Source organism: Schistocerca piceifrons, chromosome 6 (genome assembly GCF_021461385.2).
Source record: "Schistocerca piceifrons isolate TAMUIC-IGC-003096 chromosome 6, iqSchPice1.1, whole genome shotgun sequence".
NCBI lineage: Eukaryota > Metazoa > Arthropoda > Insecta > Orthoptera > Acrididae > Schistocerca > Schistocerca piceifrons.
Genome location: NC_060143.1, coordinates 277,755,178 through 277,899,356, shown reverse-complemented (window position 1 = coordinate 277,899,356; position 144,179 = coordinate 277,755,178). Strand labels below are relative to the sequence as shown.

The 144,179-nt window shown below is 44.0% G+C and overlaps 1 pseudogene; it reads right to left on the bottom strand.

Moving 5' to 3' along the window:
• Positions 1 to 73,299: 73,299 nt before the first annotated feature.
• LOC124803273 lies at positions 73,300 to 140,751 on the bottom strand (annotated as a pseudogene).
• Between the last annotated feature and the right edge of the window lie 3,428 nt (positions 140,752 to 144,179).

Sequence of the window (144,179 nt, the reverse complement as noted above, 5' to 3'; positions counted from 1 at the left end):
ATAGTTTGGACATGAAGAGAATAGAAGCTTTCGAAATGTGGTGCTACAGAAGAATGCTGAAGATTAGATGGGTAGATCACATAACTAATGAGGGGTTATTGAATAGAATTGGGGAGAAGAGGAGTTTGTGGCACAACTTGACTAGAAGAAGGGATCGGTTGGTAGGACATGTTCTGAGGCATCGAGCGATCACCAATTTAGTACTGGAGGGCAGCGTGGAGGGTAAAAATCGTAGAGGGAGACCAAGAGATGAATACACTAAGCAGATTCAGAAGGATGTAGGCTGCAGTAAGTATTGGGAGATGAAGAAGCTTGCACAGGATAGAGTAGCATGGAGGGCTGCATCAAACCAGTCTCAGGGCTGAAGACCACAACAACAACAACAACAACACAACTGATGGAGTCCACTTTACATAATTTTTTAATGCATTGACTTCTCTCTCTATCAGTGTCTTTCCTGTAATGATTCGCGGAATTTTGATTTCCGTGATTTCCAAAAGTCTGTTTGTTTTTATGTTTAGGGTCTTGTCACAGTTCTGTCGGTCATACGAGGGTCACTCCAAAAGAAATGTACACTATTTTTTTTATAATCCATCCCTATCAACTGCCTTACGCCATCTTGGAACCAGCGCCTGTATATCCGCACAGTAAAATTCTGGACCAACTCGTTGGAGCCACTGTTTGGCAGTGTGCACAAGGGAGACATCATCTTCGAACCTTGTTCCACGAAGAGAGTCTTTCAGTTTCCCAAAGAGATGATAGCCACATGGAGCCAGGTCAGGACTGTAAGGTGGGTGTTTCAGTCTTGTCCATCCGAGTTTCGTGATCGCTTCCATGGTTTTTTGACTGACATGTGGCCGTGCTTTGTCGTGCAACAGCAAAACATCCTGCTTTTGCCGATGTGGTCGAACACTACTCAGTCGAGCTTGAAGTTTCTTCCGTGTCGTCACATATGCAGCAGAATTTATGATGGTTCCACTCGGCACGATGTCCAAAAGCAAGAGTCCTTCTGAAACGAAAAACACCGTAGCCATAACTTTTCCAGCAGAAGGTGTGGTTTTGAATTTTTTTTCTTGGGTGAATTTGCATGACGCCACTCCATTGATTGCCTCTTCGTCTCTGGTGAAAAATGATGGAGCCATGTTTCATCACCTGTCACAACTCTTCCAAGAAATTCCTCTCCACCATTCTCGTACTACTCCAAAAGGACACTGCATACCGTTTTTCTTGTTTCTTTGTGAGCCACTGTCAACATCCTGGGAACCCACCTGGCTCAAACCTTTTTTAACGCCAACACTTTCAGTATTCTGCAAACACTTCCTTCCCCTATCCCAACTTAGCGTGGCAATTCGTTCACTGTGATGCGTCTGTCAGCTGTCACCAATTAGTTAACTCTCTGCACATTGTCTGGAGTGTGTGCAGTACGAGGCCTGCCACTGCGAGGACAATCCTCTATATTGCCGTGCCCACTTTCATAACGTAACCTGCTTGCCCACCGACTAACTGTACTGCGATCGACAGCTGCATCCCCATTCACCTTTTTCAACCGCTTCTGGATGTTTCCCACTGTCCCGTTTTCACAGCACAGAAACTCTGTGACAGCACGTTACTTCTGACGAACGTCAAGTGTAGCAACCATCTTGGGGATTTGCTGTGACGGCGCCAATCACGGGAACAGGTTGAACTAAGTTTGAAAACAAGCGGGAAAGATGTATCTACACACTGCAAAACTTTCACACATGCAGAATGAAAACTGTATTTTTACAAAAATAGAGTGCATTTCTTTTGGAGCGACCCTCGTAATTGGTCTCAATATTGATATTCGTATTCCTTGTCTTTACATCTTTTCCCATATGCTTGTTTTTCCAAATAGTATCACCTAAATATCCTGCCACTTTGTTTGCTTTTGTTACTTGGTCTATAACTTCCTTTTCGACGTTTCCAGTGCTAGACAGTTGAGTATTTTTATTCAAAGATAATAGTTGCACTAAAGTAACCGTGATTTATGATTGTCCTGTGGACATTAAAAATGCAGTACGTGATTATTAGTAGGGTGTGTGATCAGCGTGGACGGTAATACATGCCGTACCAGGTACTCGCATGCTGGCCACAAGGTTGGCAGGGAGTTCTTGTGGCAGGACCTTCCGTTCTTCCAACAGCAGGGCTGACTGCTGCTGGGTGGTCGCTGGTGCATGTGGACGAGTTGCAGTATGAACTGCAAGCACATACACTCATGCTCATAAATTAAGGACAGTGCTAATACACCGTGAAACAACGCTCTGGTGGGCGAGTTGCGTGTTTAAATCACCTCGGGGTATGACCATGTGGTGCATCTGACCTGCGGTCGTCGCACGGTGGCGCTGGCAGCAGTCCACATACGCAGAGGTGTGTTGGTGCGTGTCAGAGTACGGTGCAGCGAGTAAGTGTGCAGACGTTTTCAGGTGTGCTAACGGTGACTGTGTGTTGAAAATGGCTCAAAGAACACGTATTGATGACGTTATGAGGGGTAGAATACTAGGGCGACTGGAGGCTGGTCAAACACAGCAGGTCGTAGCACGGGCCCTCCGTGTGCCACAAAGTGTGATCTCAAGATTATGGCAACGATTCCAGCAGGAAACGTGTCCAGGCGCTACAGTACGGGACGTCCACAGTGTACAACACCACAAGAAAACCGAATTCTGACCATCAGTGCCCGCAGATGCCCACGGAGTACTGCAAGTAGCTTTGCGCGGGACCTTACCACACCCACAGGGACAGTTGTCTCCAGACACACACTCTACAGACGACTGGACAGACATGGTTTATTCGCCCCGAGACCTGCAAAGTGCGTTCCACTGACCCCTGGTCACAGGAGAGCCCGTAAAGCCTGGTGTCAAGAACTCAGTACGTGGTCACTGGAACAGTGGTCCCAGGTTATGTTCACAGACAAGTGCAGGTATAGTCTGAACAGTGATTTTCGCCGGATTTTCATCTGCCGTGAACCAGATGTGTGGCACCACATTCTGCAATTATCCTTAATTTATGAGCATGAGTGTACTTCGCACACGTACTCAATGGGATTTAAGTTGGGGGAATGCCCACGCCAGTCTTGCCACCTAAGATCCAAAGAGCTCCTCCTTTCGCGTTGCTGGACACGGTCGCACATTGTCATGCATTAAAAGTGAAGTCAGGGCCGAATACACCACTGAAAAGACACACATGGGAAAAGAAAACAGTGTTACAAGGAAGTTGACCCGTGAGTGTTCCGTGTTGAAAGATAGCGAGTAGGTACGCGTTTAACATTAAGCCTTCCCACGCCATAACTACTACCCCACGAAAACGATCATGTTTCACAATGTTGGACGTTCTCTCATGTAACGAGAAATGGGAACACACCGAGAAACATTTTCGAACGTGGTCGTACTGGTGGTCCAGGTGTTATAGTGTGCGGAGGCATAGGCGTACCGGCCACCAAATCTTTGAACACGGGGCACTGACCGGTCAACAATATTGTGACAATGTACTGCTTCCCCATGTGCGTCTTTCCATGGGTCCATTCGGTAGTCACGTAATTTTTATGGATGAAAATGCGCGAGCGCATCAACTGCACGGTGTAGGGTATCCTGGAACGAGAGGATGTTCAGTGAATGGACAAGTCTGCCCATTCTCCCAACCACAAGCGGGATGCGGTGGGCAGACATATTGCACCATGGTGGAGGAATGGAAAGTGCTACTACAAGAACTCCTTATCAACTTTGTGGAAGCACGTAGCAGAGCATGCATTCACCGACCGCACTCCTCATACACGCTATTCCTAACCACGTCTCGCCTTCTGTAATGTGCAGGACACCATCAAGAATCTCGATGAGTTCAGTGTGATTATCATCTTTGAATAAATGTGTCATTACTGTTCATCTCATTGCGTTTTTCCTTCAGTTACATCCTGTACTACACTGTAGCAGATATTTCTACGTATGGTGCAATTTCCATCGAGCCATGTTACTTGGCAGTGACTCATCATGTGACAGTCACTTTCGTCCTTAAGTTTTCCCCGCCAGTGTGTAGTACAACTGCTGAATTAACAGTGAATGTCATCGCATATAATGTTCCAAGTACAAGTATTGGGCCACCAGTTTTACATTACGCCGTGTCCTTGAATCAAGAGGAGAATATGGAAGTGACATTTATATACTGCGTTAGACGTATATGTAGAACGATTGAGGGCTGGGCAGTATAAAACTGATATATTTTGGATATAAGAGTTGTGACCTGATAGTCAAGGGAACGCAGGATTCGGCTACGATTGTGGACGGGGCCGTAATCAGTTACTATTGGTTGCCTTTTACAGTTACACCCATTTATTTTTAAAACAGTAATTCCAGACTCAACAATAAATAAAAAATACCACATGTTATTAATGAAGGAATAAACAACTGTGTAAACAATAGTGTTTTCAGTGCGTTACAATTTAGCAAATCACCATAAAATACAGATACTGATAATGTTTAAAAAATTGCAAGCCACTGTGATCACTGCTGAAGGCCTTACACGCCAAGAATGGCAGTAAATTAAGAATGTTTAAGAACCCGCTGCAATTACAACTTACAGGTATTAAAAAGTTAGTGGCCACAAACAAATCAGAAGGTATCAGGCGCCAGGAATGGCAGTAAATAAGGTTTTAAGGCTCACTGCTAAAATACAAGTATCGAATTATTTTTTTAAAGCAAATGACCACAATCACGGCTGAAGGCCTTACATGACAGGAACGGCAATTATATAAAAATTTTAGAAACTTTCAGTAAAATAGAAAATACAAGCAAAGGTTAATTAAAAGAAACGAGGAACTGACCACCAAAGGGTGAAATAAGATGATGGTAACCTTGTAACACAAACCTTACACTGCTAGATTTATTCCAGAAGGCAACCAGAACTATTAACTAGACGTACATAACCTTTAATATAGGCACTACAAGGTAATAATAAAACACAAGGACCGGTCACAGACGGTGCTCCACAATCGACCTCCGAGAAGGTCCGGCAACAAACTCTTTCGCGAGCGATGAGATAAGCAGCCAAGAGTTGCATTCACTTCACGAGATGGTAATTCAGCATAGTGACAGTCTAACGAATGAGTAATGACAAGCTTGCTGAAGTTACCTGACGTCCAATAAACCAAATGCAAGAATGGAACAACACGCCAAAGCCGAAACCGGCGGACTGCACTACGCCCCCAGAATACTGTGCTTAGAGCGCCCAGGAAAGGAATCACTACCGCCAGAAAAGAAGAATCACAAACGGCCTACAATCAAGAAAGCTGTCAAAACTACGCGCCTTACCGGACAGCAGCGGCAAGGCGAGGAATCGTACACTGCCGTTACAAACACTAACCCCTAGGGCAGGTAACTGGGGCGTTAGTGGCCACCAGGCAGAAAAAATACCAGTGAACGTAGTAAATAGTAATAAGAAGTCGAGGAAAGCTAATCAGATCCGCTTTCCCCAAGCACTCCACTCGCTGCTCTTCGCCTCGGGGACACTACGAGCAGCAAGACGAACCCGAGTCACTGGAGAATCGCGAGGTATTTCAATGGTGGAGGTTTCTCTACTTCAATTGAAATGTACTCATCTTAAAACATGCTGGATCCGGTTTACGACGAGGTCGTGCACCCTCGTGACCACAGCCCTTCGATCTGCCAGTCTACCCTTCCATGCGCCCCGCCAGCGATCCGGGCATGTTCTTGCATAGCGCAGACCTGGCTCCTCCTGAGTCCCCAACCGAACAGCCACACCGCACGACACGGAAAAGCAACGATGTCGCCCCAAAGATAGGGCAACAGTTACTACATATCGATAACCGCCGCTGCTGCCACTAGTGGACAGGCAGGTGGCGCCAGTCAAGACGAGAAGAAACGCAACCATGCCAATTAAAGGATACAGTCTGGCCTCCAACAAAGGACAGAAACCAACAAACAGCACCAACGCCAGCCGCAGCACGGCTCAAGAGTGTTGATCGTAGGATAACAAGCAATGTAAATCGATAAGCATAAGAAAGACAGCTAAACTTGATGTGGTGCCCGTACCATTCTGTTCAGATAACAGTAAATAACTTGCTCCCTTTATAACAAAAGTCTGTCTTTGGTCTCCAGAGCACAGTCCCAAGCGACAACAAATTCACTGGTCATTGCAGTTTTCAAGAATGGCCGGCGGACGGGTGCATGTGAAGGTAGGCCTATGTCGTTGACGTAACTCTCTTAAGGAATAATGGAACAGATTCATGCTCGCGAGTTCCGATTTTTTTTGTACAATGATTTTTTTTTGTTGAAGAAATCAACGAAAATTGCAGTCTTGTTACGTACAGCTCGCTCTGTCCCTCCGTGAAATTATGAAGACCGTACATTACGACGCCCAGTTTGACCCTGCAGGTTGAGGCCATATTCGTTGGTTTCTGGTAGGTACTCAATACAGTCCTTCGATCTCAGCTATTGCTCCAAATACGGTCTAAGGGAATATCACACTATCTTTATGATTATATTCAGAATTCCTCGCAGATTGAACTCGATACTTTGTTTTTAATGGGAAGAAACTGGCAGATGCCAAAGTAACTTCAACAGAAGTGTTATATGCCAACACTTTTTTTCTCGGTAAATTTGGGTTTACAAAACGCGAAGTTTTCTGTGGGGCATTGTCTGGTATTCACGCTATAGCTCTTCTAGTTTCATGAAATAGGTGGCGCTAATTCACTTAGCCTTCAAATTGGCGTCTGTAAAGGAGGTATGTTCCAAGCAGTGAGCTGCCATTGAGTTCCTTTTGGTGGAAACCCAGAGCACCGCAGATATTCATGGGCACTTGATGGATGTCTGCGGAGACCCGGATGTGAACAAAAGCACGGTGAGTCGTTAGGCGAGGCGCCTGTCGTCGCAACAATGTCGCGCACATCTGTCCGATCTTCCGCATGTGAGCCGGCCGCGCACAGCTGAGACTCCTGCAATGGTCGACGAATCACAATCAAATACCTCGGTGTTCATCTCGACGTCTCTGTTGGTGGTGCTTACATACTCGTCCACCATTTTGGTTACTCAAAAGTACATACTTGCCAGCCAGAGGATCCGAGCGGTTCTAGGCGCTTCAGTCTGGAACCACGCGACCACTACGGTCGCAGGTTCGAATCCTGCCTCGGGCATGGATGTGTGTGATGTCCTTAGGTTAGTTAGGTTTAGGTAGTTCAAAGTTTTAGGGGACTGATGACCTCCGCTGTTAAGCCCCATAGTGCTCAGAGCCATTTGAACCTTTTGAACCATATACCCGTTAGGTTCCTCACCGCCATAAAGAGCTATGGAGGACCATCTGTACGGAATTTCTTGCGCGTTACAATGCTGATTGTGACAATTTTTTTGTCGAACATTTTCACAGGCGATAAAACACGGGTTCATCACTTCGAACCGGAAACAAAACGGTAATCCATGGAGTAGTGCCACACCTACTCCGCTCCGAAGAAAACGTTCAAAGTCACACGCTAAGCCTGTAAAGTAATGGCGACGATCTTCTCCGTCTCTGAAGGGGTTATTCTGTTTCACTTCTTCTATGGTGCAACGATCAACTCTGTAGTGTACTGTGCTACACTCAGGAAATAAAAGAAACGATTTCAGCGTTTTCATTGCCAAGAAAGTGCAGATGAATTCTCCTTCTAAATGACAACTCAAGTCTCTCACAAGTCAGCGCACCCGGGAGACGCTCGCAAAACTTAAGTGGAATGTTCTTCCACATTCCCCCAACAGCCTAGATCTCGCACCTTCCGATTTCCAACTGTTTGGCGCAATGGACGATGGACTCCGCGGGAAGCAGTACGTGGATGATGGGGAGGTTACTGATGCATCGAGACGTTCGCTCCGACGTCGGTCATTGGAGTGGGACCATGCCGCCATGCAGGTACTCCCAGTAGGGTGGGGCAAGGCCGTCATATTGAAAGGATACTATGTTGAAAAACAGGCTTTTGCAGCCAAAATAGTGGGGAATAAAACCGTGTATTCGAACCCAGAAAAAAAGCCAACCTGCTGTTGGAAAAGAAATGTGTTGCGTAACTTATTAAAGGCCCCTCGCATAAGTGAGCTAGTGGATGGACTTGTTCACGAATGACGCTGCTGCTCACAGGGAAGTCGTAACGGCAGAAGAGTCTACCGAAGGGCAACGAGACTTGGAGAGACTAGAAGCGTGTCGCAGGGCCTCATAGGTGACCGTCAACGCAAGCAAATCTGGTGTACGGTACCGCACATGTGTAGAAGTAAATCCCATTACTGTTCAAGTACATGACTCGTGATCAATAACTGGATACAGTGACAACCGCAAAACAGTTAGGACAGTCGAAGAGACCTTACCTGGAAACTGATCGTAAAATATCTTGCTGGAAAATCTGATGGTATATCAGGTGATTGGAAAAATTCGCCCATGAAAGAAGCGTCTTATAAAACCATCGTACGACCGGTATCTGAATGTTTCATTCTTTCTGAGCAGGATCTTTCTTTTCTTTCTTTCTTGCCTTCACTGGTGCCATGTCCCGCGCTGACGCAGGGTCGTCATTGTTGGGAACGGATTTGGCAAGGTTAGTGGAAAGGGGTGGCCGGATGCCCTTCCTGCTGCCACCCCTTACCCCCCAGGACAGAATTAGTGTACCCCAGCTGTCTGCGTCGAGTGTAATTCATGGAATAGTGCGAGCGTGTTCAGATGTCTGCGATTCGAGTAACTGAGGCGGAACGTGGGAACCAGCCCGGTATTCACCTAGCGGGATATGGAAAACCGCCTAAAAACCACATCCAGGCTGGCCGGCACACCGACCGACAATGGTAATCCGCCGGGCGGATTCGATCCGGGGCCGGTGTGCCTACCCGAGTCCAGGAAGCAGCGCATTAGCGCTCTCAGATAAGGTGGCTGGTCTTTCTTTCTGAACAGTATCGTTACGGATAAATTCATCGAACCCCGGTGGCGGAGTGTACACAATGTGTCGTATATAATGGTGAGGTTTACTTCTAAAATCCTGAGAGTGTACGCTCTACGATGAGTCATGCAACGTATTACTTCTTCCCTACACATTTCGCGAAATGGCCGTTACGGATTAATGAAAAAATTCGAGTTCATGCAGAGGTTTTTCTGACAAGGGCTTTGAACGGAACGACTGTGATACCCGAAGTACTGCCCACCACACATCATAATGTGACTTGTGGAGTATCGGCGTAACGTCTTCTTACCACTAACGATGTTCGAGTTTAGAGTTCAGATAGGACATTAACATCTGGGATCACTTTCCAGTTAGCTCAGTTTAATTTCATTTTGGTCTTATTGATAGTTTTGAGAGTGGAAACTAATTTTTGGAACACTTATTTGGCGCCTGCTTGATATGTATACTCTAGCAGTTTGTGGTATTCATTTCGATGATCTTAATTTTATTTGTTGAAATTTTATTCCGAAATTATTTTCGTTACCAAATTACATCTCCATAACTGACATCACGAATCGTGACCCCAAAGCTATTATACCGCTGCTGCTATTGCAAGTCCCAGTGCTTGTTTTCAAATTCATCATTCAGTTATCAGTCATCTAGATATTCTGAACACAGCATTAGGATTTGTAGTTGCTACTTCTGAAACTGCTATCTTATTACGTCTAAGAACATCAGTTTGCTGAATGGTTGTCTTCGTACCTAAGCTTTCAAACGTATTTAAAATGCAACGTCAAGTTACGATAACAAAACAGAGGTAAAAGGTTAATCTTGTTGTGATGCCTATAGCTTATTTCTGGCAGTCGATGAGAGTGATTCTCTTTTTATTCGATGAGTCATACATCATACTTATCCACTGGAAAATTTTCGGACAGATATCTTTAATAATAGATTTGTTACGCCACAGAGGTTCTCAGTATAAGCAATGAGATCCTTGGTTGTTAGTCGTTTGTCATTTCCAGTGTAGCATTCGCACATATTAAAACGCGTATTAATCGATAGTGTGGTATCGCTCACGTTGCTGAGCCTTTTGGGAAAATAACTAGCAGAACACAGAGATGGAGACGCAGAGGATGTTCGTTTTTGGAGATATGGTTTAGTAAAGATCGATTTTAGAAGTGTGAAGATACGAGAAATATTGCCACAGCACTGCTCACTCGCACGTTATTTATGGTGAGTTTGAGAAAGGAAAATTTTCTGTATTATTTTTATTTATTGAATCGGGTCGGTTGTTTCATTATAGAGACGAGATCAAACAAAATTATCTGCTCACTTGGCTTGTAGTCAGAGTCATAGATTCACCACTCTTTTACCATTTAATAACGAGTTAGACGGAAGAATTATATTTTTTTTATAGGAAGTGAATTTGGTGAAGATTGCTGCAGTTGTTAAAAGTCGGTTTCATAACATGTTTTTTAAATTCTAGTCTCTTCTATAGCATTCAATAGGTTCAGTTTCTTTCACCGTCCACTTACTAAAGTTTTTTTTGTGACTGAGTGTCACAGCATTGCAATCAGTGGAACAAAGTTAGTTAAAGCTCAATATATAATCTGCATAGCACAGTCGCTTTTCTTTGCGCTGTACTTTGGCAAGATTTTCTTCACATGGTTTGCTGTTGCGCTGCATTCTAACATCCATTACTTTTGAGCACAACCGAGTTTCCGTTGCCACAAGGTAAGTCACGAAAGTTTCCAGTTTAATAATACTTAGCACACTGTATCCCAAACTATCGTCGGGGTCAGTTCCGTTAAGGTTTAGTTCAGGTCACATTTCCTTTGACAGACATTCATACTCTTACACTGCTGTGTTATATGTTAGTGTGTGTACTATTAAGTGTTCAGAATTTTACTTAGTTTGGGTACATAAATTTGCAGGGCATTTTAACGTAAGCGTTTGGGGCAATTATTCTTTCAGAGTTCAATTTGTAATTTCATAGATGATTTTTACTCTGTTAGTTCTGGGTGTTAGAATTGAGAGAAATGTATTGTGACGTCACACATTGTTGCACTGTTCACTGCACTGCATAGTACAGCGTTTCAAATGAGAGGTTCTTTAGTTTTAGATTCTGCTACTATTTTTATCAAAAATTAATTGTAATACAGTTGCAGAATTTCAGTTGTTTTGGCGTTTACATAAGCATGCCACTGCATTGTTGAAAGAACGTTCACATTACAATATATACACACATGAAAATTAAGAATAGGAGACCATCACAAAAAACAAAACAAACAAAACACTTACACAGTTCTCATTTCATAGTTTGATCAAGATTCATTGTTCATCTAATCCTGTTGTATGTGTAAGAGATTATGTCTACATATTGAAGTGGCCACTGCTGCTCCGAGAGAGATGTTATGTATTTTATGATGTTATTTGTATGTTCATGCTCTCATGGATGCACATATAGATTGCGAATCTGAGTGTGTAGCAAAGGAAATGAAATCTTAAGAAAAAATTAAACGTATAGCATATAATTCAAAGGTTAAGTCATTCCTTTATTGATCGTCTTGTTCCATATGAACTATTGACATACTTCTTTTATTCAAGACATCACAAGCTGCCGGTCATGCTGAACGGTTAAAAACAAAACTTAGATACGGCAGTAATTCACAGTTGGGCAAATTTTGACGTCTCGGAAGTAGAATGGATGAAAGAAAATGCAAGAAGAACGTAGCTGAAAGGAGTACATAAGGCAGTAGGAATTAAGGAAAAGGGGAAAAAAGACTGCTAACACTAAAAAATATAAACCTCCTGACAAGGAAAAGTAGTGATGCTTAATGAAGAAGGAATTAAATGAGCAGATAGTGTGGCTGGGTACACAGTACCACATGAATTGCTGCTGAAAACTGTAGCGAAGGAAAGAATCACAGGTACAGGCTTACATATAGGGGTAAATTACCTGCATAAACTAAAATACTTAAACCACTTTGCTTTCATTGGCTAGGGGTAATTCCATTTATGGATAGTGTCATTAACACAGATGCTAAAACATGATGATACTGAATGCATTTCACAGGCCCATTTATGCACTCACAAATTTCATTTTATTGTATCTCCCTCATAGCAATCAAAAATTTCGGTGGTACGTTCTGGCCTAGATTTATTATAAATATCAGTTCTCTGTGTAAGGTTCCTGTACCGTTTATTCTACGTCTACATAGATACTCCGCAAGCGACCATAAGGCGCGTGGCAGAGGGTACCCTGTACCACAACTTGTCATTTCCTTTCCTTTTCCACTCCCAAGTAGAACGAGGGAAAGACGACTGTCTATTTGCCTCTTTATGAACCCTAATTTCTCGAATCTTATCTTTAACGTGCAACGAATTTTGGAGGCACTAGACTCGTTCTACAGTTAGCTCTAAATGCCGATCCACTGAATTTTCTCCACAGTGTTCCTCGAAAAGAACGTCGCCTTCCTTCCAGGAATTCACATTTGAATTCCCGAAGCATTTCCGTCACACTTACGTTTTGTTCGAACCTACCGATAACAAATCTAACAGCCCGATCCCAAACACTTGACCAGTATTCAAGAACAGGTTGCACCAGCGTCCTATATGCGGTCTGCTTTACAGGTGAACCACTCTTTCCTAAAATTCTCCCAATAAACCGAAGTCGACCACTCACCTTCCCTGCCACAGATCTCACAGACTCGTTACATTTCATATCACTTTGCAACGTTACGCCCAGATATATAAAAGACTTCAGTGTATCAAGCAGTACACTAGTAGCACTGTAACCGAACATCACGGGTTTGTTCTTCCTCTTCATCCGCATTAACTTATATTATTCCACATTTAAGGCTAGCTGCCATTCATCATACCAATGAGGAATTTTGTCTAAGTCGCCTTGTATCTCCCGACAGTCACTCAACTTCGACACCTTGCTGTACACCACAGAAACATGAGCAAACAACCGCAGATTGTTGCTGCCCTATCTGTCCGCCAAATCATTTACGTATATAGACAACAACAGCGGTCCTGCCGCACTTCATTGGGGCACTCCTGACGGTACCCATGTCTCTGATGAACATTCGCCGTCGAGGACGACACACTGGGTTTTATTAAGAAGTCTTCGAGTCAGTCACATATCTGTGAATCATTCCATATGCTAGTACTTCGTTAACAGCCTGCGATGGGGCACCGTGTCAAATGCTTTCCGGAAATCTACAAAAAAGGAATCTGCCTATTGCTCTTCATTCGTAGTTCGCAGTGAAGGTAAACTGAGTTTTGCACGAACGATGATTTCTAAAACGATGCTGATTCGTGGACATTAGCTTGTCCGTCTCAATAAAGCTTATTATATTAGCTCAGAGAATAGGTTCAAGGATCTGTAACAAACCGAAGTCTGTAATTTTGCGTGTCCGTTCTTTTAGCCTTCTTATATACTATTAAAACTTCGTCTTTCGTTTTGCTGTATTCAACTGCCACTCCAAACTGGCAACAGGGGACTGAATGGAAGTGTTAGAGTCGCTTAGCGATTTTTTACTTGGGACCAATTATTTCTCATTCCTTTCCAAACTTACATTAATCTGCGGCTTAAAGTTCGCGCAGGAGACACACGACCGTGATTAAGACTGAGGTCACTCTTTGTGTCAGTGTTAAACAGGGCGCTCGAAATGAAATGGTCAGTTGTTGAAAAGTTTTATATTCAAACGTTTTATATACTGACACGTTGGGAACGCAACCCATCATTAGAATGCCTGCCAAACTAAATTCAAACTTATAGTTAGAAAAAGAAATTACAGACATCGTCAAGAGTATAGATATTGAAGGTATTACAAAAGTAATATAAAATAAAGGTATGATACAAAATATAATTGCCTTGATACAAGTGTGGCGTCCTATTCATACGCTCTCACCATCATTGCTCAACTTCTGGAGTGTCACTGTCACAAAGCCTAACTACTGCTCGGTTCAGTCATGTTAATTTGACCACCGTCTATGTTCCACGACAACTTGCAGCTGGCACTCACAGACGGCAGGTGGTAGTCATTGTCGTAATGGAGCAACTGAGCGACTTACCTGATGCACAAAAGGGCTTGATCATTGGCTTTTGGGCCAAGGGTAGACGCATTTCTGAAAGGGCTAAGTCTGTAATCTGTTCGCGCGCCGTCGTGGTTAATGTACACCGTGCAAGAGAAAATGGCGCTGTCCCAAACCGGAGCTGAGGAAACTGTGTTGCATCACGGGCCATAGGTGACAGGGGTAAAGGATGGCTGATGAGACGTGTAGGGGTGAACACATGTGCAACTGTTGAGCAACGGACCACCCAGGTGAACCGAGGGGTACGGACAGTGTCTCCTCAACGACTGTTCAATGAACGCTGCTGCGAATGGGCCTCCACAACAAACGCCTGGTTTTTGGACAACATGGTTGTGGAGAGAAGCAGCGATTAGTACGATTAATCAATAATTCAAGAACAGTCTTAATCACATTTATTATTGTTATAATACCGCCAACCGGTTTCAACCCGACGTAGGGGTCATCTTCTGGGCTTTTGCACCATTTGTGTGCTGTTATGTAGACAGGAGTGACACCACCAGCAGTCAACCAATGGTGTAAACGCCCAGGAGATGACCCCTACATCGGGTTGAAACCGGTTGGCGGTATTATAACAATAATAAATGCGATTAAGACTTTTCTTGAATTATTGAAACGCCTGGTTGATGCATCCACTCTGACGGCTGTTCATAGGCGACAAAGGCCGGAATTTGCACGCCACTATCGCAAATGGACGTCCACTGAATGACTGCAGCTGGTCTTTTGATATGAATCAAGTTTTATGCTCCGTCGGACAGATGGCCTTTGGTGTGAAACGTCTGAAAGTAAAGGAGGCAGTGGTGTGGTCTGGAGAATGTTTTCGTGGCATTCCGTGGCTGATTTCATTATTTTGGAAGCCATAATGAGTCAATACAAGTATATATCTATTCTTGGGGAATACGTCAGCCCCTACATGCAGTTCGTTTTCCTCAGGGCGATGGCACAACTTAACGTGTCACTAAGGTGGCAGTATACTTGCGTGGTTCGAAGAGCACCAGGCTGACTTTACCGTGATTCCCTCGCCACGAGACTCCCCATTTTAAACCCAACCAAGAATGTGTGCGATCATTTGATCGGGCTGTGGATGTCATCGAACCTAAAATCTGAAACCCAGCGCAGCTGTCCACATCCCTGTCGGTGCCCTCAAAAACTTCATTGACTTTGTAAGGTGGCTATAATTACGCACCTTACAAACACTCATCCACATACTTTGCTGTGATATACAAACACAATTAGGTATCATGTGATAGGTTGTACACTGTATATATGAATATATAAAGGAGACTGACATTGCCACGTACTCCTTGTAAATAATCGTTAGCTCTTATTGCATGAAAGGTGACGGAGTGTCTGTATTATCAGAACAGCGTAATGAATGATTGCCTATACTAGTAGAGGTTGGAACGATAGTGGAAATGAAACTGCAGGCGGAACTCAACCCCTGACTGAAAGGCCCACGGAAGTGTGGTGGTCCAGCTCAACACAGGAAGTACCAAGACGGACAGTCTGGACACCTGAGCACGAAGACTCAATACAGGGGCGGCCGGTCGCAATCGGCCGCTATTGTAGTAAGGCCGGAAAGATAACCGGATAATACCTCCGAACTCTGCAAATCTTCGACGCAGGGGAAAGGAACGAAGAAACGACGCAGGCTGGGTTATTTCCAAGGATATTTACTCAGAAGCTTACCATTGTACAAATATAGGTCTTTCCCCGTAAACTTTCCGCACTCGACGTCAAAAGACTGAAATATGGTTGGTCAGCGTTCGGAAGAATCTGTAGAGAGGGAGAATATTCCGTGGTTTCGGGAATATGATTCGTTTTCGGAATTGCTATGGTGGGGAGCCGAGCCTTGCTGGGAGGCCAGTGGTGGAGAGACGAGGTCTTCCGCCGTGAGCGCCCGTGTGTGACGGTCGCCCGATATCAGCTTTTGTTGGTACAGACGCACTTGCTGTCTTTGCTCTCACTAGAGTTTATAGTTAGAACAGTCAGGCACTGTACTGTTGCGAACCTATACGATTCTGGACTTCACTTACGGGTTGTAAGTCGTCGTTGAGTGAGAGCACTTCTTCTGCCTATACTTACGTTGAGACGTTATCTGAACTCTGTCCTTGTGGCTGGGAGTTCACGTTTCTCGTCTGTAGAACAGAGAGAGAGGAGAGGACAGTATTAGAGACTATTAGTCAGAGGACCGCCTTCTGCCGTTCTAGTGTTTGAAAGCGTTTATTTGTAGCTGGAGTTCTTCCATCGTCGCAGACGAGTACGAGAAGCATAACTTCGATGCACCGGATACAGTACGTACGGTGATATCGCAGATTGCGTCGGCTTATTATGGCTATGAAGCTAAACAGCTATGATGACGTTAGTTTATTTCCATTGAGGCTCCACACCACCGTAGATCACCTTTGAAAGTAGTGTCTTCTAGTGTTTAGTACGTAGATGATGTCAGTCATTTCGTGTTAGTGATATTAGGCTGTGCAGTCATAATAAGGGTCAGAGTTGGGCAATTGATTAAATATTTTAGATAGGAAATATAGACAATTGTACTTAAAGGGTTGATTTTAATCGATAATAAATATATATTGAACAACAACGTTTATCATTTAGTAGTATTAGTTGCCTTCATGATTCATTTATGCTTAGATTGTGATTTATATGTAAAAAAAGAGCAATAAAAGACTTCAGGGCGTAGTCAGACAGGGTCAAATCATCCTTGTAGCGTTTATTACTTTCCGTTGTTCACATTCGTTTTTACACCCGCCTGGAGTAGCATGTTGGAACTTTCTTCCTGCGTGTTGTTATTCACGCTTTTGACAGGTGGTCACATTAATGTTGCTGGAAAGTGCGAAATATGCCAGAATTTGGCGTGACTGTACGCGTACAAGAACTGTCCAGTTTAATCCAAGCAACTCACTTAGTACTGACGCAAAAAAAATGGTCTCAACCGTAATTTCATTATTATTTACAATATCGAGTGTACAAGTTCATTCTTACAGTAAATTGGTAACAGTAACTAGTCCTGTTAATAATTCCATTTATTACGAACAAATAACGGTTATACCGGTTTCGAAGAGACAGATTCTTCCTCAGATGTGTGTTTACATTTATAATTGCTTTGTGCAGTACGAGTGATGTTTGCCGAATGTGACGAAAAATTCTACATGTACATCTACATCTATATGGGTACTCTGCAAATCACATTTAAGTGCCTGGCAGATGGTTCATCGAACCACCTTCACAATTCTCTATTATTTCAATCTCGTATAGCGCGCAGAAAAAGCGAATACCTATATTTTTCCCTTTGAGCTCCGATTTCCTTCTCGTATGGCGCGCAGAAAAAGCGAATACCTATATTTTTCCCTTTGAGCTCCGATTTCCTTTATTTTATCATGGTGATCGTTTCTTCCTATGTAGGTCGGTGTCAACAAAATATTTTTGCATTCAGAAGAGAAATTTGGTGATTGGAGTTTCGCGAGAACTTTCCTCCGCAACGAAAAACGCCTTTGTTTTAATGATGTCCATCCCAAATCCTGTATCGTTTCAGTGACACTCTCTCCCGATAATACAAAACGTTCTTCCCTTCTTTGAACTTTTTCGATCTACTCTTATCTGGTAAGGATCGCACACCGCGCAGCAGTATTCTAAAACAGGACGGACAAGCGTAAAAGAGGACGGACAAGCGAAGTGTAGGCAGTCTCCTTAGTAGATCTATTACATTTCCTAAGTATCCTGTCAATAAAACACAGTCTTTGGTTAGCCTTCCCCACAACATATTCTACGTGTTCCATCCAATTTAAGTTGTTCGTAATTGTTATTCCTAGGTATTTGGTTGAATTTATGGCCTTTAGATTCGACTGATTTATCGCGTAACCGAAGTTTAGTGGATTCCTTTTAGCACTCACGTGGATGACCTCACACTTTTCGTTATTTTGGGCCAATTGCCACTTTTCGCACCATTCAGCTATCTTTTCTAAATCGTTTTGCAATTTGTTTTCATCTCTGATGACTTTACTAGTCGATAAACTACAGCGTCGTCTGCAAACAACCTAAGTCGGCTGTTTAGAGTGTCTCCCAAATCGTTTATGAAGATAAGGAACAGCAAGAGGCCTATAACACTACCTTGGGGAATGCCAGAAATCACTTCTGTTTTATTCGATGACTTTCCACCAATTACTACGAACTGCGACCTCTTTGACAGGAAATCACATATCGAGTCACACAAGTGAGACGATATTCCATAAGCACACAGTTTCACTACAAGCCGCTTGTGTGGTACAGTGTCAAAAGCTTTCTGAAAATCGACAAACACGTAATCAATTTGAGATCCCTTGTCAATAGCACTCACACTTCGTGTGAGTAAAAAGCTAGTTGCGTTCCACAAGAACGATGTTTTCTAAATCCGTGTTGATTGTGTGTCAATAGACTGTTCTCTTCGAGGTAATTCATAATGTTCGAACACCATATATGCTCCAAAATCTTGCTGCATATCGACGTTACTGATATAGGCCTGTTATTTAGTGGATTACTCCTAATGCCTTTCTTGAATATTGGTGTAACCTGTGCAGCTTTCCAGTCTTTGGGTACGGATCTTTCGTCGAGCGAACGGTTGTATCTGATTGTTAAGTATGCAGCTATTGCGTCTACACACTCCGAAAGGAACCTAATTGGTAAACACTCTGGACCAGAAGACTTGCTTTTATTAATTGATTTAAGTTGCTTCAATACTCACAGGATATCTACTTCCACGTTACCCATGTTGCAGATGTTCTTGATTCGAATTCTGGAATATTTACTTCGTTTTATTTTGTGAAGGTATTTCGGAAGGCTGTGATTAATAACTGTGCTTTGGCAGCACTTTTTTCGCTAGTATTTCCATTAATATCGCGCAAAGAAGGCATTAATTGTGTCTTGTCGCTAGCGTACTTCACATACGATCAGAATTTCTTTTGATTTTCTGCCAGGTTTCGAGATAAAGTTTCATTGTGCTACCTATTATAACCATCTCGCATTGAAGTCAGCGCTGTCCATGGGGTAGCAGTGCAGTGCCGCAGAAATGAACGTAAGAAAAATTACGTTTATTCTCTATGAATGATAGTAAAATAAACGACTTTCTGAGATAAGAACTGATTTAGTTTCGTATTACTCCTTGGGCCGGTTCGAGAGCCAAGCGACAAAGTTGTCATTTGAGGCGCTCTAAGCTGAGAGGGGCGCCAAACCTGCCATTACTGTAAGATTTTCAACAGGAAGCATCACAAGTAAACCGCGGAAAAAGTTAAATGACCACTTTTTTTAAAACTCCACTTCTTTTCTCCCATCGCGAACCAGAAGTTACAAATTTGATTCGAAGATGCGTGTAATATTTCTGTGTAATGGCTAAAAGTGTGGCACTCTGCGACTTCACCGTTGGGCTCCGACGTGCTTCAAACAGCAAGGTTTCGAAACGAGGAAAAAAGGCCAGAGGTCAGAAGTTCGTGTGAAGGGTAAATGTTCCCTCTGAAGACCACCAGCTCGGCAACACCCTCGGTGTTGTCCGTACAACTTAGTTGGGCGCTTTAAAATTGTCCCTGTAAAGAGACACCCATCCGCTGATACCTAGGTGCTGACACGGCAGACAATCCTTTCGGCTCCCCTCAGATTTCGCATACGGCAGGCGAGTGCTAGAACAGTGGCGTAGTGAAAGTCAATTGTTTTGTTTTGATGTACGGTTAAATCATTCTGCAGCTAACTCACACACAGTACACTGTGTCTCTTTCTCGAGCTACTGTCATTGTTTTTAGTACATGATAAGAAAACTGTGGAAAATGACACGTGCTTTAAGCTCATGGACGTCTCGTTGCAGAAGAACTGCAATGTTTGTTTTATTTTATTGAATTGTGGTATGGTGAAAGCTGTCTTCCGTTAGCCAATCTGCTGCTATTCTGGAGATTGCAGATCAAAACGATACATCATGAAGGTGCTAGGCATGCAACAGAGTGTAGTAGAAGGGTGTTGGAATTCCATCACGAGACGCCCTTACCACACGACTTCCAGATCAGGGTCGTCGCCATTGTACTACGCTGTAGGGACCTCCAACTGGTCAGGGACTTTTTAAACAGTCTAACAAAGGTGCATTTGTGACACCGAGGGTACTGTCGGACTCGGGATGTTATAGGCTTGTAAAGAATCTGGTCTCTCTGCTTCTGAAAAAAACCCTTTTAAATAATAAAACATGACCTATAAAGGGAATCTGACTCCCTCTGTTAGTCATGGATGAAAAAAAATGGCATAATCTTTGTCAGAACGTGCAGAATCTTATGTGGGGCCTGTAAGACGTCAATTTTAAGCTAAATATGGTATGCCAATGTTTACATAATAAAATAAAAAATTAGATAATTCAGTACAATTATTATATAGATGCCATAAATCACTTTAAGGGGGGCCAAATGAACTATTAAAGTCAATATAATTCCAGTAAACCTGCAAAAGTAAAAAAAAAAAATATTGTATGGGCCTTCATAGACATCATGCATCTGCTAGATGCCCATGAAATACATGATTTTGGTTTGAAGCTGACAGCCAATGAGAAAATAGGTGCAAAAATACTATTGGTCAGTTTTCAAGCAGTAATGATGGACAGCATCAGCTGGTTACAAACGTAATTTTATATTAGCATATTTTCCTGCACAAAAAATGAAATATGTACTCCCTCCAAAAGAAGTTAAACACAAACATTAAAATAAAATTATGATGAGCAGCAAAATGTCTGAGGAGGGTTTTGAAACAAAATTATTAATTGAACTTTAATTTGGCGGGTTTTCAACACTTAAGAAGACTAAATAATGGAAAGAATATTTATTGGAACTAAACAAAATTGAACCTTGATATTGTGACAGTATTTTTAAAATAGATAATTTAACTGCAATTGTCTATAATTTTGAAATGAGAGAGAGTGTAATAATTTTCTTTTAATGTCTTAACTGTTGTTACAGGCAGTGCGATGACGTCAGCGGTGGTCCGCGCGGACGATGTGTGAAGTTAATCCTGGTTCGTGGCGTGAAGATATTGATGGATCCTCCTGCTTCGTTAATATCCCAGTTACGGCGGTGGTCCACGTCTCCGTTGTATCAGCTGGCAGCACTGGCGCGATAATAATAGTACCAGTGTGTGCGTTGTCGTTACGCGCGCAACGTTTTATTATTAAAAGTTTATTAATTATGCGGTGCGGGTAGGTCGGAATTATGCAATGACTTTAGTATTTACGATATATAACCGGTTAATGCCAATATTTCGCACAGTTCTTTCACCGTGTTGCCACAGGAAAAGAGTCACATATATTTATCACTATAACAGTCCGTTAAACATCAGTTCAATTTACGTCGTCGTCTTTAAGACAGTTTGGATGATATAATAAATGTTTCTTGATCAAATGACAGCACTGTTATGTTACTTAACATTTTGGTTTGTTCCACTTTCACGCAATTGTAACAGTTAGTGTCTCCACACGACAATGGTGTCTGGTTCACGGCTAATTGTCACAAATTCACACAATATGTAAAATCGTCACCGCAAACACTCTATATACTTTTCAGGTTCTACTGTTCACTTAATAATGCACGATATCCTATTAACACAGCGGACGCACTGTAATTAATTGTTCCTCCGCGTATCACCGTCTTTCACGCCGAACTTTGCAACGTTTTTCCACCCGCGAACCGGCCACGATACCACAACAACTCGCACGCTTTCTATCGATAGTCGTTCTCTCTCTGTCTGACACGGTACTTCTCCTAGCCTAACCAAAGATTTACAAAGCATATAAAACTAGAACATTCATATTCGTACAATATAAAATATAAAACAGTAGCAAAATGAATGAAGAAACAATCTGACGTATTAAAAAATAAAGAATAGTTGAAATAAATGATACATGTACTATGAAAAGGTAATGCACAAAAGAAAAAAAAGAAAATATTATCGACTTTTGGGGAAAGCAATGTCTTTACAGGCTCCCTTGTTTGTTTCTTTCGTGTGCATTGTAATGTCACCAAAAGGAGGGATGAAAAAGCAATCAACTTTTTCTGCCTCTGTTCTCTTTCAAATTTCGGTGAATTGTTTTTAACGGTTCTTAGTGGTTCCACCAAGTATAACAGAATAAAACGCAGTCGAGCTACTCTCCAAAGGATTGCATCACCATCGATGGAGTTTCAGGCCAGTGATGTCCTTACAGAAGCGTCGAGTCGTCCGGGGGTGTCAGCAGTGTCAAAGGTTTGTCAAGAACTTCGTCCCGTAGCGTAACACATTGCCAACTGTTTTCGACCGCGATATGCGTGAAAACGAAAGCTTCGTAAAACAGTTGGTGTCGTTCATGCCCTTTATTGACACCTTCTGATGGGTTTTGTGTCAATTTTGAGCAGCGTTGTGTGCGAAGTGTTTTCCTCAGACACCAAAATGCAAATCGGCTGATTTCAAGCGAGGCCACCACAACTCTAGCCTCTTCTCACAGAGACGTCCAGAAAAGGACTGAGGAGTGGCGACCTTGTCACTGTGCGACAGGTACACGGTGGCTTTGCGTGAAACTGTGATGAAATGTTGTGTCAATGTGACATCATTAACCCACCTTCCAGCACATGCATTTCTGGGCTCTGCAATCTCCCCGCCCTACCCCCCTCCCCCCCCCCCCCCTCACCGTTTTTTTTTCTTTTCTTCAAACGTGAGGTGGTTGTTTTTGAAGGCCGCTGAGTCCGAGGGAGATGTTACAGGGTGTCACATTTTGGCACCGTTACACAGGAAGGCTATAGGAACCTTCGACCAAACTTTCAAACTTCTGCGTCACGACGGGAGAAAATGGCAGGGTTTCAAAGAAGTGACCCTTTAGTTTTGTTATGCAGTTTCGTAACGACCTTTCCGGGTCGCCTCGCTGAGAGTGACGCCGGAATATTACATTCTGTTCACTGAATATCACAACTGGCCTCGAAAACCGAGACTGGTGAAACTGTATACCATCGGGGAGCGAGCAATTATGATGATTTCTGGAGTCTTAATCCTTCTGGGTAGTAAAGCCAAATGCGGCACAGTTCAGATGGCTCTGAGTACTATGGGACTTAACATCTGAGGTCATCAGTCCCCTAGAACTTAGAACTACTTAAACCTAACTAACCTAAGAACGACACACACGTCCATGCCCGAGGCAGGATTCGAAACTGCGACCGTAGCGGTCGCGCGGTTCCAGACTGAAGCGCCTATAACCGCTCGGCCACTTCGGCCGGAGTGGCACAGTTGCTGACCCTTTTATTTGAGATTGGGAATGGCTTTGTGGTGTGTGGCAATAAACTGCCGTGCAGAGAGTCAAAAATTACATGCATGATCGTGTGTGCTTGGGTTGGCAAGACCATGCAGAATTGTTTCATCTGTACTGCAACCGAACGCTGTAGACCACGGGACGCTTGCTCGCGAAGATAGCGGTTGGAAGTTCGGTCGAGCCACTGATATTTTGGTTTTGTGTGTTTTTCTAACCCTCTTGACGATAGCACCTGGACGTTTCCTTTCGAAAGATCACGACCGATATCATATCCCATGTTTTCACCAATCTGTTCCTGTGCTCAGTCTCTAATGATTTCTTCGACGAAGGGACCCTAGAACCTTTTGCCACCCTCCAACCCCTCTCTCAACTCAACTGGGACGTAAGAACAAAAGAACAATTGTCATCGGAGAGTGTTCGCTGGAAGTCGAATATTCCACGAATCTCCTGTGTGTAGGGATACTACAATATTTTTGCCTCCGCTTTTCTCCTTGTGGCCGAATCTTGCACATTATTACAGAGTCAGACTGTACACATCACTCGCTATTGTTGCGCTTCATAATCCTTCGAGACGTCACGTGTTTGTGAGAGTGACACATCAGTGGTGCGTAGCTGGTGTGAAATGACTGTGCGAGTTGACTGCAGAACGGAAAGGAGACGGGCACGCAGTTTGCGGAGCACGGCGTCCAACGAAACAGGAATAACCAGCCTACGGCCGTGGCTGCTTGGGTTAGCGCACCTGTTTGTTACAAGACCTGTCCTCCAGATCGCGCTATGCCCGTTTGGTGGATAGTTGTCCGTGGACGAGGGGCAGTGGGAGAGGGGCAGCTAAAGCCATTGGCGAACGGCGTGGTGCGGGGGAGGGGGGAAGGGGGGAGGTAAGGTTGGTGGAGCGAGTGTCTTATGTAAGGAACTGGTCGAGTTGGCCGGCGCGGCTGGCGTAGCAACTACTTGCTCCCGCTGTGTAGCTTGCCGAGTGTGCCGAGTGTTAAGCTCTTCGCTCTGGTGGAAGAGATGAGCTGTGAGTCCGAAAGTTAATGTCCACAGTCCACGCAAAACGGTCCCTAAAAGGGGGACCACGCCTACTCGTCATCACCAATGTTTCAAATTGATGGTAGTCTACATGCAGGGCTTGCCCAGGAATTAAAATGGCAGAAGTGGTAGCGCCAGACAGCTAAGCGTGCAAAAACGAACAGTATTTTTAGCACGGATCGGGAGAGACATGAGCTTTTTACGTTAGCGTAATCCGAGATTCGAGGGGGTCAAGTCCCTAGGTGCAAATATTTTTTTCCTTCTTCAAGTTTCAGTTTTTACATTGCTTCCAATGCCGAAATAATGCCCAATATATTGTATTTATTACGATTTTCATAAAAGGAAAGGCAAAGGAAAATTCTGAGATTGCAAATATAATTTCCAGGAAGGGACTGTACTTACAGCGTCCTCGAAGTACCTGCAGATAACATCCCAAGAAGGGATTGTAATTCAAGTGCACAAGACTTCGTAACACGTGCTTTGTTGCCACATTGTCCAATGACAGAATCTTTTGTCAATGGAAACCGCGTTTGGCTTTCTGCAGAGACTTTAAAGCAAATATTTAATTGTGAGAATGCAGCGTTTATGGCGGGTGTAAGAAGCAAGATAAATGGCTTCTCACCCTGGGTTTACGATGAAAAATGCGTAAATCATCAACTGTGAAATAATAAAAGTATCTAATATTATAGAAGTTCTCGTGTAAGTCTTACAATCACTTCTGGGAAACGTATTTGCAATCTCAAATTTTCCTTTGCCTTCCCTATGCACGCCTTTTGAGAAAATGTTAATAGAGACAATATATTGATCTTTATTTGGTTTTATTTGCAACGTAACTGGCTTAAATGTTGAAAACAAAAATATTTTGACTACTGCATGTATGTTTGAAAGAACAGAGTTTGTAAAAACGTATTACAAGCCTCGACGGGCAAAAACGACGATATCAACGTTGGTCTTAATTCCTTGCAGTCGCATTGTGCTAGCTGTGAGATAATCGCGGTGAGCATTTTGAAGAAAGCCCTGTACACAGAAGAGAATAAAACATTCTGCAACAAGAAATCGACATTAAAGACTACGTACACATTTCGTCGATACAAATGTGCAACCGGCCGGTGTGTCCCAGCGGTTCTAGGCGCTTCAGTCTGGAACCGCGCCACCGCTATTGTCGCAGGTTCGAATTCTGGCTCGGGCATGGATGTGTGTGCTGTTCTAAGGTTAGTTAGGTTTAAGTGGTTCTAAGTTCTAGGGGACTGATAATCTCAATTGTTAAGTCCCATAGTGCTCAGAGCCATTTGAACCATTTGAACAAATGTGCAGTGGTATTGTCTGCTTTTCCTGTTTGTTTAAACCTCGTTAATTGTTCCTTGCAATACAAAAAAGTGTAATACGTAGGTTGGAACTTAAGTAGTGGCAACACTTCTGTGGAGACACTATGCAATGGAATTTACTATTGTCGCTGATAGCACACGTTGTTGACAAACCATCCTTATCTCCGAACAAATGGGCTCGCCCGTCCCACGTCATCGGCGTGTGCACAATGGAGGGAAACACCGTCACTTGTGAGCGAGGGGTCTAACGTAACGGTGTCACTATGTTTCCGAAACAGGAACAACGGAGCTGGATCAAGATTGAATGTGCCAGAGGTCTTACAGCACGACAGTGTCATCAAGGGCTTCAAGAGCCGTCGGGGAATCGGCATTGCCGTACAGAACAGTGGCACGTTGGGTAAAAGGCTTCAGCGAAGGTCGGCAAACTGTGGCAGGCGTGCATCGGGCAGGTCGTCCTAGCGTCTCTGAGGAAGATGTGCGTGCTGTTGCCACGCTAATGGATAGCGATCGACGCCATACGATTCGTGAGCACGCCCACGAAACCGGATTAGCGCATACGACTGTTCTTCGCATCCTGAAGGAACGCCTGGGCATGCAAAAATTGCTTAACGATGGGTTCCGCGTGGCTTGACGGAAATACAGAAATGGATGCGTTATGACGCTGCTCAGACGCACTTGGAGCGCTACGAGCGCGAAGGACACACTTTCTTACGCCGTTTCGTAACACTGGATGAAAAATGGGTCACATCGAACGAGCCAAAACTGAAACACCAGTCCAACGAATGGCGTCATTATGGGTCGCCTCGAAAGTCGAAATTACGTCAGAGCCCAGTAGGGTGAAAGTTATGGTGATTCTCGTGCACGACTGTGATGGTGTTACGCTAACGCATTACGTTCCTCCACAGCAGACCGTCAATGCACAGTATTACTGTTCGTTTTTGGAGCATCAACTGCGCCCAACTTTGCGAAAGAAGCGGCGGCACTTTCTACGCAACCCACTCATCATTTTGCACGACAATGTACGGGAGCATATAGCGCACGCTGTGGCTGCTCTGTTCGGTCGATGGTACTGGGGAGTACTGTACCATCCACCATACTCACCGTCTTAAGTCCTTGTGACTTTGATTTGATTCTGAAGAGGAAGGAACCACTTTGTGGCATTCGCTTCAGAACTGTTCCAGCCAGGCAGCAGATGGCTCTATACGGACCATCGACAGAACAGGTTCTGCTAACGGTATACTACTCCTTCCACATTGCTGGCAACGGGTTCTACACAACGCTGGTGACTACTTTGAAGTACAGTAACAGGTGCAAACATGTAACTCTTTTGTATCGGTTGTGAATAAGTAGTTGCCACTATTTAAGTTCCAACCCTTGTACAAATTATTATGGTGCCAGCAGGACTTGCACAGTCGGGATTCCGTACAAACTTCATTATGTTTATAGACAGTTCAAACATTTCGGGAATCGAGAATTCGACCATTTTTGCCTGTTATCGTCATTAACACTGGCAAGATGTCGGTTCCAAGAATTTCTAGGCTTTCGAGAATATGTAATTTCAATAATATTAATGTGACATAAACTAACGCAGACGGCGCGCGATCGTTACTATACGTAGTTCTGCATTTCTGTTGACTGGGTCACAATGCTAAAAGTCAAACATCAGGCAATAAAGTTATTCCTTGCCTGCTGTTTGACTTTCGCCTATGGTGCCCAGGTAGTCTGAATGCAGAACTATTGATTGTTTTAATTCCAGGTATGACGTCCGATAACAAATCACAAAATAAATTATTTTTCGTGTATTATTACACATTAACTGTTTTCGGATTTTTTCCTTTACTTGTACTGTGAAACCTTACTTCCCATTGTCAGCATATCTATCGTTCTGTTTTCAGGACTCTTCAGTGTGTGAAAAATTAATTACCGATTCTTTACAGTCTTTGAATTTTTTGAGTGTGTTCACTGGAAGCAAGCTTTGAAATTCTGAAGTTGTCCGGAATTAAATACAGCAACCAAAGGCTTGTCTACAACATTCATAGAAAGCATACTGCAGTAACACGAGGTTCAAAGGACATGAACGAGAGGCAGTGATTGGGAACAGAGTAAGATCGGTCTACATCCTATTCCCTATAGTAGTCAATATTTAAAGAAACAACATGGAGAAATTTCTAAATGAATGGAAGATGATAGTCTACCATGCTCACGATGGCGTGGAGTATTGATTTTATGTTTTTATTCCAGTTACAAATCACAATTTTATACAAGCACAATTAATTTCAGCTTATGACTGTCGTCCTCAAGATCTGCGCACAAACGGTTGTTCTACCATATCGACCCAATATATGTTATCCTGTAACATCAGCATCATATTTAAGCTCGTTGGCTGGATGTTCTAGAAAAAGTGTTTGTACTCAGGTCTTGGAAATGATCATCACAGACCGAAATTATTAAGTGTTGTATTAGATTGTCCCCCATAACTGGAAAGAAGATACAAACGTTTTCTTGGATCACTATGAATTTTGATGCAACTGTGTGCTGTTTATCATGTTTCAAGAAGAATTCTGTAATCCTGAATTTGAACAAAAAACGGATTCAACTCATGGCAGACCTCATTACTGGACACGAGTATTTGAAGGAATACCAACACACGAGGGGTGTGCAGGATGAATTCCCTAAGTCTAGACTATATGGCGAGGAGGGTGAAACCGCACTACGTCAAATCTTCCAATGCGAAGCTAGAATCACAGCGACTGAAACGGCATAACAAACTCAGGTTCGGTGCGGGGAACCCTGAGCTAAGACCACTGTTGCTTTTTTTTCTCCCTGCATTAATCAGATAAAATGTGATATCTATTGTTTTATTTCCTTGATTTTTTTAACTATCGCTGATAATGTTCCGCAGGCAGAATAATTCAAAGTAGCAGCATGCCAGAAAACCAATAAACACTGTCAACAATAAGAGCTATATTTGTATTACAAGTGATGGCTGTGCTGGGTGCACGCTGTGAGAGAGCGAGAAGGTTGGTGTCCAACTTGCGTACGATTAGCATCTCTCTGACGGACGTCGAACGTATTTTTATATCGAACTAATTAAAGTATTATTTCATATCTGAGCTAGTCAGATAACTCAAGCAAAGCACAATGTTTTTTCGTGATTATTTTTCTTTTTTTTTGTTGGAATACCTCATTCATCAAACAAGAGTAGCGTTATATGTGATCTGAGGCTTTCCCGGCGAATGTGCTGTATCCAAGGTTCTCGGGTGTGCAGCCGGATCCGATCGTCGAAGTTCCACGATATTTCGGCGAATAACCGTTCTCCATCCTCAGGTGGTTCCATCAGCACCACCTGATGATGGCGGAACGCTTATTCGCCGAAATATCGTGGAACTTCAACGATCGGATCCGGCTGCACACCCGAGAACCTTGGATACAAGAGTAGCGTTATCCGCGGCTAGTAGGACACCAAGAAGATGGAGAGGCGAAAAGGTGATACAAAGCTTAAGGAGAAGAAATACAAACTTTTATATGCTCGGGAGGTATTGTAAGAGCGAGACCCGCGAAGAATGGGAAACATCAGTTGAACGGAAGAGACAAGAGGTTATAAAATAAAGATTAATAAATGCAAAAGGAGGTTGGTTCAGAAGACAGATGCAAGATAGCTGACCATGGCAGAAGTAACGTGGATATAAAATCTGGAATAGCAGTAGTAAGAATTTTTTTATAAAAGCTGAAGCATGTTAGGACCTAATATAAATTTTTTGGACAATCTTTCGTGTATTTTCTGAGAATGAAACGTGGAAGGCTAGCAGCACAGATAGGATGAGAATAGAAGCTCGTGTAATCTCGTGTTTCAGAAAAATGCTGAAGATTACATGGGCGAATTCGACACCCAAGAAAAATGTTACTGAGTCAAATCGAGAAGAAAATAATTTTACTGCACCACTTGCCTAAAATAAGGGGTAGCATGATATGACACGTGCTGACCATTAAGGAATCACCAGTTCAGTTCGTGCACCTTGTGCGTTTCTGTTTTCACTGGTTCGATACGAAATCACAGCTGCAAAATACTAACGCGAATTCTTTACAGACGAATGGAAAAACTGGTAGAAGCGAACCTCGGGGAAGATCAGTTTGGATTCCGTAGAAATGTTGGAACACGTGAGGCAACACTAACCTTACGACGTATCTTAGAAAAAAGATTAAGAAAAGGCAAACCTGCGTTTCTAGCATTTGTAGACTTAGAGAAAGCTTTTGACAACGTTAACTGGAATACTCTCTTTCAAATTCTGAAGGTGGCAGGGGTAAAATACAGGGAGCGAAAGGCTATTTACAATTTGTACAGAAACCAGATGGCAGTTATAAGAGTCGAGGGGCATGAAAGGGAAGCAGTGGTTGGGAAAGGAGTGAGACAGGGTTGTAGCCTCTCCCCGATGTTATTCAATCTGTATATTGAGGAAGCAGTAAAGGAAACAAAAGAAAAATTCGGAGTAGGTATTAAAATTCATGGAGAAGAAGTGAAGACTTTGAGGTTCGCCGATGACATTGTAATTCTGTCGGAGACAGCAAAGGACTTGGAAGAGCAGTTGAACGGAATGGACAGTGTCTTGAAAGGAGGATATAAGATGAACATCACCAAAAGCAAAACGAGGATAATGGAATGTAGTCAAATTAAATCGGGTGATGTGAGGGGATTAGATTAGGAAATGAGACACTTAAAGTAGTAAAGGAGTTTTGCTATTTAGGGAGTAAAATAACTGATGATGGTCGAAGTAGAGAGGATATAAAATGTAGACTGGCAATGGCAAGGAAAGCGTTTCTGAAGAAGAGAAATTTGTTAACATCGAGTATAGATTTAAGTGTCAGGAAGTCGTTTCTGAAAGTATTTGTATGGAGTGTAGCCATGTATGGAAGTGAAACATGGACGATAAGCAGTTTGGACAAGAAGAGAATAGAAGCTTTCGAAATGTGGTGCTACAGAAGAGTGCTGAAGATAAGGTGGGTAGATCACGTAACTAATGAGGAGGTATTGAATAGGATTGGGGAGAAGAGAAGTTTGTGGCACAACTTGACTAGAAGAAGGGATCGGTTGGTAGGACATGTTTTGAGGCATCAAGGGATCACAAATTTGGCATTGGAGGGCAGCGTGGAGGGTAAAAATCGTAGAGGGAGACCAAGAGATGAATACACTAAGCAGATTCAGAAGGATGTAGGTTGCAGTAGGTACTGGGAGATGAAGAAGCTTGCACAGGATAGAGTAGCATGGAGAGCTGCATCAAACCAGTCTCAGGACTGAAGACCACAACAACAACAACAACAACGATACGAAAGTGTCAGTGACATTCCGCGGTAAGCCATGTGGCCACTATGAAGATTCCTCGTATATCTTATGGAGAAGCAAGTAGACGGGAGTGTGATTTGTCCATGTTGGTAACAGAAATCAACGTAGTGACGAGAAATTCGTAAGACTGAAAATTGCAAAGGTCTTAGTTCAAACAAGTATTAATATGGACCAACGAAACTGCGTTAGGTTTGCGGTTGTGTAAGGGGAAACTTATCACAGACAACATTGGAGAGCGAATAGAAATGATGCACAAAGCAGAAAACGGAAAACGACTCGACGTTTCAGAATAACTGGAGAATTGAAAAAAAAGAGCCAGACAGAATATTTAAGGAAAAAAATGAAACTGCTATAAGTTGCCTACTTTAACATTTATGATGATCTGCTCGACTGTTGCAAGTGCTGCGGCTTGTTTCTTATGGGGCTGGCTAGCACCTGCAATGAGATCTGTGCCGCTGTTCTCGAGACGCGTCGACTCCGCCATGCAAAGGACCAGAAGCGCTAACAACCTGATGTCAGAAGAGAACTGCCACCAGTGGTCCAAATAACGTTCTAGGTTATGCCCTTTTACATACGCCTGTTGTACTACTTCTGTTTTTTTTAGTAGAAATTCTGCTTTTCGTTCTTTGATGATGACGAGAGAAGAGTAGCAAAACAATGGCTACACACAGATGTTATTGGTATAAGATAGGCAGGAAGACCAAGGATGAGATGACTGTACTGTGTGGAAGAGGAGTCTAGCATACGAGGTGTCTGCTGGGATACAGTCGTGGGAGGGCAGTAACTAGTGGAGAGCACTCGTAACTGGAGTGGAAATCCGGTGGTGACGATGCTGATGATGGATATACTCTATCTTAGTATAAAAAATCATGTTTTTCAACATACTGTACCTTAGGACTGTCTGAGCCATGGTCACTCCGAGCCGGCCGCAGTGGCCGAGCGATTCTAGGCGCTTCAGTCCAGAACCGCGCTGCTGCTATGGTCGCAGGTTCGAATCCTGCCCCGGGCATGGATGTGTCTGATGTCCTTGGGTTAGTTAGGTTTAAGTAGTTCTAAGTTGTAGAGGCCTGATGACCTCAGATGTTAATTCCCATATTGCTCAGAGCCATTTGAACCATTTTTTTGCTCACTCCGAACTATGCGTTTTCTTGAACTTGACTGTCTGTCTGTGTTTGATTTCCCTCCATTGTTGCAGTTATGCCGTGGTTCTTCCTCCCTCTACGAGTGGCAGCAGCGATGTGTATCGACATTTGCAGCGTGTACCATCTTTGGTGTTGTGCATATTGTTTCCGGCTAGGGGGTCTGTGGGAGTCGGTCGGTTGGTGCGGACCAAGGAGGATCTCCGTGCGGTGCAGACGGCTGGGTCCGCTGGCGGTCACTGTGCAGTGTCGGAGCGTGTGTGGAGCTGTGTGATGGCTACGAGCTTCGTCGCTCACCAACCCAGGACGTCAAAGTTGAGTGGTGTGTTAAGTATCCAAGCCACGTCCTTTCATGTTGTGTCGTTCGTATCGGTTATTTGCTATTGGGGAGATTTTCCTCTGAGCAACACCGAGTGTTTGTTGTGGTGAAATCGAGCCTCCGTGCGGTGGAGTTAACTACACTACTGGGCATTAAAATTGCTACACCACGAAGATGACGTGCTACAGATGCGAAATTTAACCGACAGGAAGAAGATGCTGTGATATGCAAATGATTAGCTTTTCAGAGCAGTCTCACAAGCTTGGCGCCAATGGCGACACGTACAATGTGCTCACGCGAGGAAAGTTTCCAACTGATTTCTCATACGAAGACAGCAGTTGACAGGTGTTTCCTGGTGAAACGTTCTGATGCCTCGTGTAACGAGGAGAAATGCATACCATCACGTTTCCGACTTTGATAAAGGTCGGATTGTAGCCTATCGCGATTGCGGTTTGTCGTATCGCAACATTGCTGCTCGCGTTGGTCGAGATCCAATGACTGTTAGCAGACTATGGAATCGGGAGGGTAATCCAGAACGCCGTGCTGGATCCCAACGGCCTCGTATCACTAGCAGTCGAGATGACAGGCATCTTATCCGCATGGCTGTAACGGATGGTGCAGCCACGTCTCGATCCCTGAGTCAACAGATGGGGACGTTTGCAAGACAACAACCATCTGCACGAACAGTTTGATGTTTGCAGCAGTATGGACTATGAGCTCGGAGACCATGGCTGCAGTTGCCCTTGACGCTGCGTCAGAGACAGGAGCGAGTGCGATGGTATACTCAACGACGAACCTGGGTGCACGAATGGCAAAACGTCATTTTTTCGGATGAATCCAGGTTCTGTTTACAGCATCATGATGGTCGGATCCGTGTTTGGCTACATCGCGGTGAACGCACATTGGAAGCGTGTGTTAGTCATCGCCATACTGGCGTATCACCCGACATGATGGTATGGGGTGCCATTGGTTACACGTCTCGGTCACCTCTTGTTCGCATTGACGGCACTATGAACAAATAGTTCAAATGGCTCTGAGTACTATGAGACTTAACATCTATGGTCATCAGTCCCATAGAACTTAGAACTACTTAAACCTAACTAACCTAAGGACATCACACACATCCATGCCCGAGGCAGGATTCGAACCTGCGACCGTAGCAGTCGCGCGGCTCCGGACTGAGCGCCTAGAACCGCTAGACCACCGCGGCCGGCCACTTTGAACAGTGGACGTTACATTTCAGATGCGTTACGACCCGTGGCTCTACCCTTCATTCGATCCCTGCGAAACCCTACATTTCAGCAGGATAATGCACGACCGCATGTTCCAGGTCCTGTGCAGGACTTTCTGGATACAAAAAATGTTCGACTGTTGACCTGGCCAGCACATTCTCCAGATCTCTGACCAATTGGAAACACCTGGTCAATGGTGGCCGAGCAACTGGCTCGTCACAATACGCCAGTCACTACTCTTGATGAACTGTGGTATCGTGTCGAAGCTGCATGGGCAGCTGTACCTGTACACGCCATCCTAGCTCTGTTTGACTCAATGTCCAGGCGTATCAAGGCCGTTATTACGGCCAGAGGTGGTTGTTTGGAGTACTGATTTCACAGGATCTATGCACCCAAATTGCGTGAAAATGTAATCACATGTCAGTTCTAGTATAATATATTTGTCCAATGAATACGCATTTATGATCTGCATTTCTTCTTGGTTTTGCAATTTTAATTGCCAGTAGTGTATATTGATTCACTACAATTCAAGCGGAATTTTCTGCCTTGTGGCCGTTAGTGTTCTAGTTACCTGCCCTGGCCACTGACGTAAATTCAGGCAGTGTTCCCTTTTGGTGAAGTTAACTACATTACCTACTTCAAATTCAAGTGTACCAGCGGAATTTCCTGCCTTTTGGCCGTTATTGTTCCGGTTACCTACCCTGGCCACTAACGCAATTTCAGGCAGCGTCCTTTCCTCACCTGCTGCCGCTGTCCAACATGATGTGTAGTCTTGACAGCTTAATACATATTGCATTGTGGATAATTACGTCCGTAAGAGTTTGGTCTTTGAGTTTTTATATACCATTTGGTGGGGTAGGAGGTCGTTTGGTCAGTCGGTCTGTGACTGTCTCTTGGTTGTGTTACTGACGGATCAAGTGTAGTTGGGCCCACTACCTGTGTCATCTAAGTCCCTCCCCCCCCCCCCCCCCCCCTACACTGTCCACCCTCCTCTGGAGGTGTCTGAGTGCCATTGTGTTCTGTCCTTTTCATGGGTGTTTAATGGTCTGTTGGTAATCTATTATAGCTAATGTTTTGTGTACATTGTTCTGCGTAGTTAGCGCGTACACAACTTTCCCACTAGAGCGCGCCCCAATGAGCACAACAGCATAGGCGCAGCGCTCAGCCGTCTCCGCACTACGAGATGGCACTGCCTTAGAGACGGACCAAATTCTGCTTCCGCCGATCCACGTATTAATATGTAACGCAGCCAATGAGATTGCTGCTAACATAGAACCTTTTCTCCTCACGGATCACACTCATGCAGTGATACCTGAATGCGTGAGGTATTATAATGAGTGTACAGACCTCCGATTAGTCAGTCTGCATTTGTGTGCACCAGTCTGTACCAGTCTGCATTTGTCTGCACCGGTCTCTACCAGTTTGCATTTGTCTCCACCAGTCTGTACCAGTCTGCATTAGTCTGTATCAGTCTATAGTCAAGTTTCAATCTGCACCTAAGAAGATTATCATATTCCTGTACATAGCCATGAAGATAAATGAATAGACACTTTGTCAAGTATCTGAGATATGTGAGAATAAGATTAACATACCAAGACCGAAGGAACTTCAAATTGTCAATTGTAAATAGCAGCCAGAATCAAGTTATGTAAGGTTTATGCTTGTCACTATTTTAATAAATGTGTGTGAAAATTAATCAAGTTCTGTTTTAAGTTGGCCACCGTTAATCTGGTACTCTAAGCGTGCAAGTGGCATTTCTATCGTCTGACCTAACGGCAGAAGATAAACACGTCACGATAAGACCACGAGACATATTGCTGACACTCGCCTACTTCGTTAGAGTGACAAGTCAAATAATCTGATGGTGTGTGTACCAAAGGTGTTACAGTACGAACATCACACAATGTTTTAAAAGAAATTTTTTTTATTGTGTTTAATGTAAATCAATGTATTTAAATCAGTTGTGAGCCTTCAGCCACTTAAAACCTTATTCTTAAATTTAGTTATTGTCGTTGGGTTGCTTTTTCATTTTGTGTGTGTTCGGCCAATGAAAATTAAAAGGTTAAGGTATTTTTGAATTTCTGGAAAATCAACTGTGGGCCCTCAGCCACTTAAAGCCTTATTCTCAAAACTTACCCTTAAGCGAAAACATTGTGGCCTTCTGCCTTAAAGATTATGGTAATATACTTTAAAATTTAGAAATTAAATTGTGGCCCTCAGCTGTTGGTATTGCACCTTGCATATGTTTGTTCTATCTACATTTGCCTTGAGGCTTTCCACCTAGCTGTGATATATATATTATTTTATTTGCTGGGAAAGTACGGCTATGTGCCATTTTGGTTTAAAGGTGTTATTAAATTACAATAAATTACAATTTTGAGTGAAACTGACCGACACCTTATTTGGCACTTTCCACAATCCTAATCACCTGTCCTGCCCAGCCGGTTTAGAGGGCGTATCAATGTCTTTGTAATTATGTACTTATTTCATGATACATGCTCTGTTCATCTACAGCAGCAATTCTTGACGTGGGCGTTATTAACTCCTGAGAGGTAAAATGAAATTTTCTGAGGGATAAAAACGAAAGCTTTGGTTTGTGATTCGTTAGCGGAACTAAATTATTTTATAACATCATAATTATTATCGCTTTTTCGTGAGACTAAAATACTGGTTACAAATGCTACCAATAATTAAATTTCTCTTAAATGTAGCATTAACGTGTTACACTGCATGGCGGAGATCGCAACTTCAGAAACGAATGTGCGAACAGCATCTTCCTCACACTGACTTGTAGTTATACCAAGGACCTATGACAATAAAGTTGAGACGTGTACGTCGCATATGCTTAAGTATCGCATGAAAATATCTTCTTCTAGTTGTAGGCATCCCTACAATGCACCAGCGCAATGCCACAGTAACTATATAGTGAGTACTGCACTGCTGTAACGCGTACACTGTACTACAGTGACGGAAAAAATCGCAGTACCAAAAAATAATTAATAGGGATTAATGAAATTTCGGGAACTAATCTGTCTACGTAACATATTTAAGTGATTAACATTGCAAGATCACAGGTTAATGTAAGCCGGAGATACAACTGGTGTAGCCACGAGAATGTGGAATGCAAACGTGCGTGGAGTCGTGTTGTAAAGGTGCCGAATGTCAGTTTGTGGGATGGAATTCCATGCCTGTTGCACTTGGTCGATCACTACAGGGACTGTTAAGGCTGTTTGTGGATGTTACTGGAATTTCCCTCCGATGGAGACAGATCTCGTAATCGAGCAGGCCAAAGTAACTTGTCGACCTCCTGTAGAGAATGTTGGGTTACGACATCGGTATGTGGGCGAGCGTGATACTGTTGGGCAACACCCCCAGGAATGCTGTTCATGAATGGCATGAATAGCAGCACAATAGATAGAATCATCAGACTGACGGTAGCTCAGCGTGTTCGGTGAGAGGGTTATCTACCCTGTGTAATAAAAAAAACTGGGTTAAACGATCAACAACGAACTTAAACGGATGTCTTGCGACGTCCGCCCCGAGCAGATGTAAAAAAAAAGAAAGCAAGTGGTCAGTGCGACAGGATATCAATCCTAAGGGCCCGGGTTCGATTCCCGGCTGGGTCGGAGATTTTATCCGCTCAGGAACTGGGTGTTGTGTTGCCCTCATCATCATCATTTCATCTCCATCGACGCGCAAGTCGCCGAAGTGGCGTCAAATCGAAAGACTTGCAGCAGGCGAACGGTCTACCCGACGGGAGGCCCTCGCCACATGACATTATTATTATTATTTCAGACTGACGTACGCATTTGCAGTCAGGACGTGTGGGATAACAACGACAGTGCTTCTGCTGTCATAGGAAATCGCACGCCAGACCATAACTCCAGGTCCAGATTCAGTTTGTCCAGCACACAGACAGGCTGGTCGGAGGCCCTCGACAGGTTTCCTTGTAGCCATCACTGGCATCGATCATCAGAAAACAAAAAAGACCTCCACCCTATCCTCCAGTGAGCTCTCGCTTGACACCACCGAAGTCGCAGATGACGGTGCTTTGGGTTCAGTGGAATGCACGCTACGTCTGGCTCGGAGCTGTCATTGAAGTAACCAATTTGTAACAATTTGTTGTGTCACTTTGATCCCAGCTGATGTTCAAATTGCCGCTCGAGATGCAGTACGATGAGCTAGAACCATACACCGAACACTACGGTATTCCCTCTCGGTAGTGTCACGTGGCAGTCTGGAGTTCAGACTTCTTGCGACAGTACATTCTCGTGATCACGGCTACCAGCAATCAAGTACAGTGGCTACGTTCCTGCCAGTCCTTTCTGCAGTATCGCAGAAGGAACATCCCGCTTCTCGTAGCCCTATTACATGAGCTCATCCAAACTCATAAGGTGTTGGTAATGGCGTCTTAAAGGTATTGTTGACTAACAACACCTAACCACATCCAATATCAAAGGTAAAGAGCGCTCACGACCGCTACAGCGTGCATTTGAAGCATACCTGATTTGCACCCTCCTAGTAGCGCTAACTCTTAAGCGACCGGCGAAATTTGAGTAGACCTAACCCTTCAGATGTAGAGACACACCTATCAATCTCCGTTTATGATGGACAACTCCTTCTTGGTGTTGCGATGTCTTCCATCAGTGTGCTATTATTGTTATTTGTACTACTACTAATATTATTGGCAGTGGCCAAACACATAGCATTGGTAGACAAAAAAAAAGTTTAAATGTGTGTAAAATCTTATGGGAATTAACTGCTAAGTTCATCAGTGCCTAAGCGCATACTCTACTTAACCTAAATTATACTAAGGACAAACACACACACCCATGCCCGAGTGAGGACTCGAACCTCCGCCGGGATCAGCCGCACAGTCCATGACTGCAGCGCCCTAGACCTCTCGGCTAATCCTGAGCGACCGTTGGTAGTCGAAAGTCTTCCAATTTTTCTCTCTTCAGAAATAATGAGAGATTTACAAACAGTAAGTACAATGCACACATTTTAACTTGGTTGATTCTAAATACGGGAGCTAGGTGAGGTCGAAGCAACCGTTGCTAGGGAGAGGAGTGGTACAAAATTAGGAAATTTGTGGTAACGTCTTAAGGGACCAAACTGCTGAGGCCATCTTTCCCTAAGCTTACACACTACTTAATCTAACTTAGTCTAAGGACGACACACACACCCATGCCCATGCCCGAATGAGGACTCGACCAACCGACGGGGGAGAGGGGGGGGGGGAAGGGAGCCCGTGACAAGACCAGAGAGACCGCGCGGCAGAGGAGTGGTGGAGTGGTACAGAGGAAGTATGTTTTTTTTGTAACAAGTGTCTACCCTGAATGTGGATAGCTAACTTACCTTTCTGAGAAGGAGTTGTAGACAGCACGTATGGTGCATCGAGAGATTGCTTTATCACTCTATAAAGAAAGTTCCTTTGAAATACGCAGTACTAATTTTCTCACAGTTGTTGGTTTAATAAAACGCTTCCTTCGTCATTTTAAAAATATCTGTTCGGAGAAGGCTCTTTTTCGATCTACTTAGGCACTAATGAAGACAGAGGAGGCGGCGGGGGAGGTTTAGGGGGGGGGGGCGTGTTGATGGATAATATCTGATTACACTCAAGTGTAATGGTCTCAAAAACCTTGGGAACCACTATTCTAAAGTATATTTTAATATACTGTTTTGTAATATTCGTGTATCTTGCTCGTGATTATACTGCCAGTGAAATGGTGAGTTATAATTATATTGACAAAATATTTTGATGTTATGAAGTCATACATAGATGACGCTAGAAGTGGGAGGGGAAGCTACGACAGTTATTCGGAAAGTGATGTCCGATTGATCACGAAATGGAAACCACACTGAAAAACAAAAATGTTTCATTTGTAACAGTTTGCTACACCTTCCAGCTCGTTTTCTACATAGTCGCCGCTCCGACTTACATAAATGTCATAGCGTTGTACCAACTTTCTAGTACCCTCGTCGTAGCAGGCTGCTGCCTGTGCGTTCCACCACTTCTCTACGCTAATAAAACATTCTCGGGTTTCAAGCTGCGTCAAGTGGTTTACTGTCCACGAGCTTTCGGCAGATCTCCTCTGCCATTGTCAAGTGGGTGACTGTCGTGTGGTTTTTTTTTTACTTTATTGTAATTTTGACACCTGAACAACCAGGTAGGCTGGCAGCAGCACAATACGCCGCTCTTCAGCCGAAGAGAGTACATGGAGATAAACAAAGAAGAGACATCACTTAGAAAAACGGCGGGAAAAAACAGGAGACACAAGAACATAAAAGCACAAGAAGCCGTTCACACTTGATGACAATCCACACTATGAACTGGAGACCCGACGCACAAACACTGAAGAAAACGATGGCACTGGTGAACAATGGAGCGTGACGGCGAACTGAACACTAAACATGACGGCACACACGATACACTGATGGCGGTGATCTCCAGCGCGCGAATGTCCACTGAGCGTGTGCGAGTCCGGGGACCTCCCAAGAGGGGAACAGGGGTGAGGAGGGGGAGAGGGGAGGAAAAGAGGATGCCACGGCTTAGGAGACGGGGACAGGAGGATAGGGACAGGGGATGGGAGGCCCGGGGGACGAGGGGGGAGAAAAGGAGGAGGGAGGGAAAAGGGAGAGAAGGGAGGGAAGGTGCTCAGAGGAGTAAGTACAGGAGGAGGGAGGGAGGATCAAAGTTGGTAGGAGGGGTAGATGGAGGGGTGGAGGGCATCATCAGGGAGAGGGAGCTGGCGGAAGCCACCTTGGGAGAGGGTAAGGAGGGTGGAGAGATGGAGACCGGGCGGGATGTGGGAATACAGGCGCGGCAGCGGGCGGGGGTGGGAGAGGAGCGGGGAGACGAGCGGGTGAGGAGGATCAAGTTTACGGGAGGTGTACAGGATCCGTATCCTTTCAAGGAAAAGGAGGAGGTGGGGGAAGGGGATGAGATTCTACAGGATCCGTGTGGGGGAGGGGAGACGGATGCGGAGAGCATGGCGTTCCAGGATTTGGAGGGATTTATAAAAGGTAGGGGGAGCGGAGATCCATGCTGGATGGGCATAACAAAGGGTAGGGCGGATGAGGGATTTATAGGTGTGGAGGATGGTGGAGGGGTCCAGACCCCACGTGCAGCCGGAAAGGAGCTTGAGGAGACGGAGGCGGGAACGTGCCTTGGCTTGGATTGTCTGGAGATGGGTAGTCCAGGAGAGGCGACGGTCGAGGGTGATGCCAAGGTACTTAAGGGTGGGAGTGAGGGCGATGGGACGGCCATAGACGGTGAGATAGAAATCAAGGAGGCGGAAGGAAGCGGTGGTTTTGCCTACAATGATCGCCTGGGTTTTGGAAGGATTGACCTTGAGCAACCACTGGTTGCACCAAGCGGTGAACCGGTCAAGATGGGATTGGAGAAGGCGTTGAGAGCGTTGCAGGGTGGGGGCAAGGGCAAGGAAGGCGGTGTCATCGGCAAACTGGAGAAGGTGGACGGGGGGAGACAGCGGTGGCATGTCCGCCTTTTACAACAGGTACAGAAGGGGGGAGAGGACGGAGCCTTGGGGCACACCGGCGGAGGGGAAAAAGGTGTAGGAATCGGTGTTATGGATGGTGACATAGGAAGGACGGCGGGAGAGAAAGGAACTGATCAGACGGACGTAGTTAATGGGAAGGGCAAAGGTTTGGAGCTTGAAGAGGAGACCGGAATGCCATACGCGGTCATAAGCGCGTTCGAGGTCAAGAGAGAGGAAGATTGCGGAGCGACGGGAATTGAGCTGTTCGGAAAGGAGATGAGTAAGGTGAAGGAGAAGATCGTCGGAAGAGAAGGACGGCCGAAAGCCACACTGGGTAACGGGAAGGAGGCGGTGCTGGTGGAGATGCTGGTGGATGCGGCGGGTGAGGATAGATTCCAGGACCTTGCTGAAGACCGAGGTAAGGCTGATGGGACGGTAGGAGGAGACGGCGGACGGCGGTTTGCCAGGTTTAAGGAACATGAGGATACGAGAGGTTTTCCACAGGTCGGGGTAGTAACCGGTGGACAGGACTACATTGTAGAGCCTGGCCAGGGTGGAGAGAAAAGAGACAGGAGCTTCACGAAGGTGACGGTAGGTGACACGATCGTGACCAGGAGCGGTGTTGCGTTTTGTGCGGAGTGTAGCAATGAGATCCTGTGTAGTGATAGGAGTATTGAGGTCCGTGTGAGCAATGTTGTCCAAGTACTGGAAACCAGGAGCGAGGGGAGGGACAGAGGTGTCAGTTCGATCGCTGATATCCGGGAAGAGGGAGTAATCGAACTGGGGATCATCGGGGATGGAAAACACATCGGACAGGTAGGAGGAAAAGTGGTTAGCCTTACTAAGGGCGTCAGGGAAGGGGTGATCATCATGGAGAAGAGGATAGTAGGGGGAGGGCTCAGTTCCGGTAAGGCGACAGAAGGCGGACCAGAACTTGGACGATTTTATAGGGAGGGTAGCATTTAGACGGGTGCATGTCTATCGCCAGTCCCGGCGTTTCTTAGCCGCGAGCAAATGACGAATGTTTCGCTGGAGTTGCCGGTGGCGTCGTAGTGTGTCCGGGTCATGCGTGCGGAGGAAGGCACGGTAGAGATGACGGGATTCACGGAGGAGGAGGACGGCCTGTGGGGGTAAGGTAGGACGGTGGGGGTGGATGGCAACAGTAGGGACGTGGGCCTCCACGGCCTCAGAGAAGGTCTGCTGGAGAAAGGAGGCGGCATGGGTGATATCATCGGGAAGGCGATAGGTGAGAGGGTGGCTATCGACCTGGTTGGAGAGGGTATCCCGGTAGGCATTCCAGTTGGCACGGGAATAGTCATGGACGTACTTAGGGGGAGGGTCATTACGAGGGTCAGGGCGGGGGCGACGACCGTCTGAAACGGTGAGGAGGACAGGGAGATGGTCGCTACCAATAGGCTCCAGGACATCCACCGTAATGCGACCAAGGAGGTTGGGGGAGGAGAGAAGAACATCGGGAGTGGAGTTGGATTCGGGTCGGATGTGCTGGGGGATGGGGATGAGGTCGCCGTGAAGAGAGGAGAGGAACCGATGCCACCGCCGTAACTGGGCAGCGGAGCGACTATGGATGTTGAGGTCGGCGGCGATCACGTAGGAGGAGAAGGTACGGTCGATGTGGGAGAGGAAGTCGAAAGGAAGAGGGGCGTTGGGGCGGACATAGATGGTGGCACAGGTAATGGTAAGGCCGGGGAAGAAGAGACTAAGGATCAGGTGTTCGGTGGGGTCGGGAAGGAGAGGTTGGAGCCGAACGGGGATCTGGCGGTGGTGACCAATGGCCACTCCACCACGCGCAACTGGGAAGGGATTATCGGAGCGGTGGAGGAGATAGGGGGAGGTGTGGATGGAGTGGTGGGGTTGGAGGAAGGTTTCATTGAGGAGGAAGGCATCCACACGGTGGGTAGCAAGGGTGTGCAGGAAGAGGTTCTTGTTGGCGGGAAGGGAGCGGATGTTGTTGAAAAGGATACAGTGCTGTCGCGCCATGACAGGGATTTAGACGAGGGTGTCAAGACAGGAGAAGGTGAAATGGGCCTGGTTGTTGGAATAGGTGGCGTACATTTTAAGGTGAAAAATGGAACGGGCGGCGAGGGAGATCTGTTGGAGGGTGTGGGGGCGCTGAAAGGGATGAACATTCTGGAGGACGATGGTGAGGAACCTGATGATGTCCTCAGCGGTGGGTGGGGGACGAAGGGAATTGCCAGGAGGGGTGGGGGCGTCCAGAGGATGGACAGGTACGGTGAGTTCAGGAGTGGTTGGAGGGGGTCGGGCTTTACACTTTTGGGAGTAGGTGGGATGAGGGAGATTGCAGGTATTACAGGAGGGAGGGGATTGGAGGTTAGGGCACTGCCGGAGGAAGTGCGCTTGCCGAGAATGCAGGACAGGTGGGGGCCTCGCGGCACTCAGCTGTGGGGTGCGCATTATAGTGCAGACACCTCTGGCAGCGCAGGGATTGAGGAGGGGAACGGGAGGGGTCGACCTTGTACCGCTGGTGGAAGATGAGGGCACCCTCCTTCAGGAGATGGTCAATGGAGGGGGTGTCCTCAGAGAAAACCCGCATAAGGCGGGTGGGGCCGGCCGAGTTGAAAATGCGGCGGACTGCCCGCACCTCCAGCGTGGGATGGGCCTTGAGCTCCGCCAACACCTCCTCCTCCGTGATCGACGGACTGAGCCGCGTGATCACGGCTGTGAGGGTCGGCGGGCGACGCGGGGGTTGGGGTTGGCGGGTAGGAGATGGAGAAGGAGCAGGGGTAAGGGAGGCGTTGGGACCAAAACGGGTGATGGGGAGACGGGAGAGGATGTCAGTATGGAGGGTTGGGCTAGGGGAGGAGATGAGAACAGAATCCCGTCTGGGAGTAAGGAGAGAGATGGGGGCACCAGGGAAATGTTGGCGGAGGAGGAGGGAGAGGTTCCGGGCCTCGAGAAAGGAAGATCGGGATGGGACAGGAGATATTTGTATAAACTGGGGGGGAGGAGGAGGAGGAGGTGGGAGCAGGGCCAGGCGGGGAGACATCCATGGCACCCTGGGGGGGGGATGGAGGTCGGGGCGGGGCCTTTTTGGGAGCGGAGGAGGTGGGGGTGCCACTAGGGCGTTTGACAGCGGCAGAAGGGCGGGTGGTGACATGAGGGACGGGAGCGATAGGGAGGTGGTGGGAAGGGATAGGTCCCGGCGTGGACGCAGCAGTCGGCGCCGGAGATGGTGACGGTGAAGGCGAAGGCGAAGGCGAAGGCGATGGTGACGGCGACGATGATGACGGTGGTGGCGGTGATGGCGAAGGCGACGGGGATAGCTGGGCGTGGACAGTGGCCCGACGGGCCACCACCCTAGCCGCTGCAGTGACAGGCTGGGGGAGTGGGGGGAAAAGGATCAGAACGAGAGGAGCGAGGGGAAGATGGGGGAGAGGGGGCGACAAACAGCGAGGGCGAAGGGAGAGGGAGGAGAGGTGGGATGGAAGGAGGGGGGTGTGACTGAGCACACCAAGTGATAGTAGTGGAGGCGGCGGAAGGTGAGGTATAGACGATGGCGGTGGTGGTAGTGGTGGCGGTGGTGGTGGGGGCGGACATGACGACAGGGAGAAAAAACGCACAGCACGAAAAGGAAAGGACACAAACTGGGAACAGACGAAGACGAAGACGCAGACGAACGAAGACCAGGGTCGGACGACCAGGGTCGGACGGCGACGGCGACGGCGACGGCGACGGCGACGGCGGGCGGCAGGAACGCCGCAGCTGCTGCTGCTGCCGCGGACGGGGCCGGGGCTCCTGCTGCTGCTGCTGCTGCTGCTAGTGCTGCTGGCTGGACCGCTGCTACTGCTGCTGCTGCTGCTGCTGCTGCCACAGGAAGAGGGCTGGCTGGCTGGCTGGCTGGCGGTGGGACCGCTGCTGCAGGCCGGGACCGGGACCGGGACCGGGACCGGGACCGGGGTCGGGACTGGGACCACCGCTGCTGCTGCTGCTGCTGCTACTGCTGCTACTGCGGCTGCTGCTGGACCACGGCGGCTCTGCTGGGCTGGCTGGCTGGCTGGCTGGCTGGCACCTGTAACACCTAGCACTTCGATGAGCGCTGGAATCGCACTATCGAAGGGCGGCAACCTTTCGGTGTACCGCCGGAGATGCCTGTCGTGTGGTTGTCACTGCAGTGCTTATATATCCGCACCGTCGCTCGCGACGTCACTGGTGCTCGGTCCCGCACCGTATATGGTAATGTTTTGGCCGCACGACTGCCCGCTTCAACTCCCTCAATACCGGATCCCAAGCTGTACTCAGCTGCAATCCACCGTCTCTATTGAAAGTGTTGTCAGAAATTTTAATCTCTATGGCTATATAAGCACGGCAATGACAACCACACGACAGTCATCCACTTGACAATGGCAGACGAGATCTCTGCCGGAAGCTCTTGGGCAGTAAACCACTTGACGCGGCTTGAAACCTGAGAACGTTTAATTAAAGGATATCGCCATGAAAGCATGCATTCGTACACTTCTATACGCTGTTCTGCAGTTCATTGCCTGTATAAATATTTGGGTTTATAGCCAGCGGTTCATGTGAGCAGAGGTGAATATCAGAGGGAGCCAAGTCCGGATTGTATGGTGGTGGATCAAACACTTCCCACAGAAAACGCTGCAGGAGCGTGCTCGTTACCTCTGCAGTGTGTGGCAGAGAATTGTCATGAGGAAGGAAATACATGGCAGAACCGTTATGCGGTGCTGCACGAAATCAGGCAAAACTTCTAAGCAGGCACCCATACTCGGTGGGAGAAATTGTTGCTCTACGCATCTTTACGTGCACACTGTGTGCTCAAACAAAGCGAGGTAGCGCAGTGGTTAGCACACTGGACTCACTTTCGGAAGGACGACGGTTCAAAGCCGCGTTCGGCCATCCTGATTTGGGTTTTCCATGATTTTCCATAAATCGCTTAAGACAAATGCTGGGGCGGTTTCTTTGAAACGGCACGGCTGCTTTCCTCCTCCGTCCTTCCCTAATCCGAACTTGCATACCGTCTCGAATCACCTCTTTGTCGACGGGACGTTAAACGCTTATCTCCTCCTCCTCCTCCTGTGGCCTCAGAACTGAAAAGAGCGACATGACGCAATAGACGGGCATATCACAGGCATTGCTCAAGCCATCTATGCAAAGCTTCATCGGCTTTTCACTGTCGTTTCCATTTCACAACTTATCGGACCTTACTTCCCCAATGGCCATCATATATACAGCTTATGTACCCTATGTACAGTACTTGCATACTTTTGGACGTTTAGTTGGAATGACAACACATCTTGTGAACACTGCGTGTATTACATTGTGATCCGCAGGTATAGACGGTATTCTACTTTATGTTTACTTTAAAGTGTACATTGACAAGTAGAAGACATACGGTTTACACATTCCGTGATTTCAAATTGGTTCTTGAGTCTCTGAAGCTGCTGTATACGTACATTTTTTGTGACTGCGTCTGACAGAAAGGAAAATACGAGGGTAATCCCAAAAGTAAGCTCTCCTATTTTTTTTATAAGCGCATAGACCTGTTTATTTCTACAATGGTTTACATCAGTTTACAGCTTGAACATTTAGCTATTTTTCGACATAATCACCAATTCTGTCAAAGCATTTTTATAGGCGCTGTGGCAGTTTTTGTGTGCCCATGTCATACCAGCTCGCCACCATGCTGTTCACAACGTTACGAACTTCTTCTTTCACCTCGTCGTTGGAGCTGAATCGCTTTCCGGCCAAATGATCTTTTAAGCAGTCCAGAAAGTGAGCTGTGCTTCGGGAAACCGCAGGAACCAACGTGCAGAGATCATCCAGGGTGATCCGCCGATCTTCACGCATGCTTTGCTCAACCTTCAACACTGTCTCCTTAGAAATTGACGGTTTCCCGCTCCTTTGTTTGTCGTGAATTTCGGTCCGACCAGCAGCAAACTCTCTACACCACTTACGAACATTTTTTACATCCATGTACGACTCACCATACACTTCCGTCAATTGGCGATGGATTTCAATCGGCGAGTGCCCTTTGCGTTCAAAAAGCGAATAACTGCGCGCAGTTCGCACATGGTGGTAACATGCAACTGGAGCTCCATTCTCAACGGCTGCCAAGCCAAGACTAAGCGCCTCAGCGCGGCGTGCGCATGTTTACACACAGCGCGTGAAGCACTCTTCATAACAGTGTGACCAACTGCCACACAAACAGAGTTCTGTACTTATAAAAAAATAGGATGCCTTACTTTTGGGATTACCCTCGTAATAATATCTTCCGATGGTAAAAATTTTGGCATTTTAATTTTTCTTCTAGCATCTCTTCTTCTCTATCAGTAGTTATTATAAAGCAAAACATAATGTAAGAGTACACTGTTTTTCCATCTGTCACGCAAGTTTCGCGAGTTCAGGGGATCGCTTCTTGACATTCTATGGATGCAAATTTCAGTGCGCGCATATTTCATTGGGTATGGTTCATAGGACGCCGTAAAGATACTGAAGATCCGTAGTAATTTAGACCCCCTCCTCGATTGCATTAATTTGCACTAATGTACAGATCTGTAGTGGCTTCATGTGTAGACCACTTGTTACCGTGAATGCAGGAAAGACAAGCGAGAGAAAGTGAGGTCTGGAGCCAGAAAATACTTCGGCTCACTATCCCTGTAAGGTATTGACGAGACGGCTCGGTTTCACTTGGCATTCAAATGTCCTGACACCGTACGATAAAGCGGAGGAATCTGAAAATTAATCAATAGCACCTGCTCCATCAGAACTTTTAATATAGATAACTAAAGTCCGATGATGAAGATTTCTCCCCTCTTCAGAATTTTAACTGTCTAACTCCAACTGAATTACAATTAAGTCGTCATTACTTAGCAAACTGAGAAACACAGCTGTGTCGTTATATAAAGAGAATTTGCAATTTTACTTCAGCGTCTACTTCAAAATTCTAAACCGCCATGCATGTTTGAGTTATTACAATGTTCTGGTGCAGTATATTGCCTTTGTACAGCATAGTAAGAAGAGGATTCGCAGGAACGGAACTGAAATCACCGGACGGGAATCCTTTTTTATCTTTTCTGTGGATTTTTTCAAATTAAAGGAGGTGAGTGCTGGACAGATACTATAAACAGATCCCGACCGATCGTATCTCACCCCGCAAACCACCGCGCTACAAATCTATTACAACGTCGTAAATCCTGATCTTTAGAGGATACCAAATTCTAACATTTGATCATTCTAGTCCACTAGTTTAATGCGCAGATGTTAACCGTGCAACTTGTAATAAATGGAAATGTCATTCGTGTACCGTGGCGCTTTGCTCTGTGTGACAGCTGATAACCAACGTTTCGCGAAAATTATCGAAGCGGCGCTTATAGCTCTATGATCTCACCGCGTATATTTGGAGCTATGATGAATGTTTTCACCCTTAAAATTGAACAACTGTCAAACTAGAGTCGTCACTATCGTTATAAATACCCCACTGAACAAAATTAATTGCAAACGAAATGAGGAAAACCCTAAGAAAATGATAATATTAATGAAATTCATACCTTAAGACATTATATTTACAGTTTCCAATTAGTTAATCTGCATTTGGGGATGGTCTTGTACCATGGAACACTTCTCAGACTTTCGGCTGTAGCCAGACCAGTGACTGAAGTTTAATAGACTTTCTTATTCCATTTTTAAATGATGGCATTCACTTTTTGTGTTGCAGCGTTTGTCTGAAATTTCAAAAATTACTTCGGAAAAATATGGCTTTTCCGAATGTGAAAACTTGTTCCAACGTAAAACATGGTCATTAACTCCGAATAAATATTTTATTGAAATTTAAAAGCGTTGCAATCGACAAAATCTTATCAGTGCTGTATTATATTTAGTCGTCTGCGTAATACACTACCACACACCAACATAATCAGGAAAAATGAAATCAAATTAAGCAGAAGTGTTATAAAAACAATTGCAAGTTAAATACATTTTCAAAATGAAGCTATGGAAACTAATACAAATTTCCATTTGCAAGATAGGTATAATTGTTAAGACATAATTGAAACTTAGTCAATTTGAAAGTGTCCGATGTTTCACGGTAAAAGACCTTCTTCTGGATTCCCAGCATGCTGGGCTGATAATTGTATTAACCAGTTTTATGTAGAAAACAGCCAAAGTTGCAAGACTCAGTTTTTCTATTTAATGGCTGACACACATTCACAACATCCAGATAGACAAAATGGTGTATTACATAACAGCATGCAAACCATGTTACGATTGTACATACACGTATATTGAAGTAAAACCTTTTGACGAACGTTTTTCCTGCTAATGTTCACAGAAGAACTTAATACTGATATACATGTAAGTGCAATCCCAACATGGTTTGCGTGCTGTTACGGAATACATTATTTTGTCAGTTTGGATGATTTTAAAAAGGGTTCAGATAACCCTAAACAAGTGTTCAATTAAATAAAAAACTGAATACTGCAACTTCGGTAGTTTTATACATAAAAAAGACCTTCTGTTTCAAGGTACAAGATGTTGAGCTAGCGATGAAGTGTACCTCAACTGTACTCACGTTGTGTAAATTATTGTAAAATTCATAGAATTTTACTTGCCACAAAATTCTGTAATTAATGAATTAAGAATGTATGCAACACAGCTTTTAATATACTATATAGCACTCAAATATGGAGAACTCGAAATTTTAACAAAAACTGCTGAATACACAGCCTCATTTCTAACAACAACAAAACCTGTATAAAAGGGTGGAAACAGCTTATGGCGGTTTTTAGTGTTCATTTCTTCATGTGTTTGCAAAATCAGTCATCGGACCGAAGTACCGACCAAGAAACATCGTGTGTTCCAAGCTACACTACCCTCCAGGTGCAACATCTCCGCTGATGTTAAAAATGTGGTACAGTGACGCCACATTAAGTGTCAATTTGCCGTTGCTATGTCAAGGGACCAAACTGAAGCGGCGTTTGATAAATTTTAAGAGGTATAACGAAATTAAGCTGTAATATGTTAAGTGAGGCTGGAGAGATAATACGTGTTTAGTATGCTGACAAGGAGGTGTTGACATTCTACGTAATACATTGTTAAGTATGTAGACATATTCAGCGAAACTTGACATTTCGACAGTCATTAACTCACGTTGCGCATCAAAGTCGTTGTGACTGTTAGGAATTTATTTCTCGTATTAATTAAGGAATACGCCGGTGATGAGTAGCGTGAGTTAATCACTAACTGTTGAATTGTCAAGTTTCGCTGAATATCTCTGCGTCATTGCACTCGGCTATGTTGCCGATGTATCCGTATGCACTGTCCACTTTCCCGTAAATGCCATCTCTTATTGATAAAGATACGATGTGGTATTGAAAACTGCCATAAATATATAAATTAAAATTATTACTTTTATATAGGCCTTTCCCCGCACCATCACTTTCAGAATAGTCGCTTTGGGAGGAAGTACATGGATAGTGACGTTTCTGCCACTTTTTAAATGCATACAAGACTTCTTTCTCTTTTTGGATGTTCAGTATCCTCTGAGGTTCCCTGTTGAATCTCCTTCATTTCGCTATTTACTCTTTGTTTTTAAATGTAAAAAGGCAGTTTTTTAACCAGATTACAGGTGATACATACCTGAATTTTTCAATCTTTGGGAAGAGAAAGAAGTCAAACGGAGTTAAGTCTGATGAGTGCGGCTGTTGGGAAACAGCTGTCATACTTCTGTTTAGTGAGAAAATCCTGAATAGTGTAGGCTGTATAGAATCGGGTATTGTCCGCAACAGTATTCCTGTGGACTATTTTTCCATATATCCTCTGAAAGACCTCTCGGAACAACACAACTGTTTATTGACCGTCGCTAATAAGGACGTAATATCGATGTTAACTGCGATTTGTGCCCGTTTTCGACAGACCTATACGACGTAAATCTGTGCCAGACTTAAAGTGGTGTCTTCAAACGATTGCTTCAACATTTAGTGCTTTCCTGCAGTGGTTTTCTTAAGATTTAAGATTAAAAGTTAATGTTTACACAGACACGCTGCTCGTTCAGGTCAGCCATCGCAAAACCACAAACTGAGGGAAACGTGAGGACGGAAATAAGCTCACCAGCAACTAACTAACCAAGCTGCTAAGCTCCCATCTACACTGATTCAAGAACGATGTCTGGGGAGACAGCTAGCCATATTTCAATGTACGTTTAAAAATATGCGCACGGAATTGGAATTCAGTTCCAGGAACTTTTGTGTACCATCTCGTATTTACGGCCACTCCAATATTGAAAAAGGCTTTTTTTTTTTTTGAGTCATCAGTCTTCTGATGTGGCCCGCCACGAATTACTCTCCTGTGCCAACCTCTTCATCTCACAGCAGCACTTGTAACCTACGTCCTCAATTATTTTCTCCCAAGTGTATTCCATTCTCCGTTTTCCTTTACGGTTTTCGCCTTCTGCAGCTCCACCTAGCACCATGGGAGTCTTTCCATCGTGTCTTAACAGATGTGCTCTCATCCTGTCCCTTCTCCTTGTCACTGCTTTCCAAATATTCCGTTCCTCTCCGATTCTGCGCAGAACTTCCTTGCCCCTACCATACCAGTCCACCAAATTTTCAAAGCTCTTCTGCAACACCACCAATGTTTCCAATCTCATCCATTCTCGTTTTCTCACAGCCCATGTTTCACTACCGTGGCTTGCTGTGCTCCAAACGTACATTCTCAGAAATTTCTTCCTCAAATTAATGCCTGTGTTCTCTTGGCCAGGAATGCCCTTTTACCCGGTACTAGTCCGATTTGATGTCCTCCTTGCTCCGACCGACAAGGGTTATTTTGCTGCCTAGGTAGCAGAATTCCTGAACTTCAGTTATTTCGTGATCACAAATCATGATGTTAAGTTTCTCGCTGTCCCCATTTCTGCTACTTATCATTTATTTCGCTTGTTTCGACTTACTCTCAGTGCATGTTATGTTCTCATTAGACTTCTCACTCCATTCAGCAGATCCTGAAATGCTTCTTCACTCAGGATAGCACTGTCATCAGCGAATCTTATAATCTTAACGTTGATATCCTTTCACCTTGAATTTTCGTTGCAGTTTTGAACCTTTCCGTCATTTCTTCTTCGATGTATAGATTGAACAGTAGGGGCGAAAGACGACATCCATGTCTTAAGCACGTTTAAATCCGAGCACTTTGTTCTTTTTCTCCCACTCTAATTGTTCCCTCTTTGTTCTTGTGCATTTTGTATATTACCCGTCTTCCCTTATAACTTACCTCTCTTTTCTCGGAATTTGGAACATCTTGCACTATTTTATACTGTTGAACGCTTTCTCGAGGTCGACAGATCTTATGAACGTTTCATGATTTTTTTTTTTCCTTTTGTCTTGCTTTCGTTATGAACCTCAACATCAGAATTGTCTCTCTGGTGTCTTTATCTTTCGTAAAGCCAAACTAATCGTTACCAAGCGCATTCTCAATTTCTTTTTTACCATTATTCCGTATATTACTCTTGTAATCAACTTGGGTGCATGAGCTGTTAAAGTGATTGTGCGATAATTCTCGCACTTGTCGGCTCTTGCAATCTTTTCAATTGGATGGATGACATTTCTCCGAAAGTCATTTATTCTAAGAACCAACTTGAATAGTCGTTTTGTTGCCACTTTTCCCAATGAATTTAGAAATTATGATGGAATGTAGTCTATTCCTTCTGCCTTATTAAATCGTAACTTTTCCCAAGTTCTCTTATATTCTCGTTTTAATACTGGACTCCCTATCCCGTGTATGTTGACTCGTGGTTGTTCTCCTAGCAAGTCATCAACAAGACTTCCCCATCACAGAGGCGTTCAATGTATTCTTTTCACTTATCCATTCTTTTCTCTGCATTTAAAAGCAGTATTCTTAATATTACCACTCTTGCCTTTAATTTCATGGAAGGTTGTTATAACTTTTCTATTTGCTGAGTCAGTCCTTCCAACAATCGTTTCACTTTTAATTTCTTCACATTTTTCATGCAGCAATTTCTCTTTAACTTCTCTGCATTTCGTGTTTATTGCATTCTTAAGTAACTTGTGTTTCTGCATTCCTGAATTTGTCTGAACATTTATGTGCTTCCTTCTTTCAACGATCAGCTGAAGTATTTCGTCTGGAACCCGTAGTTTCTTAGCAACTACCTTCTTTATACTTACGTTTTAATTTGCAACTTCTGCGATTGCCTTTTTCACAGACTTTCCAACTGAACTGCCTGCTGAACTATTCCTTAACGAAGAATCTATAGCCCAAGTTCTCTTATATTCTCGTTTTAATACTGGACTCCCTATCCCGTGTATGTTGACTCGTGGTTGTTCTCCTAGCAAGTCATCAACAAGACTTCCCCATCACAGTACTACAAACGTATCTCCTCATTCTTTAGTACTTCCGTGTCACACTTCTTTGCTCATGGTTGTTTCCGAGTAGTGTCTCAAACTTCAGCCTACACGTCAACATTACGAAGTTGTGATCCGAGACTGCATCTCCTCCTGGGAACGCGTTACAATTCAGTATCTAATGTCGTAATCTCTGCACGACCATGATGTAATCTAACTGGAATTTTCCAGTATCTCCCGGCCTTTTCCAAGTATCTCTCCTACTCTTTTGATTCTTGAATAGAGTACTCGCTATTACTAGCTGAAATTTGTGGCAGAACTCAATTAGTCTTTCTCCTTTCATTCCTGAAAACAAGCCCATATTCTCCCTAACCGTTTCTTCTACTCCTTCCTCTACAACCGAATTCTAGTCCTCCTTGAATATTAGATTTTAATCACCCTTTACGTACTGAATTACCCGTTCAGTATCCTCATATACTTTCTCTACCTCTTCACCTTCGGCTTGCGACGTCGGCAAGTATACCTGAACAGTTGTTGCTAGTACTGGTTTGCTGTTGATTTTGACGAGAATAAACCTATCTCCAAACAGTTCATAGTAACTCACTTTCTGTTCTACCTTCCTATGCGTAACGTTATACCATTTTTTGCAGCTGTTGATTTTACCCTACAGACCAGAAATCCTTGTCTTCTTCCTATTTCGCTTCACTGACCTCTGCCGTATCTAGATTGAGCCTTAGCATTTCCGTTTTCAGATTTTCTAGTTTTCCTACTACCTTCAAGCTTTCAAGCTTCTGACAGTCCAGTTGTTAAAAATCGCACCTTTTCGTGTGCTGAGTTTCGCTGTTCGCAACATGAACGTTCGACAGAAGCATAGCCCTGGTAGGACGTCGAATGCAAGTGTGAAATTATGGTACCAACAAACTCAGAGCATCATCATCTTCATTTTCAGGAATTACGCATACCATCTATGCGTCGGCGTTAATTGTACCATATTTTATTGGGCCTTCCAAGACATCTTTTTCCTTGTGCCAAACATTTCACAGATTCAGTGGCAATCGCCACTGAATCTGTATTGTCCTTTCATTCATTTCTGCATTGTATCATTTATCGGTTCAACTTTTTTTTAAATTCTCTTGTTTATTTGCTGAGGGCCAGTTGTTTATGTATGGTAATGAAAAGCTATAAACTGCTGTTCACTACAGTGGTTACTTTGCAAAGAATATAATTGGAAGATACGATAAGATAAAAGTTATGGCATTTAGAGGAGTCGAATACGGGAAATATGCTTAAAAAATCATCTGTGACAAGATAACAGAACAAGTACCAAGTTTTATCTCGGACAACACGTAAGATATACAAAAAACCATGATGGCGAAAAAAACGAAAATCCAAAATTCCGTTATGTGTGTCGCACTGTAATGCTGACTTAAGGAAATAAGACGAGGAAAGAAATTAAGATTAAATTTTATAGAACAATGGCAGTCCCTGCATTCTACAGTGGTGAGACGTGAACCTTTAGTAAAGACAGAGAAATGAATTTCCAGCAACTGAAATGAGATTCCTAAGAGAAAGTACAAAATCGTACCGCAGGAAGGGACAGATATTGATATTAAAAAAAAGAAAGCAAGCTGTCATTCATGCCTTGGTCTCTACAGTCTCCCACTGTAGAGAGCGTCTTCCACAGAATCGTGAAGCTCGTAATCCTCCACGCAACTGATGATGCTTGCCTTATATTGGCAATTTTCATGTGTTACGTTACTCTGTTCCACATTTTTCTGTATTGTTAGTAGCGTTAGGTTCTCTCTTAACAGCATCCCTAGCGTTAATCGTTGACACAGCTCGGCCAAGAAAGTTTGCTCGGTTGGTTTATACCTATGGCAGTCTGTTCGTGGAAGAAATCAGTGAATTTTATAATCTATTGCGGGCTACCTGGTTGTTTGCTGCCAGTCGGCTGTTAGATTGTCGTAATAAATTCGTTTAATAGTCCTACATGATTTATGTGGCAATTTGACACTCAGAGCCGCACGGAGCTTACACAAAATATTACATGTGCACCGTTGTTAAATATCGCGCAGTTTCTCCTCATTTTTCGTAGAGTTTACATTTGCGATAGTGTGACTGCGCACCGTTTTGTGCAAAAGTTATAATAGAGGAATGGCCATGCTAAGTAAGTCCGATGACAGTGATGGTAAAATGTTGTGAGTCGTTAGGCTGCATCATATAACTCTTCAACATATTCAGTGGTCGACGTTTGTATTAGGCTGCTTAGATCTTTTTCAGGATCCAAATGGTGTCCATGGTCCCATCTGCTATCCGACAATATCAGTGGAATCCTGAAGAACCTGGGAGTAGAGAGTTCGAAACGTCAAGCGTTAAAGAAGATTGAAGTGGATTATGCCGCCATTATCGACGTACGGTTTTAACATAAATGTTAATATTGTTGCATCTAAAATATCTTGTTCGGTTTATTAAGAAGGGGGACTGATGACCGTAGCAGTCTGGTCCCTTTAATCCCTCAAACCAACCAACCAACTATTAAGAAGGAGGTGTACTTCGACCATGCCATTGTATCGGGGTCGAATTTGAGACTGAAATAAGTGTAAAGTTGACTGAAGGGATGTGAGTGTGCTTAATTTTGGAGGCCTATAAAAACACATCAACTAAGCATTTCGGTGACCTTGAATTTCGCCTACGTTTGAGAATTAGGGTTCAACACACTTAGGAATGCAAGTTTTATGTCACGTCGCATGTATATGCCGACTGCGCGAAGGTGTTTCTTTGGTCTCTGGTTGTTTTTGAAGCTCACGTATCAGTGGTTACAGTATTAGGCATAGAATTTTTTACTGACTGTACAATTATTGCTTGTAGAAGAATGATAATATCGACAACGGATCTCCAATGTAACATGATTCAGTAATGTCACAAGCAGACGACGTTACTAAAGTAATATTGACTTCTGCCTTCACCTCTTACCCCTATCGTCCACTCTCACCCGTAACCATTCTTTTTCCCAGAGATCAGAGTATTTTCCTGGAAGGGAGCATGATTAATTAAATAGATTTTCTGTACGGTAGTGTTTAAGATAACCAAAAGAACGCTCTAGTCGTTTACTTTGTTTATTTATTTCCATTCTCGCTTTCGAGTGATATTAGACCCGAAAACGAGTTTTGTTTAATTTTTCTTGTAGTGCACGGGTATTTTCAACGAATGTGTCACAGTGTTTTTTCAGAGTGCTATGTCAATCTGCTTATTTCATTGATCCGGTCTGCGCCAAAACAACAACAACAACAAAAAAAAGCATGTGGACATTTCAGAAAACCTAAACCATCATTTAAAAAAACAAAGATTAAAAAGTAAGATCATCTGATTGTTTAATACTGCACCAATACCAGTCGAGCGCTGCACTTACGAACGTGTAAGTCTGCGAAGTATCTTTCCATTGCATTTAAGTGCACTCCAGTAAATGTCGCATAGATTAGACCTCTCCAGAGCAGCGCTTTTTAAGTTACACGCCGTCGTCATATTGCTGCTAGATCTCATTCCAATCCTCGTCCATTTAAGCGTCATTTATAGTATTCTAGAGACATCTGAACCTTCCATGTTACTGGCTGTGTCAGTCACGAGACTGTGGTTCCTGTACTTGGAAGTGCCACACATCTTCTTCCATTCTCCTCAGGAATTAAATTTCTCTAGCGGCTCGCCTGTCAGTCTTCTCGAGTCAGACTTTGATTTACGGTTGCTCTTGCCGTCCACAGACTTCTATCAGCCTGTAAATGACTTGAGGGTGTTCTATTAATGGCGGTTGAGACTCGTTAACTGGAGCACGTCTTCCGGAGTTATTGCCATTGCTTCCCGTCGGTCGAAACCCACTCCGTGCAACGAGCGCTGTTATCACAGAATATTTTTGTATCATTATTTATACACATGAACAATGATTTCATGTACAGACCGCTCGATAATGTAAATAATATAACAGGCACTCTAGATCCACGACAGCTCGTTTTACACACTACTGGCCATTAAAATTGCTACACCAAGAAGAAATGCAGATGATAAACGGCTATTCATCGGACAAATATATTATACTAGACCTGACATGTGATTACATTTTCACGCAATTTGGGTGCATAGATCCTGAGAAATCAGTACCCAGAACAACCACCTCTGGCCGTAATAACGGCCTTGATACGCCTGGGCATTGAGTCAAACAGAGCTTGGATGGCGTGTACAGGTAGAGCTGCCCATGCAGCTTGAACACGATACCACAGTTCATCAAGAGTAGTGACTGGCGTATTGTGACGAGCCAGTTGCTCGGCCACCATTGACCAGACGTTTTGAATTGATGAGAGATCTGGAGAATGTGCTGGCCAGGGCAGCAGTCGAACATTTTCTGTATCCAGAAAGGCCCCTACAGGACCTGGAACATGCGGTCGTGCATTATCCTGCTGAAATGTAGGGTTTCGCAGGGATCGAATAAAGGGTAGAGCCACGGGTCGTAACGCATCTGAAGTGTAACGTCCACTGTTCAGAGTGCCGTCAATGCGAACAAGAGGTGACGGAGACGTGTGACCAATGGCGCCCAATACCATCACGCCGGGTGATACGCCAGTATGGTGATGACGAATACACGCATCCAATGTGCGTTCACCGCGATGTCGCCAAACACTGATGCGACCATCATGATGCTGCAAACGGAACCTGGATTCATTCGAAAAAATGACGTCTTCCCATTCGTGCACCCTGGTTCGCCATTGAGTACACCATCGCAAGCGCTCTTGTCTGTGATGCAGCGTCAAGGCTAACCGCAGCCATCGTCTCCGAGCTGATAGTCCATGCTGCTGCAAACGTCGTCGAACTGTTCGTGCAGATCGTTGTTGTCTTGCAAACGTCCTCATCTGTTGACTCAGGGATCGAGACGTGACTGCACGATCCTTTACAGCCGTGCGGTTAAGATGCCTGTCATCTCGACTGCTAGTGATACGAGGCCATTGGGATCCAGCACGTTGTTCCGTATTACCCTCCTGAACCCACCGATTCCATATTCTGCCAACAGTCATTGAATCTCTACCAAAGCGAGCAGCAATGTCGCGATACGATAAACCGCAATCGCGATAGGCTACAATCCGACCTTCATCGAAGTCGGTAACGTGATGGTACGGATTTCTCCTCGTTACAAGAGGCATAACAACAACGTTTTACCAGGCAATGCCGGTCAACTGCTGTTTGTGCATGAGAAATCGGTTGGAAACATTCCTCATGTCAGCACGTTGTAGGTGTCGCCACCGGTGCCAACCTCGTGTGAATGCTCTGAAAAGCTAATCATTTGCATATGACAGCATCTACATCTACATCTACATCTATACTCCGCGAGCCACCTTACGGTGTGTGGCGGAGGGTACTTATTGTACCACTATCTGATCCCCCCTTCCCTGTTCCATTCACGAATTGTGCGTGGGAAGAACGACTGCTTGTAAGTCTCCGTATTTGCTCTAATTTCTCGGATCTTTTCGTTGTGATCATTACGCGAGATATATGTGGGCGGTAGTAATATGTTGCCCATCTCTTCCCGGAATGTGCTCTCTCGTAATTTCGATAATAAACCTCTCCGTATTGCGTAACGCCTTTCTTGAAGTGTCCGCCACTGGAGCTTGTTCAGCATCTCCGTAACGCTCTCGCGCTGACTAAATGTCCCCATGACGAATCGCGCAGCTTTTCGCTGGATCATGTCTATCTCTTCTATTAATCCAACCTGGTAAGGGTCCCATACTGATGAGCAATACTCAAGAATCGGACGAACAAGCGTTTTGTAAGCTACTTCTTTCGTCGATGAGTCACATTTTCTTAGAATTCTTCCTATGAATCTCAACCTGGCGCCTGCTTTTCCCACTATTTGTTTTATGTGATCATTCCACTTCAGATCGCTCCGGATAGTAACTCCTAAGTATTTTACGGTCGTTACCGCTTCCAATGATTTACCACCTATGGCATAATCGTACTGGAATGGATTTCTGCCCCTATGTATGCGCATTATATTACATTTATCTACGTTTAGGGAAAGCTGCCAGCTGTCGCACCATGCATTAATCCTCTGCAGGTCCTCCTGGAGTACGTACGAGTCTTCTGATGTTGCTACTTTCTTGTAGACAACCGTGTCATCTGCAAATAGCCTCACGGAGCTACCGATGTTGTCAACTAAGTCATTTATGTATATTGTAAACAATAAAGGTCCTATCACGCTTCCCTGCGGTACTCCCGAAATTACCTCTACATCTGCAGATTTTGAACCGTTAAGAATGACATGTTGTGTTCTTTCTTCTAGGAAATCCTGAATCCAATCACAAACCTGGTCCGATATTCCGTAAGCTCGTATTTTTTTCACTAAACGTAAGTGCGGAACCGTATCAAATGCCTTCCTGAAGTCCAGGAATACGGCATCAATCTGCTCGCCAGTGTCTACGGCACTGTGAATTTCTTGGGCAAACAGGGCGAGCTGAGTTTCACATGATCTCTGTTTGCGGAATCCATGTTGGTTATGATGAAGGAGATTTGTATTATCTAAGAACGTCATATTACGAGAACACAAAACATGTTCCATTATTCTACAACAGATTGACGTAAGCGAAATAGGCCTATAATTATTCGCATCTGATTTATGACCCTTCTTGAAAATGGGAACGACCTGCGCTTTCTTCCAGTCGCTAGGTACTTTACGTTCTTCCAGCGATCTACGATAAATTGCTGATAGAAAGGGGGCAAGTTCTTTAGCATAATCACTGTAGAATCTTAAGGGTATCTCGTCTGGTCCGGATGCTTTTCCGCTACTAAGTGATAGCAGTTGTTTTTCAATTCCGATATCGTTTATTTCAATATTTTCCATTTTGGCGTCCGTGCGACGGCTGAAGTCAGGGACCATGTTACGATTTTCCGCAGTGAAACAGTTTCGGAACACTGAATTCAGTATTTCTGCCTTTCATCGGTCGTCCTCTGTTTCGGTGCCATCGTGGTCAACGAGTGACTGAATAGGGGATTTAGATCCGCTTACCGATTTTACATATGACCAAAACTTTTTAGGGTTCTTGTTTAGATTGTTTGCCAATGTTTTATGTTCGAATTCGTTGAATGCTTCTCTCATTGCTCTCTTTACGCTCTTTTTCGCTTCGTTCAGCTTTTCCTTATCAGCTATGATTCGACTACTCTTAAACCTATGATGAAGCTTTCTTTGTTTCCGTAGTACCTTTCGTACATGATTGTTATACCACGGTGGATCTTTCCCCTCGCTTTGGACCTTAGTCGGTACGAACTTATCTAAGGCGTACTGGACGATGTTTCTGAATTTTTTCCATTTTTGTTCCACATCCTCTTCCTCAGAAATGAACATTTGATGGTGGTCACTCAGATATTCTGCGATTTGTGCTCTATCACTCTTGTTAAGCAAATATATTTTCCTTCCTTTCTTGGCATTTCTTATTACACTTGTAGTCATTGATGCAACCACTGACTTATGATCACTGATACCCTCTTCTACATTCACGGAGTCGAAAAGTTCCGGTCTATTTGTTGCTATGAGGTCTAAAACGTTAGCTTCACGAGTTGGTTCTCTAACTATCTGCTCGAAGTAATTCTCGGACAAGGCAGTCAGGATAATGTCACAAGAGTCTCTGTCCCTGGCTCCAGTTCTGATTGTGTGACTATCCCATTCTATACCTGGTAGATTGAAGTCTCCCCCTATTACAATAGTATGATCACGAAACTTCTTCACGACGTTCTGCAGGTTCTCTCTGAGGCGCTCAACTACTACGGTTGCTGATGCAGGTGGTCTATAGAAGCATCCGACTATCATATCTGACCCACCTTTGATACTTAACTTAACCCAGATTATTTCACATTCGCATTCGCTAATAACTTCACTGGATATTATTGAATTCTTTACTGCTATAAATACTCCTCCACCATTGGCGTTTATCCTATCCTTGCGGTATATATTCCATTCTGTGTCTAGGATTTCGTTACTGTTCACTTCCGGTTTTAACCAACTTTCCATTCCTAATACTATATGCGCACTATTTCCTTCAATAAGAGATACTAATTCAGGAACCTTGCCCTGGATACTCCTGCAGTTTACCAATATTACGTTAACTTTTCCTGTTTTTGGTCTCTGAGGACGGACGTTCTTCATCAACGATGATAATGTCCTCTCTGGTAAGCCGTCAGGTATTTTATCGTTTCGCCCAAGGGGGGGTCCCTCTAACCTAAAAAACCCCCGTGTGCACGCCACACGTACTCTGCTACCCTAGTAGCTGCTTCCGGTGTGTAGTGCACGCCTGACCTGTCTAGGGGGGCCCTACAGTTCTCCACCCAATAACGGAGGTCGATGAATTTGCAACCATTATAGTCGCAGAGTCGTCTGAGCCTCTGGTTTAGACCCTCCACACGGCTCCAAACCAGAGGACCGCGATCGACTCTGGGCACTATGCTGCAGATATTAAGCTCAGCTTGCACTCCGCGTGCGATGCTGGTTGTCTTCACCAAATCAGCCAGCCGCCGGAAGGAACCAAGGATGGCCTCAGAACCCAAGCGGCAGGCGTTATTCGTTCCGACATGTGCTACTATCTGCAGCCGGTCACACCCAGTGCGTTCAATAGCTGCCGGAAGGGCCTCCTCCACATTACGGACGAGACCCCCCGGCAAGCACACCGAGTGCACACTGGCATTCTTCCCCGACCTACCCGCTATTTTCCTGAGGGGCTCCATAACCCGCCTAACGTTGGAGCTCCCTATAACTAATAGGCCCGCCCTCTGTGACTGTCGGGACCTTGCCGGAGAATCGGCCGCTGGCCCAACAGGCGAGGCATCCTGTGGTGGCTCGGAAACGATGTCATCACCACTAGGAAGCACCCCGTACCTGTTGGAAAGGGGTAAGGCAGCTGCCACGCGGCCAGATCCCACCTTCGCCTTTCGGCCAGGCACGCGCGAGCCCACCACTGTCCGCCATTCACCCTGGAGTGATGGCTGACCGGTAAGATGCTCACTGCCGGAAGACGCAGCGACATAAGGGGTTCCATGTGACTCCAAGGCCACCGAAGTAGGCATAGGTCTCACCACAGTTGCCCCAACGCCACTACGAGCCGACGCCTGCGCCTCGAGCTCGATGAGCCTAACAGACAAAGCCTCCACCTGCCCCAGAAGAGTGGCCAATTCTCCTTGCGTCCGCTCACAACAACCACAGCCCCTACACATGACTATGTTTACCCTACTCTATACGGTGACAAATTCCCAAGATAATCTTCTGATGAGCTACTCTGATAATCAAGAAACACTCACTGAAATACGAGACGCGAAAACTACGCTAGGTTTTCCCAGAAAAACTATTTAAAAGCTAAGCGCAGCAAATAAGTACAAAAACGCTTTATACAAACAGTACTCGCTGCTGCTGGTGCTCTCGCTCTGGCTGTCACAAAACAACTTCTTCCTGTCGGTTAAATTTCGCCTTTGTAGCATCTTCGTGGTGTAGCAATTTTAATGGCCAGTAGTGTACCTTCTTCTTCTTCTTCTCTTTTTTGTGCCTTTGTCCAGCATCGACGCATGGCCGGCATAGCTGTTAACAGACTTGGCATCGTTAGTTTAACAGGTGGTCGGACACCCTGTCCATTGACACCCCAGTACGTAAACCTCCAACTGTCCGCAGATCGCGTTATTGAAGGGAAAGTGACCAAATATCTCCTAAACGTTTGCGAATCGTATAACTGGTCGGGACTTGGATTCCAGCCCGGTATTCACGTAGCAGCAGATGGGAAACCGCCTAAAAACCACAACCACGCTCGCTGGACACCCAACCCCGTCGTTAATCCGCCGGGTAGGTCCGATACCGGGGCGGGCGCAACTCCCCGTCCCGGGAGTGGCGCTGTAGCACGGATCGCTATCTGGGTCGGCATCAGTTCGTCTGATATAAAGAGTAAGGATCATATTTTTTTATAAAATATCTCTTTGTCTTATAACGAGGTAAAACACATATGTAGATAAGAAGCTATATCGCTGGTGCTAAACAAGTCTCGCTGCTTGTTTTAAAAAACGCTGATTTCTCTCTCTCTCTCTCTCTTTCTCTCTCTTCTCTTGACCTTCATACTGGAAAGTCACAGAGGACTGGAGCGCAGCCTCCCGTCGGTGGAAACTTGATCTCTAACAAAGGTTACTGTGAACAGAGTCAGAATGTTCTTATCTCATTACATAAACACATGAATCAATGATTTCTTGTGTAAGTGGCTCGATAATATACTAAGTGATATAATTGAGACACGGTTGATCCATATCAGAGTTATTGCACACTGCTCCTGAATATCGGCTCCCTGTACTCGACAGCCTTACTGAAAAAAAATCTAATAATTAGTTCCTGGTCTCATTTAACCTTGAGTTACATTCTTGCGATTTGTATCTCGATGTATAAAAGGAAATGTCCTGACTGACTCCCTCATCATCACCCAGCCCAAACCACTAAGAACAGAAACTTGAAATTTGGATAAGCTATCAATTTTATACCGTAGGCGTCGTTTAAGAAGGGATTTTCGGAATTCCAACCTTAGAAGGGTGAAATAGGGATGACGGGTTCATCTGAAAAACGTCGCTATTGAGCCAATTTTGAAGCTAAACCTACGAAAATTGGTATTTAGTTTCTTGGTCAGAAATAGACAGTTACGTGTTCCATTATTTTTGGTAATTTTGACCCTATGGGGTAGAAATACTGGGTGCAAGCTTTTCTGAAAAAATATCATTGTTAAGGAAGTATTAAAGTATTTTTAGAGCTACCTCTATGGGCGTTGGTATTTGACCTCGCGGTTACAAATAAAAAAAATACGGGTTTTAGTGTTTTTGTAAATTGATACATTAAGGGGTGTAATAAGGGATGAGATTTTGTATGAAAATGTTTTATTATCAAAGCATTTTAAAGCTAAATCTATTAAAATTTAATTTTGGCTTCCTTGTTAGTGAAAAGAACGTGTTTCACTGTTTTTGGAAATTCATCCCCTATAGGGATGAAAACGGGGGATGAAAGTTTTTATGGAAATATTTCATTATGTAAGCACTTTTGAAGCTAGATCTATGAACATTTTTATTTTACTTTTCTGTTAGAAATAAAACACACGATGTCACTGTTTTTGGAAATTCAACCCCTAAGGGGGTGAAATAGGGTCAGACAGATTCACTGAGTCAGCAGTGCCCAGCCCAAACTGTTAAGGATAGAAACTTGAAGTTTGGAGAGGGTGTGAATCTTATACTGCAGGCACCGTTTAAGAAGGGATTGTCCGAAGTACTACTACTAATGGAGTGAAATACTGTAGACGATGAAAGGCTTTTCGAAAGTATGTCGTTATTAAGGGAATTTTGAGGAGAACTACGAAAACTGGTTTTGAGTTTCTCAGTCAGAAAATAAAAAATACGTGGTTCAACATTTTTGGCAGTTCAACCACTAAGGTAGTTGGGTGAAAGATTTTGTTTTTGGAAAACAAATATCTTTTAGTAATTCTACAACTGTAGCAAATTTAACGAACTTAAATTTTGTACTGTGATACGTTCCCGCTAGAGGCCGTAGCTTGCAGACGTAACTCTTCTGATTTACGATCTGTACTTTATAGGCAGTGAAAATTGTTGAATCCCACTACCTTGTTTCTGAGGCATGTCTATAGTTACCTGTTGGCTGGTATCATGAGCTCGTTTTTACTAAATAATCAACGACCTGCCTCTGTGTTACAGGATAGATGATTGTATGTCTTGTTAGCTGTGATCTTGTTAAAGATGGCTGAGTACCATGATGAAAGAAATTGCTAATATAGGTTTCTAGTGCTGGTAGCGGCAATCGCCGTCGTATGTTAGCAGAGAAGAAGGAATTATCGGAACTGCCGTCGCCTCTGCCACCGCCTCTGTCATTTTAAATGTGAACCACCTTTTTCAGTCATTTTGATAATTACTGGCAATAGCCGATGTTTGATATTTGTGACAATAAAAATTAGTAAAATGTTCTCAGATATCTTTTCTGTTAATGCTAGCGTGAGAAAATGTTGCATTCTGTCTCCACTGCTGTTCAACGCATACGTGTATAGTGAGCACAGTATGAGGGAGGTGCTTGAAGACTGGTGCAAGGGCATCGTTTTAGAAGCCAGAAAAATTAATGACCTCACGTATACAGATGACACTCTGATCTGCAACAGATGGATGTGTCACTGCTTCTGTCTGTTTTATGACTGAGATATCTACGAGGGTAATCCCGAAAGTAAGGTCTTTTATAAGTACATAGACCTGTTTATTTCTACATTGGTTTACCTCTGTTTACAGTTTGAACATTTATCTATTTTTCGACATAATCACCATTTCTGTCGATGCATTTTTGTAGACGGTGTGGTAGGTTTTGTATGCCCATGTCATACCAGCTCGCCGCCATGCTGCTCAGAAAGTTATGAACCTCTTATTTCACCTCGTCGTCGGAGTTGAATCGCTGAGACCACAATTAACGCTGACAGGTACTGTCCCCCCAAACGGGGAACTCAGAATCGGACAAGAGGAATGCTGAGCAAGGGCGTACATGTTCTCCACGATAACGCTCGTCCACACATCGCTCGGCAAACCGTTGCTGCAACAGTTTCAGTAGAACACAGTCACCCACGCACCTTATAGTCCTGACTTGGCGCCCAGTGACTATAACCTGTTCCTTAGATTAAAAGAACATTTGGCCGGAAAGAGGTTTAGCTCCGACGATGAGGTGAAAGAAGAGGTTCATAACTTTCTGAACAGCATGGTGGCGAGCTGGTATGACATGGGCATAGAAAAACTGCCACAGCGTCTACAAAAACGCATCGACAGAAATGGTGATTATGTCGAAAAATAGCTAAATGTTCAAGCTGTAAAATGATGTAAACCATTGTAGAAATAAACAGATCTATGTAATTATAAAAAAATAGGAGAACTCACTTTTGGGATTACCCTCATAAGTAAAATATTTTCTCAGGAGGTCGCGTATAAATAGTGTATTGGTGCAAAAATTTTCTGCGTAACTTGAATACCGCGACAAGAAAGAGAAAGCTCCAGTGACGACGAACGGAACAATTAATCTTTCCCAATAGTATGCTTGCAGTTAGGGAGAGTTACAAAGCAGTATGAGTTTATACGACGGTTCATCGTCGTATTTAAATGGTGGGGCCACGACATCAGGCCAGTGAGACGAATGATGGCGTCATTGTTCAGTGATAAATGACTGATCAGTTTCACAAAACACTTACGTAAAATGTACCCAAGATCGTGTAAATGATATGTAAAACATTTCAGTGGGGTTCTGACGTGTAATAATGAATAGATAACGAAGAAACAGTTACAAGATTTCTGGTCTTTGTATTGCCGAACTATCAGAATATTTTTCGTGTGGCCGCTGGAACAATAAAAATACATACGAAATGGCATTTTCAAGACATGAACAGTTAAAGGCAAAGTGCTTTGAAATAAGTTCAAAAAAAAATTAAAATAAAAGTTTTATTTATTTCATCTCAGAAACAGGATCAGATCCCCTGCTATACCCAAAGGGCAGGACAGATGGTTTAATTTGTGGAAAGGGGCCAAAATGAGTGGCTGTCAGTTGCACTCGAACATACTACTTTATTCATCTGACAAACATTAAAAGAGCAAAGAAAACATTAAAAACAGAGCAAGCCAAATATTATTTTTTTAACTTCATTCGCGGCTAAATGCGCCATTCAATCTCACACCTCAAGGGAAAAACAACTTTAATTTAAAACCGGCTGAAGGCCAATCACTTAAGACTCAAAAACAAGAATTTGAATTTTAAAAGGCAGAAGGCGTCAGCTTAAAACATTTCTCTAAATTAGGCTTAAGGCCCAAACAATCTCACGCATTAAGGCAAAACAACTTTAACTTAAAATCAGCTGAAGGTGAATAACTTAAAGCTCAGAACAGGAATTTTAAAAGACAGAAGGCCTTATCCTAAAATTTCTTTAAATCAGGCTGAAGGCCCAAACAATCTCATACCTTAAGGGTAAAACAACTTTAATTTAAAATCGGCTAGAAGCCACACATAAACAAACAACAAGGACAAATAAGAAAAGACAGCACATCAAACGGCGCTCAGAAATTTCCAAGGGTCGACCTCCAATTCAAACACTAACGCAGGCATTCGGCTCAACAATTCTCAATCCGACGGCAACCCAACCGACAGTCAGTCAATGGACCAAGCGACAAGATAACTTCCGCTCCACCCGACCAGCGCACAACAGGGAGTTCAATGAAGCAACGCAGAAGGTATCGGCGACCACAACGAATTACACATTCAGCTGTCTAACTACACGCCATGCTGGACAGCCACAACACAACGAGGAAAATACACTGCCAGAATTTACGTCAACGGCCAGGGCAGCGTAACTGGCATGTTAACGGCCACAAGGCAGAAGATTCCGCTGGTGCACTTCGATTCAAAAATAATAAAGTTAAACTCCACAGGAGGGCGGCTAGAAATTCGGCAGCCTGAAAACACACGTTTTTGCTTGCAGGAATGTCCCAACAGCCCACAACAAAATTCAAACGATACAATGTGAACAGTTAGGGCTGGCTGGTAGATTAAGTAAAGACTTAACTTTCGTGTCTTGAATTGGTGAGCCACAGACCTTGTAGCAATGGGAACAGCCCCTCACACTCTGACTGCGCGTGGACGCCACCAGCGACCCCGGCCAGACTCACACCACGGAGTCATCCTCGCTGCTCCACGACAACCGTCCAACTGCCCGCACATGGCACAGCCGGAAACTATAAGCGCGAGGCGAAAGATAGTACAAGGGTGTGATTATCGATACACGCTGCTGCTGCGACTCGCGGACAGAGAGGATAACAGCATAATCGCGATAACCGCGGGAGACTAATCACAGAATAGCAACCAAGGTTTAATGCGAAGCATAACACGAGCTAGCCCCGGCTCACAGGAATTGTTACAAACGTGTGTACAGTTCAAGCACGTATTAGAAAAAGGCGCAGTGTGTGACCACTGCCTGTGTTCGACGTCAGTGTGTAGTAACCACAGACGGCACCTGGCAGCACTAGCAGTGGAGGATATACACTGATGAGCCACGACATTATGTTCACCGACCTACTATCGATATAAAACCGTCCAGGTGACAGCAGCGTGACCTGGCGAGGAATGGCTGCTAGTCAAATATACGCACAGTGCATGTAGTTTAAGTGGATGTGCTATCCATGTGTAGAATGGGGAAGGTCCGCGATCTATTTCTGTTTGACCGAGGGCAGATTGTGATGGTCCGAAGGCTCGGCAGGAGCATTTTGGAAACTGCACGACTTGTCGGGTGTTCGAGTAGTGCTGAGGTGAGTGTCTTTGACACTCGGTGAAACCACGTCCAGACGTCACAGAGTTGGGCGGTCAGCCCTCATTACCGATGTCGGACCTCGTAGACTGGCCGACTGGTAAAGCAGGACAGGCGGCGATCTGTGGCGACTGTAATGAAGAGCAGCGTACAGGTGTGTCTGAACGCGCAGTGCGCCGAACACTCCTAACTGTGCGCCTCCGCAGCCGAGGAGCAGTGCGAGTGCCAATGTGAAGGGGACCACACCCTGCCTGTACAACCAATGTTAACTTAGGCATCTATCTGACCCATTTCTGAAAAAACTATTTGATGTAGGACCTTAATATCTTTACTGTATATTACATGACGCTAATAGAGACAACTGTACTAAAATCTACTTTATCCATTTTGTAGATTTTAAGAAATACTTTTTAAAATTTATTAACAAAAAATATTAAGTTGTTTCTGCATAAAATATTTTTTGTGAACTTCCTAATGGGGGAATATTAATGAATGTAGTACCAGAGGTGGTCTTTTATGTTATGCAGAGTCTCTGAAAATTTCATTAATTTATCTATGATAGTTTCTGATATAATGGGGCATATGTTTGTGGGAAATTTACTTTAAAGAAAAACTTTTGAAACTTGTTACTTACAGTTAATTAAAACTGTCCTGCTGCGTATGATCGCCCTTCTTTGGCCTCTAGCAGGTCTTCCAGCTTCTTTTTCACCTTCCTGGATGTTTGTCTTGCTTTCTTGGCCATATTAGATGCAGACCTGTCTGCATCCGCTATCCTCATTTTACCGCAATGTTGCAGACCTTTGATCATATTTTCACCAGGATTAATACCCAGTTTTCTCAGTACCCAACACTTCCCAATATTACTAAAACTGAATGTAATAACAACACCATGAACTCCTAGTTTCATTATCTCTCTCTATTCGTTTTGTCGGTTCCGACTCTTCGTGACCCCATGAAGCAAATCACGCCACGTCTTCCTGTCTTCCACTTTCTCCCGTAGACCTTCCAGGATGGAACACATTGCTTCTGTGATGCCATCGATCCATCTCATCCTCTGACGTCCTCTTCTTCTACTTCCTTCAATCCTCCCCTGCATTAATGTTTTCTCCAGCGAGGCATGGCTTCGCATTGTGTGTCCAAAGTAGGTGAGCTTTTGTCTTAACATTAGACCTTCCAGGGAGAAATCTAGTTTTATTTGCTCCAATATTGATCGGTTGGTTCTCTTTGCAGTCCATGGAACTCTAATAAGTTTCCTCCAACACCACAATTCGAAGAAGTCAATTCTTCGCCGTTCAGCCTATCTAATGCTCCAGCTCTCACATCCATACATCACAACTGGAAAGACCATAGCCCTCACAACACGGATCTTTTTTGCTAGTGTTATACCTCTGGACCTTATAACCTTCTCAAGGTTTGACATCGCCTGTCTACCGAGCAACAGGTGTCCCCGGATTTCATGGCTGCAGTCGCCATCCGCAGAGATCTGGGAGCCGAGATAACTGAATGTGGTCATTACCTCCATGGTTTCTCCTGCTATATCCCACTAATTGGTAGGTGTAGTTGCCATAATTTTCGGTTTCTTCACACTCAGCCTAAGACCGGCCTTTTCACTTTCGTCTTTCACCTTCAGCAAGAGTGTTCTCAATTCTTCTTCACTTTCTGCCAACAGGATCGTATCATCCGCGAACCTAAGGGTGTTTACATTTATTCCAGCTATTTTAATTCCTGTTTCTCATTCATCTAGCCCCGCATTCCTCATAACATGTTCTGCATACAGATTGAATAAGTACGGTGACAGTATGCAGCCTTGCCGGATCCCTTTCTGAATCTTTATCCATTTTGTTGTTCCATACGTAGTTCTCACCGTGGCTTCTTGGTCAAGGTATAAACTCCGTATCAGATGAATGAGGTGATCTAGTACACCCATGTTTTTCAGTTGTTGTTGTTGTTGTTGTGGTGGTCCTCAGTCCTGAGACTGGTTTGATGCAGCTCTCCATGCTATTCTATCCCGTGCAAGCTTCTTCAACTCCCAGTACTTGCTGCAACCTACATCCTTCTGAATCTGCTTAGTGTATTCATCTCTTGGTCTCCCTCTACAATTTTTAACTTCCACGCTGCCCTCCAATGCTAAATTTGTGATCCCTTGATGCCTCAGAACATGTCCTACCAACCGACCCCTTCTTCTAGTCAAGTTGTGCCACAAACTCCTCTTCTCCTCAATCCTATTCAGTACCTCCTCACTACTTATGTGATCTACCCATCTAATCTTCAGCATTCTACTGTAGCACCACATTTCGAAATCTTCTATTCTCTTCCTGTCCAAATTATTTATCGTCCATGTTTCACTTCCATACATGGCTACACTCCATACAAATACTTTCGGGAACGACTTCCTGACAGTTAAATCTATACTCGATGTTAAGAAATTTCTCTTCTTCAGAAACGCTTTCCTTGCCATTGCCAGTCTACGTTTTATATCCTCTCTACTTCGACCAGAAGCTTCTGGAGTTTCATTGTTAAAAGAAGAGTGCAATTTACAGGCCATCTATTAAGACATAAAGGACTCCTGAACACAATCATAGAGGGATATGTCGAGGGAAAAAGACCAAGAGGAAGACCACGACTGAGGTACATGGATCAAATCGTGAAAGATGTGGGATGTGACACCTATAAAGAAATGAAGAGAAAAGCTGAAAGACGCACAGAATGGAGACAAGCTGCCATTGTAGGTGTTGCAAACCAATCCTTGGATTGACCACTACAGAAGAAGAACTTCGACCATCATCAGTTATTTTGCTCCCCATACAGCAAAACTCCTCTACTACTTTAAGTGTCTCATTTCCTAATCTAATTCCCGCAGCATCACCCGACTTAATTCGACTACATTCCATTATCCTCGTTTTGATTTTGTTGATGTTCACCTTATATCCTCCTTTCAAGACACTGATCATTCCGTTCAACTGCGCTTCCAAGTCCTTTGCTGTCTCTGACAGAATTACAATGTCATCGGCGAACCTCAAAGTTTTTATTTCTTCTCCATGGATTTTAATACCTACTCCGAATTTTTCTTTTCTTTCCTTTACTGCTTGTTCAATATACAGATTGAATAACATCGGGGAGAGGCTGCAGCCCTGTCTCACTCCCTTGCCAACAACTGTTTCCCTTTCATGCCCCTCGACTCTTATAACTGCCATCTGGTTTCTGTACAAATTGTAAATACCCTTTCGCTCCCTATATTTTACCCCTGCCGCCTTTAAGAATTTGAAAGAGGGTATTCCAGTCAACATTGTCAAAAGCTTTCTGTAAGTCCACAAATGCTAGAAATGTAGGTTTGCCTTTCCTTAATCTTTCTTCTAAAATAAGTCGTAAGGTCAGTATTGCCTCACGTGTTCCAACATTTCTACGGAATCCAAACTGATCTTCCCGGAGGTCGGCTTCTACCAGTTTTTCCATTCGTCTGTAAAGAATTCGCGTTAGTATTTTGCAGCTGTGACTTATTAAACTGATAGTTCGGTAGTTTTCACATCTGTTAACACCTGCTTTCTTTGGGATTGGAATTATTATATTCTTCTTGAAGTCTGAGGGTATTTCGCCTGTGCCATAATTTGTTGTGATCGACGCAGTCAAAGGCTTTGGCGTAGTCAATAAAGCAGAGGGATTCTCTTGCTTTTTCCATAATCCACCGAATGTTAGGAATATGATCTCTAGTTCCTCTTCCTTTCCTAAATCCAGCTTGTTCTTCTGGTAGCTCTCGATCTAGATATTGACGAAGTCTATTTTGTAAGATTTTCAACATGACTTTGCTAGCATGTGAGATAAGTGCAATTGTTCGGTAATCTGAGCATTCTTTAGAACTTCCCGCCTTTGGAATGGGGATGAATACTGATCTTTTCCAGTCTTCTGGCCACTGCTGCGTGATCGATATTTTTTGACATATTGAGTGCAGCATTTTCACTGCATCCTTTCCAGTGACTTTAAACAATTCTGCTGGTATTTCATCATGTCCACTAGTCTTGTTATCAGTCATATTTTCAAGGGCCCACTGGGTTTCGCTCTCCAAAATATCTGGCTCTAGTTCTAAATTAACATTTACATCAGCAGTATGAGCCCCGTCATTATGGAGTTCTTTCTTGTATAGGTCTTCTACATATTCTTTCCTTAACATCCTCTGCTTCACTCAGATCTTTCGCGTTCCTATCTTTTGTCATTCCAATTTTTGCCTGGAATTTTCCTTTAATTTCTCTAATTTTCGTATAAAGATCTCTTGTCTTCCCCATTCCGTTACTATCTTCAACTTCCTTGCACTGTTCATTAAAGAATATATTTTTATCTCTTCTAGCTAATTTCTGAAAATCTTTATTTAATTCTAACATAGCTGATCTATCTCCCTTGATTTTTGCTTTCCTTCATTCTTCTGCAACTTGCTATGCCTCAACATATAGCCATCTAGCCTTCTTGCTGTTCCTTTTCTTGAGAATGTGTTTCTCTGCGGGCTCCTTGACAGTATTAGCTACTTCTGTCCACATCTCTTGTGAGATTTTGACCTCCAGCTCTGATACATTAAATCTGTTTTGCACCTCTACAGTGTAGTCGTTGGCTATAGAGTTAAGGTCGTATCTGCAAGTTGAGATACTTTTTGCTACATTCTGAAGTTTCAGCCGAAATTTTGCAATCAGGAGCTCATGATCTGATCCGCAGTCAGCCCCAGGTCTTGGTGTAGCTGACTGAACCACGCTCTTCCACCTCTGATTTGGTTCCGGTCTTGGCCATCTGGCGAAGTCCAGGTATATAGGCGTCGTTTCGGTAGTTGAAACAGTATATTAGTAATTATCAATTAATTTTCTTGGCAAAATTCTAGGAGTCTCTGTCCTGCTTCATTTGTTGTACCAAGACCACATTTCCCTGTTATACCTTCTACAGCTTGATTTCCCACTTTTGCATTCCAATTTCCAACTATGAAGACGATATCCTTTTTTGGTGTTGACAGTAGTAATTCTTGTAAATCTCCATTGAACTGCTCAATAATTTCCTTTTCAGCATCGGTTGCTGGCGCATAAACTTGAAGTACTGTGATGTTGAGGGGTTGACCTTGAAGTCTGATGGACATCATTCTATCATTTTTATATTTGCATCCTGTAGTGTTGGCAGAAGAGCCAACACTGTTTTTCTAGAGGAGGCCGAAATGCACGCGTTTAATTACACGCTGACTGGCGTGAGGTCTGGAACAGGACAATATCTTGAGAATTGTAAATAAAGTACGTAGATGATGTAATACTTAACTTTAATCCACAATTGTAGAACATCTCTCGTTACGGTACATGCTTCATAATATTAATTATCAATTGAATACGGCGCCTTGCTAGGTCGTAGCAAATGACGTAGCTGAAGGCTATGCTAACTATCGTCTTGGCAAATGAGAGCGTAGTTGTCAGTGATCCCCTTCTGGCAAAGTCGGCTGTACAACTGGGGCGAGTGCTAGTAAGTCTCTCTAGACCTGCCGTGTGGTAGCGCTCGGTCTGCTATCACTGACAGTGGCGACACGCGGGTCCGGCGTATACTAATGGACCGCGGCCGATTTAAAGGCTACCACCTAGCAAGTGTGGTGTCTGGCGGTGACATCACACATCCCATTACAGCTTTTCTCACTTTATCACTAATTATGAAGGCTACTCCATTACTTTTGTTGTTATCGTGTCCAGAATAATACACCATATGGCCATCCAAAGCAAATTCTCCCATGCCAGTCCACCTCATTTCACTTATTCCCAATATGTCGATGTTAATTTTCTCCATTTCTCTTTTCACTATGTCTAGTTTTCCTTGATACACGGATCTTACATTCCATGTTCCTTTGCAGTGCTTCTCTTTGCACCATTTTACTCTTCGTGAAGCTCCTCTCAACCTGTTTCCCCCCGGAGATGCGATCGGAGAACTTCAAACTCCTGAACATTTTGAGCTGAGCGAAGCCATGGGGTTTCTTGGGATAGTTCAGTGGTGGTTTCCCGTTGCCTTCCACTGTCCTCCAACTCCTATCTGCTCACCGACTCAGTTTCCCGCTGGGGTTGGTTACCCAGCCTTCCGCTGAGTTGCTCGGCTTAACAGGGGCACCACGTGTAGGTAGGAATGCCTACAAATACAGTTTTAGGAAGACGTTTCCAAATTATGCTGTTGAAACATTCATTTGGGTTCTGTGACTGCCCATGCAGACATTTCCTTAGAAGGTCAGGATGTGCCAAGTCTCTGAAAATATGTTTAATTACTGTAATAACAGCAGCAGGAAGAGAATGCTGGTGATAATAAGATTCTCCAGTTGCCTGAGCCCTATTGCATCTGCACCACGAATTTTCTCCTGATGGACACAATCCATGACATGGCTTATCATCAGTGGAGGACTTATGGAAGAATATGGCCCAAACATCTCTCTTCATTGCCTCCAGGTTTTCTTTATATATCCTAATTTCCTGCCCATAGTATACATGCAAGTTTTCTGTAACAACTACTCGCAATCACACTTGAACAAAACTAACCGCGTGTTTGAAAGCATGTTGTTTACAAACAGCAGAAACAAAAGAATACCGACCGTTGCATTCCAAGGATAGCCAATACACTCTGTAGTAAAAAAATTCTCTAACGTGCAATGTGGGGAATATAAATATCTAAAATATATGCAGAAAAGTGAGTGACAGAAAAGTGGGCGTGGCACATAAACGCACGTGGTAGGAAAATGCTCTTTAAATGCCGGAAAAAAATTTCAGCAACATTCTTTTCAGAGTACTTAAATAAAAATGGCTCTGAACACTATGGGACTTAACATCTATGGTCATCAGTCCCCTAGAACTTAGAGCTACTTAAACCTAACTAACCTAAGGACATCACACACATCCATGCCCGAGGCAAGATTCGAACCTGCGGCCGTAGGAGTCGCACGGTTCCGGACTGAAGTACTTAAATAAAACCTTAATCTATCGAAATATGATGAAAACCGAAAATCGATTTTTTTCCACCAGAACCACGGTGTGGTCCCCTTAACATCACGACATCGGCAACTACGACTGAAATGTGCACTTGATCATCGGCACTGGACGCTGGCGCAGTGGTAGAGCTTTGCATGGTCTGATGAATCCCGATATCTTCTTCAAGCCGATGCTAGCGGATGAATCCGTCGTCGTCCACGGCAACAGCTCGTTGAAGCCTGTACTGCAGCTCGTAGACAAGATGGTAGCGGCTCCATTACGATCTGGGGAACATTCACGTGGTCATCCGTAGGTCAAGCGGAGGTCGCGCAACGCACTATGACGGCCAAGGGATATGGTACACTTGTCGCAGACCACGTACACCCCTTCATGACGATAATGTTTCCCGCCGGCAGTGGCATTTTTCAGCAAGACAATGCGCCATGTTGCAAGGCCAAGAGTGCTACGGGCTAGTTCCAGCAACACAGTGTCGAGTTCTAGTTGATGTGGTGGCCGTCCAACTCGCCAGATCTGAACCCGATGAGTGATGTGATTGAACACGACGTCAAAGCTCGTAGCTCCCTTCCCCAGAATTTACGGGAAGCAGGTAAGTTGTGTGTGCAGACGTGGTGCTAACTCCCTCCAGCGACCTATCAAGGCCTCACTGCTTCGATGCCACGACGCGTCGCCACAGTTATCCGTGCCCCAGCTGGATTCTATTAGGTAGACGATCATAATGTTCTGACTGATCAGTGTATAAAGCCTATCGATGGCACGCTGGAAGTCGTTGTCATAATGTGGAAAAGAAGCGGTTTATCTGACGTCTAAAAGGGCATGATCATTGACTTTCGGGCCAAGGGCGAAAGCACTTTGTGTTGTGTCAAAAGTCTAATCAGGAAACATTGCGTTTCTTTACCGCTTGAGCGACGCCAGGTAGGAAATGTTAATATATATATTTATTTATTTGTAGTATGTTAAGTGGAGACTTGTTATTTAAAAAGATTTTGTTTCTTTTCCTTCATGTCGCGCTTGGCATCAAGATGATCCAGTGGGGACTCCAGACGCAGCGGACGACGAGAGCTAACCACTATTGCATCGTGGTCGACGGCCGGCGGTTGGAAGAACCGTTGAAACATCATGCTGACCATTATTAAAGGATGTTTTATGTTTTTTTTTATTTTTATAAAATGATAAGGAGTTCAATGTTGAATGTGGAATGATAAAGTTTGTAATTGGATGTTAATTGGTTATCAACTGTTACATAAACTTCGAGTTGGAAGTAAAAACAGTCAATTGACTCTGTTGTTACGACATACATCGTAAATATGACTTATGTGTGAAATTTGCAAATTTTATTAAAATTCAGACTTCTTGAAGAGATTCTGGCAGAATTTTATCAGGAGTGTGGACGATCTTCAATAATTAACTACTTTAAAGTTTTGTTAATGAGAAGTCGACACGTATTGACATTTTGAAAATAATCGATACTGTGAAGTGTATCAAAATTCTGTTTTAAAACTTTATCGGCGATTGTGGTCAAGAAGATCGGTTTTAAAGTGGAATATTTTGTTAAATGAGAACAAGATTGGTTCTGTAGTGACATTAATTAATTAGTTAAGGAAAAATTAGGAGAATTTCAATTTATTCTGGCAAAGATATCACGGAGTGTCAGACCACACAACGAACATATAGAAACTTGGTGACTTTGTGGAACTGTCAAAAATTTTTTTACGATAAAACTTTTCTACAACAGGGACTGGTGAATTTTGCTGCGTCTATCCTTATCTTTTAGGTTGAATCTGCTACAGCTTAATATTTTTCTTTGTGGATTTTTCGAGTAACTGGGAAAAGAACTTATAATTTGATATGCGACGGACCATCGATATCGGGTACACGGTTAGGCTGTTGTGAAGCCTGTTGGTTTGCAGATTGCCTTTCTTTCCCCTGCTACAGACATCGTTGCTGAGTTGCTGCGACAGGATCAGCGGTTCAGCGCAACTTCCGAAAAGGCTAAGGTTGTTAACAGTTCGCGTGCTGCCGTGGCTAAAGTACAACGCGCGTGGCAAAATGGCGCTATCCAAAACCGGCACGGAGGCAACCTTGGTGCCTCACTGCCCGTAAATGACAAGGGTGAACGACGGCTGCAGTGATGTGCGCGGGCGAATAGACCTTTTTTTTAATGGGCCTTCGCAGGAGGTGTCTGGTTCATGCTCCCATGTTGACTGTTGTTCATTAGCGACGATGGCTGGAATTTATATACTAGTACCGAAACTGGAGGTCCATGAAGTGGCGACAGTTGATCTTTCGAGATGAATCACGTTTTATGCTTCATCGGGCAGATGACCATTGGGGTGTAAGACGTGAAATGTCTGAAAACGAACTCCCTGCAACAGTCGTCGGAAGGGCTCACCTCGCAGGGCATTCCCAGCGTGATCTCGTCGTTCTCGAAGGCACAGTGCATCAACACGTGTATGCATATCCATGGGGATCATGTCGACCCTGACATGCAATTTGTTTCTCCTCGGCACGATGGCGTCTACCAGCAAGACTGTGCACCGTGTCAAACAACTCGTGGTTCGAAGAGCGTCTCGATGAGTTTACCGTACTCCCCTGGCCACCAGACTCCTCGGATTTAAGCTCAGTCGAGGATTCGTGGGAGCACCTCCGCTGGGCTTTTCGCCCCATGGCTCCTCAACACAGATACCAATCACAGCTGGCCACAGCGTTGGAATCTACAACAGCTCCGCATCCCTGTCGGTTGTTTTCAGAACCTCATCGATGCTCTACCTGTAGTCTCGTACCGGTGAGTCTACAGTGTATCAGCAGAAATCACTGCACTTGTATGTGGAAAGGGAAATTCTGAGATCTCTGTATTTAATATACTGGGTGATCAAAAAGTTAGTATAAATTTGAAAACTGAAAAATCACGGAATAATGTAGATAGAGAGGTACAAAGTGACACACACGCTTGGAATGACATAGGGTTTTATTAGAACCAAAAAGAAAATACAAAAGTTCAAAAAATGTCCGACAGATGGCGCTTCATCTGATCAGAATAGCAATAATTAACGTAACAAAGTAAGACAAAGCAAAGATGATGTTCTTTACAGGAAATGCTCAATATCTCCACCATCATTCCTCAACAATAGCTGTAGTCGAGGAATAATGTTGTGAACAGCACTGTAAAGCATGTCCGGAGTTATGGTGAGGCATTGGCGTCGGATGTTGTCTTTCAGCATCCCTGTAGATGTCGGTTGATCACGATTCACTTCCGACTTCAGGTAACCCCAAAGCCAATAATCGCACGGACTGAGGTCTGGGAACCTGGGAGGCCAAGCATGACGAAAGTGGCAACTGAGCACACGATCATCACCAAACGACGCGCGCAAGAGATCTTTCACGCGTCTAGCAATATGGGGTGGAGCGCCATCCTGCATAGACATCGTACGCTCCAGCAGGTGTTTATCAGCCAGGCTGGGGACGATGCGATTCTGTAACATATCGACGTACCTCTCACCCCTCACGGTAGCAGTTACAAAACCAGAATCACGCATTTCCTCGAAGAAAAAAGTCCCGATAACGGTAAATGTGGTCAGTCCAACCCATACCGTGACTTTCTCGTCGAGCACTGGAGTTTCCACGACAGTTCTAGGATTTTCGGCAGCCCAAATTCTGCAGTTGTGGGCGTTGACAGACCCTCGGAGCGTGAAATGAGCTTCGTCGATCCATAGCACGTTACTCAACCAATCGTCATCTTCCGCCATCTTTTGAAACGCCCACACCGCAAATGCCCTCTGCTTCACTAAATCGCCAGGTAACAGTTCATGATGCCGATGAATTTTGTATGGATAGCATCGGAGGGTACGCCTCAGTGCCAACCAAACAGTAGTGTATGGAATGCTGGTGCGACGTGCGACTGCACGAGCGCTGACTTCGCCATGCATAGACGAACCCGCTACAGTCTCCATTTCTCTGCAGCATTACGCTTTGTGCTCGGTCGGCCACTACAGGGTCTATCGTCTAAACAACCCGTGGCTTCAATCTTCGAAATCATTCTCGCCACAGCTGGCATTTGTCAACGGACCTTTACCCGTTCGAGTCCCCTTCCTATGGCGATAGAATCGTAACGCTGAACTAGCACATTCCCCATTCTGATAATACAGCTTCACTAAAAGCGCCTTTTCAGGTAACGTCAACATGCTGCGACTGCTAGCGCATCTGATTCTCTCTCTCTCATTACAGCTTGTTTTATACAGGATTGTCATGCGCAGTCACTGACGTTTTGCTGTCCAGCGCCATCTGTCGGACATTTTGTGAACTTTGTTTTTCTTTGGTTCTAATAAAACCCCAAGTCATTCCAAGAATGTGTGTCAATTTGTACCTCTCTATCTTCATTATTCCGCGATTTATTCAGTTTTCAAATTTATACCGACCTTTTGATCACCCGGTAGTTACGAAAAGAAACCGTACGATACTTAGTGAGGAATTTTTCAGAATTCATCTGGTCAAAATAGAATTACGATATCTTAAAGGGTTCAGGAGATGGAGAATATAGTACCCGCTCAGCCCAGAACACTGATGCGAATAAACTGTATGTAGCAGTGGCCACAGACAATCATTAACAGGCCGCAAGTAGGGAGACGCAATGGGGGTAAAAAGAGAAGGAAGATGTCACTATGGACTTACGCTGTACGCTGTTTTGAAGCCAGAGTGGGCTGGGCCTGCCGCCATCTTAAATAGCCAAAACAGTAGTAGACTACTGTTTCTGATCGTTTCTTGTTCATTACTTATAGCGTATGCACGCAGCAGCTATTTTAAGTATTTAAAACAGCTGCTGCGCGCACACGGTAGAAATAATGAACAAAAAAGTGCAGTGCTTACGTGAATAATATAGTGTCAGAAGGACAATTTCGGAAGTTCTTCTATTCTTGAATGCGTATTTACTCTAGCAACAACGTATGTCTGACTTCGTTAACTTAAGTTGTTTTTTGTTAATACATTGTGAATAACCAAGAAAAGCAGGATGTAATGTGATAAGGATACCTTCGTAATCCGTTTAAATCCACCTTTACTGTATTTGTATCGATAGCAAATGAAGTTGGAACTCCGAAACCAATGCTTTTTTGTTTGCCGGTACTGCTTCTAGTTCGTTACATTCTCAGTTTTCATCTCGTGTGCATAACAATTTTAAGAATCGATTTTTGCATAAAGCTTACTTGCATCTACAGTGTTAGCCCATAAACGTGGTGTAGGGATAGCGTCCTTGATTGTAATCAAAACATTCTAGATCCCGGGTTAGAATCCGGCCACCGGCTACATTTTGGTTAACAATCAACATTGGCGGCCGAAGACGTACGGCATATGAGGCTACCCTCCCTCATTCTGTCAACTGCGTTGTCAAAGAGGGCGGAGGAGCGGACAGAGGTTCAGGGGGCACTCTCTCGTGCTTGGGGTGGGGAACTGCGCCTAGAGGCGGAAGAATCGGCAATGTTCAACGGCGTGAGGATACACAACATGGCCAGTAATGAAACAGTGTCATGATGATTCATCCATTAACAAAAGATTCAGAATAGTTCCCCATTCGGATCTGCGGGAGGGGACTGCCAATGGGGAGGTTACCAAGAGAAAAATATTGAATGACTAACGAAAAGATAACGTTCTAGGAGTCGGGGCGCGGAATGTCAGAAGCTCGAACATGGTATGAAGACTAGAAACTGTGAGAAGGGAAAAGCAAAGACTTAGTCTCTACATGGCAGTGGTTAGTGAAGTGAAATGGAAAGAAGGCGAGCATTTCTGGTCAGAGGAGTATAAGCAGAAAATGTTATAATGGGCATATGAATATGAAGGTAGGGCAGAGAGTGTGTTACTGTGAACAGTCCAGTGATAGGGTCGCCCTTATAAGTATCGACAACCAACGGACACCGACAACGATAGTTCAGGTGTACATGCCGACGTCGCAAACGGAAGATAAAGAGAGAGAGAAAGTATATGAGGACACTGAAAGGGTAATACAGTACGTAAAGGGAGATGTAAATCTATAGTCATTGGGGATTGGAACGCAGTTGTAGGGGAAGGAGTAGAAGAAAAGATCACGGGATTGGGACAAGGAACGAGAGTGGAGAAAGACATATAGTATTCCGCAATAAATTTCAGCTAGTTAAAGCGAATACTTTGTTGAAAAACCATAAGAGGATAAGCTATATCAGGAAAAGGCAGGGTGATACGGGAACATTTCAATTAGGTTACAGAATGGTCAGACAGAGATTCCGAAATCGGATATTGGATTGTAAGCCATACCCAGGAGCAGATATAGACTCAGATCACCATGTGGTACTGATGAAGAGTAAGCTCAGGTTTAAGAGATTAGTCAGGAAGAATCAATACGGAAAGAAGTGGGATACGGAAGTACTAAGGAATGAAGTTTTCTAAGGGTATAGATACAGCAATAAGGAATAGCTCAGTAGGCAATACAGTTGAAGAGGCATCGACAGTTCTGAAAAGGGCAACCACAGAAGTTGGAAAGAAAACATAGGTACAAAGAAGGTAATTGCGAATAAAACCATGGTTAACAAAAAAAAAATACTTCAGTTAATCGATGAAAGGAGGAAGTACAAAAATGTGCAGGGAAATTGAGGAATACAGAAATACAACTCGCTGAGGAATGAAATAAATAGGAAGTGCAGCAAAGCAAGGGCGAAACGGCTGCATGAAAAATATGAAGAAATCGAAAAAGAAATGACTATCGGAAGGACTGACTCTGGATATAGGAAAGTAAAATCAATCTTCCGTGAAATTAAAAGCGACGGTGGTAACATTAAGAGTGCAACATGAATTCCACAGTTAAATGTAGAAGAGAAAGCGTATAGATGGAAAGAGTACGTTGAAGACCTCTATAAGGAGGAGGATTAGTCTAATGTGATAGAAGAAACAAGGGTCGATTTAGAAGAGATAGGGGATCCAGTATTAGAATCAGAATTTAACGGAGCTTTGGAAGACTTAAGATCAAATAGGACAGAAGGGATAGATAACATTCCATCAGAATTTCTAAAATCATTGGAGAGAAGTGGCAACAAAACGACTATTCAAGTTGGTGTGTAGACTGTATGAGTCTGGCGACATAACATCTGACTTTAGGAAAAATATCATCCACACAATTCCGAAGACTGCAAGAGCTTACAAGTGAGAGAATTATTCCATAATCAGCTTCCAGCTCATGCATTCAATTCGTTGACAAGAATAATATACAGAAGAATGGAAAAGGAAATTGAGGATGGAAATAGGAAAGGTAAAGGCAATGCTGATGTTGAGATTGATAATGGAAGTAAGAATAAAGAAAAATCGAGAGACGTTCATAGGATTTGTCGACCAGGAAAAAGCGTTCGACAATGTAAAATGGTGCAAGTAGTTCGAAATTCTATGGAAAATTGTCGTACGCTAGAGGGCGAGACGGGTAATATACAATATGTGCAATAGCCAAGACAGAATAATAAGAATGGACGACCAACAACGAAGTGCTCGGATTAAAAATGGTGTTAAGACCGGGATGTAGTCTTTCGCTTCTACTGTTCTATCTGTACATTGAAAAAAAAATGATAGAAATAAAAGAAATGTTCAAGAGTGGTATTAAAATTCAAGGTAAAAGGACATCAATGATATGATTCGCTGATTACATTGCTGTCCTAAGTGAATGTGAAGATGAATTACATGATCTCCTGAATGGAATGAACAGTCTAATGAGTACAGAAAATGGATTGAGAGTAAATCAAAGAAAGACGAAAGTAATGAGAAGTAGCAGAAATGAGAATAGCGAGAAACTTAACACTGGGATTGATGGTCACGAAGCAGATGAAGTTAAGGGATTCTACTACCTAGGGAACGAAATTACCAATGACGGACGGAGCAAGGAGGACATCAATAGTAGACTAACACTGGCCAGAAGGGCTCTCGCTCTCAAGGCCAAGAGAAGTCTACTAGTATCAAACATAGGCCTTAATTTGAGAAAGAAATCTCTGTTAATGTACATGTGGAGCACAGATTTGTTTGGTAATGAAATATGGACTGTGGGAAAACAGGAAGAGAAGGGAATCGAAGTATCTGAGATGTGGTGTTACAGACGAATGTTGAAAGTGAGGCGGTTCTGCGCAGAGTCGGAGAGGAAAGGAAGCGTGGACAACACTGAAAGGAAGAAAAATAGAATAGGATATCTATTACGACACGAGCGAATGACTTCCTTGGTAGTACAGGGAGCTGCAGAGAACAAAAACTGTAGAGGAAGGCAGAGACTGATATGCATTCAGCAAATAATTGAGGACGTAGGTTGCAAGATGAAGAGGTTGGCACAGGAGAGGAATTCGTGACGGGCCGCATCAAGCCAGTCAGAAGACTGATGACTCAAAAAATAAAGAAATAAATAAAATAAAAAGAACGTGTGCAGCGAGGAAAGAAGCAAGGCATGCTATCGTATCTTGTGCATGTCAACAAACTGAACGATTATTGAAATGCCGTAGAAAGAGTACTGCATACAAGTACCCCTACACATTTTTTTTTTAGATTGTCGGTGCTTTAGTCTCACTGTAGTTTACACATCTTCTCACTCTGAAATCCCTCCTATGACGCGTCATTCAGTGTGTGGCCAACAGCAGCAATTAACGGGGTAAAGAGAAACTGCTACAATAAATGTAAACACCGCAACCACACTTCATATAAACAAAAGAAAATATCGCTTGAACTGCTCCACTTACGAATCAACCGTGATTCCTTTAAACTTTAGATTATGATCGTGTCGGTTAGTACTCGTGTAAGCGACGCAGATTGCCATCTTTCGTGAAACAACAAAGTCTCCAGACACCAGATGTTATTTGAGGTACGACGACGAAGGTCATAAGTATTCCCAACAGCCGAAACTGGACACGGGCACGTCGGAGTGACCTTAACGGGAAGTACAACGACAGTGAATCTTAGAGGTACACAGCTGGTGAAACTAATATTTTGGGGTATTTAAGTTGTCGGACGTCGGCCTCGAGTATCTTTTTTTACCTCCATGGAAGACGCAGATTCAGTTTTTATCGCTGCCCGATTTCAACTGTTTTCGATGCTCATATAACGTTTTTCTTTTGTCAGCGCACACGAAGTTCTTGTAATCTCTCTGTCTGTCTCTCGTGTTTTAGCTGTGCAAGAGGATAAACGTTCCTACATGACCGTCACTGAGTATATGTGTTAAATAGTCTTTTATTGTATCATTTTGTGTGCTGTAAACTCGATCGTAGACAGCGATATAAAGGTTAATATTATCAATATGGGAAACCAATTTTTCGATTAAGCGTGAAAAGGTAAATTTAAATTTCGACGACTATGTCTTTTCATTACAGCCATTGCTGAACGGCCGTTGTTAAACACTTTCGTGTCTTTTATGTTTTATGTTCCTACGACGTACGGCAGTAAACGAGTTCCGTGTGATTTCGTTTTACGAGGTCCGTGACAAGTCTGGGCACACAGTCGAAATATTTTATTGCAGATAAGGTTCATAAGTAAATGAGCAATAAATAACACAAGCGTTCAACTGAATTACCCTGTATAAAAGTCGGTGTCTTCCTGAAGTGACAGCCTAACGGACGAAATAAATTAAAACCTTAAGTCGTGTCGCTGGAACCAGTCGAGAGACATGCCAGTGAACTGCTGTAAATCACATGTATAACATCACGGGTGCAAAGTTAGTACATGACGTGTTCTTGAGAAGCTGCAGGACTGTTTGCATAATGGCGCTGCTGCCCAGTAGCCAGTGGTCACAAGGAAGAGTGTGTAACGTCGCTTAGAGTGCGGCAAACAACGACCCTCTTCTTCCGTAAAGCAACTTGTAATAGAAAAAAAAAAATAATGTCGTGAAACAGTAAGTAATCATAGGACTTCTGTGGGGTTTTGGGAAAGGAGATACCTCATCAGATACTCGTTTGTGATGAAAAGACGCTGTATTTGATTGCTGTGTACTCGATGAAACGAGCTTTCATGTCCAAGCCCAATAAGGGCTTCAAAATTAAGAGTGAAGTGGGATCAAGTGTAAAATTATGCTGATACGTTCTCCTTTAGATTTAAGGTTTCTAGGCTGTTAAGGTTAATTTCGGTGACAGTGCTACGATATCAAGAGTAATAGTGTCGTAATAATAATCGAGTCGTGACACAGTGTGGCGGATTTCGATTATATTACAACAAGTATAATTCCATATAGCGTTAGAGTTGGGTAATTGATTCTCATCTCGTATGATGACAGTCCTAGGTTGCAGAATGCTCATTTTTTGGCTCAGAAACGACGCTTTTCACCCGGCTAAGGCATCATTACGTTATTTGGAAATACAACGAAAAACAGCCATAATAAATAACCGGACGTGGTCCTATCCTCGCAGTGAAAATGAAAAACGTGAATGTAATGTATTAAATGAAAACACAACACTCTGCAACAACACACTCTTTACCGCTCTGAGAGAACTGAGCAAGGACGCAGAACAGAAAGCACACTCACGCAAAAGAACCACTCCCCCATCACACACAGAGACATAAATAATGTACAGAAGTCGTCGTAATTCGCGCTACAGTTTTTCATAGCCTCTCTCGCCACTTGCGATACGCCTCTCGCGACACACGCGAACAGCAAGATGGCGTAATATTATGGATCAGAAACAAAGTGAAAAAGTTTTGTTTTTCTGTGTAAAAAGTAGCCACACACCATCCAACGAACGTGAGTACACGAATAGCTAAGCAACAGCTAAATACACACCAAAATAACTGGTTTCCACAAACACTAGCACAACCCCAAGTATATACTGCTGGCGTACGAAGTTCACCTTTGAGTTTTTGTATACTAACAGCCGCTCACATGGCTACAGATGACATGATGTTCGCTAAGTCTAAAAAGAGGGCAACAAAAAGAGCACAGAAAATATGTCACAAACAGCGCCAATAATAGCTTAAAACATGCTGTAGCATACAATAAATAAGGTTGTATAAAAGTATCAATATAAAACTATATTTCAAAAGACGATTTGTAAAAATGTAATTATTTACTGTGTTTGTACAACCATACCACTTTCTGCATGTTTTAGATTTAAAAAAACCACTGATGATGGTGATATTTGTCGCAGAAACTAGTTTGGGATAATAAAGAAATAAACAAATAACACAGTGTTTGCATCAAGGCGGACTCAGTTTGTGATATTACTATTTGTGTGGGTAGGATACAAAGTAGAAAATCATTTGTATTAGCTTGTCTGTTTTGTAGGTATTATATAAATTGCTTTGTGTCTAGTCATGCATATGGCAGCGTTTTAGCAGTGGTAGTTGAAGTCTGTCTAGTCGAGGCAGTTCTCGAGTTGATATATTGCTTCTGTTTTTCCGTTCAAGGAGTGCTAATTTTGGGGCGAGCGCACTACCGCAGGTGTATTTTGGGACCACGCAGTCGTTTCTCACACAAAACGCACATGATGCAGTCGTACTGAACTGAATCTTACGTACTTTCCATTCGTCTAGATCTTATCATTGGCGTGAAGATACCAGAGAGTGCGTATGCGACTTGATAAAAAGGGATCACGGGTATTCCACCGTAGTGTTTTCCATTCAGCCTGTGGGTCCTTAATCTCAATGGGATTGCATGTAGTTATTGCCATCGTAAGGCTATAAATGTTTCTCGTACAGTGCTGATTCGGTCGGTCTGGGTTGGCGCGCGTGTGGCTGAATTCCAAAAGATATTGGTCGGAAAGAGTCTGAAAAGCTTGTAAGAGTGTTGCAGAGTAGGTTGTTTTGAGAAAATATTCGACCCACTGGCGCTCTTTCAAGTTAATTAGCATTGAAGTTAGGCAATCCGTCCGTTGTGTGCGCAAATTTAAGCGGCCCGCCAGACATAATTAGCTGTTGTCAGACCGTAGATGTCAGCGCACGAGACTGCTCAGCCTTTGGCTCGGCTTGCCTTCTTAACACCGCTTCATGTCCACTTCTCTTATCGCCCGCTTGTTCGGTTTTAGAAAAACAAACGAAGCACACGTTTGGTGACATCGTCCCTGGAGGGCCGCTTGAATATGCTTGCGCAACTGCCTCACTGGTTCACTTCAGTACCAATTAACTCGGAAACGGCGCAACGTATCCAGTTGTTTTCGTAAGTTATTTTTTAGCACAACCTACCAAGCAACATCCTTACAAGCTTTTCGGGTTGTTTCTGACCACCCTGTCTGTCCATGTAAAAATGGTGTCCCAGTACTACTGATCGTTGCAGTCCACCTTTGTGGTTTGAAGGTTTCAATTAAACGCTGGATACGGTTGGGGCACGTTCTCTGAGATTACTTACACATACTGTTGATGAAAAGAGCAGCACAGTGATATTTCACACTAGTAAGGCTGATTGCCTCAGCGGCAATCGCATGAGGCTATTGAAAATGAGCAGCCCAGTCTTGCTAATCGCCCAGTGACAAGTGTTTTTGTAAGAAGGGTCCCCAGCAGTTTTATACAACAGGGTGCACGTGTATCTTAAGTGCTCACATTACTATCTTAATGTCAACGTGGACGTGTGTGACAGCTCGCAATTTAGTAAACGTCTGGCGCTCTCGTTTCTTCGAGATAACTAAATGTCCCTCTTCGAATTCGCGTTTCAAAGTTGCTCCGTCCCGTATTTCATTCGATGTCTCTTGCAAAAGTATTTAGAAATGCGCCAAATTTCTTAAAACACGGTGCTAACTCCATTAGAGCATGGAGATTTCCATTTCTCTGCTTTGAAAGCTGCTGTTTTTCATTCTTTATCATTGAGTGGTATTTCGCCTGTATGTGGTTGCGAAAGTTGTCAAGCAAGCCTGTAAAAGTCTGCGCTGTGGTCACGGAAGTACTCATGCATGTATTTTAGAATCGCTTGCTGTGATCAGATTGGCTTGCTCATTTCACCTAAAAGCTCAGGGAACATCGTCGATTTTCGACGACATGCCAGTCGTAAATTATGGAAGGGTGACACGCGCACTTCTGAGGCAACATCTTCCGGTTTGGCTGCACTAGACAGGCGTTCAGTTATTTTCTCCGTCTTTCAGCTGTTTTTACTTAGTAACATTTTATCTGGTGAATGTGACGTTATCAGGAACAGTATTCCTTTGAAAGATATCTCTAAGGCCTTGATAATAAAATTTTCGTTACACATTTTTAATATAAGGTGGTGTCTCTTGAATATCTCGAGACAACCCTTCGCGACTGCGGCGAGTTCACGATTCTGCAAATGACTGGTGCGCATTCCACCCATTTGGATAGGCTTTCCGTTGTTCTGAACGTTATGTCGCTCACTGTGTTGTAAAAGCAACCCCCAACTCAACGTCGATTTACACTCCTTCCCTCTACTCTTCAGAGGGTTAATTAGCTGCACAAGCAGAATCGTATCTTCCTGCGTTTCGATTATTAATAACAAGGCCGTTGTTAGCAACTGAGTCCGAATTAAGTTCATCTCAGGAACTCAGTTTTAATCGCAGAATTGGAAACCCTCCCACTGCCTGCACTGTAACTTGCAATGCTGACGCAAATCATTTTGGGTCGCTACTCTTCTTTATCCGAATCGACAAAGTAACTTCCTTCACCTCGATTAACAGGCATATTTTTATGTCACAAATAAGTAGAAGGTTTAATCAGGAAACACAACAAGGTAAATTAAGTGAAATGGGCGAGCGCTGAGGTCTTGAAGTGCGAGTGTAACATCTTGCGTCACATTTAAATAAAATTATCTCTAGGTAGAGTTCTCAGACTGGGTTCCCGTTTCCAGCAGATCAAAATATGATGTAACTTGCTCTTAAGGTTTCATTCGCATGATGGGTTTACCTAAATTTAATAACAGAAATGTTTCTTGCAAATAAAATTACAATTAAAACGTAATGCAGCCCTTGCAAAAGAAACTGATGCCAGTTGCCAGTTCCGTCTTTGTACACAGAATAGTCTAAGAACTTAAAGAAAACGAATGAGATGTAAGGTTACTCGTATGTGCTATGCCGGCGTGTCCTGCCCAAGTGTCACCGCTACGTAAGTTTCAACAGACATTCGTAGTAGGACCCCAAGCCCGACATGTAATAGCCTAAGGGAGTTTGCAGGACTGTAACTGTACGTACAGGGTGTTTACAACACTGAAGAGTCAGAGAAACTGGTACACCTACCCAATATCGTGTAGGGCCCCTAAGAGCACGCAGAAGTGCCCCAACACGAATGGCATGGATTCGATAAATATCCGCAGTAGTGCTTGAGAGAACTGACAATATGAATCCTGCAGGGCTGTCCATAAATACGTAAGAGTATGACGGACTAGAAATCTTCTGAACAGCATGTTGAGAAAAAAAATTGTTCAAATGCGTGTGAGTTCTTAAGGTACCAAACCGCAGAGGTCATCGGTACCTAGACTAACATAAACTAACCTTTACTAAGAACAACACACGCACCCATGCCCAAGGGAGGACACGAACATCCGGCGGGAGGGCCCGCGCAATCCGTGACACGGCGCCTCTAACCGCGCGGCCACTCCGCGCTGCAGCATGTTGCAATGCATCCCAGATGTGCTCACTAACGTTCATGTCTGGGGAGTTTGATGGTCAGCGGAAGTGTTTAAACTCAGAAGGGTGTTCCTGGAGCCACTCTGTAGCAGTTCTGGACGCGTGGGGTGTCGCATTGTCCTGCTGTAGTTTTCCTATCCGTAGGAATGTACAATGGACATGTAATGGATGTAGGTGATCAGACAGGATGCTTGCGTAGGTGTCACCTGTCAGAGTCGTAACTAGACGTATCAGAGGTCACATGTCACTCCACCTGCATATTCCCGACACCATTACAGAGCCTCCACAAGTTTGAACTGCTGAAATGCACAGTCCATGGATTCATGAGTTTGTCTCCATATCCGTACACGTCCATCTGCTCGACACAGTTCGAGACATCGGAGCTGTCAACATGTTTCATCAACAGTTCAATGTCGCTGTTGACGGTCGCAGGCATGTTGTATAGCTTCGTGCCGTGCAGTCATCAAAGGTACACGAGTGGGCCTCCGGCTCCGAAAGTCCATATCGATGATGTTTCGTCGAACGGTTCGCACGCTGACACTTGTTGATAGGAAGGATTGCACTTCAGTCACGCTGAATGATTCTCTTCAGTCGTCGTTGGTCCCGATCTTTCAGGATCTTTTTCCTGCCGCAGCGATGTCGGGGATTTGAGGTTTTACCGGATTCATGATCTTCACGGCACACCTGTGAAATGGTCGTACGGGAAAATCCCCACTTCATCGCTACCTTGGAGATGCTGTGTCCCATCGCTCGTGCGCCGACTAATACCACGTTCCGACTCACTTAAATCTTGATAACTTGCCATTGCAGCAGTAGAAACCGATCTAACAACTGCGCCAGACACTTGCTGTCTTGTATAGGCGTTGCCGACCGCAGTGCCGTATTCTGCCTGTTTACTTATCTGTGTGAGTACGCTTACCTATACCGGTTTCTTTGGCGCAATATGTAGGAAATGATAAATGGATACTGGACTTGAAAAGAAACAAACGTTCATATATACGAATGGTTAATTTGTTAATTTCTTATTTACATACCCTTTTATGTTGTTACATTTTGCTTCGTTCCTGTCTTTTAGTTTTCGAATTCCATGATTGGTTCTATCGACGCTTTTTATTTTCAGATGTTGCTTGTTTTGGGAAGTGCTAAGTCAAAGCCTTTTTAGGTTTAGCTTAGTTGCCATGTACAATTAAATAAACAAATTTTGTTAGTACAGTGTTGAGAAGACGGTCGGTAGTGGGAGCTTACTCTATAGCTCTTATAGTCTTGTGTTTAGTGTGTACTCAACATTCTTCCCCCCACCAGAAATGAAATCAACTATTTCCGAGAAGGGCGCCACCGAAAAATTATGTGTTAGCAGCCACATCTGGAGAGCGACTTTATAACAGGCTATTATTAGACAGAGAGCTAAAAGTAATTGGGCAACCAGGGAGAGTACCTAAGTACGCGAGGACGACAGCATCGCTTATTGTTCATAATTTATGACAGCCAAGAAGAAGTGTTTTCCCGAGTTCTGGAAACAGTACATGGCCTGGACTACTGATGGAAGGGTCGGGACGCAGTTTTCGTTGACGGAGAATGCTCCAAAAATGCATTAGGCTGGCGCATAACTTTGTAGTTTTTCTGTTTTGCATGTTGGTATTCCGGTAGCTATGGGTTAACTTATCGAATCTCGTTTTTATACCTGTAGTTAACAACTGCTATTTGAGTTTACATCTTATAGTTTTGTCACTTGGAGATAACGACTGGAGCTGTGGACGCTAGAAAATGGAATTCCAAGTACAGAAATCGGAAGATTTGCGACATATTCTTCTGTTTGAGTATCGTAGAGGGGTCAAAGCAGCGGAGGGAGCGAGAAAAGTTTGTGCTGTGTCTGGGGATAACGCCATTCGACAGATCACAGCAAGAAAATGGTTTTCTTTTCCTAAGAAGGACCGTTTGGACATTAGTGACTCCCCACGTTCAGAAAGAACTTCGAAGTTGGATGCAGATCTATTAAACACATTATTCCGCAATAATTCAAGTCAGTGTACTCGAGAACTGTGAGATGTGACGAACTGTGATCATTCCACCACCGCGTGAAATTTACATGCAATGGGGAAGGCTAAAAAATCGGATGTGTTAGTATCGCTTACTCTAATCCAAAATCACAAAAATCAGCGGGTGGCCAAATGAGCATCTGTGCTTGCTGGTCACCAATGGTCTCTTTAACAATCCCTACCATTCCTACCCTGCATCGTCATTGATGACGAAAAATGTTGTCTTTATGCTGACATAAGAAAAGAATGGAATGGCTGAGACGAAACTAAGTAATAACTCCCCTCACGTAGACCTGCACGCATCCGCAAAAGAATGTTATGCATCTTGTCGAACAGCTACGGTGTGATGTACCACATATTGCTTCTCTAAAGTAAAACCATCACTGCCGAAAATTACTGCCAACAAATGAGACGCCTTGCAGACGCAATCCAAGAACAACGCCCAGGAAGACTGCGCGAAGTGATGCTTCTCAACTATGACGGCCGCTCGCATTCTGCTAGGCTGACAAAAAGAAGTATACAGGAGCTGGGTTGAGAAGTCATTCCGCATCCACTTTATTCGCCTGATCTCAGATTTTCATGTTTTCCGCTCTCTGTCAAACAACATTTCCGAATAAAAGGTTTCCGAATGAAAATCCTCTCCGAATATGGCTCGACGAGGTATTCGCCTCAAAAACCGCGTGATTTCTGCAGTCGTCGAATCGAGAAATTACCGCAGTGTTGACATACTTATGAACAGTATACGAGAATATATTATTGATGACTAAAGTCTCTGTTATCCGTCGTATTTATTAAACTTACTGAAAAACGCTACAAACATATGCAGCAGTCCTGTTGTTGTTGTAGTCTTCAGTCCTGAGACTGGTTTGATGCAGTTCTCCATGCTACTCTATCCTGTGCAAGCTTCTTCACCTCCCAGTACCTACTGCAACCTACATCCTTCTGAACCTGCTTTGTGTATTCATCTCTTAGTCTCCCTCTACGATTTTTACACTCCATGTTGCCTCAGAACATGTCCTACCAACCGATCCCTTCTTCTAGTCGAGGTGTGCCAGAAATTTCTCTTCTTCCCAATTCTATTCAGTACCTCCTCATTAGTTATGTGATCTACCTATTCTTCTGTAGCACCAAATTTCGAAAGCTTCTATTCTATTCTTGTCCAAACTATTTATCATCCATGTTTCACTTCCATACATAGCTACACTCCATACAAATACTTTTAGAAACGACCTCCTTGAGAGGTGGCATGAGCCCCCTCTCATATTTCTATCTTACACTGAGTAATTCGATTTTCCTCTCTAATTGCATGTGGTGAAAAGTTGCTATTCCTTCACACACTGACTTCCCATGAAGCATCTCTAGTCACTCGGGTGGTCTGGTGACAGGCGGGTTCTGCGGATTTTGAAAGGGTTAAGCCGACGGGTGTGAGGGAGTAGAGTGGATGTTTTCCAGACGCCGACATTGTCATAATAGCGGCGGCGACATGCCCACAGGGGCCTGAAGGAGCGGCTGGGCTAGAGATTCCGTTACTTCGCAGAAACTTAGTGAAAACACTTTCTGGCGAGCTACCAGCGAGGCGTGGGAATGACTTGTGTTCCCAGGCAGTCTTGGCCGGCAAATTCCCGCGTTTTCTTCAAAATCGTAACTGCGATTGGCTTGCTCAGGGCATAGCTCCGTGACGTAGCAAAATCGCGCAGACATTGGCGCCAAGTATCTCCATTGGTGGAATGGTAGTGCTTCGGCAATAGAGTGGAATTTTCCGCCGGTTTTTGAGTTGCTGATTGGAACGTTTAACCACGGCCACTGTCGTGGGGGCAGGAATGTTCTGTGTTTGGCTTGTACGGGTGCTCTTGGGAGAGTCGGCTCTCACCTTTCGGTCGGAGTAGGTTACAAGACTGAGCTCTCGCTACTCTGGACAGCCTGCCTTCCGTTGGCTGTCTAATACACTTTTATTTAATTGTAACTGTTTGACGAAGTTTCTGAAGTTTCGACTTCAACGTAACTTTCCGAGTACAGTTGGCAATTGAGCGTTCTGCGTACAAGCGGCCTATGTTGTCTGTCTTGAGCAGTTTTGGCTAAAGTTGACTGTATCGGAGTTACTGTGTGACTTCGCTTGTTAAAATCAATCACTGGACCGTCAGTGATTGTGTGGCGAGCCTTCTTCATCTCCCTCAGAGGCGCATTTGTATTGCTAGGAAGTTTTTAGTCTGGAATAACCAGACCAGGATAATTTGTTTCGGGCTATACTCGCGGCATTATCATCACCACGACAGGACATCGAAGCAACCAGCCATCGCCTCCGGTACGCCAGATCGTGTTCTTGCAGTTAAGAAGACAGCTTGATAATGTATGTGCGCAGCACTGGCAGATCAGGGATTTTCCTAGGTGATAATCAGAGCTCAGCAGAGCGCGCCTGTTCATCTTTTTCTAACTTTGTTCTGTCTTGGGTGTTCATTGTTTGACTTCTCACTACTGTAGCAGCAATTAATGTTGGGTTGGCTGTGTGTTTCTCTTAAGATTTGAGTTGTAAGGAATTGGCTCCACATACCACTTCGTCATAAATGTCACAATCTAGTTTAGAGACAACTTCACCTTCACAGCATTTATTTGAGTATCCAATTTGAGCCAATTTGATGTATTGTAAATGTTTCATGTGTTTTGTTTATTATTTTGAGTTTAGTCATAATAAATCATATTGTTATTTTGGATAGAACTGTCATTCTGTTAATCGGTAGAGGAACCCTTTAATTTCTCACTATGTTAATGAAACTTTCCTTTATTTAACTTATTTATCAAATTAAATTATTGCAGGTGCCAAACTCTTTTCTATCCCACTTGCAGGGTCGATTACAGTCAGTTCGCGTTTCTTTTTAATCCATGTGCAACAGCAAAAGTCGGAGTTAGAATAGGGGGGGGGGGAGGGGGCTTAGAGCATCCTTTATATATGAAGATGCTAGAAGAATTTAGTGTTAAATGCACTGCTAGCCCCGGCACCTCGCATCCTGACACTTAAATCTATACTCGATGTTAACAAATTTCTCTTCTTCAGAAACGCTCTACTTGCAGCAATCCTATAGTTATATAAAGAAAGTGTGACTTAAGAGAATGTGCAGCCAGTGTAATAGATGTCTACTCTGAATGATTTTATTGAGGGTTTTTGCAATCTAAGTCGAAATTAATCTTTTTTTCCTACAAGTCCTGATGTACTATACAGCCTGTGCTTAGAGATGTTACTTTGCTGCGAAGTAACGATATTCGTAATATTATGCCGAGCAAATCTTGCCGCTGCATACTGTATGAGGAAATCTGTAAACAGACTGACTTTCGTTGCTGTTACCAATCGATGGATTATTGGTTAGAAATGGATGCTAGCTGTTAGTGATTACGTGAATTTTGAGTGAACTAAATAAACATTAACATTTCGATGAAGAACTGTGTATTTATTGTTTACTATGGACGTGGTGACAGTGCATGTAACTTTTCGCTATGAAAACGATGCGAAGTTATTTTTCGAAGTGCTTTCTTGTATGAGACATTGAAATGGTACTTGAAATGGAGAGCAAATTTCCAGCAGAAAAACAGTCCACATAACTGTTCAGAAGTGTAAAATTATGCACTTACAAAACGAAAAATAAACCGTAATATTCTATGTCTATAGTAACAGCAAGTAACAGCTGCAGTCAGTTAACTCATACAAATACCTTGATGTGGGACATGAACTGGAGGGAGCACATACGCTCTCTCGTGGGTAGTGCAGTAGGTCGACTTCGGTTTATTGATAGAATTCTGGGGAAATGCAATCAGTCTGCCGACTGCTTGCAGTTTACTCCTGCGACCCTTCCTGTAATAATGCTCGAGTGTGTGGGATCCGTACCAAATACGACTAACAGGTGATCTTGAATGTACACAGAGCAAGGCAGCAGGGATGGCCACAGGTTGTTTTGAGTGGTGGTATTGTCGCAGAGATACTGAAGAAATTGTACTGCTGGACTCTTCAAGATAGACGTAAGAAATCCCGAGAAAGTCTACTTACAAAGTCTGTATCACTCCCATAGCGATCGTGAGGAAAAGATTACAATAATTAGTGCACTCACAGAGGCATTGAAACAATCATTCGTTCTGCGCTCTATACGACAATGGAACGGGAGAAAAACCCTAATAACAGGTATAGTGGGACGTACCCTCTGACATGTACTTCACAGTGATTTGCAGAGCAGAGGTGTACATGTAGATGTAGAGAGCAGTATACCGACACGAAAATGTCGGTCAGTTTTTCTGCGTCTTTTCTTGACTGAATTAAATTCTTCGTCCAAGACCAGGAACAGGATCTTTAGAATTTAAAAATTCGAGGTGCAAGTGAAAAGTGGATAAAAACAGGCTAATGTCTGAGTGAACCGTCGCGAACGTAAGCGTCACAGAGATGGTCATAAAACTCCAGCGGCAGACGCTACGCTAAAGGCGTTGTGTTTCACGGAGAAATTTGCTGCTAATAATTCCTAGGAGTAGAGACGTAAATGCAACACTGGCGGGGAAAAAAGCGCAACACCAAGGAGGACTTACACGACATAAACGAGAGTTGATAGGCGTGTTTCTACATCTGAAAAATCGCGTCAATCCAAATTTTGCGCCAGTCGAGTTAGTGGCCCTAGTAGCGCCTGTATAAGGATGCAAATCAGGTTTTGTTTAAATACCCGCACTAACGGTCGTGAGCGTTAGATACCTTTGAGGTTGGACATGGTGAGATCATGTTAGTCAGAAATGCCTTTAAGGAGACAAAGACGCTATTATCAGCACCTCACTGACTTTCAACGAGGCCCTGTTATAGGGTTACGAGAAGCTGTATGTTCCTTCTGCGATACTGCAGAAACACATGGCAGGATTGTAGCCTCTGTACACGACTACTGGCGGCGGTGGTTACGAGCATGTACGGTCATAAGAAGACCGGGCTCGGGACGGCCATGTGACAATACCGAGGGCGGAGACCACTGTATTCGGTGTACGGCTCTGGCCCATCGCACTGCATCTGCGGCCACAATTTTAGCAGCAGTTGGCACCACAGTGACCCAACCAACCGTTATTAATCGGTTACCTCAAAGATACACTATGTGATCAAAAGTATCCAGACACCTGGCAGAAAATGACTTACAAGTTCGTGGCGAACACCATCGGTAATGCTGGAATTTAGTATGGTGTTGGCCCACCCTTACCAAATGGTTCAAATGACTCTGAGCATTATGAGACTTAACACCTGAGGTCATCACTCCCCTCACTCTGGCACAACGGACTCATACGCAAACTAAGCGAAGCTGGTTTCCCGGACGGACTCGTACGTCTCATACACTCATATCTCACGAACAGATGTTTCAACACTAACGTGCGGGGTAAACAATCAACACAACACGGTATCCAAGCTGAAGTACTCCAAGGAAGCATCCTAGGGGCCATCTTGTTTAACCTGTACGTTAATGACTTCCCAGCGACACAAAACACGACGTTAGCCGTCTAAGCGGATGACACAGCCATCCTCGCGCAAGACTGGAAACCATCGAACATCAATTCACGAATACAGACAGCACTCAGAACAGCTGAGCCTTGGATGGAGCGATGGCGTATTAAAGTAAACGTCGACAAGTGCGAAGCAGTTCTGTTCACACGCAGACCGAAACTACTGCGCAAACACCAACACTGTTGACCAATAACACTACATACACGCCCAATACGTTTCCGAGAGAAAGTCAGGTACCTTGGTGTCTGGCTGGACCGGAAACTTACATGGGGGGACCACATCGAATACGTTGCCAACCGAGCGCACGCGAGGCTCAAAGAGCTCTACCCAATGCTCAACAGGGAAAGCACACTGAATAGGAGGGTGTCGAGGTCCATATACATGACACTTATTAGACCTCTGGTGACGTACGCAGCTCTCGTCTGGGGGTATGCAGCTCCTACACGACTGCGCCGCCAGCAGATCATACAGAACAAGGTGCTACGAATCATTAGCAACGCTCCACGCTACATACGCACCGTGGATCTTCACCATGAATACCGCCTTGATACCCTCAAGGAAGTATTCAAGAAACACGCCACACGACTATATAGGAACTCGAGACACTCGAACAATCCTTTCATCCTCACTCTGGGAAACTACGATCACAACCACAGGTGGAAGCACAAGCGGCCAAAGACACTGCTAGCTAGGGCATAGCCACCTATGGTAAACTAACATACGCAAACAGCGACAAACGTCGGCAAGCCCCTGCATATCAGCAACACTGACTGGCAACTACCAGCTGCTGTTGGAGGCGACCAACAGGCCACAGCAGGGACACCGACGAGCTCGCCCACAGACGCACAAACAATCTGCCAACATTCCCTCACACTGTGCTTCCGGTATATGACCTATCGGACACAAGATCGATAACAAACCTAACTGTTGCAGGTTGCTGACGCTTAACGAAGACCCTGTACCAGCACCCAGCGCCAGCCGCCGAGCAGCACAAACGCACAACGTCAAGGTATCGACATGCATGATACCCACTACTAACAAAGCCTATACTTGCAAAACCTATCGCAGGCAGCAAGACAACCGCTACTGCTCTTACCACCCGACCTAACTTTCGCAGGTTTTTTTTCCCTTGGCTCTTGCCTTGGCACTTTTTTTCCTCTGCCCTTCAAACCGCTACCCTTCGTCAGATTTCGACCAATCTATCTCCAGATGAGCGCGTATTAATGGTTAATCCTAACCAGACGTACGCAAACATCGCAGTACCCACATCCTGCGACACCTCACTTTAGTGAATACTAACCCTTACGCAGAGATGGCAGTAGACCTTTTGTGTTGGCCATCATACCGGTGTGGGCGTGGAGGGGCTCCACATCTATTATAAAAAAAAAAAAAAACTCCCCTAGAACTTGTCGTTGTTGTTGTCTTCAGTCCTGAGACTGGTTGGATGCAGCTCTCCATGCTACTCTATCCTGTGCAAGCTTCTTCATCTCCCAGTACCTACTGCAACTTACATCCTTCTGAATCTGCTTAGTGTATTCATCTCTTGGTCTCCCCCTACGATTTTTACCCTCCACGCTGCCCTCCAATACTAAATTGGTGATCCCTCGATGTCTCAGAACATGTCCTACCAACCGACCCCTTCTTCTAGTCAAGTTGCGCCACAAACTCCTCTTCTCCCCAATTCCATTCAGTGCCTCATCATTAGTAATGTGATCTAACCATCTAATCTTCAGCATTCTTCTGTAGCACCACATTTCGAAAGCTTCTATTCTCTTCTTGTCTAAACTATTTATCGTCCACGTTTCACTTCCATACATGGCTCCACTCCATAGAAATACTTTCAGAAACGGCTTCCTGACATTTAAACCTATACTCGATGGTAACAAATTTCTCTTCTTCAGAAACGCTTTCCTTGCCATTGTCAGTCCACATTTTATATCCTCTCTACTTCGACCATCATCAGTTATTTTGCTCCCCAAATAGCAAAACTCCTTTACTACTTTAAGTGTCTCATTTCCTAATCTAATTCCCTCAGCATCACCCGACTTAATTCTACTACATTCCATTATCCTCGTTTTGCTTTTGTTGATGTTCATCTTATACCCTCCTTTCAAGACACTGTCCATTCCGTTCAACTGCTATTCCAAGTCCTTTGCTGTCTCTGACTGAATTACAATGTCAGCGGTGAACCTCAAAGTTTTTATTTCCTCTCCATGGATTTTAATACCTACTCCGAATTTTTCTTTTGTTTCCTTTATTGCTTGCTCAATATACAGATTGAATATCATCGGGGATAGGCTATAACCCTGTCTCACTCCCTTCCCAACCACTGCTTCCCTTTCATGTCCCTCGACTCTTATAACTGCCATCTGGTTTCTGTACAAATTGTAAATAGCCTTTCGCTCCCTGTATTTTACCCCTGCCACCTTTAGAATTTGAAAGAGTGTATTCCGGTCAACATTGTCAAAAGCTCTCTCTAAGTCTACAAATGCTAGACACGTAGGTTTGCCTTTCCTTAATCTTTCTTCTAAGGTAAGTCGTAGGGTCAGTATTGCCTCGCGTGTTCCAACATTTCTACGGAATCCAAAATGATCTTCCCCGAAGTCGGCTTCTACCAGTTTTTCCATTCGTCTGTAAAGAATTCGCATTAGTATTTTGCAGCTGTGACTTATTAAACTGATAGTTCGGTAATGTTCACATCTGTCAACACTGCTTTCTTTGGGATTGGAATTATTATATTCTTGATGTCTGAGGGGTATTTCGCCTGTCTCATACATCTTGCTCACCAGATGGTAGAGTTTTGTCAGGACTGGCTCTCCCAAGGCTGTCAGTAGTTGTAATGGAATGTTCTCTACTCCCGGGGCCTTGTTTCGACTCAGGTCTTTCAGTGGTTTGTCAAACTCTTCACGCAGTATCATATCTCCCATTTCATCTTCATCTACATCCTCTTCCATTTCCATAATATTGTCCTCAAGTACATCGCCCTTGTATAGACCGTCTATATACTCCTTCCACCTTTCTGCTTTCCGTTCTTTACTTAGAACTGGGTTTCCATCTGAGCTCTTGATATTCATGCAAGTGGTTCTTCTTTCTGGAACTTAGAACTACTTAATCCTAACTAACGTAATGACATCACACACATCCATGCCCAAGGCAGGATTCGAACCCGCGACCCTAGCGGTCACGCGGCTCCAGACTGAAGCGTCTGGAACTGCTCCCACCCTTAGCCTTGATGACAGCTTCCACTCTCGCAGGCATACGTTCAGTCAAGTGCTGCAAGGTTTCTTGGGGAATGGCAGACCATTCTTTACGGAATGCTGCACTGAGGAGAGGTATCGATGTCGGCCGGTGAGGCCTGGCACGAAGTCGGCGTTCCAAAACATCCCGAAGGTGTTCTGTAGGATTCAGGTTAGGACTCCATGCAGGCCAATCCATTACAGGGATGTTATTCTCGTGTAACGTGTCCGCCACAGGCCGTGCCTTATGAACAGTTGCTCGATTGTGCTGAAAGATGTAATCGCCATCCCCGAATTCGTCTTCAACAGTGGGAAGCGCTGTAGGCCTGTGCTGTGATAGTGCCACGGAAAACAACAAGGGGTGCAAGCCCTCCTCCATGAAAACTTCGACCACAGCATAACACCACCCCCTGCGAATTTTACTGTTGGCACTACGCACGCTGGTAGATGACGTTCGTCTGGCATTCGCCATACCCACACCCTGCCATCGAATAGCCACATTATGTACCATGATTCGTCAATCCACACAACGTTTTTGCACTGTTCAATCGTACATTGTTTACGCTCCTTACACCAAATGAGGCGTCGTTAGGCATTTACCTGCGTTATGTGTGGATTATGAACAGCCGCTCGACTGTGAAATCGAAGTTTTCTCACCTCCCGCCAGACTGTAATAGTATCTGATACAGTTTGGAATTCCTGTCTGATGGTCTGGATAGATATGTGCCTTTTAACATTACAACCTTCTTCAACTGTGGGCCGTCTCTGTTAGTCAACAGACGAGGTCGGCCTGTGCACTTTTGTGCTGTACGTGTCCCATCACGTTTCCACTTCACTATCACATCTGAAACGGTGGATCTAGGTGATGGCTCTCGATCTTCCACCATAATCGACTCCATCAACATGAGGTGGCAAATATGAGGTAGCCAAGGAGGTGGAAACGTGGGTTCTGCTCTGCCAAGACTGCTTGGTAGCTACAACAGGAAAACACGATTAATTAGCAGGAGTACAAAATAAGAAAGTATTTATTACTTAACTGTGCTGTAGACCATGATCAGTTGTTTGACAAATATAGAAGAAGCGTCTGTAGAATGACATAATTTACAGGTCACAAATCTTGCAGTGACGAATTGATCACTCGTAAGCTTGAATGTCGAATCCGGTGAATTTGAAGACTGACTTGGAGCGGAGCAACAAAGACTTGGTGGCAGCAATGACTGAGCCGCAGACGATGACTAACACCAGCGCTGGCTGACCACTGAGTGTGGCTACGAACTGTAGACTGGAACAACTGCACTACTCTCTTGCTACACATGAAGTGGCCTAACGGCGCCTCACGGCAAGCATAAGTACTGCGACGGGCTGTGCACTCTTTGGCTAGCACAGCCATTCTTCTGTTCCGTTTATCGAGAGAATCGCATCCGGCGGATCAACCTCTCAGGCGACGGTGTGGTCGTATGACTGACGACATCACACTAGGGAAGTTTAGGAGTGAGGAAATCTCGCGTACAGACGTATGACAGAAGTGACACCCAATGACCTGACCGCGTTTGAAGCCCGTGAGTTTCGCGGAGCGTCCCATTCTGATCTCTAGCGATGTCTAATGACCACTGAGGTCGCTGATATGGAGTACCTGGCAGTAGATGGAAGCACAATGCACTTCATATGAAAAACGTATGTTTTTGGGGATATCCGGATACTTTTGATCACATAGTGTAGCTCCGTGCCAGAAGTCCTGTAGCCTGCTTTTCGCTGGCCGCAAAACACCACCATCTGAGGCTTCAGTGGTGTCATAAGAGAGAAAGGTGGAGGTGTCTTGTGTTTTCTGACGAAAGCTGGTTCCGTCTGTGTGCCACTGATGGTCTTGTCGGTTAGAAGGAGAGTAGCTGAGGTCCAGTAACCAAATTGTCTGCGTGCTAGACACACCGTATCTACACCAGGAGTTACGGCCTGAATGTAATTTCGTATGACAGCTGCACCACTCTCGTGTTTATCCTACACACATTGACATCAAATTTGTACGTCAATCTGGTGATTCGGGCTGTTCTGCAGCCATTCATGAACAACATTCCTGGGAGTGTTTTCCAACAGGACAGCACTCGCCCACATACAGCTGTTGTAACCCAACACACTCTACAGGGTGTCGACATGTTGTCTTGGCTTGCTTGATCACCAGATCTGTCTCTATTCTGGCACATATGGGACATCACCGGACGACAGCTCCAGAGTGATCGAAAAACTGCATTAACCATCCCTTTACTTTACTTACCTACCAAGTGCAAAACAGGCACGAAACACATTAACTGACATCCGGCACCTGTACAAGACAACGGATGCACATCTTCGCGGCTTGCATTCAACATTTTAGGTGTTACATCACTTATTAATGTACCAGCATCTCACGTTTGCAATGGCTTGTCTAGCGCTTTTATTAATGTGTGATCTTGCAGTGTTAATCTCTTAAATACGTTAGCCAGATAAACGTGTTCCCAGAATTTCATTACTCTACATTAATTATTTGTTGGTGCTGCGTTTTGTTTCCGTCAGTATATTTCAGCTGCTTTTCTTACCTTGCAACGTCCGCGGAAGTACGGGCAAGTCACCACTTCCCAGACCTGCATAATCGCCTGTCATGTCGTGTGTAATGTCGTTGGTCAGGAAGGTTGTCCGTCACATTTCCTTCCACCAACCAATCTAGAAAGATTCATTACTTATAACGATAGTATGCGGGCCTCGTTTATTACACGCCACTACGCATAGAGGCATCAATACAGTACACGGTGATCCGAAGTTAGAAAAATGGTTTAAATGGCTCTGAGCACTATGGGACTTAACATCTGAGGTCATCAGTCCCCTAAAACTTAGAACTACTTAAACCTAACTAACCCAAGGACATCACACACATCCATGCCCGAGGCAGGAATCGAACCTGCGACCGTAGCAGTCGCGCGGTTCCGGACTAAAGCACCTAGAACCGCTCGGCCACCGCGGACGGTTCGAAGTTAAAAAGAAGTACCACCCGCTGTCTGCAATCTATTATGTGACATAAAATGTATTTCAGTGAAGCTTATTATTACTGATGTTGAAATTTTCGCAGAGAGTACTACACTCCCATATTCTGTCTTCATTGTGTCAAGGGACCAGAAAGCCTTGTCCGACATTTACATACTACGCTGGTGGCAAACGGAGGTCGTAAACACAGTTTCACTGCATTCATGTTTGGAAACAACAGCAGTGAACGTCGGAAAGCGGGTGACCGAGTAGTGTGTGTGTTAGTTGTTCAAGGTAAGGCGTTTCTAGTGCCCATTCTCTTTTCTGAATACTTATGCCGGTATCTGTTAATGACTAACAATTTTGCCCTATAAAATGAAATTACTGCGCATCGCTTAGCAACCTACTTGGTTCAAAAAAGTTTGAGTTAGCTATACTATGAGATCAGAGCTGCTGAAGTTTACTTTTCTTCTTATTTTTCCTCACTGTAGCTTAATCAAAACTGACCTGTAATTATTAACTGTTTGGTTGTGCAATAGCAACACACTAGATAATGATTCATAATCTCGTCTAAACTGCAGTCAACTTTGAGGTAAATAATCATTTCGTAACTTCCCAGCAAAGAAAACTTGCGGTAATCGACGTAGGTAGTGAAAACCATAATTAATGTTACATAAATTTAAGTATACTGCTGATTCAGTATTGAGACATTTGGGGCTTTCAGGGACGTGACAATACTACTGTTATTGCTTATTGGATGGTTAGTTTCATTGGTGTGATGTAACCACCCATATTACAGTGACACACGTGGCACGGAGAGCCGTTTCCACAACTATCTCCCTCATTATCCGCGCGAAGAGTAATTTCTTATGACTGTAAATATCGTCAGCTGACGAAATTAACAGCCGCAATGAGATAATGATCACGCTGAGGGCCAGAGTAAGTTTGCACGCAAACTAGAGACTATTTGAAAATTATAGTCCATAATAGATAAAAGCTTTCGTGTTGCACCTCCCAGGTCACGTTAATAGTTTGATTACGTCACGAACAGCACGCAGAGACAGCCTCTCAATTGCTCAAGCCTCTCGGTACAATAAGTACCTAGTTGAGCCGAAATAATCTGAAAGACAAGACAGATGATAATCTAAACTGAACTCTGCCCGAACAGCCCATGAAGGCGCAACGGTACCGACCGGCTGCCATGTCATCCTCAGACCACAGGCGTCACTGAATGCGGATATGGGGGGCCATGTGATCAGCATACCGCTCTCCCGGTCGTATGTCAGTTTACGAGACCGGAGCCGCTACTTCTCAATCAAGTAGCTCCTCAGTTTGCCTCACATGGGCTGAGTGCACCCCTGTGGCCAACAGCCCTCGGCAGACCGGATGGTCACCCATCCAAGTGCTACCCCAGCCCGACAGCGCTGATCTTTTGGTGATCGGACGTGAACCGTTAAAGACGATAAACATCTATGCAATATTTCTTAGTACAAGACTAGCGATAGGTACCTATTTGATCAGAATGAAGTTTTTTTATCATAGGCATTTCGTAGGTAGCTTTCGTGCATACTTGAGCGTCTTTGACAACACAGTTTGACTCTATTGTAAGGGTGTCTTAGTAGTAAAGAATAAATACAGGGTGTTTTTTTTTCACACTGTATAAACTCTGGGGATTGATCGATGGGAGGGTAGGGAACAAAAGGGCCCTAATTAACATACGTCCGGAAATGCATGGTTCCATGCTAGAGGCCATTTATTCAATCATACTTTGTTACAGAGACTGCGGCCTAATACGCGCTATGCCATGCAGCCACAGTTACAGTATGCATGGTATGAGAATTTTCAGTGAACTAAGTAAACATTAAGATTTGATTCAAGAAGTGAGTATTTATTGTTTGGTACTGACGTACTGAGGTGGTGACAGTACATGTGACTCTTCGCTATGAAAAAAGCTCAAAGCTATTTACCGAAATGCATTCTTGAATTAGACATTGAAATCATACTTGAAGTGTAGAGCAAACTTCCAACAGAAAAACAGTCCACTTCACAAAACGAAAAAAAAAGCGTAATACCCTAAGACTTTAGTATCAACGAGGCACAGTTGCAGTCGGTTAACTCTTACAAATACCTTGACATGGGACATGAACTGGAGTGACCACTTACACTCACTCGTGAGTAATGCAGGTGGTCAGCTTCGGTTTATTGGTAGAATACTGGGAAAATGCAGTCAGTCTGCCGATTGCTTACTATTCACTCGTGGTATGGTCGAACCGAAAGTTAATGATTATTACGGAGTGGCATGGTGCACTGAAAAACCTGCCTCCAACTGGAAGATAATGAATTTGTCGAAAACTGTTTGTACAATATTTAAATAATGTAACATTTTCTAATAAACAGGTTTGTTTATTTGTTTATCGTAATTGTAATCATTGTCACTTAATATAAATTTGTAAATTTTGTTGCGTCTGTCTACATATTGAAACATTCCTGAGAGAGAAAAACTCTGGCATCGTTCTTGTTGATATCGACATTATTGTATACATTCTTTCATTTTGCGAGGCTTACTGCTGTGAGCGGTACTTCACACTAGGTGCCTACATATGTATGAAAAAAGTACCTCGTACGATCTTCACTAGTGCATGACGGCTTTTGACACCGTCCCTCACAAGCGACTTCTGATCAAATTTCGTACCTGTGGAGTATCGCCTCAGTTGTGCGACTGGATCCATGAGTTCCTGTCAGAAAGGTCGTAGTAACTTACGGATGTCATCGACTAAAACAGAAGTAATATCTAGCATTCCCCAAAGGAATGTTATAGGCCCTCTGTTGTTCCTGACCTACATAAATGGCTTAGGAGAAAATTTGAGCAGCCCGTCATCGAATAAAATAAAAGTAATATCTAGCGTTCCTCAAGGGAATGTTATAGGCCATCTGTTGTTCCTGACCTATATAAACGGCTTAGAAGAAAATCTGAGCAGCCCTCTTAGATTGTTTGCAGAGGATGCTGTCATTTACTGTCTTGTAAAGTCAGCAGATGATCAGAAACAATTGCAAAATAATTTAGCAAGATATCTGTATGGTGCGAAAAGTGGCAATTAACTCAAAATTATGACAAACGTGAAGTTATCCACATGAGCACTAAAAGGAATATGCTATATTTTGGTTACACGATAAATCACACAAATATAAAGGCTGTTAATTCAACTCAGTACTTAGGGATTCCAAATACGACTAACTTAAATTGGGACTATCACATAGATATTGTTGTAGAGAAAGCAAACCAAAGACTACGATTTATTGGTAGATCATTTGCAAAGTGCTACGGGTCTACTAAAGAGACTGCTTACACAACGCTTGTCCGCCATCTTACGGAGTACTGCCGAGCGGTGTGCTATCCGCAGCAGATGGGACTGAGGGAGGACGTCAAAAACTTCAATGAAGGGAAGCTCGTATTATCGCGAAACAGGAAAGTCCCACGATCATGATACGTGAATTGGTGTGGCAATCATTAAAACAAAGGTGTTTTCCATTGTGGTCCGATCTTCTCTTGAAATTTCGATCACCAAATTTCTCCTCCGATTGCGAACATAGGCAGGAATGATCATCACAATTAAATAATAGAAATCAGAGCTCGCGCAGAAAGATTTAAGTGCTCACTTCTTCCGCGCGACGTCAGAGAGCGGTACGGTGGAGAAATAACTTGGAGGTGGTTCGATGAACCCTCTGCCAGGTACTCAATTGTGAATGACAGAGTAATCATCTAGATGAGAACACACGCAATCAACAGTGCAACGTAATATCGCGTGATTTTCGATGTAAGTAACCTAAAACTAAAACAGTTTCACGTTACTGATTTGTTTGCGTTGTTGTTTCGTACAATTATTGTTAAATAGGCCGTTCCTCACGTCGTACATTGTTTTTTGGGCACCACCACCCCATGAAATTTTCACAAAAAGGGGGGAGTAAAAACGAAAACTAACGGAAACAACATCAAAAACGTATCTCATCGTGTACAGCCGTCTGTTGATGAACTCGTCGTTTCAAAATAGATAAAGGCGCTATTTAGGTGAATGAATAGTGTTATTAAAAGTTACTGGTTGCTGTTTTCTACTTTGCAAGAATCGTATTATTTATTTTCTCTTTAGGTTAGTTCTCAATGCATTTCATTTATTTTGAAAATATACGTTGATGTATTTTCCCCGCTATATGTGCTCTGAAAGCATCTGTCATAAAACTTTACAATAATTGCTCAGATGTCATCTTCATTCTTGCTTACAGAGTAGATATCTCTGGAGCGAGCATTGCGTTCTGCCCTTGTTGTCAACATTACACTGGGATTGTCATGTGATCTCACGATAAAGCTGTTAGGTTGCACTTTCGGCAGAGTTCGAAACTTCCAAATTACAGGTACACGCTGCAGTCTTATCATTTCTGTATTCATAATCAAATGGTTCAAATGACTCTGAGCACTATGGGACTTAACTTCTGAGGTCATCAGTCCCGTAGAACTACTTAAACCTAACAAATCTAAGGATATCACACACATCCATGCCCGAGTCAGGATTCGAACCTCCGGCCGTAGCGGTCGCGCGGTTCCAGACTGTAGCACCTAGAACCGCTCGGGCACCCCGGTCGGGAATCGTAATTAACAATGCTGAATACACCATTGTTAATTACGAATGTACGTTTACGGTGAATGTCACCAAACATTTAGCGCAGCGGTTCGGTTGTCTGTTGAAGAGTATCTAGATCGTGGCAAGGCCTCGCGGTGTGTCTTTGCAAACATTTTTTTAAAAAGTTCTAGAAACTGAAACTGTGGGGAATAAAACACGCCAAGGAAAAAGAAGACCACCTGATGAAAGAACTAAAACTATTATTTTACTAGCAGTAACGCACCGTGGAGATGTCACTAAGAGGCATCTCGAAAGTACGGGGGGGGGGGGGGGGGGGGGGGGTCAACTGAACGAGAGTTCTGCGAACGCTACATTCTGTCGCATTTTGTCCTCTTCACATTTCGCTGCATCTGCAGCTTCGTCGTAGTTACTTCCAAACTTGTTACAGTGCGGCGTATATGTGAAAAACTTTGTTTAAGGAAGTAGCATTCTTTATAGACCATGGGTAGGTCAATCTGTGGAATATGCACTAATCGTCCTTTCAAAATGCACGCTTTGTCAAAGAAGAGGATCAAAACAACGCTCTTTGTCTATCAAAGTTTGGTGCGCGTTTCTCAAGGCCCTCATCGTTGGTCCCTGTTTTTTTATGGGAATCTAAATACACTCAAGTATCTCGAATTAAGTCGGGTGATGCTGAGGAAATTAGATTAAGAAATGAGACACTTAAAGTAGTAAAGGAGTTTTGCTATTTGGGGAGCAAAATAACTGATGATGGTCGAAGTAGAGACGATATAAAATGTAGACTGACAATGGCAAGGAAAGCGTTTCTGAGGAAGAGAAATTTGTTAACATCGGGTATAGATTTAAGTGTCAGGAAGTCGTTTCTGAAAGTATTTGTATGGAGTGTAGCCATGTATGGAAGTGAAACATGGACGATAAATACACTCCTGGAAATTGAAATAAGAACACCGTGAATTCATTGTCCCAGGAAGGGGAAACTTTATTGACACATTCCTGGGGTCAGATACATCACATGATCACACTGACAGAACCACAGGCATATAGACAAAGGCAACAGAGTATGCACAATGTCGGCACTAGTACAGTGTATATCCACCTTTCGCAGCAATGCAGGCTGCTATTCTCCCATGGAGACGATCGTAGAGGTGCTGGATGTGGTCCTGTGGAACGGCTTGCCATGCCATTTCCACCTGGCGCCTCAGTTGGACCAGCGTTCGTGCTGGACGTGCAGACCGCGTGAGACGACGCTTCATCCAGTCCCAAACATGCTCAATGGGGGACAGATCCGGAGATCTTGCTGGCCAGGGTAGTTGACTTACACCTTATAGAGCACGTTGGGTGGCACGGGATACATGCGGACGTGCATTGTCCTGTTGGAACAGCAAGTTCCCTTGCCGGTCTAGGAATGGTAGAACGATGGGTTCGATGACGGTTTGGATGTACCGTGCACTATTCAGTGTCCCCTCGACGATCACCAGTGGTGTACGGCCAGTGTAGGAGATCGCTCCCCACACCATGATGCCGGGTGTTGGCCCTGTGTGCCTCGGTCGTATGCAGTCCTGATTGTGGCGCTCACCTGCACGGCGCCAAACACGCATACGACCATCATTGGCACCAAGGCAGAAGCGACTCTCATCGCTGAAGACGACACGTCTCCATTCGTCCCTCCATTCACGCCTGTCGCGACACCACTGGAGGCGGGCTGCACGATGTTGGGGCGTGAGCGGAAGACGGCCTAACGGTGTGCGGGACCGTAGCCCAGCTTCATGGAGACGGTTGCGAATGGTCCTCGCCGATACCCCAGGAGCAACAGTGTCCCTAATTTGCTGGGAAGTGGCGGTGCGGTCCCCTACGGCATTGCGTAGGATCCTACAGTCTTGGCGTGCATCCGTGCGTCGCTGCGGTCCGGTCCCAGGTCGACGGGCACGTGCACCTTCCGCCGACCACTGGCGACAACATCGATGTACTGTGGAGACCTCACGCCCCACGTGTTGAGCAATTCGGCGGTACGTCCACCCGGCCTCCCGCATGCCCACTATACGCCCTCGCTCAAAGTCCGTCAACTGCACATACGGTTCACGTCCACGCTGTCGCGGCATGCTACCAGTGTTAAAGACTGCGATGGAGCTCCGTATGCCACGGCAAACTGGCTGACACTGACGGCGGCGGTGCACAAATGCTGCGCAGCTAGCGCCATTCGACGGCCAACACCGCGGTTCCTGGTGTGTCCGCTGTGCCGTGCGTGTGATCATTGCTTGTACAGCCCTCTCGCAGTGTCCGGAGCAAGTATGGTGGGTCTGACACACCGATGTCAATGTGTTCTTTTTTCCATTTCCAGGAGTGTAGTTTGGACAAGAAGAGAATAGAAGCCTTCGAAATGTGGTGCTACAGAAGAATGCTGAAGGTTAGATGGGTAGATCACATAACTAATGAGGAGGTATTGAACAGATTTGGGGAGAAGAGGAGTTTGTGGCACAACTTGACAAGAAGAAGGGTAAAAATCGTAGAGGGAGACCAAGAGATGAATACACTAAGCAGATTCAGAAGGATGTAGGTTGCAGTATGTCCTGGAGATGAAGAAGCTTGCACAGGATAGAGTAGCATGGAGAGCTGCATCAAACCAGTCTCAGGACTGAAGACAACAACAACAGCAACGTCTCGAGTTCCTAAGATCCTCTGGACATAATGCAGTCAGTGCGGTAAGAGCCTTACAGACGTCCCACACATCGTGTAAACGTAATGACAGACCGCCTTAGGAGAAAATTTGGAGAGCGTTGGAAAGGCCATTCAGGATACAAAAAATTTTCTGCACGCTCACCAAATTTAAAACTTCTATACTTCTATCTGTGACGAAAATTGAAACAAGATGTCCATTACGAAACACCGACGACTCCTGAAGGCGTGAAATGCCTTGTTAACACGGGCCTGTGCTGCTGTTAACTCCAGATGAAATTCAACGTGTAGTATTGTTTGTCCAGAATCACTTCATGGAGCGCAGCAATTCTCAAGCTCAACATTCAGAGCGCTTGCTATGACAGCCACGATAATGAACACACGAACTGTATCAAGATAATGTGTTACATTACATTTGGTAAAATAGCGCAGGCGTTTGTAGAACCTCTTTCTCCTGACGGAGGGACAAAGGTTTTCGGAGCTATTATCTTAATACTATTTGATCAGCTCCCATGTAAGTTATGTCATTGAAGTTCTTTTTTAGAAGCTTCTATCAAGTACCACAGAAAGATAGTTCCAATAGTAAAAAAAATACGAACTTCGGGAAATTGCCATTTTGTTTGCTGTAACTTGGCGAAAACAGCACCTGGATATGTTTATTCATTTTGGATATATTTGAGGTGGCGTGTCTTAGCTCCATCACACTGTATATTCTTCGCGGTGAGTCGTTACGTAGATGCATTCCTCTTCGAGAATGCCGCTACTCCTGCACTCAACACATCTATCAAGGTCAGTTTCCCCGCTACTATCTCTCGTTGCCAGCCACTAAACTATTTTAATTATGATGTAAACTGGACGATAAATAGCCATGTTGCACGACAAATGTATGCAGAACAGATATGCCAGCCGGTTTCGCAGCTGAATACCCATTTGGAATTCCTGCGAAACAACTTAGCAAAGGAAAATAAAGCTCATCGGTCGAATAAAGCATTTCTCTTCCTTAAGCATCATAAACAAATGGGAACTCCGCTACGTATCCTGTCGCGAGTTCTTGGTAAATGGCCAGAAACCGACAAAACCAGGTGGCCAAGCACACGGCAAGTACTCTCTGTGGAATATGAGAGTGTGGTTCGTGTGTTCTGAGTCTATGGTTGATTAGAACTTACTTTTTTTTACAAATGGTGAGGATGTAAGAGTTTAAAGCCCCTTCAAAAACTACGTCGCTCTGTCGGAGCGTTGAGTTGGAATGGGCATAAAAATACACTTGCGAAATCTCTGGTTGAACGAACTATCGTCACATTATCAGAAAAGGATTTCCTTTGTCCCTTTGGTGTACTTTGACGAATCTGAATCGAGATAAAAACTCTAGACCGAACATGAACATCTCGAGTCAGACACGTGGAAACAAATGCGGGCCAAACGTGAACTCTTGAGACGAACACTTGTCACTTAAAAGCGTGGTTTAGTTTTCACCATTATGCCGCGAGAATTCGTCGTAATTCGTTACATCTGCATTAGAAATCAAGCGTGCTAATGGTTTTGAACTTTCTTTTTTGAAGAAAATTTGTTAACCCCTAAGATCATGTTAACAGAAGGGCGTTTACATGGAGTAGTGATGAAGAATCCAATCATAGCGACGTGATTGTAGAAAATCATTATAGATGTCGACATTAAAAGGAAAAATTCAATAAATAAATAGTGCATTTCATGGATCTGGCAGGAAACGAAAAACATGGCAACCATTTGGAAATATTGTGAGATTCGTAGCATGAAAGCATTTGTTTCAAATCATTAACTGAACACCCCGGATTATTAGAGCAATTTTATATTATGTTTCATGATAACTTTGCGAAATACTTGTTACAGAAACAAATCTCTTCGCATGTCAGTTAAGTGATAATGTATGAAATAAACGGAAAGTGAACGACGCTTGGTACCCTTTTACTTCCGAAGAAATGGAGGCCAACTGAGCACTGTGTATTTTGGTGGCTCAGTTCAGAAAACGAAGTATCCAAATGTATTGGCCTACAAGACAACTAGTCGAAACGCAAATATTTTAAAAAGTAAAACATTACAAAACATTCAAACAAATTTAGAGATTCTTACATTTTTATCAAAAATGGGACTGTCGATAGTTGTTAGTGGCATCGAAAGATGAGACCTATCATTCAGTTTTGTAACGAGAAATTTAAATAAATTTATACACAGGATGAAGCTGTCAGTATAGACTAATCTTGATAGACTAATCTTGATGATATACGTATAAAGAACGTTTAGCGCATAAACAATGTTATACATCGAAAAGAGTGAGATTTTGATTAAAAATTTATAGACTATGAAAGGCAAATACAGGTTTTTGTTACGGTTGGGCAATATACACTGCGCAGAAATAAAACTGATCGGAATATTAGTGCATCAGAGAATGATATCATGGACTTGTCACACTCCATAGTGAATAAGCAGTACACTTTGTTTCTTGACATTGTTACTCCCCCCAAGTTGTTTTTAAAATTACTTTAGGAAAACACAAATTTTATCGGGGCAGTACTCAGCAATTGGCGAAGTATGCCAAAAATATCTAAAAACAACGTTTGAGGAAAGGAAATGTTTATGGAGACGCTATAATAATTTGTTGGCTCTGAAATGTAAAGATAGAGTGTCGTGTATGTGACATCAATAAAAGACCAAAGTTTAGAGAAATGTAAAGTTCGTTGAATAGATAGCCAAACAGCTTGGAAAAATAATGAAGCCCAAATACATCTTCGAACGCAATAACGAAACGGGTGAATTGTCAAGATCAGATGTTGATCTCTTTCCCAGTCCTAAGAAAAATTCTCAGAGGACACCAAAAGCTTTCATCTGTATGTCGGATACGGCTCTGTTAAACATGTACATAATCCATAAATCAATGCACGATCAAAGAAAGAAAACATACATTGTTTACAGAATAAATATAACAAAGGAAATTTTTGAAAATGTTCAATTACGGGAGTATGAAACTCGCGGAAAACCTTCGCTAGGTGAAACATCTCTTAGACTCCAAGCACAATATTGGGCCCAATGACCATAACATATCTATCCCAAGCCTAACAAAAAAAAAAGCACCCGACAAGGATGTGTAAGGTTATATGAAATTGCGGGGGAGCTATTGAGTGTAAGGTGGGTTTAAATCTATCATAATGCTTTTGAAAGTATCATACAATGATGGACTACTAATTTTTAGAGTTTTGGATATTTTCCTATTAGAAATTCTTTCAAGGGGAGCATTTGTTCTTGTAATTGAAGGTTTTATTGACACTAGCAATTTTTAGGCGTCGTGTTATTACATGAATAAGTCTAGTCTGAAGACGCCCAAGGACATGATAATTTCTACAGTACTGGCCATTAAAATTGCTACACCACGAAGATGACGTGCTACAGACGCGAAATTTAACCGACAGGAAGAAGATGCTGTGATATGCAAATGATAAACTTTTCAGAGTATTCACACAAGGTTGGCTCTGGTGGCGGCACCTACAACGTGCTGACATGAGGAAAGTTTCCAACCGATTTCTCATACACAAACAGCAGTTGACCGGCGTTGCCTGGTGAAACGTTGTTGTGATGCCTCGTGTAAGGAGGAGAAATGCGTACCATCACGTTTCTGACTTTGATAAAGATCGGATTGTAGCCTATCGCGACTGCGGTTTATCGTATCACGATATTGCTGCTCGCGTTGGTTGAGACCCAATGACTGTTAGAAGAATATAGACTCGGTGGGTTCAGGAGGGTAATAAGGAATACCTTGCTGGATCCCTAGCTGGATCACTAGCAGTCGAGATGACAGGCATCTTATCCTCATGGCTGTAACGGATCGTGCAGCCACGTCTCGATCCCTGAGTCAACAGATGGGGACGTTTTCAAGACAACAACTGTCTGCGCGAACAGTCCGACGACGTTTGCAGCAGCATGGACTATCATCTCGGAGACCATGGCTGCGCTTACCCTTGACGCTGGATCACAGTCAGGAGCGCCTGCGATGGTTTACTCAACGACGAGCATGGGTGCACGAATGGCAAAACGTCATTTTTTCGGATGAATCGAGGTTCTGTTTACAGCATCATGATGGTCGCATTCGTGTTTTTGCGACACCGCGGTGAATGCACATTGGAAGTGTGTATTCGTCATCATCATACTGGCGTATCACCCGGCGTGATGGTATGGGGTGCCATTGGTTACACGTCTCGGTCACCTCTTGTTCGCCTTGACGGCACTTTGAACAGTGAACGATACATTTCAGATGTGTTACGACCCGTGGCTCTACCCTTCATTCGATCCCTGCGAAAACCTACATTTCAGCAGGATAATGCACGACCGCATGTTGCAGCCCCTGTACGGGCCTTTCTGGATACAGAAACTGTTCGACTGCTGCCCTGGCCGGCACATTCTCCAGATCTCTCACCAACTGAAAACGTCTGGCAATGGTGGCCGAGCAACTGGCTCGTCACAATACGCCAGTCACTACTCTTGATGAACTGTGGTATCTTGTTGACGCTGCATGGGCAGCTGTACCTGTACACGCCATCCAAGCTCTGCTTGACTCAATGCCCAGGCGTACCAAGGCCGTTATTAGCGGCAGAGTTGGTTGTTACGGTTACTGATTTCTCAGGATCTATGCACCCAAATTGTGCGAAAATGTAATCACATGTCAGTTCTAGTATAATATAATTGTCCAATGAATACCCGTTTATCAACTGCATATCTTCTTTGTGTAGCAATTTTAATGGGCAGTAGTGTATTACGGTACTGTTTCTGTATACAAATTTTATTTTTATATTTTGATATATATCCAAAAGACAGTATCGCAAGAAGTAAATGAGAATGCAGCTAAACAACGTGTATCAGAATGTCGCCCGTGCTGCGACTGTCACGCGCGTGATGTTGGCCTGTTTAGCACGCGTGTCTCCAACCGCTTGGGCACGGCTCTCATCGAACTAAACGGTATGCCAAGTGATTAATCGTGAAAAACGTAAACCGGGATGGCCGTATGGTGCTCAGAGACCCACCCTTTCCGAATTCGATTGTGACCGCCTTGCCCACTAGTCCCTACATCTGCATCAGTACCTGGCATGCCATCTTACGGTGTGTGGTGGAAGGTATGTTGTCTACCAGTGTCACTCCGCCGTCTTACTCTTCCAGTCGCCAATGGCTAGCGGGAAGACCTGTTGCTGGCAAGACTCCTAATGTACTCGAATCTTTTCGCGAGATATACATACGGTAGAAGCGAGAAATGCATTGCTTAACTCTTCCAGGTAGGAATGGTCTCGAAACATTATCAGTAAATCACATCGAGATGCAGAACACCTGGAGTTGGCTGAGAATCTCTGTGACGCTTTCGCGCTTATTAACTGAATCAGTAACGAAACGTACTGCTCTTGTTGAGATTTTCTCTATCAGTCCTATCGGCTAGGCCCTGAGGATCCCAGACGGACGAGCAGTTTCAAGCCTATTAGTCGAACGAAGGATTTGTAAGCTACCTCTTTTCTTGGTGGACACGTTTCCAGCGGACTCTTCCCATGATCGTCAGCGTAACATCTGCCTCTGGTTTATTTCAGGTGGTCGTTTTACTATAAGTCACCCTGCAGTGACACTCATATATATTTTGAGATGTGACTGCTTCCATAGATTGTTCTGCGATCGTGTAAGCATATAACAACGGGTGTTTCTGGCTATTTACGCTGTTAGCGCTACGGTGAACGTTCGATGTATTTGCAGCCCAAAACACGAAAACTATACTCTGCCTAGTCACAATTTTTAATGTTACCACCTGTTAAGACCCTGAATAACCACCTCCTGCAGCGCGGACCACAGCGAGGCGTGCAGGGAGGGAGCCAGTGAGGTACTGGAAGGTACCGACAGGGACCTGGAGCCATGCCAACTCATATACCGTGGCTACCTGCTTCACGTTTCTCGGCTAACAATCCATGGTCCGAATAGCCCGATCGAGGTAGATCACTATATCCTCTATTGGGTTTAAATTCGGGGAGTCCGGTGGCCGGGAGAGTACAGTAAACTCATACTGGTGCTCTTCGAACCACGCACGTGACAGCGAGCTCTGTGAGGTTTTGCACTGTTGTAAGACGTCGTGGTCTCCTGACCTTCATTTCTTACATATTCCGCCCTCACAGTCATATTCCACACATCAAGATCCTTCATTCGAACCCAAACTCGATAAGATAAAGTCAATGTTGTATGTATTCACGTAACCGATATGCAAATAACTAATAAATCCCAAATGCGCACCGAGATCGATATACTTGAGGCTGGCGTACACACACACACACACTCAAGGCACGACGGTTACAGGGGCTTTTAGTTCGGGAGACGCACACCGCACGCCAGGGGGTCGGTCCCTTCAGAGGACGACTCAGCCTATCTAGTCGGCCGGCGACCGCCCGTAGACCAGACAGTGTTTGCCTGAGTGAAAGGAAGAACGACCCCGTGTTCGGCTTAAAAGCAAATTCCGCTACATTGTGTGGGAGTGCCCAGCCTACGCATTCTTTACAACATAGCACGCAGTTTCAGAGATTTTCACATGGAGACAGCAAACGCCAAACGCCGATGCTACAGATTTTCGGATTGGTCGCCTTAAACGAAACGTCATTGTCCCCTTTTAGAAGAGCAATGCTGATCGGCGGACGATATTCCTGACGCCTTGAGCTGAAGGAGTAAAGGAAGAGACTGAAAGATATACCCCTTCACGTCTGGTGTGGAGAGGCGCCGTTCCAGTGTCGCTCTTGGAGCGAAGACACGTAACGAGAGTGTGCGTGCTCGTACGTGTACTCAAAGAGCGAGGAAGAAGTCTCTCCTCAGTAATTCACTGTGAGAGCACCTCTGTCGAGAGTGAATCGGAGTGCAACTCTATACTGAGTCCTTGTGACTAAGCGTTGTTCACTGTGTTGGCCGCCACACTTATTGTGTGGTGTGAACGGACAGAGTTATAGTTAAATGCCTGTGAGCGAATTTTGAGTGGCATCGAGGTGGACTGGTTATCTGACCGGTGTACCACGCCAATAGACTAGGGGCGAATAGGAATCCTTGACTTCATCAAGGCATAGGGAGAGTTTGATTGGCGAAGGTCAATCCAGATAGAACGAGAGTTATCTTATTTGTCAGCAGCGAGCGGTGCAGAGAGCAGTCATCGCAGCACACGGTATTGTGCACTACAGCTCTTGCGAGCCCCATATTTCCTCCACAACAGCACACTTCACTGCATTTCACACGTGACAGCCTCGACCGTACCTAGCAACATTCTAACGGATAATTATTCAAGTTGAGTAGGCGCAGCTCTCAGCCATTCTGCCAAGTCAATAACAATCTTAAACTTTGTACAGAAATATCATTAGCGAATCCTATCCTTAAGAGGTAACTTCACATTCCGAAAGAACCCAGAAATAACTTGTTCAGTTCATAACTAAAAGTGCCATTGTGATTTCTCAGAATTTTTGCAAAATAAATAATAATTTTCGTTAGTTTAATGTTTTTTTTACACTAACTAGCACTACTCCAGTATCCAAGTATCCCACTAGTTACATTATAAATTTTGTGAATTTTTGTGTAACTTCCTTACAGCGGACGACTCCAGAAGATATTTATTGCTGAAAGTTTTTCAGGCATTTCTCTTTAGAACGTTAGGAACGTCTGTCTGACTTCTGTAGTAGTGTGGGGGTGAAACTGCATCTTGCAGGAGCCACAGGGTAAAGGGTACATCTCAGATTAATCCGTTGCGCAGAGAATGACAGAATAGCACCCACACGCTCACACTGTCTTGCTGGTAGATGCCATCATCCCGATGAAAAACTGCATGTCTGGGTGGACATTGTCTCCAGGCATAGATGAGTACTGCATGTAAGGATGGACATGGTCTCAAAGTATGGATGAGTACTTGTGTTGATCCACTGTGCCCCCTCCCATAATGTCGAGATCACACAGAGAATGCCACGAAAACATTCCACAGACCGTAACGCTCCCTCCTCCAGCCTCGATCTTTCTAGCGATTGTTGCAGGGTGTTCACTCTCAGACGTTTCACGTCTGATGGGGCATGGAACGTGGTTGGAATGAAAAGGCCACCTGTCATCACTCAGTGGACGACCAGATGCGGTAACGATGTCCAAACTGCAGCCTTTGTCACCTATGAACAGCAGTCAGCATGGGTTCACGAACCAGGCGCCTGCAGTGGAGGCCCATATCCAGCAACGTTCCCTGAACGGTCGTTGTGGGGAGATTGTTGGTAGCCGCTTGGTTCATCTGGGTGGTCAGTTGCTCAACAGTTGTACCTCTGTTGGCCAGTGCACACCTCCGCAGCCGTTGTTCACTTTTGTCATCTACGGCCTGCGCTGTACCACAGTTGCCTCGGCGCTGGGCTTAGTACAGATACTCATCTTCAGTGTCATTCTTCTTTCTTCTTGTAGACAGAGTAAACGGCTTATCTGGCACCAAAGTCCCGTAAGGTACCTTAGCAAGGAGTCCTGTACTCTCTGCTACACTCCACGTCTTCCAGGCCAAGATGTTAGAGTCTGGAAAAGCTTCAAGGCCACCATAGTCTTCCTGGGTGCCCCCACACAACTGCCATTGTAAGCCATGTACTGCCACCAAAGACAGCTTGTACATCACATGTAAACTGCATCGCAGTCCACGAAACACATTAGGGCCACCCACCGATGGTTGCTTATTAACAGTTCCAGCGAGATCAATTTCAATAGCCCTCAATGTCTTGTAAACAGGAACACTGCGCCGCCAGCGACGATGGTAACCACCTCCCAGAGGCACTGCCGAGGCCATTTTGCCATTTGTCGAAGGCGGCGCGCGAACGGTTAACAAACTTAGCCATTTTTTAAATGATGCCAACCTTCGCCCGAAAGCCAGTGATCGTGCCCTTTTGGACGCCTCATAAATCGCTCCCTCTCGTCATTATGACAACGACTGAACTCCGGGCAAGCTTTATGTACCGTGCACTGGCAGTGATACCACCTGCCGTCTGCGAGTTGTTTCTTGAAGTCGACGTCGGACGTAGGTTGTGGATCTTGCGAGGCCCACGACAAAGACAGGCCGTTTCGCGTACGTCACGAAGGTAGTCCTGAACTCGCTCGCTCGCTCAGCTCATCAGACAAAATGCGCTTCCAAAACCAGTTATCTCGCAGCTGGGTGTGTGTAAGTACTAACGAGAACAGCGTCTTCCACTGGAATCTGTTATTATGAAGTCTTACTGATTAACAGTACTACAACAACATTTAATTTAATATCAGTACTCGATATAAAAGATATAACAGCTTGTTTATAGCATTTAGTCTCTTCCGCGCAACAGTACTCATTTCCTACACGAGGTGGTGCCTTATGCAACTGATAATAATTTCAGCATGATTTTATTTTATTGTACGCCAGTACAGCCGTAGCAAACTATAAGTAGGCCTGTGGACATCCGATCATTTTAGGACTAATAACAGTATGATTCCATAAAAGCGGATTCCAATAGAAGATCCAGTTTTCGTTTGTACGAACATGCATGTAATCAGAATAATTGCTGGAGCTCATACAAGATCGTCCTGCAGACACTTATTTAAAGAGCTAGGGATCTTCACTGTAGCCTCACAATAAATACACTACTGGTCTTTAAAATTGCTACACCACGAAGATGACGTGCTATAGACGCGAAATTTAACCGACAGAAAGAGGATGCTGTGATATGCAAACGATTACCTTTTCAGAGCATTCACACAAGGCTGAAGCCGGTGGCGACACCTACAACGTGCTGACATGAGGAAAGTTTCCAACCGATTTCTCATACACAAACAGCAGTTGACCGGCGTTGCCTGGTGAAACGTTGTTGTTATGTCTCGTGTAAGGAGGAGAAATGTGTACCATCACGTTTCCGACGTTTATAAAGGTCGGATTGTAGCCTATCTCGATTGCGGTTTATCGTGACGCGACATTGCTGCTCGCGTTGGTCAAGATGCAGTGACTGTTAGCAGAATATGGAATCGGTGGGTTCAGGAGGGTAATACGGAACGACGTGCTGGATTCCAACGGCCTCGTATCGCTAGCAGTCGAGATGACAGGCATCTTATCCGAACGGCTGTAACGGATCGTGCAGCCACGTCTCGATCCCTGAGTCAACAGATGATGACGTTTGAAAGACACACACATCTGCACGAACAGTCTGACGACGCTTGCAGGAGCATGGGCTATCAAGCTCGGAGACCATGGCTGCGGTTACCCTTGACGCTGCATCACAGACAGGAGCGCCTGCGATGGTGTACTCAACGTCGAACCTGGGTGCACAAATGGCAAAACGTCATTTTTTGGATGAATCCAGGTTCTGTTTACAGCATCATAATGGTCGCATCCGCGTTTGGCGACATCGCGGTGAACGCACATTGGAAGCATGTATTCGTCATCATCATACTGGCGTATCACCCGGCGTGATGGTATGGACGTTACATTACAGATATTTTATGACCCATGGCTCTACCCTTCATTCGATCCCTGCGAAACCCTACATTTCGCCAGGATAATGCACGACCGCATGTTGCAGGTTCTGTACGGGCCTTTCTGGATACAGAAAATGTTCGACTGCTGCCCTGGCCAGCACATTCTGCAGATCTCTCACCAATAGAAAACGTCTGGTCAATGGCGGCCGAGCAACTGGCTCGTCACAATACGCATCACTACTCTTGATGAGCTGTGGTATCGTGTTGAAGCTGCATGGGCAGCTCCACCTGTACACGCCATCCAAGCTCTGTTTGACTCAATGCCCAGGCGTAACACGGCCGTTATTACGACCAGAATTGGTTGTTCTGGGTACTGATTTCTCAGGATCTATGGACCCAAATTGCGTGAAAATGTAATCACATGTCAGTTCTAGTATAATATATTTGTCCAATGAATACGTGTTTACCAACTGCATTTCTTCTTGGTGTAGCAATTTTAATGTCCAGTAGTGTATATTCACTAATGAAATTTGTTATTGACATTCCGAACGAATTCAAAAGCAATAGCAGTGTACATGGCTACAACACTAGGAGAAAGGACGATCTTCACTACTGAAAGTTAAATCTAACTTTGGCTCAGAAGAAGGTAAATTATGCTGCCACAAAAGTATTTGGTAACTTAGCTAATAGTATCAGAAGTCTGACAGATAGCCATATAGAATTTAAAAGGAAATTAAAAGAATTTCTGAATAGCAACTGCTTCTACTCATTAGGTATCCAAAAGGATATAGTAAGTGGGTAATTTCCCCTCCCCCCACAAAAAAATTAAGTGCCATGTAATATTTTGTGTAATGTAATATCTTGTATTGACACCTTTTATTAACCTGACGCGTTCCACATCATTACGAATTGACGTATTCATGATCTATGGAACAAGTACTAATCAATCTAATCTAATCTAGTGCCTAGTTACGAGTTAACAGGTATAGAAACGTAGTTTGTCTGCTGACGTGAGCGAGTGCAGGCCAACATTCGTGACGTACGCGCCGCGGCCTGTCTTTCTCGTAGGCCTCGTGTATCGTGTAATTCTTATCATTCTCCTCCAAATGAGGTTAGCGCGATTGTATCGATCCGGAATAGAATTACTCTTCGAATAAATCTGTACTAATAGCAACAGTTGAACTGTAAATTCCAATTTGTGTTTGCCCACAGCTGTGATTCCAGATGCTAGTGACATTCCAGTTGAAAGTGTCTCTTTCCAGGGCCGCTCCAACTTTGCTTAATTCGGCTGAAAGTAACACGATATCTGCCATAGTCCGAGAAACGGACCAGAGTGTGTGTGCCACTCTGAGACTTTCTCCGTGGTATCGATGCTCGCCTAACGGCGGACGAATCGTTAACGTCGTACATGAAGCACCCCAGAGTAAATGCAAGCCTTGTTCATCGCATCACTTCTGTGAGTAATAACTTCCCGAGTCAGCAGACTGAGTCTTGCCCCCAAGCTGCAAACACTGTAGTTGCATTATAATTTTTGTCCACGATGACAGTAGAATCCGACCTTACAAGTTATTTATTTGGGCATATTTTTTTTTTTTTACATCGAATACTTGCCATGTAAAGCGAGATCTTCCTTCCTAGTGGTAAATTATTTCAGGATCTAATGAATCTTTCTTCTCTCGTTTGCATCTTCAGCTTTCATTTTGAGACTAGTGTATCACATTATTAAGGCTTCAGGAATATCGGCTATACAAATGTGTTCACTTCAATGTACTTATTTTCCCGTGTGTGCTGTTTACATTTCTTGTTTATGTGGCAGAAGTGAGAAACAAAACGGGGGTTCGTGAAATGGCAGTAGAAAACAGTGCAAACGAGGTTCTCCATCAATCAGACCAAAGACCATTACTCTATACAGATTCTATCGGTGTCTTGTTCAACAACTGATCATTTCAGTTACACTTCATACAGGGTTTCCCGAGAGGAAAGGTCAGTATTCGGGGATATGACAGGAACGATCATTCGAAGCAAAAAAGTCTTGTGAAGATGGGCTGTAAAAAGCGTAACTTTCTCACCTTCGCTATTGTAAACACATTTCTTCTACCGAAAAAGTGCTCATCGCTGTTAAGGTATGCGTTTTAGCCTTTTCTTCTTCGAATGACGTTTCCTGTTGTATTCCTGAATATTGACCATTCCTTCTGGGACACTCCATACTGGGTAAGGCCTTTTCCATACCGCTAATAACAAGGTAATAGAGGAAACAACAATCCAGATAACTGACTTGCAGAGAGACGAGATTTCTGGCTACAGTTTTCGGTTAAGAGGAGGAATCTTCATTTATCTAATCTTCTAGGGAGCTAATGCAACTCGAATGCAAAATTTTCAAAATATTGACCATTTTACTTTACTCCAGAATTAATTCAGTTCAGAGTTATATATTGAAGAAATATTTGCAGAATATTGCTGTCTGACGACTGAAGGCATCTGTATACAGAATATTAGAATAAACCCCACAGTTTTGATACAAAAGCAACCTTCTGATATAACCGATTTCATATAATGATGATAGAAATGCTGCTTACAATACTGGTATAGGTAGCAGTCACGAACAAGACGAACACAAACTGTAGTTACCCAGTCGCACCATCGCACCCCTTCGTATCAACACTTTTATACTACAGTCATACAGTCAGAAATGTATTTGTTACACTCACTACTTGCAACAGCGACTAAATATGGGTATTAAGCGTCTTAGAAATTCTGTTGTGTGTTAAAATATATATTTGCTACTTATCTGCAGAAAATCTTAATTTCTTTTTTCATGCAACACTTCATCAGTGGGAGAATTCGTGACGTCTCCGAAGACCAAATCATGCCCCCGAGTGCCTGGGTAGAAATGCGTCGCTCCTCACAGAAGCGCTCGCGTAATGTCACTTTAATATCCGGTGAATGTCGCGTCACCAGAACAACTGATGGTGATTCTGTACAGTTTTGTTTGAAGATTAAAAAATTAGCTCATGTTGAAATTCAGTCTGCTTAACAACTATACGTAACATACACAGACATTAATAAAACTTTAATGAGTGGAAGTCGAAGACATTATTTTACGTGGAGTTATTGTCTGAGAGTAGTGAACTGGTTTACTGAGAGTACGAAGATCATTTTTCATCGAGTGCTGTATATTATTTTTGCAGAACAAAGAAGTGAGGAGAAGTGTAATTATATAGGATACTTTAAACAGAATGTGTTGTTTTATAGATGAGACTGAATAGATTTTTGCGTGAGTGACGAATTTTATTTACTGTCAATAAAATTCTTCCGGGTGTGAGACCGCACTGTCAATGTGTAAAATCCTCCAACGTTTCGGCCATTGTTGCAGATTGCCTTCGTCAGGGTAATGGAAATGATAGGATGGCGTCAGTGACCGGGAGTTCCCAGGCGGGAAGTTGGGCCGCCAAGTGTAAGACTTATTGAGTGCGACGCCACACTGGGCGACTTGCGCATCGGCAATACGGATGAAATGATAACGAGGGCAGCACAACACTCAGTCCCTGATGGGACAAAAACTCCCACCCCAGCCGGGAATCGAAACCGGGCTCTCGTGCGTGGCATTCCAACGAGCTGACCGTTCAGCTATTATGGCGGACTTCGTCAGGGTGTTTTTTTCCCGCTAATCACACTGCGGTCACATACCAAGAAGAACTTTATTGACTGTGACAACGGTCACGGAAACCCATTCTCACATTAAGTTTTATTTGCTGTGAGCCGTGGTAAAAAAATTGCTGTTTTGAAGAGCGCGCCGCAGCGCGTTGTGTGAAGCAGTCGCCCTCCGCTTCTGGCGGTGGCGCCGCTGTGGCAATCGCAGCTTTGGTGTCTCCCTCTGGTGGGAAAGCGGAAAGCTTGCCTGTTCACGTGCATTTAAGGGGCGCTATCAGCTCGGCAGTTGGTCAGTCGGAGTGAGGCTACGTCAGTCTCGCGTCACCAGTTGCTGGTCTGTCTCTCGTTCGCATTTGTGCGGCAGTTAGTGTCTGTTTGTCGTCAGAGTGCGAGTTTGTCTGTCGTTTGGATCAAACTTTAAGCCAGAAGCCAGTCTGCTCCAGTTGCTCGGGCAACCGTCATTGGCGGTTGGATCAGTCGGTTGGTCGGTCGCGCACTGAGATACGAGATGACTTGTCCGCCTTGAGCGTCGGCGCCTGTGAGGTCCCCACGTGAGTCCAGTGGGCCGCGCCGTATAGAAAGGGGTAGTGGCTTCGCCGTTGACACGAGAGCAACAGGAGTGAAACCACGACATCGGGCTGGCCGGAGCGAGCTGCGACGCCGTGAGACGGGAGATCGGCGCGCCTTCCAGCGTCCGTTGAAGCGGCTGGCAGCGTACGGTTCGGGAGAGCGTTGAGGGTGCTGCGCCAGGTCTTCGCCAGAAATTGCAGTTTATTAGAAGCCAGGTGATTGGAAATATGTTTTTTAATTTACTTGTTAAATTCTACTTGTTTTCTTGGTGAGGTCACCAGCCGCTTTGTTTTGGGGTCGTCCCACCATTCTTCTCCGTTTGCCCACCCGCGGGAAGGTGGTTATTTGTGAACTGGGTGGTCCCTTTTTCCCTTGTGGAGTTGGGGAGGTGTAGAGCAATCTGCGGTTCGGGTTGTTCAGTAATCCCCCTGTCAAAAGGCCATACGTTAATAGCTGCGTCTGTCATGTTTGTCGGATTCGGTGGTAACGAATTTGTAGAATTAAAGTGTAAAGGCCGAATTCCTGAAATATGTTTTTATCTTGCCAATCATCTTGCGAGGCGGTATTTGCGTAATGTAGAGCATGTTGTACATTTTATGTAAGTCTAAATTTCATGGGTTTTATTTAAATAGCTATTTTTATAAAGTTGCCACCCTTCCACCGTAAGAGCCCTTTTAAAAACTAATTGCACTTTCGGTGGCAAATAATTTCTTTGTGTGAATGTTTGTACCATTTCCATCCCTCTTTCGGGGTCCATAGCTAATGTGTTTGTGCGAGTTGTTAAAATTTTTAGTTTAAAGTAATCTGGTGTGTTGCAGATTTGCACCAGTGTAGTCTTTCAGAGGATGTTGTGAGCGTTCGTGACTACGGCCGTGTTGAAAGGGAGCGGCAAGCCTCTCAGCCCGAAGGCTCATACTGCCTCTAAATAAAATTGTAACTTGATATTTCGAGGGTGCTCTTCTGCTTATAAATTTTAAATCTGTTTTTAAAAAGGCTTTTATGAATAAAATTCCCATTTATTAAAGGTAATTTCATTTTCATCATTTACTCCCTGGCAACTACTTCCACGCTCACCTAGTGTGATTAAATGTGTTAATGTTCTTAATGAATCGCTAGTAAATGAAATAAATTCTTTAAGAAAAGATTTTGAAGGTAAATTCACGGTTCATGCTGTTTGGTGGATCTGCATATACGATATCTTTGCGATTAGCGGCTGATAATTGAATTAGTTGAAGGGAATTTAAGTTATGCTAGTTTACTTTCGCCATCCGTCCTAATCGTCTGAAGTCTGCGTCCGATCAACGATTTGGAAACAGTTCGTGAAGACATGCTGTAGCACTTCGTGCGCTATGTGTTGGTCAGCCAACATATGGGTTCCTTCTAGTCTGCAGAGGAACATCTTCTACCATCCGTAGAAGGTGATCTGTTGGGAGGCTGCGATACTTGTGTGCGTTCAGTATTCCGTCTATGAAAAACGGCCCAATGAGCTGCTGGTTCAGTATTCCACATCACATTTACACTTCATGGATGCTGACGGTCCACCTGACGAAGCAAACGGGGAATGTCAACAGACCAATAGTGTATGTTTTGGCTGTTTGCCTGGTCGTGATTGGTGAACGTGGCTGCATCACTAAACAAGGCATACGATACATTTGGAGTACCCTATCTTAATGCCCTTGCACAGAAGTTACCACGATTCTCATAATACACATCTTGATTGAGAGAGATGTGGTAGATATGGAACCTATATCGATGGAAATTGTGTAGGGCGCTTGCCTAAAAAGAATGGTTCAAATGGCTCTGAGCACTATACGACTTAACTTCTGAGGTCATCAGTCGCCTATAACTTAGAACTACTTAAACCTAACTAACCTAAGGACATCACACACATCCATGCCCGAGGCAGGATTCGAAACTGCGACCGTAGCGGTCACGCGGTTCCAGACTGAAGCGCCTAGAACCGCACGGGCGCACCGGCTGGCCGCTTGCCTCACTCATGCCACTTTCTCGTGCGATTGCGCGGGAGCTAATGAGCAAATCAACTGCAACAGCAGCAAGAACATAAATTTCCCTCTCTTCTGCCCCACTCGTTTCCTTCTGTTACAATGTCTCGGTGTTACACTACCACATTCATGTAACTGGTTGGAGAGGTTGATAAATAATTGCCTAGATGGTTGACATGTATTGGAATATCTTGCCGCATACACTGTACAAGAATGAATTGCCTTCTTCCTTCACTGTCCCTGTCACTGTCACTGTCACTGTTGCACTTCTGTCACGCTGAACGATTCTCTTCAGTCGTCGTTGGTCCCATTCTTGCAAGATCTTTTTCCGGCTGCAGTGATGTTGGAGATTTGATGTTTTACCAGATCGCTGATATTCACGGTAGACTAGTGAAATGGTCCTACGGGAAAATCCCCACTTCATTGCTACCTCGGAGATGCTGTGTCCCATCGCTCGTGCGCCAACTATAATACCACGTTCAAACTCACTTACATCTTGATAACCTGCCATTTTAACAGCAGTAACCGATCTAACAATGGGTCAGACTCCTGTTATATAGTTCTGTTATATAGACGTTTCCAACCGCAGCGCCGTATTCTGCCTGTTTACATATCTCTGTATTTGAATACGCATGCCTATACCAGTTTCTTTGGCGCTTCAGTGTGTATTTCATTGTGGGTTTCATATAATGGAGACCGGCTGCAGCACTTGGGGCTGAACTGTCATTCGGTCGGGCGTGTCCCTGTTTGGATAGTCTGAGGACGTATGGTTCGCAGACGTCGTATCCGAGCGAGTGTTGAGTTTCGCTGGCCGTATTTACGAACTTTTGTTAATTTTGTGGCTATTTTTTATAAAAAATTTTTATCTTGCTGGCTGTGTTTCTTAAATGAGTTTTTATTGCACTCACGTCTGTAAGTCTAATTTAAGCTGTTGATTTCTGTCGAAAAGCGACTGGCTTGGTTGGACGTCTGTCAACACGTGGTAAGGCACAGCCTACTTTCGATATCGAGCTTGTCCGCTTTGTTCAGTTGGTATCCTGAGCTGTCAGCAGCAAAATGTTACAGCGAGAATTGTTCTGATTCTATCAGTGATAAATCAGCGTCAGTGTCCCGTCTAATAGCAAAGCTGCTGACACATCGTTACGTTCTGCTCCCAGTTTCGATTACGCTAATATCTGTCTAGTTGTAAACAGACGAAGGCCCCGATGTTAACCCAGATTAAGCTACGTCTAGCACCATTTAGCACGAATGGGTTTTATGCCTGACATTTGCAGATGATATCGTTCGACAAATGCCTACTGGATTAGTTGTATATGACCTTGTCGTCATTAAAAATAATGAAACTGAATGAGCGCTCTAGCTTAGTGAGCGTCACTATTGTATTTATTAATTCACGCTAACTATTATTAAAAAAAAAAAGCTAACGGCCTTGCCGCAGTGGTAACACTGGTTCCCGTCAGATCACCGAAGTTATGCATTGTCGATCTGGACTGGCACTTGCATGGGTGACCATCCGGTCTGCCCAGTGCTGTTGGCAAGCGGGGTTCACTCAGCCTTTGTGAGGCAAACTGAGGAGCTACTTGACTGAGAAGAAGCGACTCCGGTCTCGGAAATTGACATACGGTCGGGAGAGCGGTGTGCTGACCACATGCCTCTCCATATCCGCATCCAGTGACGCCTGTAGGCTGAGGATGATATGGCGGCCGGTCGGTACCTTTGGGCCTTCGTGACCTGTTCGCACGGAGTTTAGTTTTTAGTTTAGTTCTAACCATTAAAAAAATATGCCCGCTGTGTATATGTTAATACGTGTTATGTGGGTAACTATCCCAGTTAAGTGATTTGTTATCAGTAATCTGAGGTAATCATGGAATCTGTGTGTTTATCAGTACCACCAAGTGGTTGCATTTCTGTGAAGCACCAAACATACCGTGCGAGATGGCTCAGTGGTTAGCACACTCGACTCGTATTCGGGTGCACGACGGTTGAAACCCGCGTCCGACCATCCTGATTTAGGTTTTCCCTTACTTCCCTAAATCGCTTCAGGCAAATGCCGATAGGGTTCCTTCGAAAGCACACGGCCGACTTCCTTCCCCATCATTCCCTAATACGATGGGATCGATGACCTCGATGCCTGGTCCCCTCCCCGAAATGACCCAAACATGCGGCATAAACTAATTGTACGCGTAGAATTACAAACCGTATTTTTGATCGTCTTTATATCAATGGTCACGCGAAAATTTCTGTTTGTATTTGCAGTGATGTCAGTCAATGGCATTGTTATTTGGAGTGAGAAGGAAGTTAAAAGGGTACAAAAGATAGAGTTAGTCATTCAGATCTCTGTCTCAGAACAAGAGCGCTTTCGCTTTCTGTTTGTCTTACGCCCTGAGAAATTCCGGTATTTGCGACGTAGCTGATACAGACTCCGCGCTGGTTAAAATGGGTAAAGTGTTGACGTCTGGCACCGATTTCACTCTCAAGATGTTGGTGGTCGAAACTCTGGTCAGAAAATTCGAAGTTAAATAAAAAAAAAAAAGATTGCTGTAACCTAACCGATTTTTAGTCCCAAAACCTGGAAAACAAGTCCCCAGTCATATGTTTTGGCTCACAATTAGACTTCTTTCTCCGGTGTTACATGGAAACAAAAATGTTTTCTACTTCTGTAAACTCAGGGGAGGAATTAGTAGCAAAATTTCTTGCAGCGCCCACATACACACAGAATCCGCCACAAAGTTTCCATCAAACAAACGATTCCGGTTCTGCGACGAAAGTAAAGGTGCTAATTTTAATCATTTATTGAAACACTGATCAGAGGAATGGACTGAAAAGCATTCAACATAGTGTTATTCTCAATCACACCCAGTGACCTACTGAATACTTGGTACTGACTCAATATGCAATTCCGATAGTTCATTGCTTAACGAAATGTATTTGTTATTATCTCCGTCATCATATTTATCAGATTGAGCATCGGATATTTCAACACTCAGTGTACAAAACTACATATACGGTGTTTCACAGTTCATGCTGCACATTTCTAGAGTTTGTAGAAGCGACTTGTTTGATCAAGTTTTGCATAGGAACCTACGTCCGGAACGTTATCCGACGACGCTGCGGAACGTCAAAGTTATAAGCACGAGCGTCTATAAATGGATGTAGATACACCTGATTCCATGATGCTGTTAGAGACTTCCACGGATGATGGAGACGGAAAAATGCTATCGAGGGAACATGAGAGGGCTTCTCCATTCGTAACTCAACATGAAATGGAGACTAAACAGTTAATCAGCTTATTGGTTTTCATGACATCAAAATGTCTGACGATACAGAACTTGTATTCTATAATGTTCATTTGTGGAAACGAGTCCAGCTTGGTACAATTCTAACATAAGGCAGGATAATGGCCACAGATCCACCTCTGCATCGATGATAGACCAGTCCTCCATCTCGAATAAAACCAAGTTCCTCATTAGTTTTCCGTAACAACGAGGACTAGCTCACGCTAGTAAAACTTTTACCAGAGTCCTTCCTAACATACGTTGAACAGCAACTGATTGATCCACATCTACATCTACATTTATACTCCGCAAACCACCCAACGATGTGTGGCGGACGGCACTTTACGTGCCACTATCATTACCTCCCTTTCCTGTTCCAGCTGCTGGAAGCGCTCACAATGAGTGTATATCCATGCATTTATGCATACTACTATGTGAACCTTCGTAAAGTTATGTAATACTGTGCTGTGTGCCAGGATATCCCGTCTTATGCTGAAGCTACCTTACTGAATCTGTGTACACAGCTAATTAGGCACATTTCCAAAATATTCCCAGGCAGGTGACTGATCAGTCATACACGCTCTAGGTTACTACTTAATTCCAATGAAGAATAACTTTTTGCTGTCTTAACGTTTCTTTCATTGAAATATGTAAAGTCAAGAAGCCCTTGAGTATAGTGTACACGTCACTAGACTCCCGCCGTCGAACCTCTAGCCTTACTCCACCCTCGTTTGGTCTATATCACTTCTGATTTATTTATCCGTCGGTCCAGCTGGAGTTCGCCGAGTGTCCCGCGAGACTACGTCTGCACCGCTGTCGACGGCCAACAGATCATTTCTGTACGTAAGTCCGCCTTCGCCATTATCACTTTGTAACCGGAGCTTCGTAGATATCGAGTGATTTAGGAGGGAGAAGGCAAACGGCATATTGACTTACCGAAAAAGAAATTAGTAGTAACACAATTCTTCTGTATGAACGATCTTCGTACCAATACATAAAATTATATCTGAATGTAGCACGAATTGGTTGCCGGAACCTTTATGCAATACAGCCATGATGTTGTGGGAAGATGTCGATAGACTTCCATACGCCACGTGTGAGATAGAGAAACGTTTAACAGCATGTTCCGTAAATTGACAGCGGCAGTATCACCGCCTGTCGAAACTATGAGTACGGAATCCTTAGGATTAGGTAAACTACAGTCAACGCCATCCACAATCTCAATTGCCCCGCGCGAATTGCGTCCAAGAGATCAGACATATAATTCGCTCGGTTGTGCAGGGTCGTGCAGCCCCGACACGTGCCTTGAGCTAAGAAATGGGCTCCTTTGAAGCAAGACGAATATACACAACAGCAGAGTGATGTCTTCCAGATCCCCTGACAACCTGTCAGCGCAGAGGTCGTTTCCGTGACACGCCCAATAACAGCACTTGACACAGGAGTGGCATCACGTCGTCTTTTCAGTCAAGTCTCGATCATGATGGACGTGTCCGTCTGTGGGGGTTCGAGTGGAACGAATTTTGCATTCGTCATCGCCAGATGAGCCCAACACCTTGCGTTAGTATAGGATGCCACCGGATACACGACATGCTCGCAGCTTCGCACAGCCGATAATATGGAGGGCAACGGTTACAATTCTCACACGCTGAGGTTGGTGATTGTGTCATGTCAACAGGGTCTGAGTGACATTATAATTCAACATCTACATCTACATTTATACTCCACAAACCACCCAACGGTGTGTGGTGGACGGCACTTTACGTGCCACTGTCATTACCTCCCTTTCCTGTTCCAGTTGCGCATGGTTCGCGGGAAGAACGACTGCCGGAAAGCTTGAAAGTAGCTGCGGAGTGCGTAAAGTGTTCCTGAGTGAGAAACGCAGGATGGTGGCGCTACGAAGAGTCCGTTGGCAGCCAGCGTCTCACACCATAGTCCGCAAGTAGTCAGGTGCTCACCGGGTATAGTTCAGGTAAGCAAAACGTTTGTTATTTCTTCGAGTGTTGGCGAAATAGTTTGTACACAGGTAGCAAGTTATACCAAAAACTCGACGCCGTCTGGGTTCAATCTTTACTTTCACGAACACGTCAGAGTAGGAAGACAAACTCGCAAAATGGTTTCCTACAGTTTTAACTCTAGTTCTCATACGGTACTTTCACGTCGTAGCTTGTCACCGTTTTTTGCATGACACAATAGCAGTTGAGATCTCGTCAAGAAACAAATTTACTTATTCTGCATGTTCTACTTAAAAACAATAACAGTTTTCTTTTTAAATTTATAAGTCTACCTTTGTCCTTTGCAAAAGCGTTTTATTTGTATATCATTACATCAAATAAATGTAAGTAAATGACAGTTGGCTATACTTTTTTTAAATTCAGACACTACTTTAAAGCGTACCCTATATGAAGTAGGAAATATCCGCACGCGACAGAACAAGAAAAACCGAGAACGTGCGTAAGTCATAGGTGAGCTAAGTCAGACGAAGTAAAGCTCAAACATGGAACCTCAATGGAGAGTGTACATACTCGCACAACTAACTTCATCAAAACTTTCATCCCATGGACACTACTAGTTTCTTATTTTCATAAATCTATCAGAAAAATAAATTAAATAGGATTCGAAGGTTCTTGCATGAATTACCATCAGAACAGAATGTATACATTCAAAATAATGCTTCAATGAAAAATGTTTACGTAAAAAAATCTCTACGGCTCTCGCCGTAGGAGTTCGTCATATGTATTCTTGGGCGTATTGCAGTTTAGTCGATGTTACACTATGTGATCAAAAGTATTCGGACACCCCCAAAAACATACGTTTTTTATATTAGGTACATTGTACAGCTGCCTACTGCCAGGTACTCCATGTCAGCGACCTCAGTAGTCGTTTGACATCGTGAGAGAGCAGAATTGGACGCTCCGTAGAACTCAGGGTACTTCGAACGTGGTCAGGTGATCGAGTGTCACTTGCGTCATACGTCTATATGCGAGATTTCCATACGCCTATACATCGCCAGGTCCATTGTTTCCGATGTGATAGTGAAGTGGAAACGTGAAGGGACACGTACAGCACAAAAGCGTACTGGCCGATCTCGTCTGTTGACTGACAGAGACCGCCGAGAGCTGAAGATGGCCGTAATGTGTAATAGGCAGTCATCTATCCAGACCATCACGCAGGAATTCCGAACTGCATCTGGATCCACTGCAAGTACTATGAAAAGTTAGGCGGGAGGTGAGAAAACGTGGAGTTCATGCTCAAGCGGATGCTCATAATCCACACATCTCACCGGTAAATGCCAAACGACGCCTCGCTTGGTCTAAGAGCGTAAACGTTGGACGATTAAACAGAGGAAAAACGTTGTGTGGGGTGACGAATCACAGTACACAATGTGACGACAGGGTGTGGGTACAGCGAATGCCCGCTGAACGTCATCTGCCACAGTGTGTATTAAAAAGACAGTAAAATTCGGAGGCGGTGGTGTTATGGTATGGTCGTGTTTTTCATGGAGGGTGCTCGCACTACTTGTTTTGTGTGGCACTATCAACAGCACAGGCCTACACTGATGTTTTAAGCACCTTCTGGCTCCTCGCTGTTGAAGAGCAATTCGGGGATGGCGATTGCATCTTACAACACGATCGAGCACCTGTTCATAATGCACGGCCTGGGCGGAGTGGTTGCACGACAGTAACATCCCTGTAATGGACTGGCCTACACAGAATCCTCACCTGACTCCCATGGAACACGTTTGGGACGTTTTGGAACGCCGATTTCGTGCCAGACCTCACCGACCTACATCGATACCTCTCCTCAGTGCAGCACTCGGTGAAGAAACAGCTTCATCCCCCAGAAACCTTCCAGCACCTGATTGAACGTATGCCTGCGAGAGTGGAAGCTGTAATCAAGGCTAAGGGTGGGCCAAAACCACATTGAATTCCGGCATTACCGATGGAGGGCGCCACGAACTTTTAAGACATTTTCAGCCGGGTGTCCGGGTAGTTTTGATGACCAAGTGTGCGCTGCGTACAAAAGCTTATAAATGCTAACTATTCTTCAACATAAAATCGTAATAGGCAGACAGTATCGTCCATGCCACTTTTATTTGTCTCTAAGTTATTTTGAGAAAGAAAATTTTTATTATAACGACGAGACTTCAAAATTAAAAACCTGAAATTATCGGCGTAGTTGCTTTTCGCTGACACTCATGAGTAGGAAGATGTTAAATCGAGTATCAGTAATGAAGATTTGATTCGCCACTGCTGGCGTGCATAAAAAATGCAGCCAAGAAATAGCAGTAGGACTTCGTAAATTACGAAAAGATAATGAAGAGAGGTCTTTGATTCATCGTGCAGATTTTCGTATCGGTGTGTGTATATATATATATATATATATATATATATATATATAGGGTGTTTCAAAAATGACCGGTATATTTGAAACAGCAATAAAAACTAAACGAGCATCGATAGAAATACACCGTTTGTTGCAATATGCTTGGGACAACAGTACATTTTCAGGCAGACAAACTTTCGAAATTACAGTAGTTACAATTTTCAACAACAGATGGCGCTGCGGTCTGGGAAACTCTATAGTACGTTATTTTCCACAAATCCACCATGCGTAGCGATAATATGGCGTAGTGTCTGAATGAAATTACCCGAAACCTTTGACAACGTGTCTGGCGGAATGGCTTCACATGCAGATGAGATGTACTGCTTCAGCTGTTCAATTGTTTCTGGATTCTGGCGGTACACCTGGTCTTTCAAGTGTCCCCACAGAAAGAAGTCACAGGGGTTCATGTCTGACGAATAGGGAGGCCAATCCACGCCGCCTCCTGTATGTTTCGGATAGCCCAAAGCAATCACACGATCATCGAAATATTCATTCAGGAAATTAAAGACGTCGGCCGTGCGATGTGGCTGGGCACCATCTTGCATAAGCCACGAGGTGTTCCCAGTGTCGTCTAAGGCAGTTTGTACCGCCACAAATTCACGAAGAATGTCCGGATAGCGTGATGCAGTAATCGTTTCGGATCTGAAAAATGGGCCAATGATTCCTTTGGAATAAATGGCGGCCCAGACCAGTACTTTTTGAGGATGCAGGGACGATGGGACTGCAACATGGGGCTTTTCGGTTCCCCATATGCGCCAGTTCTGTTTATTGACGAAGCCGTCCAGGTAAAAATAAGCTTCGTCAGTAAACCAAATGCTGCCCACATGCATATCGCCGTCATCAATCCTGTGCACTATATCGTTAGCGAATGTCTCTCGTGCAGCAATGGTAGCGGCGCTGAGGGGTTGCCGCATTTGAATTTTGTATGGATAGAGGTGTAAACTCTGGCGCATGAGACGATACATGGACGTTGGCGTCATTTGGACCGCAGCTGCAACACGGCGAACGGAAACCCGAGGCCGCTGTTGGATCACCTGCTGCACTAGCTGCGCGTTGCCCTCTGTAGTTGCCGTGTGCGGTCGCCCTACCTTCCAGCATGTTCATCCGTCACATTCCCAGTCCGTTGAAATTTTTCAAACAGATCCTTTATTGTATCGCTTTTCGGTCCTTTGGTTACATTAAACCTCTGTTGAAAACTTCGTCTTGTTGCAACAACACTGTGTTCTAGACAGTGGAATTCCAACACCAGAAAAATCCTCTGTTCTAAGGAATAAACCATGTTGTCTACAGCACACTTGCACGTTGTGAACAGCACACGCTTACAGCAGAAAGACGACGTACAGAATGGCGCACACACAGACTGCGTTGTCTTCTATATCTTTCACATCACTTGCAGCGCCATCTGTTGTTGAAAATTGTAACTACTGTAATTTCGAAAGTTTGTCCGCCTGAAAATGTACTGTTGTCCCAAGCATATTGCAACAAACGGTGTATTTCTATCGCTGCTCGTTTTGTTTTTATTGCCGTTTCGAATATACCGTTCATTTTTGAAACACCCTGTATATATATATATATATATATATATATATATATATATATATATATATATATAAAATCACGAACCAAATGTCGCGTCTGCTAAGTATAGCGTGCCCCTACTACAAGGCGGGAGAAGAGAATGAGAGTGTGGAGGATACAAGTCCTTCACCAAAAAACTAGTCTGAGTAGTTCCAAATATTATGTTTAATTTTTACAACGTATCATTCTGTCTAAGGAATGGTGGATGATGCAATTAATTTTTGAAAAATGGTTGTCATACAACCATACCATCAGTGATAATAAAACTCAACATATAAAATTCAACCCTCTTGCTTTTTCCTAATATTGTATATTACCCATCTTTCCCTATAGCTTAACCCTATTGTTCTCAGAATTTCAAACATTTTGCACCATTTTACAGGGCCGAATGCTTCTTCCAGGTCGAAAAATCCTATGAATGTGTCTTGATTTTTCTTCAGTCTGGCTTGCATTATCAACCGTAAACTTAGAACTGCCTGTCAGGTGCTTTTAGCTTTGCCGGCCGAAGTGGCCGAGCGGTTCTAGGCTCTACAGTCTGGAACTGCGCGACCGCTACGGTCGCAGGTTCGAATCCTGCCTCGGGCATGGATGTGTGTGATGTCCTTAGGTTAGTTAGGTTTAAGTAGTTCTACGTTCTTGGGGACTTATGACCTGAGCAGTTGAGTCCCATAGTGCTCAGAACCATTTGAACCATTTTTTGCCTTTAGCTTTCTTAAAAGCCAAACTGATCGTCATCTGTAGCTCTTTAATTTTCTTTTCCATTCTTCTGTATACTATTCTTGTCAGCAACTTGGGTGCATGAACTGTATAGCTCACTGCACTACATTAATATAAATGGCGCATTCATCACCCGACCCGCGTCAACAATGCCAGTTCTTGTCCAAAAGCATGGCCATCTGGAGTTACCACTTCTGTTTCTTTCATTTCTGGCCAAGCCCTGCGTACACAATAAATTTGGACGAAATCGACGATGAGAAGTATGCGCTAGTCTTTAATGACCTCTTTGTCGACGGAACATTAAACACTAATCTCTTCCCCTCCTCCTCCGCCTCATCCTGCAGGAATAGGCGCGATTCTCTTGTTAGACAGTTTAGTAGCAGGACACAAGGTTAAATTTTTGAGATTGATTTGGAAGCATATAGGGTGAGGAAACTGCTGCATGGGACTGCCACTTTTACAGCAACAACGACTCTAAGCCGGTTGGCATTGATTCCAACTGATATTGGGTGACAGATGAAGGTGCACTACTCCACGCTCCTTCAAGTCTGTGACAGAGTTCATGAATCGCAGGGGTATTGAGCTGTGGCGCTCCAGTCCTTCAGTAACACAAGATTAAATGTTTTCAGTGGGTGACGTAAACGGCCAAAGTGCTGTCCACGGTACCAGCCGAACAGTCAGAACAGCACGGGCAACATCCTGCTGAAATAGTAAACGCCTTTTTCCAAAGCTGTTTCACAGAGGAAGACCGCATTGCAGTTCCTTCTCTAAATCCTCGCTCGAACGAAAAAATGGCTGACATCGAAATAAGTGTCCAAGGAATAGAAAAGCAACTGAAATCACTCAACAGAGGTAAGTCCATTGGACCTGACGGGATATCAATTCGCTTCTACACAGAGTACGCGAAAGAACTTGCCCCCTTTCTAACAGCCGTGTACCGCAAGTCTCTAGAGGAACGGAAGATTCCAAATAATTGGAAAAGAGCACAGGTAGTTCCAGTTTTCAAGAAGGGTCGTCGAGCAAAACTATAGGACTATACCACTGACATCGATCTGTTGTAGAGTTTTGGAACATGGTTTTTGCTCGCGGATCATGTTATTTCTGGAAACCCAGAATTTACTCTGTAGGAATCAACATGGATTCCGGAAACAGTGACCGTGTGAGACCCAACTCGCTTTATTTGTTCATGAGACCCAGAAAATATTAGATACAGGCTCCTAGGTAGATGCCATTTTCCTCGACTTCTGGAAGGCGTTCGATACAGTTCCGCACTGTCGCCTGATAAACAAAGTAAAAGCCTACGGAATATCAGACCAGCTGTGTGGTTGGATTGAAGCGTTTCTAGCAAACAGAACACAGCATGTTGTTCTCAATGGAGAGACGTCTACAGACGTTAAAGTAACCCTGGCGTGCCACACGGGAGTGTTATGGGACCATTGCTTTTCACAATAGATATAAATGACCTAGTAGATAGTGTCGGAAGTTCCATGCGACATTTCACGGTTGATGCTGTAGTATACAGAGAAGTTGTAGCATTAGAAAATTGCAGCGAAATGCAGGAAGATCTGCAGCGGATTGGCTCTTGGTGCATAGGCAAATGTAATGTATTGCGAATACATAGAAAGAAGGATCCTTCATTGTATGATTATATGATAGCGGAACAAACGATGGTAGCAGTTACTTCTGCAAAATATCTGGAAGTATGCGTACGGAACGATCTGAAATGGAATGAACATATAAAATTAATTGTTGGCAAGGCGGGTGCCAGGTTGAGATTCATTGGGAGAGTCCTTAGAAAATGTAGTCCATCAACAAAGGAGGTGGCTTACAAAACACTCGTTCGATCTATACTTGAGTATTGCTCATCAGTGTGGGATCCGTACCAGGTCAGGTTGACAGAGGAGACAGATAAGATCCAAAGAAGAGCGGCGCGTTTCGTTACAGGGTTATTTGGTAAGCGTAATAGCGTTACGGAGATGTTTAGGAAACTCAAGTGGCACACTCTGATAGAGAGGCGCTCTGCATCGCGGTGTAGCTTGCTGTCGAGGTTTCGAGAGGGTGCGTTTCTGGATGAGGTATCGAATATATTGCTTCCCCCTACTTATACCTCCCGAGGAGATCACGGATGTAAAATTAGAGAGATTCGAGCTTCGCCCTAGCTGCGCGCTACAGAGCTGACTGTCGAGCTGAGTGCAGCGCAAGTAAAGTCGCTGCAGAATTTCAAAGTAACGTAAGGTGTCGATGAAAGTAAGGAGAATGAATAACATGCATGCTAATACATTTATAGTGAATTAAGATGACAGAGAGTGTGTTGTGTTATACGGCAATCGCAGATCTTGCGTGGTTACTCCTCAACGAAATGTAGGTAGCAAAATAAAGCAAATAACCTTTAAGGAAGGTCGTGCCTCTAGGCAGAAAACTTAACGGATCTTGGAAACAAATACAAAAACCATTTGAACAGTATACCTCTAAATGTGAAGAACGAGCTTTCTGTAACGAGCGTTCTGTATTTATGTCTAACATTTTTCTTTCAGCTGAACCATCGTGCGCTGTGCTCAGGTATCACCGATTGTGTTGTGTAGCTGTTCAGTGATTTCTGAACCTGTTGAGCACCTGAGGCTTACCTGAAGGACGTCCTGGTGTTCCTGCAGCGCCATATGTCACTTCGGATAGATACGTTCTTGCTTGGATCTCACTTCCCGGGCTCATATGATCGTCATTATGTTGTGTCATCCCCCGTCACTCGAGGTCTCCTTGGTGTCAACGGTTCTACATCTAGGCACGTAATATATTGTGATATGGAATAAAAAAATCCAAAACTGCAACCATTATTCCTTACATAAAACCCTGTTTTTTTGTTAACAATGAAATGACTGTGTGTTGAGAATTATATACAAAAACGAAGAAGACAATGCAGCTCTAAGGTGAGCAAAAGACAATACCGATGTAAATGAAAGAAAAACTGTTTTATAATATGTAAAATGAAATTCTGTACCATCTTCTGTAAAGTAGATCATTGAATTGTTAGTGTAAATACGTGTTAGCTGAAAACGAGCATGTGTGTTACAAACAGTTAACAGCAACCATCTTACTACATGTTGAAGTTAGCCATTAAAGCGTGTAAAGGCCTTTTTTCTGGGGGGGGGGGGGGGAGGGGGCATTTATGGTAATAAGTAATACTTAATAAAAAAAGTTCTTTGCAGTTTGACCTTCAAAAATGTAAATACGTCAATGTTGCCTTCTTAAACAATCGCTTCACCCTTTTCCCAATACGACCCAGTAAACGAAAACACCGGACAGCGATTGGCTCTGTGGAAAGAGTTCACAATAGTAATCTGAAGGTCGTGACGCCGAGACACTTTGGAGAAAGCACTTTTTATATTCACTTTATACGTTACTTACACAGCACGTAAACAGAAATATTGGTCAATATATAGTATATTTAATAACAGTATCATTAAACACCCACAAAGGAAAATTTGGGATTGTAAATACGTTTCAAGGAAGAGACTATGAGCCTACTCGAGAACATTATGTATAAAATTAGATACTTTTATTATTTCACAGTCGATTTACAAATGCCTGGCGTGTCTTGACGTCTTCTACCCGCTATAAACTCTGCATTTTTACAATTACATGGTTGTTTTAAATTTCCTATAGAAAAACAGACTTGGTTTACATACGTAAGATTCTCTCTCATCGCACACTTCGGCAGCAAACTATAAGTTACACATCATTTCGCCAAATATTGGCGACAGTGGCTGGTACAAGAGCCGACAAGTGCAGGAATTATCGCACACTCAGATTAACAGCTCCTGCATCCAAGCTGCTGACAAGAAAAATGTACACGTGAATGGAAATAACAATTAAGAATGTGTTAGATGACGATAAGTTTGCATTCAGAGAAATAAAAGGGTCCGGAGAGGACGTTCTTGGTAATTAAGCAATACTAAAGAAAAATAAAGACACAATCATAGGATTTATGGACCTGGAAAAAGCGTTCGACAATGTCAAATGGTGCAATATGTTCGAAATTCTGAGAAAAATAGGGGTACGGTGTAGGGAAAGGAGGGTAATATGCAACATGTGTAGGAACCAAGAGGGAACAATAAGAGTGGAAAACCAAGAACGAAGTGCTCAGATTAAAAAGAGTGTAAGACAGGGATGTAGTTTTTCACCGCTATTGTTCAGTGTATACATCGAAGACGCAATGCCAGAAGTAAAAGAAAATCTCAGAAGTGGAATTAAAATTCAAGGTGAAACGATATCAATGATAAGATTCGCTGATGACATTGCTATCCTCAGTCTACGTGAAGAGGAATTACAGGTTCTGCTGAATGGAATGAACAGTGTAATGAGTAGAGAGTATGGATTGAGAGTAAATGGAAGAAAGTCGAAAGTAATGAGAAGTAACAGAAATGAGAATAGCAAGAAACTTGATATCAGAGTTGGTGATGACGAAACAGCTGAAATTAAGGAATTCTTATACCTAGGCAGCAAAATAACCCATGACGGACGGAGAAAGGAGGACATAAAAAGCAGATTAGCACTGGTAAGAGCGCCATTCCTGGCCAAGAGAAGTTTACTACTATCAAATATAGGTATTAATTTGAGGAAGAAATTTCTGAGAATGTAGATTATGAGCACAGTATTGCTAGACAGAGAAACAAGGATTGTGGGAAAACGGAAAAGAAGTGAATGGAAGCATTCGAGATACGGTGCTACAGAAGACTTGAAAATTTGATGGACTGATAAGGAAACGGCTGAGGAGGGACCCTGGAGAATCGGCAAGGAAAGCAATGTATGGAAAACATAAGAGGAAGGAACAGGCTGAGAGGACAGCTGTTAATACATTACAGAATAATTCCCGTGGTGGTAGAAGGATTTGTAAGGGATAAAAACTGTAGAGGCAGACAAAGAAAGGAATATACCCAGCAAATAATTGAAAATGTAGGCTGTAAGTCCTACTCTGAGATGAAGAGGTTGGCACGTGAGAGGAATTCATGGCTGGCCTCATCAAATCAGTCAGAAGACTGCTGATTAAATGGCTTTGGAAGGTATTTTGATGCAGTTTTATTGGGATGAAATTTCTTTATCTCAGTCGATAGGTCAATTTCATCCACACCAGGAACCTGTTGTGGGCGGTGGGTGGAATAATAGAATAAATGTTCCTATTATTTATTTAATGCTGTTGTTTGTCGTTCTCAACATTGGCTCTCTAACTACAATATTGGCAACCAGAAAGTGGTTAGCAAAACGTGAAGCCTGTAATTAGAATTCCTGGTGCCCACGTCATCTGAGTAATACATTTATAGCTATAGCTTATAGCTCTGAGGAATTAGGAGATTTTCTGGGATTCATAATCAAAAACCATTCTCTCTAAAATGTTCACTATATTGTGAAAGTCACAGACCAAAAAGAATCCACACAATCCAACTACCAGAGCAGTTCAGAGTCTAATGCGTTGATGCAACTATAACTGTTCAAATTAAATGTTTAAGTGAATGCTCGCCATAATTTGATGATAATGTTCATCAAACGCCACGCTAATAATGGTAGAATGTCTGTCCTGCGGCGGCATGTGAAAATGTGACATACCCAAACTAAAGATAGATCATTAATGTCATCCCAAAATTAACACTTCACTCGAAAACGATTTCATGGTTATGCATATTACGAGTAACTTATTACCGCATCCGAGGGTGTTTATATAAATGATACCGACGCGACGCGACTACCGGCACAGGTGGTGCGCTAATCAGCATCTGGAGAGAACTGGGGCCTTCCTCTTTTCACGCAGCGTTCTTACATATAAAGCCGCAGTGCGGACGGCTAAGGGAACACCTGATCAAATCTGCTCTCCCAACTAGCCGCTGGGCTAGTAATGCACCACTTCAAGTTATTGAATAAATCATTGCTTCCTTTGCTGATGGCCAATGAAGCTTTCAATTTAATTGTGCAATCAGCACACAAGTAAGTAATCATAATAAAAGTCTGACATGGCTAAGTCAAATATTTTGGGCGAGAGAATTAATTTAATTACACTGCACGCAGTAGACGAGCTCTGAACTTGCCCTTTGGAGAT